The 141,889-nt window shown below is 50.2% G+C and overlaps 5 protein-coding genes and 3 pseudogenes across 5 annotated transcripts; 5 read left to right on the top strand and 3 right to left on the bottom strand.

Moving 5' to 3' along the window:
* Nucleotides 1-6,065: 6,065 nt before the first annotated feature.
* Nucleotides 6,066-7,148, top strand: LOC133282339 (olfactory receptor 14C36-like). Its single transcript, XM_061478363.1, has one exon. It carries the CDS (start codon nt 6,085-6,087, stop codon nt 7,060-7,062), a length of 978 nt encoding a protein of 325 aa, XP_061334347.1. The 5' UTR covers nt 6,066-6,084; the 3' UTR covers nt 7,063-7,148.
* Nucleotides 7,149-17,573: 10,425 nt separating this feature from the next.
* LOC133282212 (olfactory receptor 14C36-like) lies at nt 17,574-18,569 on the bottom strand. Its single transcript, XM_061478273.1, has one exon. It carries the CDS (start codon nt 18,549-18,551, stop codon nt 17,574-17,576), a length of 978 nt encoding a protein of 325 aa, XP_061334257.1. The 5' UTR covers nt 18,552-18,569.
* A 23,367-nt stretch (nt 18,570-41,936) lies between these two features.
* On the top strand, nt 41,937-42,664 carry LOC133282343 (olfactory receptor 14J1-like). Its single transcript, XM_061478366.1, has one exon. The coding sequence runs from the start codon at nt 41,946-41,948 to the stop codon at nt 42,630-42,632; it is 687 nt and encodes a 228-aa protein (XP_061334350.1). The 5' UTR covers nt 41,937-41,945; the 3' UTR covers nt 42,633-42,664.
* A 7,127-nt stretch (nt 42,665-49,791) lies between these two features.
* Nucleotides 49,792-50,751, bottom strand: LOC133282308 (olfactory receptor 5AP2-like). The gene has a single exon (XM_061478340.1). It carries the CDS (start codon nt 50,749-50,751, stop codon nt 49,792-49,794), a length of 960 nt encoding a protein of 319 aa, XP_061334324.1.
* Nucleotides 50,752-55,771: 5,020 nt separating this feature from the next.
* LOC133282148 (olfactory receptor 5J3-like) lies at nt 55,772-56,712 on the top strand (annotated as a pseudogene).
* A 5,810-nt stretch (nt 56,713-62,522) lies between these two features.
* On the top strand, nt 62,523-63,477 carry LOC133282340 (olfactory receptor 8U3-like; annotated as a pseudogene).
* Nucleotides 63,478-70,930: 7,453 nt separating this feature from the next.
* On the bottom strand, nt 70,931-134,683 carry LOC133282307 (olfactory receptor 5J3-like; annotated as a pseudogene).
* Nucleotides 134,684-135,569: 886 nt separating this feature from the next.
* On the top strand, nt 135,570-136,529 carry LOC133282306 (olfactory receptor 5AP2-like). Its single transcript, XM_061478339.1, has one exon. The coding sequence runs from the start codon at nt 135,570-135,572 to the stop codon at nt 136,527-136,529; it is 960 nt and encodes a 319-aa protein (XP_061334323.1).
* The last annotated feature ends 5,360 nt before the right edge of the window (nt 136,530-141,889 follow it).

Raw genomic sequence — 141,889 nt, 5'->3', positions numbered from 1 at the left:
TTGCCTCACCTTGCCTTGCCTTGCGTCTCCTCTCCATGCCTTTCCTTCCCTTGCCTTGCCTTGCCTTGCCTTTCATTGCCCTGCCTTGCATTGCCTTGCCTTGCTTTGCCTTGCCTTGCCTGACCTTTCTTTGCCTTACCTTGCCTGGCCTTGCCTTGCCTTCCCTTGCTTTGCATTGCCTTGCCTTCCCTTGCTTTGCATTGCCTTGCCTTCCCTTGCTTTGCATTGCCTTGCCTTGCATTTCCCTGCCTTGCCATGCCTTGCCATGCCTTTCTTTCCCTTGCCATGCCTTGCCTTGCCTTGCATTGCCTCGCCTCTCCTTGCCTTGCATCTCCTCGCCATGCCTTTCCTTCCCTTGCCATGCCTTCCCTTGCCTTTTCTTGCCTTCCCTTGGATTGACTTCCCTTGCCTTCCCTCGCTTTCCCTCGCCTTGCCTTCCCTAGCCTTGCCATATCTTGCAATGATGTTCCTTCCCTTGCCATGCCATGCCTTGACTTCCCTTGTCTTGCATCAATATGCCTCGCCTGGCTTCACCAGGACTTTTCTTTCCTTGCCATGCCTTGCCTTGCCTTCACATTGCCTTGCCTCATCTAGTCTCGCCTCGTCTCACCTCGCCTTGCCTGGCTTTAAATGGCCTTGCCTTGCTTTTCCTTGCTTGAACTTGCCTTGCGTTGCTTAGCCTCGCCTCGCCAGGTCTTTCCTTCCCTTGCCTTGCCTGGCTTTGCCTCGCCTCGCTTTGCCTTCCCTTGCCTTGCCTTGCCTTGCTTTCCCTTGCCTTGCCATGCCTTTCCTTGGCATGCCTTGCCATGCCTTTCCTTCCCTTGCCTTGCCTTCCATCGCCTTGCCTTGCTTTGCCTGGAATCGCCTCACATCGCCTCACCTTGACTCGACTAGCCTTGCTCTGCCTGGCCTGGAATGGCCTTTCCTTGCCTCGCCTCGCTTCACCTCATTTCACCTCGCTTTGCCTTGCCTTGCCTTGCCTTGCCTCGCCTCGCGTTGCCTCACCTCGCCATGCCTTTCCTTCCCTTGCATGCCTTGCCTTTCCTTTCCTTGCCTTGCCTTGCATTGCTTTGCCTCGCCTCACCTCACAATGCCAGGTCTTTCTTTCCCTTGCCGTGCCTTGCCTTATCTTCCCTTGCCTTCCCTTGCCTTGCCTTGCATTCCCTTGCTTTGCCTTGCCTTTCCTTGCCTTGCCATTCCTTGCCTTATCTTCCCTTGCCTTCCCTTGCCTTGCATTGGTTTGCCTTGCATCGATTTGCCTTTCCTTGCCATGTCTTTCCTTCCCTTGCAATGCCTTGCCTTTCCTGGTCTCTGGTCTTGCTTTGCTTTGCCTTGCCTCACCTCTCATCACCTCGCCTTTCCTCACCTAGTTTCGCCTCGCGAGGAGTTTCCTTCCCTTGCCTTGCCTTGCCTCAGCTCAACTCGCCTCTCCTTGCCTTGCCTGGCCTTTAATGGCCTTGCCTTGCCTCGCCTCGCCTTGCCTTGCCTCACCTCACCTTGCCTTGCCTTACCTCGCCTTGCCTTGCCTCACCTCACCTTGCCATGCCTCACCTCGCCTTGCCTTGCCTCGCCTCGCCATTACTTTCCTTCCATTGCCATTCCTTGCCTTGCCTTGCCTCTCCTCGCCTCTCCTTGCCTTGCCTGGCCTTGCCTTGACTTGCCTCACCTCGCCATTATTTTCCTTTCTTTGACTTGCCTTGCCTTGCACTGCACTGCCTCGCATTGCCTTGCCTTGCCTCGCCTAGCCTTGCCTTACCTTGCCTTTCCTTGCCTCGCCTTGCCTTCCCTTCCCTTGCCTTGCCTTCCATTGCCACGCCTTGCCTTTCCTTTCCTTCCATTTCCTTGCCTTGCCTCGCCTCGCCTTGCCTTCCATTGCCATGCCTTGCCTTGCCTTTCACTTCCTTCCCTTTCTTTGCCTTGCCTAGCCTCACCTCACTATGTCTTTATTTCTGTTGCCCTGCCTTGCTTTGCCTCGCCTTGACTCACCATGAATTTCCTTCCCTTGTCTTGCCATGCCTTGCCTTGCATTGCTTCGCCTCGGGTTGCCTTGCCTCTCCCCACCTCGCCATGACTTTCCTTCCCTTGCCATGCTTTGCCTTGCCTTGCCTTCCATTGCCTTGCATCGCCTCGCCATGCCATTCCTTCCTTTGCCATGCCTTGCCTTTCCTTGCCTTGCCTTGCATTGCTTTGCCTCGCCTCGCCTCGCCAGGTCTTTCTTTCCCTTGCCGTGCCTTGCTTTGTCTTCCCTTGACTTCCCTTGCCTTGCCTTGCTTTGTCTTCCCTTGCCTTCCCTTGCCTTGCCTTGCATTCCCTTGCTTTGCCTTGCCTTTCCGTGCCTTGCCGTGCCTTGCCATGCCTTTCCTTCCCTTGCAATGCCTTGCCTTCCCTGGTCGTGCTTTGCAGGGCCTTGCCTTGCATTGCATCGCCTCACCTCTCCTCGCCTTGTTTCGCCACGCGAGGAGTTTCCTTCCCTTGCCTTGCCTTGCCTCGCCTCGCCTCGCCTTCCCTTGCCTTGCATTGCCTTGCCTTGCCTTGCCTTGCCTCGCCTCGCCATTACTTTCCTCCCATTGCCATTCCTTTCCTTGCCATTCCTTGCCTCGCCTTGCCTCACCTTGCCTGGCCTTGCCTGGCCTGCCCTAGCCTGCCCTGGCCTTGACTCCCTTGCCTTGCCTTGCCTTGCCTTGCCTTGCCTTGCCTTGCCTTGCCTTGTCTTGATCTGCCTTGAACTTCCTTACCCTGCCTTACCCTGCCTTGCCTTACCTTGCCTTGCCTTGCCGTGATCTGCCTTGAACTTCCTTGCTCTGCCTTGCCCTACCTCACCGTGCCCTGCCTTACCCTGCCCTGCCCTGCCCTTCCTGGCCTTGCCTTACCTTGCCTTGCCTTGCCATAGCTTGTTTTGCTCTGCCTTGCCTTGCCTCACCTTGCCCTGCCTTGCCTTGTGCATCCTGGCCCTAACTTGCCTTGCTTTTGCAGGGCACTGCAGGTACAGCTGAAAATTCCCTGACTCTTTCCTTGGTCCATGGTTGAGTTGCTTTGGAGATAAATCTGACTCTACAGCTCTAACACCAAAAGGAACTGTTCACCTTCATGTGCAGCAGATACACAGATCTCTTCTGTGTCATGTGCACTTGCCAGTTACTGAGGGAAGTATCCATGGGCTGGGAAAGGAAACAGCACAGGAGGGAATTTTTAGTTAGTTGTTGCTCTTCCTGGTAAAACCTGTTGGGCTCTAGCATCTTGTTCCATATTTTCCTTGGTCACTGGAATGGGTTTCATTATTAAAAAAAGTATTTCATTTTCTACTTCCCTGTGTTCCAGGAGAAACAGCAACAAGGGCCTCCCTTGTGCCACAGCTTGTGACACTGGGCATGACGTGACAAGAAAAACAGATGGGCTGGTACTTGTGGAGAAGCCTGTGGCCTGTAGAGCTTCATCAGGGACAAGGACAGGTTTCTGTGTAAGCACTGTCTCAGTTTAGCCCAGCTGTGCTGTAGTGAAGAGCAGCACCCCCCCCTCGCTGCCCTGTGCAGAGTCGGGGCTGGGGTGCGTGCTCCCCACCCCTTCTCTCCTGCCTCCTTTGTCTGCAGTGAAACAGAAACTCGGTTCTCTGAAGAAATTCTTTCTGGTGAGGGTGGTGAGACACTGGAATGTGTTTCCCAGAGAAGTCCCCCATGCCTCTTGTGAAACTGTTTAGGATTTAGGGAATGCCTGATCAACCTGAAAGAGCTCCTGGTATGAGCAGGGAGTATCCAACTTTCCTGATCCCTGTGTGCTGCTCCCACCTTTGCCAGGCAACCAGAGCTCCTGGTGCAGCCAGGGAGCAGCCAGCATCCAACTCCTTGCACTGTGCAAAGGCTGGGGCCTAACAGGAACTCCTGGGGAAGCAGAGGGCTCCAGGAAATGGGGGGGAAGTGTGTCAGCACATTCCACCCCGTAACTAAAGTCAGTCCATCTTTCTCAGAGTGGTGTGCTCACCTCTTGCTGCTGTGCCAACAAACAGAGTAGTGCTGAATTCCAGTTATAAATTGAGGGCAATGTCTGGTTGCTTTACTCAATTGTTAAGAATTTCTTAAATGGGTTTAATTACAATTATATATATGGACAGGTTTCTACATCAACATAACTTGTCCAGCTGATTTCTATGCTCTAATGTATAGCAGAATGTTTAACAACAAACAGAATAGGATATAAATTAGTGAAATCATGGTAGGATGTAAAATTCAACTTTAAAGCCCCAGTTGCTGTTGCTGACCATCCAACCAGGTTATCCCACCAGAGATGTGTGGAGGCAGTGTTCTCACAGGAGAATTGATACTTGGTACATAAACTCTGAATAATCCTGAAAGAAACAGCAAGGCCATGAGAGGCCTGAGGAAGCCTAAACAAGCAAGATAAGAAGAAGCTGGAATTCACTGAGTTAATGAGAACTGTGGACTGTTGGCAAGCTTTGGAGGTCAAGTTCTCACACCTGCGCTTAACCAATTATATGTTAGTCACTAAGGGTCTTCGAGACATGTGATTCACAAAGTGATTCTTTGATTGTAAGAAAAGAAGATTTTTATCCTTAAATCTTTGTATCATCAGAGAAATGGCACTGAGGAAGGCAGTGTGTCTCCCAGCTGAGGGAGAGAAGATCAGTGCTTGCTTCAGGCTGTTTCCCATGGTGTTTCCCTGGAGCCCCAGGGAGCCCTGGAAGGAGCCCAGTGGGGCAGAGGCAGAGCCACCTTGGGCTGGGCCTCTGCTGCTAAGCTGGGACCGAAGGGAGACCTGTGAGACACAGGGAGCTTAAAGGCACTTGGCAGTGGAGGATGCTGAGGAGGAGGAGGAGGAACCTTCTGAAGGAGAAACCTTCCCAGCCCTGTTTGTGGTAAGGCACTGGGTGCAGGGCAATGCAGCTGCAGTTTCTCTCTGTAGATAAGGAGGAGGATGTGCTGCAGAGCAGGGCTTCCCCTGCACCATGCAGGGACAGGACAAGGCAGGTCCCTTGTCCCGGGGCTGGCTGCAGGGTGTGAATGTGGGTGTGCAGCCAGGGGTGCCCAGCGCTGCCCTTGCACCAGGGTCCCTGCAGCCCAAAGGCTGTGTGCAGGGGCAGGGACTCTGCTGCCTGCCAGGGTCAGCACTCGGCCTGCCCAGGAGCTCCCCATGGAGCTCAGGGGGAGCTGTGGGGAAAGGAGAAACCCCTGAGAGGGAAGGGAAGTGCTGGGTGGGTGACGCTGCTCCAATCTGCCGTCACTCTGAGCACTTCTTCAGAGGGTCCCTCTGAAAGACACTGAGGCATCATTTACCTGATAGGGAAGGATGCTGAGCTTTGATGTTTTTCCGTCTTGGTGGGCAGGTTGGGCAGTGGGAGCTGGGAATTTACTTCTCTGCTTTGGGGAAGGCACCGAGAGTCTTGTGAGGGCTTGTGTGAGCTGCTCCTGAGCCCCTGCACAGGCAGGGGGGTGCAGGGCAGAGCTGAGCACACAGCCCATGGCATGGGCTCTGGGAGCACTGAGAGGGAGCAGAGCTGGGCACAGAGCAGCAGCTCCTGGCAGGGACAGCTCCAGGCAGCAGAGATATGGATGGGCAGGGAGTGGGGGGAAAGTGCAGCCCAGCCCTGGGGAGGGTGCGTTCAGGCAGCTCACTTGGGGTCTGGGACTGGAGGTGGCTGCTGGCCGTGCTCTGCTGCCCACAGCCCTTTGCTTCTCAGTGTGAGAGCTCTGTGGACTGTTCTTTGAAACCGTTCTCCCCTGGTCTCAGCACAGGACAGATATTTCTTGGGCATTTAAGATCAGTGTGTGTGAAGGCATCTTACAGGCAGTGCAAGTGTAAGCAGAGGGCAAATGGGAAAGCAGTGATGGACACTGAAGCTCTCTAGGCTATGTACTAAGCTGCAAAGAACTGAGGCTTTTTGCCTGATGCAATGCTCTTCTGATTGTATGTATGAAGAAAGCCCAGCAGTATAATGCCATCACTGGAGATGACACTGAGCCTCTCCTGTGCTCAGTCGTGTGTAAACTGAACTTCTGTATCTGACATCCCTCCTGTCCTAACCTGTCACTGCCTTTTTCTCCTCTGACAGTGCCCCATTCCCGGAGGCAGCAGATGTCCAACAGCAGCTCCATCACCCAGTTCCTGCTCCTGCCATTCGCACACACGCGGGAGCTGCAGCTCTGCCACTTCTGGCTCTTCCTGGGCATCTCCCTGGCTGCGCTCCTGGGCAACGGCCTCATCATCACCAGCACAGCCTGTGACCAGCACCTCCACACCCCCAGGTACTTCTTCCTCCTCAACCTCTCCCTGCTGGACCTGGGCTGCATCTCCACCACTGTCCCCAAATCCATGGCCAATTCCCTCTGGGACACCAGGGCCATCTCCTACACAGGTTGTGCTGCACAGCTCTTTTTCTTTGCCTTTTTCATGTCAGCAGAGTATTATCTCCTCACTGTCAGGTCCTATGACCGCTACGTGGCCATCTGCAAGCCCCTGCACTATGGGACCCTCCTGCGTAGCAGAGCTTGTGTCTACATGGCAGCAGCTGCCTGGGGCACTGGGTTTCCCACTGCTCTGCTGCACACAGCCAATACATTTTCACTGCCCCTGTGCCAAGGCAATGCTGTGGAGCAGTTCTTCTGTGAAATCCCCCACATCCTCAAGCTCTCCTGCTCACACTCCTACCTCAGGGAAGTTGGGCTTCTTGTGGTTGCTGCCCTGATTGCTGTTGGCTGTTTTGTTTTTATTGTGGGGTCCTATGTGCAGATCTTCAGGGCCGTGCTGAGGATGCCCTCTGAGCAGGGACACCATAAAGCCTTTTCCACGTGCCTCCCTCACCTGGCCGTGCTTTCCCTCTTTGTCAACACTGCTGTCTTTGCCTACCTGAAGCCCCCCTCCATCTCCTCCCCATCCCTGGATCTGGTGGTGTCAGTGCTGTACTCGGTGGTGCCTCCAGCAGTGAACCCCCTCATCTACAGCCTGAGGAACCAGGAGCTCAAGGATGCTATGAGGAAGCTGGTGACCAGATGTGTTTCAGCAGATATACACTGCTTGTTTTACCCTGGAAAGGGTTTCCAGTGTAGGTCATGACAGGCCATGCCTGTCTTTCCTGCTTTACATTTGTTTTCCTATTTCAATTTGTGATGATGTTGTCTTCATAGAAATGTCAGTTTTCATCTCCTAATTAAGTAGCCACTCGTGTTGTGTTACCCACAGACTTTGTGTCACTCTGGGCTCTGATTGTATTTAAGGGAAATAAATGATCCTGCAGCAACTTCTTCTCTGTGATACGTCCTCACATGTCAGGAATGAAGGGGAATGAAAGCAGCTTTCTGGCTGCTCCAGCTGTGGGATGGCTGCTCTCTGCCTGCAGCAGGAAGAGCTCTTGGGGAGCCCAATTAATGGGGCTGTTGTGCTGGTGTGCGGAGATGGGATGGCATTGGGGGGGGGGGTTCAGAGCTCTCAGGGTGTCCTGGGCAGGGGAGCAGGGGACACAGGGGTCCCTGCAGGAAACTCCCCTACAATGGCACAGGCTGGGGCTGCCTGGCTGAGAACAGCCCATGGGAAAGGTCTGGGTGGGCAGGAGCTGGACAGGAGGCAGCAAGGGAGGACAGCAGCATCGTGGGCTGTATGAGCAGGAGCACGGCAGGAGAACAAGGGAAGGGATGATCTGGAATCCTCCATCCAGGTTTCACATCCCCACTTCAGGAGTGGGTTTAGTAGTGGGCCCTCAGGTCAGGAGATACTGGAGCACGGTGCCTATGGGGAGAGTTTGTGGGAGCTGGGCTTCTCCAGCCTGGAGAAGGGGAGGCTGATGGGGACCTGAGATCTTGGGAAGGGAAGGCTGTTGGGGACTGGCTGCCTGTAGCGGTAAGGAGGACATGGAGAATACAGAGCCAGGCTCCTCACCATGGTGCCTGGTGGGAGGACAAAAGGCAGTGGGGGATAGTGACAGAGGAGAGGTTCAGGCAGGACAGAAGGAAACCTTGTTCCCATCGGCTCAGGCAAGGGCTGCATCAGGTCACCCAGAGAGGCTGTGCAGTCTCTGGCCTTAAGGATTGCCAACTCAGCCTGAATCAAGCCTTGAACCACTTGCTCTGACCCTGTTCCTGGTGGGTTCGACTTGAGACCTCCTGGAGTCCCTTCCAACCCCTGTTCACTTCTGATCCTACAATGATGGGCTTATGAAGAGTCACAAAGATGCTCCAAGGGCTGGAGCACGCCTCCAATGGAAACAGGCTGAGAGATGTTGGTCTTCAGCCGGGAGAAGAAAAGGTTCCAGGGAGACATCTTAGCAACATTCCCGTGTCTAAGCAGGGCCTACAAAGAATCTGGAGAGGAACTTTTTATGAGGCTGTGCAGTGACAGGACAAGGGGGAATGGCTTTATGCTGAAAAAAGGAAGATTTAGCTTGGACATTCAGATGAAGTTGTTCCCTTTGAGAGCGGTGCGACACTGGCACAGGGTGCCCAGAGAAGCTGTGTCTGCCCCATCCCTGGCAGTGTTCAAGGCCAGGTTGAATGGGAGTCAGCTTTGCTCTGAAGCAGTGCTTTGTCCACCTCTGATGTTCACAAGGGATGACAGATGAAATCCAACTTCATTGTAAGGTTCACTACTTGTACTCATGACTCAAGTGAGTCTGGGCTGCACAAGAGAGGCTCAGCATGGCCTTAGAGTCATTTGGACTGTGTTATTTATTTACTGGCATAGCACTGCTGAGGTGTTTTTTGTTTTTTTTTTTCGGGGGGGGTCTGGCTATAAAACATTCTTTGTATGACAGAAAGTCAGAACAATATTGACACAGGGAGAAGTTCTCAGCTCCTTGTAGCTTAGTGCAGAGCAAGGAGGGCTGCAGTGTCCATCAGTCCTTTCCCATTTGCCCTGTGCTTACAACACTTGTATATGATGCCTTCACACACAAAGTGATCTTAAGAACCCCCACAAACACCTGTCCTGTGCTGAAAGCAGGGGAGCACGGTTTCAAAGGGCAGATCGCAGAGCTCTCATGGGGAGAAGCAAAGGGCTGTGGGCAGCAGAGCACGGCCAGCAGCCACCTCCAGTGCCAGACCCCAAGAGAGCTGCCTGAACGCACCCTCCCCAGGGCTGGGCTGCACTTTGCCCCCACTCCCTGCCCATCCATATCTCTGCTGCCTGGAGCTGTCCCTGCCAGGAGCTGCTGCTCTGTGCCCAGCTCTGCTCCCTCTCAGTGCTCCCAGAGCCCATGCCATGGGCTGTGTGCTCAGCTCTGCCCTGCACACCCCTCTCGGTAGCAGGGCTCTGCCCAGGGACTTCTCTGCCTCTGCAGGAACCTCACACCTGGCACTCAGTGGATCCATCAGTGGTGAATGGAGAAACATGGTCACCCCCTGAGGAAAGCCTTGAGAGCTTCTTAACTCTTCAGTTAGTTACTGGTAGCAATGAACAGTGTGTAGGGAGGTGAGAGAGGGTGGAGGGAAGTCAGCAAGAAGCAAGGCGATGGTTCAGGGCTTTTACAAATCCTTACAGCAGGACAGAGCCCAGCGGTGGGGGGCAGTTGGTGTCGGTAGGTGAAGGAGGAGTAGGTGTTCCTGGAGTGTGGCTGCAGGCCCTGGACAAACCAGAGGCTATCTGAGAAGTTTCCCTCATGGGAACATGCCTCAGTGTGGCACATGGGGAATGCCCACTGCTGGGGGTGCCTGAACGCTGCTCATCATGCCCCATGAGCCCACCTTCCTGTCTCCCTCTTCTGCACTACCCAAACTTGCCTGGAATGCAGCATCCATCCCTGAGCCTGGGGAATGCAGGAACCTCCTGCAGTGAGGTGTCACTGCTGCAGGGGAGGTGCAAAGCTTCTGTGAGAGACTTGTGAGTGCAGGCAGAGAGTGGGGTGTGTGCAGCAGAGAGGGTGCTACAGGCAAGAAGGTGTCCCACATGAGGTGCCCTGTCCCCAGAGCATGGGGTACCTTGCACCCAAGGACACCACCTTTTCTTTTTGGCTCTTGCCAAGAAGTTCTCAATCCAGACCATTGCCTTTTCCCACTGCTCTCCCATGGTGCTTAGTTCTCTCTACTGATGGCATCACCCATTCTTCTAGAAGCCTCCTTTAGATCAGCTTGCTAAGGGATATTCACTCCACCTGCTGAATTGACACTGTAGTAGCAGCCTACAACTAGGTGAAATGTGGCTGCAGAGATGATGTAGGTTTTCTTGCTAGCAGGAAGAGAAGGAAACTTCTGCAAATTGCAGCTTGGATGGTTCAGATTCAAAGTTAGGAAAGAGAAATGTCTCTCAAAAGGTGGACTTGTGGTGCAAGAGGTCACCCAGAGGAAGTCTGGCTCAGCCCATGGCTTTGTGTTTCAAGGAACAGACAGCCATGGGTGCAGAGATGGGACTGAAGGTACAGAAATGCCAGGTGAGAGCTAGGTGGGAAAGCAAGATGGGGGTCAACAGCCTGAAGGGAAAGAGGTGCAGGCATGGGCCAGTGTAGGACAGCCTGAAGCAGAGATGACAGGGTTGTGGCATGGCTGAAAGGCCCAAAAGAGCAAAAGGCCTCTGTGCCCTGGGCTATGGCAGTTGCCTCTTTCATCAAGGTTTATGAGGAAAACTTTCTTTCTCAGAATTTCAGGCTCTGCTTCTCCAAGGGCTGTGGTCAGGGCTTGGCCTTTCTGCATCATCAAACAAACCAAGGGTTTTCTCACCATCAGACACCTGCACTTTGCCTTTGTCTCCTCTAATCACAGCCTGCAGATACTTCCTTTAACGAGTCCCTGGGGAGGCTTTGTCAGCAACAGCCCTCAGTCGGGCCCATTAATGCTGAAGGCACTTGGGGCTTTGTTTCTGACTTGGACTTCTTGAGAGGTTTCCTCAGTCTCCTCTCAGCACCTGAGGTTCAAGGACTCAGCCCAAATACACCATGGGACTCATTAAACCCTGATGAGCCATGTCTCACCGTGAAGTTTTTGTCAAGTCTTCCAGATTGTCTTCCAGGGAACTGGGGAGGTTTCCGAGTGCAGGAAGATTACAAAGGGCATCTGATAGAAGTTATGTGAAAGGGTTATTTGAAAGGAAAATCTATGAAAGATGAGAGGAATGAAGGACGCAATGTAACAGGCAGGACAGTGGCAGTGCAGTTACAGGGGAAGATGGACATTCCTTTGGGATGCCCCTTGTGAAAGGCCATTGGATTGGCAGAGGTCTCTTGGGAGAGAGGACACGGACATGTTGCAGTTACCTTTGATAAGGGTGCCAAGGGCAACCCAGGGGGACACAGGCTGTACAAGCTGCCTTTGGTGAGGCGTGTGCCAGCATCAGAGTCCTCTTGAGTGACATCTCTGGGCACCTAAAAGCTGTCCGAAGGGTAACTGCTGCCTGGCCAAGCTGAGGGCCTGCAGTTGTGCGTGAGGAGGCAAAGAGTGGATGTGGTTTCCCTCAGCTTCAGCACGGCTCTTGGGTGGACCAAGAGGAGGGTGAAGCACTTGTGTCAGCAGAACCAGCTCCAACAGCTGAGGAGCCACCAAGGACATCCCAGGCACCAGGAGATGCAGGTGCCTGCTCCAGGGCTGTCACCTCCGCAGCCACCACGACACCACAAGGAGCAGCATCAGCCAGGGCCCTTCTCCTGCCCCTGTATCCGCAGAGCCAGCAGTGTCACCATGAGTCAGGAATGTTGGGCGCTGGGCCCCCAGGTGAGGGCAGACCAGGTCGACAACAGCGCAGGGCTGAGGTGCCTCTAGCCTCTGACAGCCAGTGGCAGCAGGAGGCCAGAGAGACGCTGCTGCTGCAGTGCACGGCTCTGCATGTGCAAGGTGATCTCAGAGAAAACTCCAGGAACAAACTCACCAACAAAGTTTTCAAGCTGACAAGCAGGTATTCTTTCTTGCGGCGCCAGGAAACACGGGGGATAGCTCCTCCTAACGTGTGTCTCTCAATTGCCACACAAGCCGTCCTTTCATAGTCCCTGGGCATACGTACATATTCATAAAGCTATATATGGATTACATCATTTTCCAGAAAGTTCCCCGCCTGCGTACAGAATTGTGGTGGTGGTCTCTGAGGGTCATTTACTTCTTCCAACAATCTTCATCACTTCTGGCTGCCTTGGAGGGATCATAGAGAAGTCATAGAGGAGTCATAAAGGAGTCATAGAGGAGTCATAGAGAAGTGATAGAGGAGTGTTAGCATCATAGAGTCATAGAGGAATCATGCAGGAATCATAGAGGGGTCATAGAAGAGTCAAAAACAGTCATACAGGTGTCATAGAGGAGTCATAGAGGGGTCATAGTGAAGTCATAGAGGAGTAATAGAGAATCATGATAGAGTCATAGTGGAGTCATATAGAAGACATAGTGTCATAGATTCATAGAGGAGTCATAGAGGAGTCAGTGGAATCATAAAGGAGTCACGGTGGAATCATAGAGGAGTCATAGTGGAGTCATGTAGGAGTCACAGAGGAGTCCTAGTGGAGTCATATAGAAGTCATACTGGAGTAATGTAGGAGTCATAGAGGAGTCATAGTATCATAGAGCTAAAGAGGAGTCATCGAGGAGTCATAGTGGAGTCATAGAGGAGAAATAGAGAAGTCATAAAAGAGTTGTAGTGGAGTCATATAGGAGACATAGCGTCATATATTCTTAGAGGTGTCATAGAGGAGTCATAGTAGAATCATAGATCAGTCATAGTGGAGTCATAGAAGAGTCATAGGGGAGTCACACAGGAGTCATAAAGGAGTCATAGAGGAGTCATGCAGGAGTCATAGAGTCATAGAGGATTCATAGAAGAGACATAGAGTAGTCATGTTGGAGTCACAGAAGAGACATAGTGGAGTCCTTGAGGAGTCATAGAGTCGTAGAGGAATCATACAGGAGTCATATAGGAGTCATAGAGGAGTGATAGAGGTGTTATAGAGGAGTCAGAGAGGAGCCATAGAGGTGTCATAGTGGAGTCATAGTATCATAGATTGATAGAGGAGCCATAGAGGAGTCATCAAGGACTCATACAGAAGTCATAAAGGAGTTATAGTGGAGTCATAGTGTCATAGAGAAATCGTAGAAGAATTGTAGAGGAGTTGTAGAGGAGTCGTAGAGGAATGGCAGAGGATTCGTAGAGGTGTCCTAGAGGAGACATGAAAGAGTCATAGATGAGTCATAGTGGAGTCATAGAGGATTCATAGAAGAGTCACAGATGGGTCATAGAGGGGTCATAGTGGAGTCATAGTGGAGTCATAGAGAGGTCATAGAGGGGTCGTAATGGGGTCATAGTGGAGTCCTAGGGGGTCATAGAAGCGTCTTAGAGGGGTCATAGAGGGGTCATAGTGGAGTCATAGAAGGGTCATAGAGGCATCGTAGTGCAGTCATAGAGGTGTCTTAGAGGTGTCATAGTGTCACAGATTCAGAGAGGAGTCATCAAGAACTCATACAGGACTCATACAGAAGTCATACAGGAGTCATCGTGGAGTCAAAGAAGAGTCATAGGGGAGTCATACTGGAAGAATAGAGGAGTCCTAGTGTCATAGATTCATAGAGCAGTCATAGAGGTGTCATAGAGACATCATAGAGTCATTATAGGAGAGTCATAGAGGCTTCATAGACACGTCATAGACGCGTCATAGAGGAGTCATAGAGAGTAATAGGGGAGTCTTAGAGGAGTCTTAGAGGAGTCACAGTGTCATTGACTCATAGAGGAGTTGTAGAGGAGTCATAGATGAGTCATAGTAGAGTCATCTAGGAGTCATAGGGGAGTCTTAGAGGAATTGTAGGGGAGTGAGTCATGGAGAAGTTAGGCATAGAAGAGTCTTATAGTCATAGAGGTGTCTTAGAGTCATAGTGGAGTCATAGAGGTATCATAGAGGCATCATAGGGGCATCATAGAGGAGTCATAGAGGTGTCATTGAGGAGTCTTAGAGGAGTCATAGAGCACTCCTGGAGGGGTCACAGAGGGGTCTTAGGGGACTCTTAGAAAGGTCATTGGCAAGTGTCCTGGCTTTAGCAGTAGCAGTCATTTTTCTCCTTCTTAGTAGCTGGTGTAGCACGGTGGCCTGGGAACAGAGCTGATAACACCAATGTTTTTAGTTTCTGCACAAATGTTTTGATCTGACGAAGGACATTCTGAGCCTCATGCTCTGTGAGGGAGGAGGGGAATCCGGGAGGAGTCTGAGCCGGGACACCTGACCCAAAGTGGCCAAAGAAGTATTCCAAGCCACATCATGTCATGCCCAGGATGTAACAGGGAGTTACCCGGAAGGGCTAGAGGACTGCAGGGTTGGACTAGGTATCAGACGGTGCTTGGTCAGGCTGGGGGGGTTGAGTTATCAGTCGGCTGGTGGTGAGATGTTGTATTTTCTTCCCTTGTTATTTCCTTTATCATTATTATTATAATTGGTGGTAGCAGTAGTGATGTGTGTTAGACCTTAGTTACTAAACTGTTCTTATTTCAACCCGTGGCAATTGCATTCTTTTGGATTCTCCTCTCTGTACGTCTGGGAGTAGGGGGCAGGAAAGAAGAGGGGGAGTGAGTGAACGAGCTGCCTGACTGGTTTTAAACCACAACAGTTCTTTCCTTCCCTTGACTTGCCTGGCTTTGCCGGAATTGCCTCACATCACCTCACCTTGCCTCAATTAGCCTCGCCCTGCCTGGCCTGGAATGGCCTTTCCTTGCCTTGCCTCGCCTTGCCTCGCCTTGCCTCGCCATGCCTCCCTTTGCCTTGCCTTGCCTCGCCTCGCCTTGCCTTGCCTTGCCTCCTGTTGCCTCACCTCGCCATGCCTTTCCTTCCCTCGCCATGCCTTCTTGCCTTGTCTTGCCTTGCCTTCACATTGCCTTGCCTCGCCTAGCCTTGCCATGCCTTTCCTTCCCTTGCTTTTGCTTGCCTTGCCTTGCCTCGCCTTGCCTCGCCTCGCGTTGCCTCGCCTCGCCATGCCTTTCTTTCCCTTGCCGTGCCTTGTCTTGTCTTCCCTTGCCTTCCCTTGCATTCCCTTGGTTTGCCTTGCCTTCCCTTTCTTTGTCTTGCCTTGCCTTGCCTTGATTTGCCTTGCATTGCCTTGCCTTGCCTGGCCTTAAATGGCCTTGCCTTGCTTTTCCTTGCCTGACCTTGCCTTGCGTTGCCTCGCCTCACCAGGTCTTTCCTTCCCTTGCCTTGCCTGGCTTTGCCTCGCCTTGCTTTGCCTTCCATTGCCTTGCCTTGCTTTCCCTTCCCTTGCCTTGCCTTGCTTTGCCTTGCTTTGCCTTGCCTTGCCATGCCTTTCCTTCCCTTTCCTTTCCTTTCCTTGCCTTTCCTTTCCTCGCCTTGCCTTGCTTTGCCTGGAATCACCTCACATCGCCTCACCTTGCCTGCACTAACCTCGCCCTGGCTGGCCTGGAATGGCCTTGCCTTGCCTTGCCTTGCCTCGCTTCGCCTCACCTCACTTTGCCTCGCCTTGCCTCACCTTGCCTCGCCTTGCCTCGCCTTGCCTCGCCTTACCTTGCTTTGCCTCGCATCGCCTCCCATTGCCTCACCTCGCCATGGCTTTCCTTGCCTTGCCTTGCATTGCTTTGCCTCACCTCATCTTGCATCTCCAGGTTTTTCTTTCCCTTGCCATGCCTTGCTTTTTCTTTCCTTGCCTTCCCTTGCCTTCCCTTGCATTCCCTTGCTTTGCCTTGCCTTTTCTTTCCTTGCCTTGCCATGCCTTGCCATGCCTTGCCTTTCCTTGCTTTGCCTTGCCTTGTCTTGCCTTGATTTGCCTTACCTTGATTTGCCTTGTGTTGCCTTGCCATGCCTTTCCTTCCCTTGCAGTGCCTTGCCTTCCCTGGTCTTGCTTTGCATGGCCTTGCCTCGCCTCGCATCGCCTCCCCTCTCCTCACCTCATTTGGCCTTGTGAGGAGTTTCCTTCCCTTGCCTTGCCTTGCCTCGGCTCGACTCACCTCTCCTCGCCTTGCCTCACATCACCTTTCCCTGCCGTGCCTCGCATCGCCTTGCCTTGCCTGGCCTTGCCTGGCCTGCCCTGGCCTCACCTGGCCTTGACTCCCTTGCCTTGCCTTGCCTTGCCTTGCCTTTCGTTGCCTTGCCTTGCCTTTCCTGGCATGGCCTTGCCTTACCTTGCCTTGCCTTGCCCTGATCTGCCTTGAACTTCCTCGCCCTGCCTTACCCTGCCTTGCCGTGCCTTGACTTGACTTGCCTTTCATTGCCTTGCCTTGCCTTGATCTGCCTTGAACTTCCTTGCCATGCCTTGCGCTACCTTGCCGTGCCCTTGCCTTACCCTGCCCTTCCCTGCCCTGCCCTTCCTGGCCTTGCCTTACCTTGCCGTGCCTTGCCTTACCCTGCCCTTCCCTGCCCTGCCCTTCCTGGCCTTGCCTTACCTTGCCTTGCCTTGCCATAACTTGTTTTGCCCTGCCTTACCTTGCCTCGCCTTGCCCTGCCTTGCCTTGCGCATCCTGGCCATGACTTGCCTTGCCTTTGCAGGGCACTGCAGGTACAGCTGAAAATTCCCTGACTCTTTCCTTGGTCCATGGTTGAGTTGCTTTGGAGATAAATCTGACTCTACAGCTCTAACACCAAAAGGAACTGTTCACCTTCATGTGCAGCAAACACACAGATCTCTTGCTGTGTCATGTGCACTTCCCAGTTACTGAGGAAAGTGTCCATGGGCTGGGAAAGGAAACAGTACAGGAGGGAATTTTTAATTCATTGTTGCTCTTCCTGGTAAAACCTGTAGGGCTCTAGCATCTTGTTCCATATTTTCTGTGGTAACTGGAATGGGTTTCATTATTAAAAAAAGTATTTCATTTTCTATTTCCCTGTGTTCCAGGAGAAACAGCAACAAGGGCCTCCCCTTGTGCCACAGCTTGTGACACTGTGCAAGGAAAACAGATGGGCTGGTACTTGTGGAGAAGCCTGTGGCCTGTAGAGCTTCATCAGGGACAAGGACAGGTTTCCCTTCTCCAGGCTGGAGAAGCCCAGCTCCCCCAGACTCTCCCCACAGGCACCGTGCCCTAGTATCTCCTGACCTGAGGGCCCATTATTAAACCCCCTCCTGAACTGGGGATCTGAAGCCTGGATGGAGGATTCCAGATCATCCCTTCACTTGCTCTCCTGCCGTGCTCCTGCTCATACAGCCCACGATGCTGCTGTCCTCCCTTGCTGCCTCCTGTCCAGCTCCTGCCCACGCAGACCTTTCCCATGGGCTGTTCTCAGCCAGGCAGCCCCTGCCTGTGCCATCGCAGGGGAGATCCCTGCAGGGACCCCTGTGTCCCCTGCTCTCCTGCCCAGGACACCCTGAGAGCTCTGAACCCCCCCCCCCCATGCCTTCCCATCTTCCCACACCAGCAGAACAGCCCTGGGCCTTGGGCTCCCCCAGAGCTCTTCCTGCTGCAGGCACAGAGCAGCCATCCCAGAGCTGGAGCAGCCAGAAAGCTGCTTTCATTCCCCTTCATTCCTGACATGTGAGGACATATCACAGAGAAGAAGTTGCTGCAGGATCATTTATTTCCCTTAAATACAATCAGAGACCAGAGTGACACAAAGTCTGTGGGTCACATAACACGAGTGGCAACTTAATTCGGAGGAGATGAAAACTGACATTTCTATGAAGACAATATCATCACAAATTGAAATAGGAAAACAAATGTAAAGCAGGAAAGACAGACATGGCCTGTCATGACCTACACTGGAAACCCTTTCCAGGGTAAAGCAAGCAGCGTGTATCTGCTGAAACACATCTGGTCACCAGCTTCCTCACAGCATCCTTCAGCTCCTGGTTCCTCAGGCTGTAGATGAGGGGGTTCACTGCTGGAGGCACCACCGAGTACAGCACTGACACCACCAGATCCAGGGATGGGGAGGAGATGGAGGGGGGCTTCAGGTAGGCAAAGACAGCAGTGTTGACAAAGAGGGAAAGCACGGCCAGGTGAGGGAGGCACGTGGAAAAGGCTTTGTGGCGTCCCTGCTCAGAGGGCATCCTCAGCACAGCCCTGAAGATCTGCACATAGGACCCCACAATGAAAACAAAACAGCCAACAGCAATCAGGGCAGCGACCACAAGAAGCCCAACTTCCCTGAGGTAGGAGTGTGAGCAGGAGAGCTTGAGGATCTGGGGGATTTCACAGAAGAACTGCTCCACAGCATTGCCTCGGCACAGGGGCAGTGAAAATGTATTGGCTGTGTGCAGCAGAGCAGTGAGAAAGCCACTGCCCCAGGCAGCTGCTGCCATGTGGACACAAGCTCTGCTGCCCAGGAGGGTCCCATAGTGCAGGGGCTTGCAGATGGCCACGTAGCGGTCGTAGGACATGGCAGTGAGGAGAAAATGCTCTGCTGACATGAAAAAGGCAAAGAAAAAGAGCTGTGCAGCACAGCCTGTGTAGGAGATGGCCCTGGTGTCCCAGAGGGAATTGGCCATGGATTTGGGGACAGTGGTGGAGATGCAGCCCAGGTCCAGCAGGGAGAGGTTGAGGAGGAAGAAGTACATGGGGGTGTGGAGGCGCTGGTCGCAGGCTGTGCTGGTGATGATGAGGCCGTTGCCCAGGAGCGCAGCCAGGGAGATGCCCAGGAAGAGCCAGAAGTGGCAGAGCTGCAGCTCCCGCGTGTGTGCGAATGGCAGGAGGAGGAACTGGGTGATGGAGCTGCCGTTGGACATCTGCTGCCTCTGGGCATGGGGCACCGTCAGAGGAGAAAAAGGCGGTGACAGGTCAGGACAGGAGGGATGTCAGATACAGAAGTTCAGTTTACACATTCACAACTGAGCACATATTAGCAGGACAGGAGAGGTTCAGCATCATCACCAGTCATGTCATTACACTGCTGAGGCTTCTTCCTAGGTACAATCAGAAGAGCATTGCATCAGGCAAAAAGTCTCAGTTCTTTGCAGAACCAAGAGAGCTGCAGTGTCCCTCAGTCCTCTCCCACTTGCCCTGTGCTCAAACTTGCACTGCCTGTAAGGTGCTTTCACACACAAATTGATCTTAAGAACACCCACAAACATCTGTCCTGTGCTGAGAGCAGGGGAGAACGGTTTCAAAGGACAGTCCACAGAGCTCTCACACTGAGAAGCAAAGGGCTGTGGGCAGCAGAGCACAGCCAGCAGCCACCTCCAGTGCCAGACCCCAAGTGAGCTGCCTGAACGCACCCTCCCCAGGGCTGGGCTGCACTTTCCCCCCACTCCCTGCCCATGTCTCTGCTGCCTGGGGCTGTCCCTGCCAGGTGCTGCTTCCCTGTGTCCGCCTCTGCTCCCTCTCAGTACTCCCAGAGCCCATGCCATGGGCTGTGTGCTCAGCTCTGCCCTGCACACCCCTGCCTGTGCAGGGGCTCAGGAGCAGCTCACACAAGCCCTCACAAGACTCTCGGTGCCTCCCCCAAATCAGAGAAGTAAATTCCCAGCTCCCACTGCCCAACCTGCCCACCAAGAGGGAAAAACATCAAAGCTCAGCATCTTTCCCTATCAGGTAAATGATGCCTCAGTGTCTTTCAGAAGGACCTTCTGAAGAAGTGCTCAGAGTGACGGCAGACTGGAGCAGCGTCACCCACCCAGCACTTCCCTTACCCTGCCAGGGGTTTCTCCTTTCCCCTCAGCTCCCCCCAAGCTCCATGGGGAGCTCCCGGGCAGGCTGAGTGCTGACCCTGGCAGGCAGCAGAGTCCCTGCCCCTGCACACAGCCTTTGGGCTGCAGGGACCCTGCTGCAAGGGCAGCGCTGGGCACCCCTGCCTGCACACCCACATTCACACCCTGCAGCCAGCCCTGGCACAAGGGACCTGCCTTGTCCTGTCCCTGCATGGTGCAGGGAAAGCCCTGCTCTGCAGCACATCCTCCTCCTTATCTACACAGAGAGAAACTGCAGCTGCATTGCCCTGCACCCAGTGCATTACCACAGACAGGGCTGGGAAGGTTTCTCCTTCAGAAGGTTTCTCCTCCTCCTCAGCATCCTCCACTGCCAAGTGCCTTTAAGCTCCCTGTGTCTCGCAGGTCTCCCCTCGGTCCCAGTTCAGCAGCAGAGGCCCAGCCCAAGGTGGCTCTGCCTCTGCCCCCCCTGTGCTCCTTGCAGGGCTCCCTGGGGCTCCAGGGAAACACCATGGGAAACAGCCTGAAGCAAGCACTGATCTTCCCTCCCTCAGCTGGGAGGCACACTGCCTTCCTGCAGTGCCATTTCTCTGATGATACAAAGATTTAAGGATAAAAATCTTCATTTCTTACAATCAATCAGTTAATTTAAAAATGGCCCTTTGAGAACATGGAGTCCAACCATTAACCTATCTCTGGGAAGTCCACACACTGAGCATGACAACATCTCTGGTGGGATACCCTGGTTGGATGTTCACCAACAGCAAATGGGGCTTTAAAGTTGAATTTTACATCCTACCTTAATTTCACAAATTTATATCCTATTCTGTTTGTTGTTAAACATTCTGCTATACATTAGAGCATAGAAATCAGCTGGACAAATTATGTTGATGCAGAAACCTGTCCATGTATATAATTGTATTTAAACCCATTTAGGAAATTCTTAACAACTGAGTAAAGCAACCAAACATCACCCTCAATTTGTACCTGGAATTCAGTGCTACTCTGTTGGCACAGCAGCAAGAGGTGAGCACAGCACTCTGAGAAAGATGGACTGACTTTATTTACGGGGTGGAATGCATCTCGATCTGTGCACAGCCATCTAGCTCCCTCTCAGTGTGTTGTGTTAGGTTGGATATTTAATTGCAGGTGCGTGTATATTAGCTTCAGTGATCAAGTGCTGTTAGAAATCCTGTGATTGAGTTTACAAATGCAAACTGCTGCTAGCTGGCATTTGTGATTCTTTAGATGAATAGCAGGCCTGAGACTAAGATGGAATCCAGCTGCATGCAGACTGCTCTCAGAGAGGGAACTTAGAAAGCAAAGAGATCCAGTCTGAACCTCGTGACTCAACAAGAGGGTCTCCCTTATTCCTTTCTGTTTGCAGTTTCTATACACATGATTTCAGTTCAATGCTGTATAAATCACTTGAATCCAGTCCTGGATAAATCCTTGCCAAGTCTGACACAATCTCTTTTTGTAGATGGTGGAGTGGGGCCTCGCCACCAAATCCTGAAGAATCCTGCTTTTAGAAATTCACATTAAAATCACTTTTGCTGGTATCTGTGGAAGTGATTCTTTCAGCAATCCTAAACAGTTTCACAAGAAGCACTCGGGATTTCTCTGGGAAACCCATTCCAGTGTCTCACCACCCTCACGGGAAAGAATTTCTTCAGAGAACACAGTTTCTGTTTCACTGCAGAGAAAGGAGGCAGGAGAGAAGGGGTGGGGAGCACGCACCCCAGCCCCGACTCCGCACAGGGCAGCGAGGGGGGGGTGCTGCTCTTCACTACAGCACAGCTGGGCTGAACTGAGTCAGTGCTTACACAGAAACCTGTCCTTGTCCCTGATGAAGCTCTACAGGCCACAGGCTTCTCCACAAGTACCAGTCCATCTGTTTTCCTTGTCACGTCTTGCCCAGTGTCACAAACTGTGGCACAAGGGGAGGCCCTTGTTGCTGTTTCTCCTGGAACACAGGGAAGTAGAAAATGAAATACTTTTTTTAATAGTGAAACCCATTCCAGTGACCACGGAAAATATGGAACAAGATGCTAGAGCCCTACAGGATTTACCAGGAAGAGCTACAATTAGCTAAAAATTCCCTCCTGCGCTGTTTCCTTTCCTAGCCCATGGATACTTTCCTCAGTAAGTGGCAAGTGCACATGACACAGCAAGAGATCTGTGTCAAGCAAGGCCAGGCAAGGCAAGGCAATGCAAGACAAAGGAAGGCAAAGCAAGGGAAGGCAATGCAAGGCTAGGGAAGGCAAGGCAAGGCAAGGCAAGAAATGGCAAGGTAAGACAAGGCAAGGCAACTCAAGGTAAGACAAGGCAAGGCAACTCAAGGTAAGGCAAGGCAAGGCAAGGCAAGGCAAGGCAATGCTAGGCAAGGCAAGGCATGTCCAGGCCAGGCAAGGCAAGGAAATGCAAGGAAAGGAAAGGCAATGCAAGGCCAGGCAAGGCATGTCCAGGCCAGGCTAGGCCAGGCAAGGCCAGGCAAGGCAAGGCAAGGCAAGGGAAGGACAAGCCAGGCCAGGCCAGGCCTTGCCAGGCAAGGCAAGGCAAGGCATGGCAAGGGAAGGGAAGGGAAGGAAAGGCATGGCAAGACATGGCAAGGCAGGGGAAGACACGGCAAGACAAGGCAAGGAAAGGCAAGGCAAGGCAAAGGAAGGAATGGCATGGCGAGGCGAGGCGATGCGAGGCAATGGAAGGCAACGGCAAGGCAAAACATGGCAAGGGAAGGAAAGTTATGGCGAGGCGAGGTGAGGCGAGGCGAAGCAAGGCAGGGCAACAGAAATAAAGACATAGTGAGGCGAGGAGAGGCAAGGTAAGGTAAGGTAAGGTAAGGAAAGGAAAGGAAAGGAAAGGAAAGGAAAGGAAAGGAAAGGAAAGGAAAGGAAAGGAAAGGAAAGGAAAGGAAAGGAAAGGAAAGGAAAGGAAAGGAAAGGAAAGGAAAGGAAAGGAAAGGCATGGTGATGTGAGTGGAGGGAAGGCAAGGAAAGACGAGGTGAGGCAAGGCGAGGCAAGGCAATACAAAGCAAGGCAAGGTAAGGCAAGGCAAGGCCATTAAAGTCCAGGAAAGGTGAGGAGAGGTAAAGCGAGGCAAGGCAAGGGAAGGAAAGAAAAGGCAAGGCAAGGCATGGCAATGGAAGGCAAGTCAAGGGAAGGGAAGGCAAGGCAAGGCAAGGAAGGCAAGGCAAGGAAAGGAAAGGAAAGGCAAGGTAAGGAGAGGCTAGGCAAGTCAAGACAAGGCAAGGCAGTGCAAGGCAAAGAAGGGAAAGTAATGGTGAGGTGAGGCAAGGCAAGGCAAGGCCAGGCAAGGAGAGGCAAGGCAAGGCAAGGAATGGCAATGGAAGGAAAGTAACGGCGAGGCGAGGCAAGGCAAGGCGAGGCAAAGCAAGGAATGGCAATGGAAGGAAAGTAATGGCGAGGCAAGGCAAGGCGAGGCGAGGCAAGGCAAGGCCATTAAAGGCCAGGCAAGGCTAGGAGAGGCGAGTTGAGCTGAGGCAAGGCAAGGCAAATCCTCGCGAGGCGAAACAACGTGAGGAGAGGCGAGGAGATGAGAGGTGAGGCAAGGCAAGGCAAAGCAAGACCAGGGAAGGCAAGGCATTGCAAGGCATGGCAAATCAATGCAAGGCAAATCAAGGCAAGGCATGGCAAGGAATGGCAAGGCAAGGAAAGGCAAGGCAAAGCAAGGGAATGCAAGGCAAGGCAAGGGAAGGCAAGGGAAGATAAGGCAAGGCATGGCAAGGGAAAGAAAGACTTGGCAATGTGAGGCGAGGCAAGGCAAGACAAGGCAATGCAAGGCAAGGGGAGGCAAGGCGAGGCAAAGCGAGGTGAGGCGAGGCGAGGCAAGGAAAGGCCATTCCAGGCCAGGCAGGGCGAGGCTAGTCGAGGCAAGGTGAGGCGATGTGAGGCGATTCCAGGCAAAGCAAGGCAAGGCAAGGGAAAGCAAGGCAAGGCAAGGCAAGTGAAGGAAAGGCATGGCAACGCAAGGGAAAGCAAGGCAAGGCAATGGAAGGGAAAGCAAGGCAAGGCAATGGAAGGGAAAGCAAGGCAAGGCAAGTGAAGGAAAGGCATGGCAACGCAAGGGAAAGCAAGGCAAGGCAAGGGAAGGGAAAGCAAGGCAAGGCAAGGGAAGGGAAAGCAAGGCAAGGCAATGGAAGGAAAGAAATGGCGAAGCGAGGCAACGCAAGGCAAAGTCAGCCAAGGAAAAGCAAGGCAAGGCCATTTAAGGCCAGGCAAGGCGAGGTGAGATGAGGCAAGGCAAGGCAAGGCAAGGCAAGGCGAGGCAAGTCCTGGCAAGGCATGGCAAGGCAAGAAAAAGCAAGGGAAGGAAAGGCATGGCTAGGCTAGGAGAGGCAAGGCAATGTGAAGGCAAGGCAAGGCAAGGCAAGACATGGCAATGGAAGGAAAGTCCTGGCGAAGCCAGGCGAGGCGAGGTGAGGCAAGGCAAGGGAAGGCAAGGCATGGCATGGCAAGGGAAGGGAAGGAAAGTCATTGCAAGACATGGCAAGGTGAGGAAAGGCAAGGCAAGGGAAGGCCAGGCAAGGCAAGGCAAGGGAAGGCCAGGCATGGCAAGGCAAGGGAATCAAAGGCACAGCAAGGCATGGCAAGGCAAGGGAAGGCAAGGCAAGGGAAGGCCAGGCATGGCAAGGCAAGGGAATCAAAGGCACAGCAAGGCATGGCAAGGCAAGGGAAGGCAAGGCAAGGGAAGGCCAGGCAAGGCAAAACAAGGCAAGGCAAGGCAAGGCAAAGCAAGACAAGGAATGGCAAGGGAAGGAAAATCATATCAAGGCATGGCAAGACAAGGGAAGGGAAGGAAAGGGAAGTCAATTCAAGGGAAGGCAAGGGAAGGCAAGAAAAGGCAAGGCAAGGCAAGACATGGCAAGGGAAGGAAAGGCATGGTGAGGAGACGCAAGGCAAGGCAAGGCGAGGGAAGACAAGGAAGGCAAGGCAAGGCATGGCAAGGGAAAGAAAGGCATGGCAAGGCAGGGCAAGGCAGGGCAAGGCAGGGGAATGCAAGGAAAGGCAAGGCAAGGTGAGGCAGGGCAAGGAAAGGCAAGGCCATTCCAGGCCGGGCAAGTCAATGAGAGGCAATGCAAAGCGATGCGAGGCAAGGCAAGGGAAGGCAAGGAAATGCAAGGTAAGGACAGGCAAGGCAAGGCAAGGACAGGCAAGGCCAGACCAGGGCAGGCAACGCCAGGCCAGGCATGGCAATGCAATGCAAGGCAAGGGAAGGCAAGGCAAGGCCAGGCAAGGTAAGGCAAAGAAAGGGCAGGCAAGGCAAGGCAAAGCAAGGCAAGGCAAGGCAAGGCAAGGCAAGGCTATGCAAGGCAGGGCAAGGCAAGGCAATGCAAGGCAGGGCAAGGCAAAGCAATGCAAGGCAGGGCAAGGCAAGGCAAGGCCAGGCAAGGCAATGCCAGGCAAGGCCAGGCACGGTAAGGCAAGGTAAGTCAAGGCAAGGCCAGGCAAGGCAAAGCAAGGCAATGCCAGGCAAGTCAAGGCCAGGCCAGCCCAGGAAGGGCAAGGCAAGTCAAGGCAAGCCCTGCAAGGCCAGGACAGGCCACGTCAAGCAGGGGAAAGGCCAGGCTAGGCCAGGACAGTCAAGCAATGGAAGGTACGGAAAGGCAATTCAGTGCAAGACAAGGCAATGCAAGGCAAGGAAAGACAAGGCAAGGCCAGGCAAGGCCAGGCAAGGCCAGTCCAGGCCAGTCCAGGCCAGGCCAGGCAAGGAAATGCAAGGCAAGGCAAAGCAAGGCAAGGCAAGGCCAGGCAAGGCAAGGCAAGGCAAGGCAATGCAAGGACAGGCAAGGACAGGCAAGGCAAGGCAATTCCAGGCAATGCAAGGCAAGGCAAGGACAGGCAAGGACATGCAAAGCAAGACAAAGCCAGGCAACGAAATGCCAGGCAAGGCCAAGACAGGCAAGGCCAGGCAATGCAAGGCAAGGCATTACAAGGCAAGGCAATGGAAGGACGGCACGTCAAGGCAAGGCCAGGCCAGGCCAAGTCAGGCAAGGCTAGGCAAGGCAAGTGTCGTGGTTTAAAACTAGTCAGGCAGCTCGTTCACTCACCCCCCCCCGCTTCTTGCCCTCCCCCTACTTCCAGAGGGAAGGAGAGGAGAATCAAAAAGAATGCAACTTCCACTGGTTGCGATAAGAACAGTTTACTAACTCAGGAATAACACAAATCACTACTGCTACCACCAATAATAATAATGATAAAGGAAGTAACGAGGGAAGAGAATACAACACCTCAGCACCAGCCGACAGATAACTTGCCCCGCAGCCTGACCAAGCACCGACCGATACCTCCTCTAACCTGGAGTCCTAGCCCTTCCAGGTAACTCTCAGTTCCATCCTGGGAATGACGTCTGGTGGTATGGAACACCTCTTTCGTCAGTTTGGGTCAGGTGTCCCGTCTCTGCTTCCTCCCGGCTTCCCCTCCTCCCTCGCAGAGCATGAGGCTCACAAAGCCCTTGGTCAGAATAAACATGACTTTGCAAAAACTAAAAACATTGGTGTTATCAGCTCTGTTCCCAGGGCGAAAGTCAAAACACAACGCTGAACCAGCTACTAAGAAGGAGAAATATGACCGCTACTGCTAAACCAGTATCCAGCCCTGATTGCACACCATTCACGTCATGCTCACATCCTACATTTTCAATGTGCCATTTCTCTTACATATATACATTCATGTATACACACAGACAGTGAGAAAGGGATCATTTCTTAGGGCATGGACCAATCCCTATAGAGCTGCTGAGTCCGTTCTGTCCATGATATCATGTTTCATCTCTTATACCAGTCTTTCAGAACAGGAGAGGCAGTGTGCAGTGTTCACAGACATGAATCACCTGGGCAATAGCGTCCATTGCTAAGTCCACCCCTCCATCATGAGTCCATCTCTATGTTGCATCTCTGCCCTGATGGCCTGAAGTGCCATGGGCCCACCAGGCTCAAAATAATTCACTGTCCCTTTCAGAAGTTTCTGCACCTTGTTGCTGGGGACTCCATACAGCTGCCTTCCATCTCGGATGCTTCCAAAGCACTGGAGGGGCCCAGTGGACTAGATACTTGTCCATACTGTCCCACACACCCTGCCACTCATGACTGTACAGCCTTGGGGAAAATCTCTTGGTGCTCCTATTTCATCGTCTAACCCTAGACAAGACCCAAACCCGACTCTGCTCAACTTTTGAGATCAGACAAAATGGTGGTGGGTAAAACACAGTCTGCGTGTGTGCCAACATGCTGATCCCCACCACAATCAGCAGGCAGGTCCCAAGGGTACCCAAAGGCCATTCAAAACCTTCAGACCTCTCAAACGATGCTGCTGTACTTGTCACTGGGGCTGGGGTAGCTGCTGTGCTTGCTGGCACTCCCACCACCATCTTCCCTTTTCCTGAGTCCAGATCTTCCTCCTCTGCCTTGCTGGGAAATGCTGCGTGGTCTCCTGCATCCTCCTGGGGCTCGGCTGGCAGCTTCCAGGGAATGCTCTCGGCCGTCGTGGGGCTGGGCTCGGTCACACGTGTCGGCTACTCCACCGCCTTATCCCGCTACTCTGCAGCCACCTCCTTCTGCCCCTCGACAGCCCTGACATCCCCCACCAGCAGCTGCTGCCTGCCGACCTCCAGCCCCACTCCCGCCGCTGCTTGGTCCCCAGGGCTGCTCTCCCGGGCCAGTTCGGCAGCTGCCGGCTAACTGGGCCACTCCCCCTCGGCTCCCCGCAGCCTCTTACAGATGGAGGTGAGGACGAGGGCCAGGACGGAGAAGAGCAGTGTACAGGTACAGGTACAAGTCCATGGCCACGTCCGTCCCGCCCTGCTGCTGGAGCCCACCTATATTACAAATCATTGCCATAAAGCACAGTGAGACAAGAACCTTAGCCCAAACCCCACACTTGATAAACACTGAGACAGCAAATACTGGCTCTAAGTAAGTTACAACAGTCTGAAAATTTGAGATGAAGAGGAACAATTCTGAGAGCCAATAAATCGGCATTGTGATGAGCTACTAGTAACCTGGTCAGATCTGTCGTTATCTCAAATCCTTGTGCCCCACCTTAGGTGCCAAAAAGAACTGTTGTGGTTTAAAACCAGTCAGGCAGCTCGTTCACTCACTCCCCTCTTTCTTTCCCGCCCCCTACTCCCAGAGGAAGGGAGAGGGGAATCGAAAAGAATGCAACTCCCACAGGTTGAGATAAGAACAGTTTAGTAACTAAGGTCTAACACACATCACTACTGCTACCACCAATAATAATAATGATAAAGGAAATAACAAGAAAATCCTTCGTCAGACCAAAACATTCGAGCAGAAACTAAAAACATTGGTGTTATCAGCTCTGTTCCCAGGCCGAAAGTCAAAACCACCGCGCTGCACCAGCTACTAAGAAGGAGAAAAATGACTGCTACTGCTAAACCCACGACACTCGCCAATGATCTTTCTTAGAGTCCCCTAAGACCCCTCTATGGCCCCTCAAGGAGTCCTCTATGACTCCTCTAAGACTCCTCAACGACGCCCCTATGACTCCTCTATGATGCGCCTATGACACCTCTATAATTCCTCTATGACTCCACTATGACTCTAAGACACCTCTATGACTGTAAGTCTCTTCTATGTCTAACTTCTCCATGACTCACTCCCCTACAATTCTTCTAAGACTCCCCTATGACTCCTAGATGACTCTACCATGACTCATCTATGACTACTCTACGACTCCTCTATGACTCCTCTATGAATCAATGACACTATGACTCCTCTAAGACTCCTCTAAGACTCCAGTATTACTATGACTCCTCTATGTCTCCTCTATGACAACTCTGTGACCCCTCTAAGACGCTTCTATGACCCCCTACGACTCCACTACGACCCCATTATGACACCTCTAAGACCTGTCTATGACTCTACTATAACTCCTCTATGACCCATCTGTGACTCTTCTATGAATCCTCTGTGACTCCACTGGGACTCATCTATGACTCCTCTACGACTCTTCCATGTCTCCTCTATGACACCTCTACAAATCCTCTATGATTCCTCTACAACTCCCCTACAAGTCCTCTACAATTCTTCTATGACTTCTCTATGACAGTATGACTCCTCTTTGATACCACTATGATTCCACTATAAACTCCATTATGACTTCTGTATGAGTCCTTGATGACTCCTCTATGGCTCCTCTATCAATCTATGACACTATGACTCCTCTATGACACCGCTATTAATCCTCTATGACTCCTGCATGACTCCACTATGACACCACTATTAATCCCCTATGACTCCTGCATGACTCCTCTGTGACACCTCTTTCACTCCTCTATGACTCCTATATGACTCCTGTATGACTCCTCTACGACTCTAGGACTCCTCAAGGACTCCACTATGACTCTTCTGTGACTCCAACATGACTCCTCTAAGTCTCTTCTATGAATCCTCTATGACTCCTGTGTGACTCCTCGATGACTCCAGTATGACTCCTCTATGACTCCTCTATGACTCCACTATGACTGATCTATGATTCCACCATGACTCCTCTATGACACCTCTAAGAATATATGACACTATGTCTCCTATATGACTGCACTATGACTCTTTTATGACTTCTCTATTACTCCTCTACGACTTCACTATGACCCCTCTATGACTCCTCTATGACTCCACTATGACTGATCTATGATCCCACTGTGACTCCTCTATGACACCTCTAAGAATACATGACACTATGTCTCCTATATGACTCCACTATGACTCTGACTTCTCTATTACTCCTCTATGACTTCACTATGACTCCTCTATGACCCCTCTATGACTCCTTTATGACTCCTGTATGACTGGTTTTGACTCTTCTCTGACTCCTCTATGATTCCTGCATGATTCCTCTATGACAAGGGATAATGGGCTAAAACTTAAAGAGGGGAAGTTTAGGTTGGATATAAGGAGGAAATTCTTTCCTGTTAGGGTGGTGAGGCACTGGAATGGGTTGCCCAGGGAGGCTGTGAATGCTCCATCCCTGACAGTGTTCAAGACCAGGTTGGACGAGGCCTTGGGTGATATGGTTTAGTGTAAGGTGTCCCTGCCCATGGGCAGGGGGGTTTTAACTGGATGATCTTCAGGTCCTCTCCAACCCTAATTATTCTATGATTCTATGATTCTATGATACTAAGACTCCTCTATCACTTCTCTATGACTCCTCTATGACTTCTCTATGATCCCTCAAAGGCGGCCAGAAGTGATGAAGATTGTTGGCAGAAGTAAACGACCCTCAGAGACCACCACCACAATTCTGTACGCATGGGGGGAACTCTCTGGAAAATGATGTAGTCCATATGTAGCCTTATGAATATGTACGTATGCCCACTGACTATGAAAGGATGGTTTGTGTGGCAATTGAGAGACACATGTTAGGAGGAGCTATCCCCTGTGACTCCCGGCGCTGCAAGAAAGAATACCTGCTTGTCAGCTGGAAAACTTTGGTGGTGAGTTTCCTCCTGGAGTTTTCTCTGAGATCACCTTGCACATGCAGAGCCGTGCACTGCAGCAGCAGCGTCTCTCTGGCCTCCTGCTGCCACTGGCTGTCAGAGGCTAGAGGCACCTCAGCCCTGCGCTGTTGTCGACCTGGTCTGCCCTCACCTGGGGGCCCAGCGCCCAACATTCCTGACTCATGGTGGCACTGCTGGCTCTGCGGATACAGGGGCAGGAGAAGGGCCCTGGCTGATGCTGCTCCTTGTGGTGTCGTGGTGGCTGCGGAGGTGACAGCCCTGGAGCAGGCACCTGCATCTCCTGGTGCCTGGGATGTCCTTGGTGGCTCCTCAGCTGTTGGAGCTGGTTCTGCTGACACAAGTGCTTCACCCTCCTCTTGGTCCACCCAAGAGCCGTGCTGAAGCTGAGGGAAACCACATCCACTCTTTGCCTCCTCACGCACAACTGCAGGCCCTCAGCTTGGCCAGGCAGCAGTTACCCTTCGGACAGCTTTTAGGTGCCCAGAGATGTCACTCAAGAGGACTCTGATGCTGGCACACGCCTCACCAAAGGCAGCTTGTACAGCCTGTGTCCCCCTGGGTTGCCCTTGGCACCCTTATCAAAGGTAACTGCAACATGTCCGTGTCCTCTCTCCCAAGAGACCTCTGCCAATCCAATGGCCTTTCACAAGGGGCATCCCAAAGGAATGTCCATCTTCCCCTGTAACTGCACTGCCACTGTCCTGCCTGTTACATTGCGTCCTTCATTCCTCTCATCTTTCATAGATTTTCCTTTCAAATAACCCTTTCACATAACTTCTATCAGATGCCCTTTGTAATCTTCCATGCTAGGGGAAATCCCATGGGCAAGGCTGCTTGTAGGTAAAGGGGCCCAAGATAGTTGGTTGACATTCAAGGACTGCTTTTTCCGTGCTCAAGATCGGAGCATCCCGACACGTAGGAAGTCAAGGAAGAGGGCCAAGAGACCTGCGTGGCTAAACAGGGAATTGCTGGGTATGCTCAAGTGGAAGAGGAGAGTTTACAGGTCATGGAAGGAGGGGCTGGCCACTTGGGAGGAATATAAGGCTGCTGCTAGAGGATGTAGGAAGGCAGCTAGGAGGACTAAGGCATCCTTAGAATTAAACCTGGCAAGAAGGGTCAAGGATAGCAAAAAGAGCTTTTTTAAATACATGGCAGACAAAACTAACACCAGAGGCAATGTAGGCCCACTGATGAACGGGATGGGTGCCCTGGTGACAGAAGATAAAGAGATGGCAGAGTTACTGAATGCCTTCTTTGTCTCTGTCTACTCTGCTGCGGGCAGTCCTGAAGAGCCCTGTACCCCTGAGACCTTAGATGAAGTCAGGTCGACGGAGCGGTTTGCCTTAGTCGATGAGGAATGGGTTAGAGACCAGTTGAGCAATCTGGACATCCATAAATCCATGGGTCCAGATGGGATGCACCTGCGGGTGCTGAGGGAACTGGCGGAAGTCATTGCTAGACCACTCTCCATCATCTTTACCAAGTCTTGGGAAACGGGAGAGGTGCCTGAGGACTGGAGGAAAGCAAATGTCACTCCAGTCTTCAAAAAGGGCAAGAAGGAGGACCCGGGTAACTACAGACCGGTCAGCCTCACCTCCATCCCTGGGAAAGTGATGGAACACCTTATCCTTGGTACCATCTTAAGGCATATCAAGGATAAGAAGGTTATGAGGGGCAGTCAACATGGCTTCACCAGAGGGAAATCATGTTTGACCAATCTCTTAGCCTTTTATGAGGAAATAACACGGTGGATGGATGATGGCAGAGCGGTGGATGTGGTCTACCTTGACCTCAGCAAAGCATTTGACACAGTCTCCCACAGCATCCTCATGGCTAAAATGAGGAAGTGTGGACTGGATGATCAGGTAGTGAGGTGGACTGCGAACTGGCTGAAGGAGAGAAGCCAGAGAGTTGTAGTCTATGGGGCTGAGTCTAGTTGGAGGCCTGTAACTAGTGGAGTGCCTCAAGGGTCAGTACTGGGACCGGTATTATTTAATATATTCATCAATGATTTAGATGAGGGAATTGAGTGTACTATCAGCAAGTTTGCTGATGACACTAAGCTGGGAGGAGTGGCTGATACGCCAGAAGGCTGTGCTGCCATCCAGCGAGACCTGGATAGGCTGGAGAGTTGGGCAGGGAGTAACTTGATGAAATATAACAAGGGAAAGTGTAGAGTCCTGCATCTGGGCAGGAACAACCCCAGGTTCCAGTATAGGTTGGGGAATGACCTGTTAGAGAGCAGTGTAGGGGAGAGGGACCTGGGGGTACTAGTGGACAACAGGATGACCATGAGCCAGCACTGTGCCCTTGTGGCTAAGAAGGCCAATGGCATCCTGGGGTGTATTAGAAGGGCGGTGGTTAGTAGGTCGAGAGAGGTCCTCCTTCCCCTCTACTCTGCCCTGGTGAGACCCCATCTGGAGTATTGTGTCCAGTTCTGGGCCCCTCAGTTCAAGAAGGACAGGGAGCTGCTGGAGAGAGTCCAGCGCAGGGCAACAAAGATGATTAAGGGAGTGGAACATCTCCCTTATGAGGAAAGACTGAGGGAGCTGGGTCTCTATAGTTTGGAGAAGAGGAGACTGAGGGGTGACCTTATCAGTGTCTATAAATATATAAAGGGGGAGTGTCACGAGGACGGAGCCAGGCTCTACTCAGTGACAAACAATGATAGGACAAGGGGTAATGGGTACAAACTGGAACACAAGAGGTTCCACTTAAACTTGAGAAGAAACTTCTTCTCAGTGAGGGTGACGGAACACTGGAACAGGCTGCCCAGGGAGGTTGTGGAGTCTCCTTCCCTGGAGACATTCAAAACCCGCCTGGACGCATTCCTGTGTAACATTATCTAGGTGTTCCTGCTCCGGCAGGGGGATTGGACTAGATGATCTTTCGAGGTCCCTTCCAATCTCTAACATACTGTGATACTGTGATACTGTGAGACATGGCTCATCAGGGTTTAATGAGTCCCATGGTGTATGTGGGCTGAGTCTGTGAACCTCAGGGGCTGAGAGGAGACTGAGGAAACCTCTCAAGAAGTCCAAGTCAGAAACAAAGCCCCAAGTGCCTTCAGCATTAATGGGCCCCACTGAGGGCTGCTGCTGACAAAGCCTCCCCAGGGTCTCGTTAAAGCAAGTAACTGGAGGCTGTGATTACAGGGAGACAAAGGCAAAGTGCAGGTGTCTGATGGTGAGAAAACCCTTGGTTTGTTTGATGATGCAGAAAGGCCAAGCCCTGACCACAGCCCTTGGAGAAGCAGAGCCTGAAATCTTGAGGATGAAAGTTCTCCTCATAGGCCTTGATGAAAGAGGCAACTGCCATAGCCCAGGACACAGAGGACTTTTGTTCTTTTGGGCCTTTCAGCCATGCCACAACCCTCAGTCATCTCTGCTGCAGGCTGTCCTTCACTGGCCCATGCCTGCACCTCTTTCCCTTCAGGCTGTTGACCCCCATCTTGCTTTCCCACCTAGCTCTCACCTGGCATTTCTGTACCTTCAGTCCCATCTCTGCACCCATGGCTGTCTATTCCTTGAAACACAAAGCCATGGGCTGAGCCAGACTTCCTCTGGGTGACCTCTTGCACCACAAGTCCACCTTTTGAGAGACATTTCTCTTTCCTAACTTTGAGTCTGAACCTTCCAAGCTGCACTTTGCAGAGGTTTCCTTCTCTTCCTGCCTGCAAGAAAAACTACATCATCTCTGAAGCCACATTTCACCTAGTTGTAGGCTGCTACTATAGTGTCAATTCAAGAGATGCATTGAATATCTCTCAGCAAGCGGATCTAAAGGGGAGGGTGCATTCAGGCAGCTCTCTTCAGGTCTGGCACTGGAGGTGGCTGCTGGCCATGCTCTGCTGTACGGAGTCCTCTGCTTCTGCCCATGAGAGATCTGTGACCTGCCCTTTGAGACCATGCTGCCCTGCTCTCCGCACAGGACAGATGTTTGTGGGGGTTCTTAAGATCAGTTTGTGTGTGAAGGCATCTTACAGGCAGTGCAAGTTTGAGCACAGGGGAAATGGCAAAGGACTGATGGATGCTGCAGCTCCCCTGCCTCTGCACTAAGCTTCAAAGAGCTGAGAACTTCTCCCTGATTCAATACTCTTCTGATTTTTTTTGAAAGAAATAATGTTTTATACCCCCCAAAACAACCTCAGCAATGTTATGCCAGTAAATAAATAACACAGACAAAATGATTCTAAGGCCATGCTGAGCTTCAGTTGTGCAGCCCACACGCATCCGAATCATGAGTACATGTAGAAAACCTTACAGCCAAGTTGGATTTCATCTGACATGCGTTGTGAAAAGCAGAGCTGGACAAATCACTGCTTCAGAGCAAAGCTGACTCCCATCCAATCCAGCCTTGAACACTGCCAGGGATGGGGCAGCCACAGCTTCTCTGGGCACCCTGTGCCAGTGTCCCACCACCCTCAAAGGGAACAACTTCCTCCTAAAGTCAAGCTAAATCTCCCCTTTTTTCAGCTTAAAGCCATTCCCCCTTGTCCTGTCATGGCAATAACTTGTAATATGGGGAGGCTCCAGCAGCAGGGCGGGACAGACGTGGCTGTGGACTTGTACCTGTACCTGTATGCTGCCCTTCCCCGTCCTGGCCCTAGTCCTCGCCTCCATCTTCAAGAGGCTGCGGGGAGCCAAGGGGGAGAGGCCCCGGGAGCCAGCAGCTGCCGAACTGGCCCGGGAGAGCGGCCCCAGGGACCAAGCGGTGGGGGGAGCGGGGCTGGAGGCTGGCAGGCAGCAGCTGCTGGTGGGGGATGTCAGGGCTGTCGAGGGGCAGAAGGAGGTGGCTGCAGAGTAGCGGGATAAGGCGGTGGAGTAGCCGACACGTGTGACCGAGCCCAGCCCCACGACGGCCGAGAGCATTCCCTGGAAGCTGCCAGCCGAGCCCCAGGAGGATGCAGGAGACCACGCAGCATTTCCCAGCAAGGCAGAGGAGGAAGATCTGGACTCAGGAAAAGGGAAGATGGTGGTGGGAGTGCCAGCAAGCACAGGAGATACCCCAGCCCCAGTGACAAGTACAGCAGCATCGTTTGAGAGGTCTGAAGGTTTTGAATGGCCTTTGGGTACCCTTGGGACCTGCCTGCTGATTGTGGTGGGGATCAGCATGTTGGCACACACAGAGACTGTGTTTTACCCACCACCATTTTGTCTGATCTCAAAAGTTAAGCAGAGTCGAGTTTGGGTCTTGTCTATGGTTGATATTGGAGGACCAAGAGATTTTCCCCAAGGCTGTACAGTCATGAGTGGCAGGGTGTGTGTGACAGTATGGGCAAGTATCTAGTAAACTAGGCCCCTCCAGTGTTTTGGAAGCATGGGAAATGGAAGGCAGCTGTATGGAGTCCCCAGCAACAAGGTGCAGAAACTGCTGAAGGGGACAGTGAATTATTTTGAGCCTGGTGGGCCCATGGCACTTCAGGCCATCAGGGCAGAGATGCAACATAGAGATGGACTCATGATGGAGGGGTGGACTTAGCAATGGATGCTATTGCCCAGGTGATTCACGTCTGTGAACACTGCACACAGCCTCTCCTGTTCTGAAGGCCTGTTATAAGAGATGAAACCCGGTATCATGGACCGAATGGACTCAGCAGCTTTATAGGGATTGGTCCATGCGCTAAGAAATGATCCCTTTCTCACTGTCCGTGTGTATATATGGATGTATATATGTAAGAGCAATGGCATATTGAAAATGTAGGATCTGGGCATGACGTGAATGGTATGCAATCAGGGCTGGATACTGGTTTAGCAGTAGCAGTCATATTTCACCTTAGTAGCTGGTTCAGCATTGTGTTTTGACTTTCGGCCTGGGAACAGAGCTGATAACAGCAATGTTTTTAGTTTTTGCAAAGTCATGTTTACTCTGACCAAAAACTTTGTGAGCCTCATGCTCTGCGAGGGAGGAGGGGAAGCCGGGAGGAAGCAGAGACAGGACACCTGACCCAAACTGACCAAAGAGTTGTTCCATACCACCACACGTCATTCCCAGGATGTAACTGAGAGTTACCTGGAAGGGCTAGGACTCCAGGTTAGAGGAGGTATCGGTCGGTGCTTGGTCAGGCTGCAGGGCGAGTTATCTGTCGGCTGGTGGTGAGGTGTTGTATTCTCTCCCCTTGTTACTTCCTTTATCATTATTATTATTGGTGGTAGCAGTAGTGATTTGTGTTATACCTGAGTTACTAAACTGTTCTTATCGCAACCTGTGGGAGTTGTATTCTTTTCGATTCTCCTCTCCGTCCCTCTGGGAGTAGGGGGAGGGCAGGAAGGGGGGGAAGTGAGTGAACGAGCTGCCTGACTAGTTTTAAACCACGACACTTGCCTTGCCTAGCCTTGCCTGACTTGGCCTGGCCTGGCCTTGCCTTGACGCGCCTTCCTTCCATTGCCTTGCCTTGTAATGCCTTGCCTTGTATTGCCTTGCCTGGTATTGCCTGGACTTGCCTGGCATTGCCTGGCTTGGCCTTGCCTGGCATTTCCTTGCCTGTCTTTGTCTTGCCTTGCCTGTCCTTTCCTTGCCTTGCCTGGCCTTGCCTTGCATTGCTGGCATTGCCTTGCCTTGTCTGGCCTTGCCTTGCCTTGCCTTGCCTGGCCTGGCCTTCCTTTGCCTTGCCTGGCCTGGCCTTCCTTTGCCTTGCCTTGCATTTCCTTGCCTTGCCTGGCCTGGACTGGCCTAGCCTGGCCTGGACTGGCCCTGCCTTAACTGGCCTTGACTTACTTTGCCTTGCCTTGCCTTGCCTGGTCTTGCCTGGCCTGGCCTGGCCGAGCCTGGCCTTACCTGGCCTTGCCTTGCTTTGCCTTGCCTTGCATTTCCTTGCCTTGCCTGGCCTGGCCTGGCCTAGCCTGGCCTAGCCTGGCCTTACCTGGCCTTGCCTTGATTTGCCTTGCCTTGCATTGCCTGGTCTTGCCTGGCTTGGACTGACCTAGCCTGGCCTTGCCTGGCCTAGCCTGGCCTTACCTGGCCTTGCATGGCCTTGCCTTGTCTTTCTTTGCCTTGCATTGCCTGGTCTTGCCTTGCATTGACTTATCTTGCCTGGCCTTTCCTGGCATGGCTTGGCCTGGCCTTGCTTTGCCTTGCATTGAATTGCCTCTTCGTACCTTCCATTGCCTTGACTGGCCTGGCCTAGCCTGGCCTTGCCCTGCTTTATGTGGCCCTTCCTAGCCTTGCAGGGCTTTCCTTGCCTTGGTTTGCCTTGTCCTTCCTGGGCTGGCCTGGCCTTGACTTGCCTTGCTTTGCCTTGCCTTGCCTTACCTTGCCTTACCATGCCTGGCCTTGTCTGGCATTGCCTTGCCTTGCCTTGCCTTGCCTTGCCTTGCCTTACCATGCCTGGCCTTGTCTGGCATTGCCTTGCCTTGCCTTGCCTTACCATGCCTGGCCTTGTCTGGCATTGCCTTGCCTTGCCTTGCCTTGCCTTGCCTTGCCTTGCCTTGTATTGCCTTGCCTTGCCTTGCATTGCCTTCCTTTGCATTGCATTGCCCTGCCTTGCATTGCCTTGCCTGGCATTGCCATGCCTTGCCTTGCCTTGCCTTGCATTCCCCTGCCTTGCATTCCCTTGCCTTGCCTTGCCTTGCTTTGCCTTGCCTTGCCTGCCCTTTCATTGCCTTACCCTGCCTGGCCTTGCCTTGCCTTCCCTTCCCTTGCCTTGCCTTGCCATGCCTGGCCTGATGTTGCCTGTCCTGGTCTGGCCTTGCCTGTCCTTGCCTTGCCTTGCCTGTCCTTGCCTTGCATTGCCTTGCGTTCCCTTGCCTTGCCTCGCATCGCCTTGCATAGCCTCTCTTTGCCTTGCCTGGCCTGGAATGGCCTTGCCTTTCCTTGCCCTGCCTCACTTTCCCTTGCATTTCCTTGCCTTGCATTCCCCTGCCTTGCCCTGCCTTCCCATGCCTTTCTTTCCCTTGCCATGCCTTGCCTTGCCTTGCCCTGTCTTGCCTCGCCCTGTCTTGCCTTGCTTTGCCTTGCGTCTCCTTGCCATTCCTTTTCTTCCCTTGCCATGCCTTGCCTTGCCTTGCCTTTTCTTGCTTTCCCTTGAATTGACTTCCCTTGCCTTACCTTCCCTTGTCTTGCCATGCCTTGCTATGATTTTCCTTCCTTGCCATTCCTTGTCTTGCTTTGCCTTGCCTTGACTTGCCTTCCTTTGCCTTGCCTGGGCTTCACTTGCCTTGCCTTGCTTGGCCTTCCCTTGCCTTGCCTTGCCTGGCCTTCCCTTGCCTTGCCTTCCCTTCTCTGCCATGCCTTTAATTCCCTTGCCATGCCTTGCCTAGCCTTGCCTAGCCTTGCCTTGCCTTGACTTGCCTGGCCTTGCCTTGACTTGCCTGGCCTTGCCTTGACTTGCCTTGCCTTGCCTTGCCTGGCCTTGCCTTGCCTTGCCTTGCCTTGCCTTGCCTGGCATGGCCTGGCCTGGCCTTGCCTTGCCTTGCCATGACTTGACTGGCCTTTCCTGGCCTAGCCAGGCCTGGACATGCCTTGCCTTGCCTAGCATTACCTTCCCTGCCCTTGCATTGCCTTGGCTTTCCTTGCATTTCCTTGCCTGGCCTGGCCTGGCCTGGCATGGCCTTGCCTGGCCTTGCCTTGCCTTGCCTTGCCTTACCTTGAGTTGCCTTGCCTTGTCTTGCCATGCCATTTCATGCCTTGCCTTGCCTTGCCTTCCCTAGCCTTGCATTGTTTTCCCTTGCTTTGCCTTCCTTTGTCTTGCATTGCCTTGCCTTGCCTGACCTTGCTTGACACAGATCTCTTGCTGTGTCATGTGCAGTTTGCCAGTTACTGAGGAAAGTATCCATGGGCTGGGAAAGGAAACAGCACAGGAGGGAATTTTTAGTTAATTGTTGCTCTTCCTGGTAAAACCTGTAGGGCTCTAGCATCTTGTTCCATATTTTCCGTGGTAACTGGAATGGGTTTCATTATTAAAAAAAGTATTTCATTTTCTACTTCCCTGTGTTCCAGGAGAAACAGCAACAAGGGCCTCCCCTTGTGCCACAGCTTGTGACACTGGGCAAGACATGACAAGAAAAACAGATGGGCTGGTACTTGTGGAGAAGCCTGTGGGCTGTAGAGCTTCATCAGGGACAAGGACAGGTTTCTGTGTAAGCACTGACTCAGTTCAGCCCAGCTGTGCTGTAGTGAAGAGCAGCCCCCCTTGCTGCCCTGTGCGGAGTCGGGGCTGGGGTGTGTGCTCCCCACCCCTTCTCTCCTGCCTCTTTTGTCTGCAGTGAAACAGAAACGCTGTTCTCTGAAGAAATTCTTTCCTGTGAGGGTGGTGAGACACTGGAACGTGTTTCGCAGAAAAGTCCTGCATGCCTCTTGTGAAACTGTTTAGAAAGAATGCTGAAAGAATCACTTCCACAGATACCAGCAAAAGTGATTTTAATGTGAATTTCTAAAAGCAGGATTCCTCAGGATTTGGTGGCGACGCCCCACTCCACCATCTACAAAAAGAGATTGTGTCAGACTTGGCAAGGATTTATCCAGGACTGGATTCAAGTGATTTATACAGCATTCAACTGAAATCATGTGTATAGAAACTGCAGACAGAAAGGAATAAGGGAGACCCTCTTGTTGAGTCACGAGGTTCAGATTGGATCTCTTTGCTTTCTAAGCTCCCTCTCCGAGAGCAGTCTGCGTGCAGCTGGATTCCATCTTAGTCTCAGGCCTGGTATTCATCTAAAGGATCACAAATGCCAGCTAGCAGCAGTTTGCATTTGTAAACTCAATCACAGGATTTCTAACAGCACTTGATCACTGAAGCTAATATACACGCACCTGCAATTAAATATCCAACCTAACACAACACACTGAGATGGAGCTAGATGGCTGTGCACAGATCTAGATGCATCCCTATGCTAAAGCTGCCCTTGGCGCAGTGAAAAGTATAAATGGACAGGTTTCTGCATCAACGTAACTTGTTCAGCTGATTTCTATGCTCTAATGTATAGCAGAATGTTTAACAACAAACAGAATAGGATATAAATTAGAGAAATTAAGGTGGGATGTAAAATTCAACTTTAAAGCCCCAGTTGCTGTTGCTGACCATCCAACCAGGGTATCCTACCAGAGATGTTCTCATGCTCAGTGTGTGGACTTCCCAGAGATAAGTTAACGGTTGGATTCGATGTTCTCAAAGGGCCATTTTCAAATTAATTGATTGATTGTAGGAAACAAAGATTTTTAGCCTCAAATCTTTGTATCATCAGGCTGTTTCCCATGGTGTTTCTCTGGAGCCCCAGGGAGCTGTGGAAGGAGCCCAGTGGGGCAGAGGCAGAGCCACCTTGGGCTGGGCCTCTGCTGCTGAGCTGGGACCGAGGGGAGACCTGCGAGACACAGGGAGCTTAAAGGCACTTGGCAGTGGAGGATGCTGAGGAGGAGGAGGAGTAACCTTCTGAAGGCGAAACCTTCCCAGCCCTGTTTGTGGTAAGGCACTGGGTGCAGGGCAATGCAGCTGCAGTTTCTCTCTGTGTAGATAAGGAGGAGGATGTGCTCCAGAGCAGGGCTTCCCTTGCACCATGCAGGGACAGGACAAGGCAGGTCCCTTGTCCCGGGGCTGGCTGCAGGGTGTGAATGTGGGTGTGCAGCCAGGGGTGCCCAGTGCTGCCCTTGCAGCAGGGTCCCTGCAGCCCAAAGGCTGTGTGCAGGGGCAGGGACTCTGCTGCCTGCCAGGGTCAGCACTCGGCCTGCCCGGGAGCTCCCCATGGAGCTCAGGGCGGGGAGCTGAGGGGAAAGCAGAAACCCCTGGCAGAGAAGGGAAGTGCTGGGTGGGTGACGCTGCTCCAATCTGCCGTCACTCTGAGCACTTCTTCAGAGGGTCCCTCTGAAAGACACTGAGGCATCATTTACCTGATAGGGAAGGATGCTGAGCTTTGATGTTTTTCCCTCTTGGTGGGCAGGTTGGGCAGTGGGAGCTGGGAATTTACTTCTCTGCTTTGGGGGAGGCACCGAGAGTCTTGTGAGGGCTTGTGTGAGCTGCTCCTGAGCCCCTGCACAGGCAGGGGTGTGCAGGGCAGAGCTGAGCACACAGCCCATGGCATGGGCTCTGGGAGCACTGAGAGGGAGCAGAGCTGGGCACAGAGCAGCAGCTCCTGGCAGGGACACCTCCTGGCAGCAGAGATATGGATGGGCAGGGAGTGGGGGCAAAGTGCAGCCCAGCCCTGGGGAGGGTGCGTTCAGGCAGCTCTCTTGGGGTCTGCCACTGGAGGTGGCTGCTGGCCGTGCTCTGCTGCCCACAGCCCTTTGCTTCTCAGCGTGAGAGCTCTGTGGACTGTCCTTTGAAACCATTCTCCCCTGGTCTCAGCACAGGACAGATGTTTGTGGGAGCTCTTAAGATCAATTTGTGTGTGAAGGCACCTTACAGGCAGTACAAGTTTGAGCACAGGGCAAGTGGGAGAGGACTGATGGACACTGCAGCTCTCTTGGTTCTGCAAAGAGCTGAGACTTTTGGCCTGATGCAATGCTCTTCTGATTGTACCTAGGAAGAAGCCTCAGCAGTGTAATGACATGACTGGTGACGACGCTGATCCTCTCCTCTCCTGCTAAAATGTGCTCAGTTGTGAATGTGTAAACTGAACTTCTGTATCTGACATCCCTCCTGTCCTAACCTGTCACTGCCTTTTTCTCCTCTGACGGTGCCCCATGCCCAGAGGCAGCAGATGTCCAACAGCAGCTCCATCACCCACTTCCTCCTCCTGCCATTCGCACACACGCGGGAGCTGCAGCTCTGCCACTTCTGGCTCTTCCTGGGCATCTCCCTGGCTGCGCTCCTGGGCAACGGCCTCATCATCACCAGCACAGCCTGTGACCAGCACCTCCACACCCCCATGTACTTCTTCCTCCTCAACCTCTCCCTGCTGGACCTGGGCTGCATCTCCACCACTGTCCCCAAATCCATGGCCAATTCCCTCTGGGACACCAGGGCCATCTCCTACACAGGTTGTGCTGCACAGCTCTTTTTCTTTCTCTTTTTCATTTCAGCAGAGTATTTTCTCCTCACTGCCATGTCCTACGACCGCTACGTGGCCATCTGCAAGCCCCTGCACTATGGGAACCTCCTGGGCAGCAGAGCTTGTGTCCACCTGGCAGCAGCTGCCTGGGGCACTGGGTTTCTCACTGCTCTGCTGCACACAGCCAATACATTTTCACTGCCCCTGTGCCGAGGCAATGCTGTGGAGCAGTTCTTCTGTGAAATACCACAGATCCTCAAGCTCTCCTGCTCACACTCCTACCTCAGGGAAGTTGGGCTTCTTGTGGTTGCTGCCCTGATTGCTGTTGGCTGTTTTGTTTTCATTGTGGGGTCCTATGTGCAGATCTTCAGGGCTGTGCTGAGGATGCCCTCTGAGCAGGGACGCCACAAAGCCTTTTCCACGTGCCTCCCTCACCTGGCCGTGCTTTCCCTCTTTGTCAACACTGCTGTCTTTGCCTACCTGAAGCCCCCCTCCATCTCCTCCCCATCCCTGGATCTGGTGGTGTCAGTGCTGTACTCGGTGGTGCCTCCAGCAGTGAACCCCCTCATCTACAGCCTGAGGAATCAGGAGCTGAAGAATGCTGTGAGGAAGCTGATGACCAGATGTGTTTCAGCAGATATACACTGCTTGCTTTACCCTGGACAGGGCTTCCAGTGTAGGTCACGACAGGCCATGCCTGTCTTTCCTGCTTTACATTTGTTTTCCTATTTCAATTTGTGATGATGTTGTCTTCATAGAAATGTCAGTTTTCATCTCCTAATTAACTTGCCACTCGTGCTGTGTGACCCACAGACTTTGTGTCACTCTGGTCTCTGATTGTATTTAAGGGAAATAAATGATCCTGCAGCAACTTCTTCTCTGTGATACGTCCTCACATGTCAGGAATGAAGGGGAATGAAAGCAGCTTTCTGGCTGCTCCAGCTGTGGGATGGCTGCTCTCTGCCTGCAGCAGGAAGAGCTCTGGGGGAGCCCAAGGCCCAGGGCTGTTGTGCTGGTGTGGGGAGATGGGATGGCATGGGGGGGGTGCAGAGCTCTCAGGGTGTCCTGGGCAGGGGAGCAGGGGACACAGGGGGTCCCTACAGGGAACTCCCCTACAATGGCCCAGGCTGGGGCTGCCTGGCTGAGAACAGCCCAGGGGAAAGGTCTGGGTGGGCAGGAGCTGGACAGGAGGCAGCAAGGGAGGACAGCAGCATCGCGGGCTGTATGAGCAGGAGCACGGCAGGAGAACAAGGGAAGGGATGATCTGGAATCCTCCATCCAGGTTTCAGATCCCCACTTCAGGAGTGGGTTTAGTAATGGGCCCTCAGGTCAGGAGATACTGGAGCACGGTGTCTGTGGGGAGAGTTTGTGGGAGCTGGACTTCTCCAGCCTGGAGAAGGGAAGGCTGATGGGGACTGGCTGCCTGTACTGGCAAGGAGGACATGGAGAATACAGAGCCAGGCTCCTCACCATGGTGCCTGGTGGGAGGCCAAAAGGCAGTGGGGGATAGTGACAGAGGAGAGGTTCAGGCAGGACAGAAGGAAACCTTGTTCCAATCGGCTCAGGCAAGGTCTGCATCAGGTCACCCAGAGAGGCTGTGCAGTCTCTGGCCTTAAGGATTGCCAACTCAGCCTGAATCAAGCCTTGAACCACTTGCTCTGACTCTGCTCCTGACAGGTTTGACTTGAGACATCCTGGGGTCCCTTCCAACCTGTGTTCACTTCTGATCCTACAATGATGGGCTTATGAAGGGTCACAAAGATGCTCTAAGGGCTGGAACACATCTCCAATGGAAACAGGCTGAGAGATGTGGGTGTTCAGCCTGGAGAAGATAAGGTTCCAGGGAGATATCTTAGCAATCTCTCCATATCTAAGCAGGGCCTACAAGAAATCTGGAGAGGGGTTTTTGCAGGGGACTGCAGTGACAGAACAAGGGGGAATGGCTTTAAGCTGAAAAAAGGGAGATTCAGCTTGGACATTCAGATGAAGTTGTTCCCTTTGAGAGTGGTGGGACACTGGCACAGGGTGCCCAGAGAAGCTGTGTCTGCCCCATCCCTGGCAGTGCTCAAGGCCAGGTTGGATGGAAGTCGGCTTTGCTCTGAAGCAGTGCTTTGTCCACCTCTGATGTTCACAAGGGATGACAGATGAAATCCAATTTCATTGTAAAGTTCACTACTTGTACTCATGACTCAAGAGTGTCTGGGCTGCACAAGAGAGGCTCAGCATGGCCTTAGAGTCATTTGGACTGTGTTATTTATTTACTGGCATAACACTTTTGGGGGGGGACGGGACTATAAAACATTCTTTGTATGACAGAAAATCAGAACAATATTGAAACAGGGAGAAGTTCTCAGCTCCTTGTAGCTTAGTGCAGAGCAAGGAGGGCTGCAGTGTCCATCAGTCCTTTCCCATTTGCCCTGTGCTTACAACACTTGTATATGATGCCTTCACACACAAACTGATCTTAAGAACCCCCACAAACACCTGTCCTGTGCTGAAAGCAGGGGAGCACGGTTTCAAAGGGCAGTCCACAGAGCTCTCACACTGAGAAGCAAAGGGCTGTGGGCAGCAGAGCATGGCCAGCAGCCACCTCCAGTGGCAGACCCCAAGAGAGCTGCCTGAACGCACCCTTCCCAGGGCTGGGCTGCACTTTCCCCCCACTCCCTGCCCATCCATATCTCTGCTGCCTGGAGCTGTCCCTGCCAGGAGCTGCTGCTCTGTGCCCAGCTCTGCTCCCTCTCAGTGCTCCCAGAGCCCATGCCATGGGCTGTGTGCTCAGCTCTGCCCTGCACACCCCTCCCGGCAGCAGGGCTCTGCCCAGGGGCTTCTCTGCCTCTGCAGGAACCTCACACCTGGCACTCAATGGATCCATCAATGGTGAATGGAGAAACATGGTCACTCCCTGAGGAAAGCCTCGAGAGCTTCTTAGCTCTTCAGTTAGTTACTGGTGGCAATGAGCAGTGTGTAGGGAGGTGAGAGAGGGTGGAGGGAAGTCAGCAAGAAGCAAGGTGATGGTTCAGGGCTTTAACAAATCCTTACAAGCATGACGGAGCCCAGCAATGGAGAGCAGTTGGTGTCTGTAGGTGGAGGAGGAGTAGGTGATCCTGGAGTGTGGCTGCAGGCCCTGGACAGACCAGAGGCTATCTGAGAACTTTCCATCATGGGAACATGCCTCAGTGTGGCACATGGGGAACCCACTGCTGGGGGTGCCTGAACGCTGCTCATCATGCCCCATGAGCCCACCTTCCTGTCTCCCTCTCCTGCACTACCCAAACTTGCCTGGAATGCAGGATCCATCCCTGAGCCTGGGGATTGCAGGAACCTCCTGCAGTGAGGAGTCGCTGCTGCAGGGGAGGTGCAAAGCTTCTGTGAGACACTTGAGAGTGCAGGCAGAGAGTGGGGTGTGTGCAGCAGAGAGGGTGCTACAGGCAGGAAGCTGTCCCAGATGAGGTGCCCTGTCCCCAGAGCATGGGGTACCTTGCACCCAAGGACATCACCTTTCCTTTTGGCTCTTGCCAATTAGTTCTCAATCCAGACCATTGCCTTTTCCCGCTGCTCTTCCATGGTGCTTAGTTCTCTATACCGATGGCATCACCCATTCCTCTAGAAGCCTCCTTTAGATCAGCTTGCTGAGGGATATTCAATTCATCTCTTGAATTGACACTATACTAGCAGCCTACAACTAGGTGAAATGTGGCTGCAGAGATGATGGAGGTTTTCTTGCAGGCAGGAAGAGAAGGAAACCTCTACAAAGTGCAGCCTAGAAGGATCAGATTCGAAGTTAGGAAAGAGAAATGTCTCTCAAGAGGTGGACTTGTGGGGCAGGAGGTCTCCCAGAGGAAGTCTGGCTCAGCCCATGGCTTTGTGTTTCAAGGAACAGACAGCGATGGGTGCAGAGATGGGACTGAAGGTACAGAAATGCCAGGTGAGAGCTAGGTGGGAAAGCAAGATGGGGGTCAACAGCCTGAAGGGAAAGAAGTGCAGGCATGGGCCGGTGAAGGACAGCCTGCAGCAGAGATGGCTGAGGATTCTGGCATGGCTGGAAGGCCCAAAAGAACAAAAGGCCTCTGTGCCCTGGGCTATGGCAGTTGCCTCTTTCATCAAGACCTATAAGGAGACCTTTCCTTCTCACGATTTCAGGCTCTTCCCTAAGGGCTGCAGTCAGGGCTTGGCTTTCTCACCATCAGACACCTGCATTTTGCCTTTGTCTCCCTGTAATCACAGCCTCCAGTTACTTGCTTTAACGAGTCCCTGGGGAGGCTTTGCCAGTAACAGCCCTCAGTGGGGCCCATTAATGCTGAAGGCACTTGGGGCTTTGTTTCTGACTTGGACTTCCTGAGAGGTTTCCTCAGCACATGAGGTTCATGGGCTCAGCCCAAATACACCATGGGGCTCATTAAAACCTTCGCGTTTTGTCAAGTCTTTCAGGTTGCACAGCACATTGGAGATTTCTGAGTGCAGGAAGATTGCAAAGAGCAACTGATAAAAGTTCTTGTCAAGTGTTTGTTTTCATACGTTTAAGTTTAGAAATTTCTGTGCCTTCTGGAATGCCCGGCACAGGGATCACAAGAACCTACCAGGGCCCTGCCGCCTTCTGCAATGCCTGGTGAGCTTCCGTGATCCTTGCCAGAGCCAGGCAGGTCCCCTTGTGCTCAGCTCCCAGAGACAACACCAGCAGCTGCAGTGCCCAGGGGCTGCTCCTGCCCTGCCACCTTCTCAGCACCTCTGACACCAGCAGCTCCTGCACGCAGAAGGCTCCGGCTTCCACCCCAGCACCTCTTCAGGCAGAGCTGTGCTCCAAGCACATGAACAAGCCCAGTGCCTCCTCCTCACCCATCCATCCCCTCCTCCTACAGCTGGGATGGCACCAGCTCATCTCCTGACAGCTTCTCCTCCCTTCACAGCACGCACCCGCAATGTGTTTCAAGCCAACACTAAAACAGGATTGCAAAGTCAAAGAACACGGACCTGGATGCACAGGGCAGCCCCGGGAGATGCAGCCTCCCGAGGGAGGGGTCTCCTCCACACTGGTTACTGCAGGGCTCTGGCAACTTAAAAAGCCCACGCTCACCGTGGGGGCCCCGTCACAATGGGCGTCTCCACAGCTACCGCCACAGCTTTGTGATGGCTGGAGAGTATGAAACTCTGCCTGGGGACAGGTGAGCAGCTGACAGAGAGTTTGTGGGTGAGAGATAAAGGGAGAAAAGCGATGGGGGACATTACTGTGGGGATCTGTTACAGACTGCCTGATCAAGGAGAACCTGTGGATGAAGCACTCTATAGACAGATAGGAACAGCCTCACGCTCACAGGCCCTTGTTCTCATGGGTGACTTCAACCACCCTGACATCTGTTGGAAGGACGGTACGGCCGGGCACAAGCAGTCCAGGAGGTTCCTCGATTGTGTAGAAGACAACTTCCTTCTGCAAGAAATAGAAGAACCGACAAGGAGAGGTGCCGTGCTTGACCTTGTGCTCACCAACAGGGAAGGGCTCGTTGGAAATGTGATGCTCCAGGGCAGCCTTGGATGCAGCGATCACGAGATGCTCGAATTTGAGATCCTCAGGACTGTGAGGAGACCGTGCAGCAAGCTCACTGCCCTGGACTTCAAAAGAGCAGACTTTGGCCTCTTCAGGAACCTGCTTAGGAAGGTTCCATGGGATCCAGCCCTAGAGGGCAGGGGGGCCCAAGACTCTTGGTTGATATTCAAGGATCACCTGCTACAAGCTCAGGAGTGCTGCATCCCAACTAGAAGGAAGTGCAGCAGAAGGGCCAGGAGACCTCCTTGGATGGATAAGGAGCTCCTGAGGAAAATTCAAATGAAAAAAGAGGCTTATAATAAGTGGAAGCAAGGACAAGTGGCATGGGAAGAGTACAGGGATGTTGTTTGGGAAGCTAGGGACCAGGTTAGGAAAGCTAAGGCCCAGTTAGAATTAAACCTAGCTAGAGGTATTAAAGATAACAGGAAGGGATTCTACAAGTATGTAGCAAATAAAAAACAGACAAGGGAAAAAGTAGGCCCCCTCAGGAAGCTCTTGGGAGAACTGGCTACACAGGATTTGGAGAAGGCTGAGGTTCTGAATGACTTCTTTGCCCTGGTCTTCACTGGCAAAGGCTCTGACCGCACCATCCAAGTCTTGGAAGGCAGATGCAGGGACTGTGAAAATGAAGAACTTACACCACTGTAGGAGAGGAACTGGTTCGAGACCATCTTAAAAATCTGAATGAGCGCTTGACACTGTCCCACACAACATCCTTGTCTCTAAATTGGAGAGACATCAATTTGATGGATGGACCACTCGGTGGATAAAGAACTGGCTGGATGGCTGCATGCAAAGAGTTGTGGTCGATGGCTCAATGTCCGGCTGGAGACCAGTAACGAGTGGGGTCCCTCAGGGATCGGTATTGGGACTGGTCTTGTTTAACATCTTCGTCGCTGACATGGACAGTGGGATTGAGTGCGCCCTCAGCAAGTTTGCCAATGACACCAAGCTGTGTGGTTCGGTTGATACCCTGGAGGGAAGGAATGCCATCCAGAGGGACCTTGACACTCTTGTGAGGTGGGCTGATGCCAACCTCATGGAGTTTAACCATGCCAAGTGCACGGTCCTACACCTGGGTGGGAGCAATCCCAGGCACAGCTACAGGTTGGGCAGAGAAGAGATTCAGAGCAGCCCTGCGGAGAAGGACTTGGGGGTGTTGGTTGATGGGAAAATGAACATGGGCTGGCAGTGTGCGCTTGCAGCCCAGAAAGCAACCATATCCTGGGCTGCATCCAAAGGAGCGTGACCAGCAGGTCGAAGGAGGTGATCCTGCCCCTCTACTCTGCTCTTGTGAGACCTCACCTGGAGCATTGTGTGCAGTTCTGTTGTCCTCAACATAAAAAGGACATGGAACTGTTGGAACAAGTCCAGAGGAGGCCACGAGGATGATCAGGGGACTGGAGCACCTCCCATATGAAGACAGGCTGAGGAAGTTGGGGCTGCTCAGCCTGGAGAAGAGAAGGCTGCATGGAGACCTCATAGCAGCCTTCCAGTGTCTGAAGGGGGCCTATAGGGATGCTGGAAAGGGACTCTTCATTAAGGACTGTAGTAACAGAACAAGGGGTAACGGGTAAAACTTCAACAGGGGAAGTTTAATTTCGATACAAGAAGGAAATTCTTTCCTGTGTGGGTGGTGAGGCCCTGGAATAGGTTGCCCAGGGAGGTTGTGAATGCTCCATCCCTGGCAGTGTTCAAGACCAGGTTGGACGAGGCCTTGGGTGATATGGTTTAGCATAAGGTGTCCCTGCCCACGGCAGGGGGGTTGGAACTAGATGATCTTACGGTCCTTTCCAACCCTAATGATTCTATGATTCTATAAAACAAGCCAGGAGGTGAGAAAATCAGTTTTTTTCTCAAGATAGAGATGATTCTGTGCAGTACAGTCATGCAGATCCACACATTGAGTCCAAGTCTGTCTGTGTCACATTATGTCTAATACCAGTTTTATACATTTTATTTGTATTCCTCTGTCACACATACGTATATTTACACACATACACACATAGTACGCATATTGGAGGGGAGGGACAAGGTCAAGAATCTTGCAAGAAAAGTGGATATTTATCAGTGACAAAAGTGAGAATTGAATAAAGCTGATTGGTGTTTCCTGTGAGGAAAAAAGAGGGCTGGGATAATTCAAGGTAATCTGTTCCTACACGCTGGTGGCTGAGAAGTGAAATGAAGTTTGAGGTTCCTGCTCCTCTTGGTTTCCTTCCAAGGAAGATGTGATGGGGGTTCTATTTCTCATTAAATGCTCTCATTGACTGTGGTGCAGGAACTGTGAAAGAAGATGTATAAAGTCATGAGGATTAGTGGAAAATCCCATTAGTTTAGGCGTTCTCACTTGATGTAGAGTATTCATGTCCTGCATGATACAAGTCTTGCATGTTGCCAGTGGTTGAACAACCTCCTCCCGCACTTCAGCAGAGCCCCCTTCACCTCCTTGTTCCTCAGGGTGTAGATGAAGGGGTTGAGCATTGGGGTGACCACGGTGTAGAAGACGGAGGCCACCTTATCCAGGCTCCCATGGCTAGAAGAAGGTTGTAGGTACATGAAGAATCCTGTCCCAAAGAATATAGAAACAGCCATCAAATGGGAGGCGCAGGTGTGGAAGGCTCTGGCCCTGCTCTGTGCTGAGCACATCCTCAGCACGGTGCGGATGATAGAGATGTAGGAGAGCAAAATGACCACGCTCGTGCCCACTAAGTTGATGGTGACGAAGGCAAAGATGAGCATCTCGCTGCTGTGGGTGTCGGAGCACAGGAGCTTTACTACTGGAACTTTGTCACAGAAGAAGTGGTCAATGCGGTTGGGACCACAGAAGGAACCTCCAAACACGCACCATGTGTAGACGATGGCACTGAGGAAGGCGAATAGGTAGGATGATGCTACCAGCTGCCAGCAGACACGGCTGGAGATGATGGTCACATAAAGCAGGGGCTGGCAGATAGCAACATGGCGATCATAGGCCATCATGGCCAGGAGGTGACACTCAATAGCGGCAAAGAAAGCAAAGGTGAGGAACTGCATCATGCAGCCAGTGAAAGAAATGGTTTTGTCCTCTGATAACAGGTCTGCCAGCATCCTGGGGGAGATGACTGTGGAATAGCAGATGTCAGTGAAGGCAAAATGGGTGAGGAAGAAGTACATGGGGGTGTGGAGGCTGGGAGACACCCGCACCAACATGATAATGCCGAAGTTCCCCACCAAAGTGACAATGTAAATCAATAGAAACAAGACTAAAAGAGGGGTCTGTGCATATGGGCTGTCTGTAATTCCCAACAGGATGAATTTAGTCTGCGTGTGATTTCCTCTCATGACCAGGTGGTACCTACCAAGGCAAAAGGAAGGAAAACATCAAAATCATTGCAAACAGAAATTCACTTTTGGACCATATTTAACTACAATCGATCACCAGTTTAACTGCCATGTTTTGGTGGAATTAATATTTTGTATTGCATTTTTTAAACCCAAATTATATGATTTTGTTTTTCATTTGAGGTATTTGGAAAAGAACAGAGAGTGCAATGAAGCAAAAACTGCCATTTTTGTTCTTCTATGCTGAGAAACATAAACTATGGATTTATTCAAGCACCTGATTTTTCAGGTTTGAGTGAAGAATCAGATCTTTACTCACTTTCAGATTGGAGGCAGTTTGCGTCAGAAGACAGCTTAGAGGAACCTCATAGGAGCACACATAAACCTTGAGCAAGAGAAAGTCACATTCCCATTGAAATGATAGCTTACACATTAATGACCTCCAGAATTTTCCTTTGGTTTTTAGTTCTAATGCCAGTCTTCAGATTGCATTTATCAAAGTGTTATACATAATTCAAAAAGGATAAAATTCACATTGCTAAAGTCATGATTTATACCTTTCTGAGTTCCAGCATGCTGAAGCACCCTCACACCTATGGGCATTATGTTGCTTAACCCAAAAAAGAGTTGATGTTATAAGAGGCTGAATCCAAAGGCTGATTTGTTAGTGACCATATTCTGTTGACGATCTGAAATGCTGCATTTCTTTATAACAGAATAAGATTCTCTTAAATAAATCAGTTCATCTTGCTTTAGCTGCCGATGTAAAAGAAAGACAACATGCATCAGACATTGCTCCCTCTTCTTATAAAGAAAACCCACATTGGTAAGGCTGTTTTCTGACACAGCTTTACCAAAGAGGACGAGAGAACATGAAGAATCAAACCCACTACCTCACTGCAGGTGAGGCTCTGCTTTGTGTTGGTGTTACCTCCTGTGCCTTCCCTCTGCCACCGAATGATGGGAGCCAAGGATTTATCCCCAATGCAGCAAAGAACATCTATGTACCGGCATCACTTCTGTTAAGCACCTGATGTGAAGAGAGGGGAGCTCCTGCCAGAGTCCAAGAGCCCAGCTTGTGGTGCTGGGGCTGTAAATACAGTTGCATGTGCTCTGCTGGGAGGAAGCCTCCAGGGCTGCTCGTGCTTTTGCAGAGGAAAACAAAGAAAAGGAAAAGCAAAGGGTGTGAAATCACCTCTGAAAGGCATTGTGGTGCTTGGGCACCTGAGAGTCATGGAGTGCATGAGCTGTCTTTGAGCACAGCTACACAGCAGCACCAGTGATGAGCAGCTCTTGGGATGCTTCTGACATACTTGTGGATTATGCCAAGCATTCTATCTCTCGTTGCCAACAGAGTAAGAATGGGTTTAAAGACATTTCAGATCTTGTAGAGAGTCTCTAAATGTGACAGGAACCACAAGTGACTCCTTCTCTGGAGCTGCTGATATCCCTCTGTGAACACTTGAGTGCCCATTTTTCCAGCCCCAGTGGGATTATCCACATATAGTGCCTGGATGGCCAACACCTGAGCTGGTGCCTTAGGGCTTCCACTGTATTGAAGGATGAGAAATGGGCATTTGAGGCAGTGATGAATTGTCCCAGGGTGAACTAATAGGCCTTTATCCCCCTGAGCAGCCTCAGCTGGGGCGTCATCCCCACCCTCCACCCATTTGCCCCCCACCTCTATTTAAGCTCAGCCCAGGGAAGTTGGGCTATTTTTGAATTTTTCTTTCCTTTTTAGCAGGAGTTGTGCACATCTATGGAATCCTTTGATGGTGACCAAAGCTTGCTCATGTGTCTTCCTAGCAATTGCTGAACCTGACCCTGATCAGGGGATTGATTTGACCTGTGTTGGCTTGGTTTGGCTTGGTCTTGGACCTGCCTCATAATCCCTTACTTGCTTGACACCCTGGAATCTTGGCTGACCTTGGCCCAGGTCTCTGTTCCTGCCCTACTGCTCTTGCTCAGATACTGTGGGATGGGTCCTGCACCCCATGGTGTTCTCTTTTGGTTCTGTTTAGACAGATTTAGAAGACAACCCCTGTGGCAGTCTCCAGGCTCCTGCAGACTAGAATCCGTCACCCTCTGCACCCAACAGCCCAGCCAGTGCTCACTGTTCTGCCAGTCCCTCTCCACCCAGATTCTATCCGTACATGGGCAACTTAGGAGATAGTCTATTCAGTGAGGGAAATTAGAGTGAGAAATCGAACATTACATTCAAGTGTTATTTTCTGGTCTGATTTCAAAGGCCTCTGTCCTTCCTAACTTTTCATCATTTAATTGCATTGATTGTGGCTCCTTTGTTGACCACAAGTAGAAGACACTTTTCCCCGACCTAAGTCACCATCAACAGGCTTACTTTGTAAGTGACATAGACAATCTGTTTTTTCCTTGTGTGCTTTAGCATGAGCTGGTCATGGACATGGCATGTGGGTGCTTATTTCCATTTATCTCACCATTTAAGTAAATAGGACTTAAGATGAATGTACAACACCCCTTAATATGAATGGGATGAGCCCTTGATGTGCCCAAATTCTCCTTACCACTGGGTGGTCTCAGCACAGTTCATCATTCTCAGTTATGAATTCCATTGCTCACAATTCCCTTCTTTGAAGTGAAATCTCTTGTGAAGCTGCAGCCTGGGGAGGGATTCCCCCTCATATTCAAAGGTGAATGAGGCCAGGAGCAACCTGATGTTACCATGAAGACCACAGGACATAGTTATTGTTCAGAAAGGACATCTAGGAGGTCACTGTTCTTATGCTGAATGTTGTAACAGGTTAGACATCTTTGTGACAATAATTAGAAGAGATATTCCATCAGCCTGTGTGCATAGAATCATAGAACAGTTAGGGTTGGAAAGAACCTTAAGATCATCAAGTTCCAACCCCCCTGCCATGGGCAGAGACACCTCACACTAAACCATGGCACCCAAGGCCTCATCCAACCTGGTCTTGAACACTGCCAGGGATGGAGCAATCACAACCTCCCTGGGCACCCTATTCCAGTGCCTCACCACACTAACAGGAAAGAATTTCCTCCTTAGATCCAATCTAAAGCTAAGCCTTTATTAGCAGTTTAGGCTGTTGTGACTCATGGGTTCTCATTCAGGGGCCAGCAATATACAACCAAGGTTCACATGTCTTAGAGCCCTGAACTGTCGCCAAAACTGTGACAAACACTTGTTCCCCAAGTGTTTGTGTCTGTTGCCTGCAAAGACCTGCAGGGAGAGATATAAAAGCAACACATTGGTGCAAGTTAAGAACATCCTCTGATGAAAAAAGGCTGGAAGCTCTTGAAGGTTCAGGAGAGACATTCTTGTTTGGAAGCTAGGAGGATGCCTTCAAGAGATAATCCCCTTGATTTGCTATGCAGATATCCAGTGTCATCTAATGTGGAAGAGAACTTGCAGCTGTAAGAGGTGACCCCCTTCCACAGGTATGTGAGAACATACCATGAAAGGTCCATGTTAGCCCTGCTCTGGTAGAAATCACTGCAGCAACTGGGGAGGCTGCTCAGAATTGTGCCAGGTAAAGATTTGCTCCTCTGTGTTGGTTTTAAAGAGATGAAATATTCCTGCTGGGATGTACTTATAGAATCCCAGCCTGCTTTGGGTTGGAAGGGAGTTTAAAGCTCATCCAGCTCCTACCCCTGCCACGGGCAGGGACACCTTCCACTAGAGCAGCTTGCTCCACGCCCCTGTGTCCAACCTGGCCTTGAACACTGCCAGGGATGGGGCAGCCACAGCTTCTCTGGGCACCCTGTGCCAGCGTCTCAGCAACCTCAGAGAGAAGAGCTTGTGCCTAAGAGCTCATCTCAGTCTCCCCTCTGGCAGGTTCAAGCCATTCTCCTTGGCCTGTCCCTACAGGCCCCTGTCCAAAGCCCTTCTCCATCTTTCTTGCAGCCCATTTAGCCACTGGTGCTTATCATGGTGCTTATGGTATGTTTAAGGAACCTTGCAAAATAAGAGACGAGAAAACTCACAAGGACAGATGAACCTAACCACTGGCCCTGAAATAGTGATATTCACTTTAAAATGTAAAGAATATTTCTACAAAGAAATATTCTGTTGATGGAGAATGGATCTTCGCTGAGTCTTCTGGTCCTGACACTCATCTGGAGGGGTAAGATTTTAATTCTCATCTTTAATCCTGTAAAGATTTAATTGTTTTATTCCGAACCTTCATGTTATCAGGGACAGAAACCTGTAATTCACACTTTCATGAGGGTGAGCAGCTTAACTTAATGCCTAATTTAGACAACCAGAGTTGAGTGAGTTTGCCTTAGCAGAGTTCAATGGTGTCATCATGGTGTTGACACCTCTTATTTGTATATTCTCTCAATTGTACCAAGGGAATAACATCTTCAGACCCATGTGATCTCCTGGCTTCACCTCCCCAAGGTTTCCAAGACTGTAATATTAAATTCTTCATGTCCTGAATGAGTTTTAGAGTCATGCAGCACCCCTTCCCTTCTCCTTCCTTAATTCCCAGCAAATTAAAGGCTCTTTTTCCTTCATCTCAATGACTTTTCCAAAACCACCCAAGGAAAGCTACAGTGCTTTTAGTCTTATATGAGTTATAGCCAGAAGCTGCTTCCAAAATCAGAGCTGTCTTCAGAGAAACTTGATCACAGGGGATCAAGGGCAGAGCTGGTGGCTTGGTTTGTGTCACATCGATCCCTCTCCGCTGCTGTAGCCATTGGTCTCATCAAACTGTAGGTACCAAAATGGAACTGAGTGATACAAATGGATCTGCTCAGAGGTGTTTGGGGAAGCTGGGATGCTCTCACTTCAGAAGGGGCCTCCTCTTTCCTTGGGCTGTGTAAGAGGGCAAGCTTGGAGCAGATGGCCACAGAGCAGTCCATTCCACTGTAGCTCCCTGGAAATGAATAGTGGGGATGCCATCGGTGCACAGGGTGCTAATTGTCAAGTTATCCCATTCCAGTTCAAATAAAGGCATGGTTAACACTGTCCTGTATTTTCCAGACTTTTTTCCTTCCTTGCCAGATACAAAAGCCCTGAATGGCAGAGCAGAATCTCACCTCAGCAGCAGAGTTCATTCTCAAGGGTCTCAGTGACCAAGTGGAGATGAAGGCAGCCCTTTTTGTGCTGTTGCTGCTCATCTACACTGTCACCCTTCTGGGCAACGCAGGGATAATTGTAGCCATCCAAGGTCACCCACAGCTCCACACATCCATGTACTTCTTCCTGGGAAGCCTCTCCATTGTTGACATCTGCTTCTCCTCCGTGGTAGCCCCCAGGACTTTGGTCAACTTTCTATTGGGGAAGAAGACCATTTCCTTTGCTGGCTGTATGGGTCAAGCATTCTTCTACATCGTCTTTGTGACAACTGAGTGTTTTGTGCTGGCTGTCATGGCCTATGACCGGTACATGGCCTTCTGTAACCCCCTGCTCTACTCCTCTGTTATGACTCGGAGGTTATGTGTGGGGCTGGTGGTAGGGTGCTATATTGGGGGTGTCCTGAACTCCATCATTCAGATGACCTTCATCATCAGGCTGCCCTTCTGCAGCTCCAATGTCATCAACCACTTCTTCTGTGATGTTCCTCCTCTCCTGGCTTTGTCCTGTGCCAGCACGTACATCAATGAGATGATCCTCTTCTCCTTGGCTGGTGTCATTGAGCTCAGCACCATCTCTGCCATTCTGGTCTCCTACCTCTTCATCTTCTTTGCCATCCTGAGGGTCCGTAATCAGGTGGGACATGCAGGCTTTTTTCCACCTGCATGTCCCACCTGATTGTGGTGACCACGTTGTATGGAACAACCATCTTCATGTATTTACGCCCTAGCTCTAGTTACTCCCTGAACACTGACAAAGTGGTCTCTGTTTTCTACACAGTGGTGATCCCCATGCTCAATCCCCTCATCTAGAGCTTGAGGAACAAAGAGATGAAGGATGCTCTGTGGAGAACTGCAGAAAGAATCATAGTCAGGCTTTGAAAACCCTGATCCAGGGATTTGGGTAACATGAGGCTTTGTTCCAGAGGCTGTGGAGCCTCCACCCATGGACATGTTCAGAAGCTGCCTGAATGAGGCCAGGAGCAACCTGATGTGACCATGACTAGTCACTGATGTGACTATGACCAGCAGGACATAGTTATTGTGCAGAAAGGACATCTAGGAGGTCTCTGTTCCTATGACTTGCAAATTATACACATAAACACGTATGTATGTGTGTATATATATCAAAACACAATATTAAATGCATCCTAACCTATATATTTATATATAACACAATATATTCTTGTGTTAAATGTCAACACCAACACACACGATACTGATTTTTCTTGCCTCAGTTTAGTTGGGGTCTCAGTGATTTATGGGCTGGGTAGGGGAGGCAGCTCCTATGAAAAGCTTTTCCCAGGACGGATGGAAACCCAAGATCTAAATGGATGAACTGATGTTTTAATGCAGTTGTGGAGCAATGGGATATCGTGCATGAGTCAAGTGAGTGAAATGCAAATTCTTCATCGCGTTTGTGTTTGGAACCAGGCTGCTGAGTTAAATCACAGTCAAATTGGGCTTTGCCGCCTCTTTTCAGGCAGCTGTAGAACTTCACCCTTTCAGTTTTCCTCAAGTTCCGCCTTTCTCAACGCCTTTAAGACAAGCTCTAAGGAGTTTTCTAATTTATACCCACAGTAGTTTGTTAAAAACAAAGGCAAGAATGTTATCGGTAGAGCTTGCTGCAGGAGAGTTGCGCTTTGGTTTGAGGCAATGGGGATTAAAGAAACCCAAAGCAAACATGGAAACACACCAACACCCTGAAACAACAGGGAAATGAAAGGTAATGAAGAAACCGAACCCAAAGTCCTTATTTCCTATTCAAGAAGTCGTTCCTGGCACAAATTGCAGCCCCCCCCCCCCCCCCATATCCTGGTTGCTATAAAATCGCAATGCCACCAGGGAAAACAGTCACCACAGGGTTTCCCCACACACCCAAAACTTCCCTATTTCTTTAGCAGCTCATCACTCAAAGGTGAGAGATGTCCCTGATCCAACTGTGTTAACAAGCTCCTCTGGGAATGGATTTGGAGCTGATGGGTTTTTAGGAAGGAGAAGGCTTGGCTGAGTCCTGGATGGAGATTTTCCACCTGTGGTCACTTGAGCTGAGGCATCTCCAGTGGGAAAAACACTCTTTAATCCAGGGGAAAATAACCCAAACAGGGATGTGACCCTGGCCAGCACTAAGATCTTTATTCTTTTTTAAAACTTTTCTCTTTATTTATTCTTTATTCTTTATCGTTTGCATTTTATTTTTTATTATAGATATATTTATTATATATATTATATATATATTCTTATTCTTTATTCTTATTCTTTGTTCTTACTGTTTACTAAAGTTACCAGCCTGACGCTGACTCTTACTATTGCCAGCAGGACATGACAGTATCCACATATGCCTGCTCTTTAGATGCCCATTTCCCCTTCAAAGCTGTATTCATCTACTTCTGAACAAAATCCATTCCTTTTCCTGTGTGATTTTTGTTACTTCTTGATACCATTACTCTCTGTGGTCACCTCCAAGAGGTGCAAAATGGTCACAGGTGTCCCTCTAGGCATCAGAAGGCCAAAGAGTTGAAATAACTGTCTAGAAACTCATGGATCAGGATTTCTTATACAACACCACCATCTATTGGACGTTGCTGGGAATATCCACTCCTTTTTATTTTAGATAAAATCTTTTTTCTTACGTGCTGGGAGTGCTTTTTTTCTTACGTGCTTGTCTTACAAGCCAAGTGGCTTGTTCTTGCCCAGGAAACTGAGAAATTATAGATAAATAAACTAAGGCCATCATGTTGCCTCTACAGTTGGCTGATCCTATGTAGACAGTTTATTTCCTGACCCTGTTAAGGCAATGTCAGATAGTTTAACAGCTTCAAAGTCCTCTCACATTTAGAAATGATGCTTTAAACCCCACTTTTCCTAGTGCAGTTCTTGGCTGAGGCTTCAGGTTTTATGAAATGTAGATTATTGTAGAATCATAGAGTGGTTTGGGTTGGAAAGGAGCTTGGTTCCAACCCCCTGCCATGGTCAGGGACACCGCACACTAGACCATGTCATCCAAGACCCTGTGTCCAACCTGACCTAGAACATTGCCAGGCATGGGGCAGCCACAGCTTCTCTGGGCACCCTGTGCCAGCGCCTCAGCACCCTCACAGGGAACAGCTTCTGCTTTACATCCAACCTGAACTCCCCCTGTTTCAGTTTGAACCCATCACTCCTTGTCTTGTCACTCCAGTCCCTGATGAAGAGTCCCTCTCCAGCATCCTTGTAGCCCCCTTCAGACACTGGAAGCTGCTCTGAGGTCTCCACGCAGCTTCTTTTCTCCAGGCTGAGCAGCCCCAATGTTCTCAGCCTGGCTCCATACAGGAGCTGCTTCAGCCCCTGATCATCCTCATGGCCTCCTCTGCACTTTATCCATGTCCTTCTGTTGCTGAGGATATCAAAATCACTCTGCCTTTTAAATGGTTTTTCTCTTAAATATTCTGTGCTATCCATACACAATTTGAAGTGCTAATTCATGGTGTTTTAAATGATTCCTTTCTCCATCAGTTGTTTCCTCTAGATTCACAGATCCCTCTCAGAAAGTATCCCCATTGCACATCTTTACTCCTGACAAAGCCATTCCAGATTTTATAATGAAAGCAAACAAAAAAACCATCAGATCTCAAATCAGGTAAGGTCTCAACCTTTATCCCATGTAGGTGAAGGATTTAATTCCTTGTTGTTGATATACGTAAATCACACCCATCACCACCTAAATAATCCCTGGGGAGCAGCTGGGCTTATTTAGGTGCTCTCTGATGCTGAATTGAATGGGTGAGGATGCCTATACAGTAACCAAGTTCCTGGGCTACTGGTAGATCCATCCTGGTAACCTGCATGGGGTAGGAAACCCACCTTTTGTTACAGAACATTAAGTGCTAGGCAGGAATAACCAGGGTCATTCCCTACTAGGGCTTTTGGGGAGTAAAGAGGTGACTTCTGTCCTTTCCTGGAAGGCCCTGCAGCCTCTCATATTTGGTTGCACAGTAACGAAAGCATTTCTGATTGAAAAGTAAAGGCAGCTGCTTCAAAATGAAAAGGAAGTTGTGCTTTTATATTTTCATTCTAAGTAGCAGCATAAACTGAGATAAAGGAGAGCTGTATTTTCCCTACACTGAGGGTTGAACACATCTAAGAGTGCTTCCCAAGAGGTAATCTTGTTTTTGAATACGAATATGAGACAGTACATACTGGTATGTACTAAAAAAACTACCTTTGGGGATGTTTGAAGGCTGGATAAAACTCTTAAAGGCAACGATTTTGGGCTTGTATTTTTCAAATAAGACCTTCTGGTGCCATTATTTTTAAAACCTGTTGGGTGTATCCTGACCTGGCTCTTGGGAGCCCTTTGGGCTGACCCTTGCCTGGTCTGACAGCTCCCTGGCAGTTAATGTGTAATCCCCTGACTTGTTTCACCCCTGGCTCTGTGAATACCACAAAGGACAAGGCTCTGGAAGGACGGGTAGATGCTGCATGGGGGAAGACAGAGAAGCATTACCCTTCTAGCTGGAGCCTGGAGAAGCTGGGAGTATTAAAACCCATTTCAAGTGGATCTGAGAGCAAAGAGGAAGAAATCCCTGATATGAAAACCCTGCTTTGTCCTGTGGCATCCACAGGATCCACAGGCCTTGTAGCAAACCTTAACACCTCTGCTTTATATCAGGGCAGCAGAAACCATCCCCTTGAGGAATCAGAGGGATGCTGGTGCTGTGAGCATGGGGCTCTTTTGCTTCATATTTTAAACGATCCTTTTCTTTTGATAGTTTGTGCTGTATGACTCTCGAAAGAACAGCTAACCAGTGCGTTATAACTTTATATATCTGGCACCTTCCCCTTGTGCCTGTACTGAAATCTTGAGGATGACATCCACCATGATGGCTTTGGACTGCCTGAGGGGACACTGAGATGAGCTCTTAGGCAGAAGCTCTTCCCTGTGAGGGTGCTGAGGTGCTGGCACAGGGTGCCCAGAGAAGCTGTGGCTGCCCCATCCCTGGCAGTGTTCAAGGCCAGGTTGGACACAGGGGCTTGGAGCAAGCTGCTCTAGTGGAAGGGGTCCCTGCCCGTGGCAGGGGCTGGTGCTGGATGAGCCTTAAGTTCCCTTCCAAAACAAACCTCTCTGGGATTCTATGGTTCTATGAGAACAAGCTCACTGCTACCTAACCAGGAGGTTGTGCTGCCAGGTTTTTCTTTGCTGTAGGATCTCAACAGCAGTCGGTTGTTCCCTTATCCATGTCAAGAGTTACATCTTGGATAACACTAGCAACAGTCTGCTTGGTGAGTCCTATTGCAGCTTGTTGAAAGCTTGGCCAAAAAGCAAGATGTTGCCAAATCGGAGTAGGAAAGCCACAAATGGAGCTCCTTTCCCCAGGAATACAGAGATAAATATTCAGTTAACTCTTCAGCAGAGTGTGGACCCACAACCTGCATGGATAATATCTAAACGAAGTGAGCAAGGTATGGGTTTTCAGATTAATTTATCTCCATTCCAGTGAGTGTGCGCAAGCTGCAGGGAGATGTGATTGCTGGGGGGAAGCTGTCGTGTATAGCACAAGCTGCAGCCTTAGAAACATCCCAGGTTTCATATCTGCACCTTGGATCACTTCAGACCAAGCACTTGGTTTGTCAAGCAAGAAAAAGCGAGGGTGAGCCTTTGTTAATTGTGAGCTTCAGGTCAATTGTCCCCTGGCAGGAGATGTGTGTGTCTGGGCAGGTGGATGCTGCCTCAGGGGGAGGATTGAGCCCCAGACCCAAACACTTCGATTTTCATTACTTGGGTCACATCTTCCAGCTCCATGGTGATGGTTCAGGAGCTGCTTTGCCTCCAGCATCTCTATGTGAGCAGTGGAAAGCAGCTCTAAATCCCCATTAATAACACCAGGAGACCACCCGCGTTGCTCACAGGACATCTGAAATGAGGAGTCTGGCTCTGGAGGGGGAGCTCACCCCTTCAGCAAAGGGTCATCAAATAATGATGACTTAAGCATGGCTCTGCTTGTCAGATACCAGCCACGCACACTCCTGCTTTGCTCCCTGGTGTAACTCTGTCAAGTGATGATTAATGTTAGGCCGGAAAAATCAATGGAGATTTATTCTGCCTGTTGTAAGCTGTGATATTTGGAGCTGCTGATTTCTCCCTGGGAGAACTTATCTTTGGTCAAACCCGAATGTATCTTTTGTCTCCAAGTTAGGCATCGTGTCTAAAGCAAAGTAGGGTGAGAAATCCTGGTTCTGCACTATCCTACCCTAAGGAAAGCCACATTTGCTCTCAAAGAGCTCCTCCTGGGTCACAGAGAACAGCTATTTATTCCTCATGTACTTACACTGGACTGGCAGCACCCAAAAGATGAGAAATAATTCCCTTTTCCCAGCAGTTACAGGGGAATTCAAGGACTTCCATGTGTCAATGGCTTGAGAGGAACTATGAGGAACCCTGCAGTTTATTCATTCTGGTGTTGCCCTCCCTCCTTTGCCTTAAAGTATCTACTTGCTTCTAAGCGTGTTCGTGATGGTTGTGGTGTTTAGCCTTGGGAACTTGGTGTTTTCCTCTCTCAAAGAGAATTTACCTTATATTGACTTGTATGTATGTAAGTGGTGTAACTGATTGATAGACAAAACCTGACATTCTTAACATTATTGAGGGATTTGGGCCTATTCAGCATTTCAATTTGGAGACATAAATCAGGCAAACTGCTTATAGGTTCACTATGGTTGATGATAATTATACGTTCCCCTCTGAGCTTATTCTCCTGGGCTTCACAAACAGGGAAGTCCTGTGGGTGATGTGCTTTGTCTTATTCCTTGCCATCTATGTGGTTACCTTCATAGGAAACCTGCAATTAATTACATTAATCAGAACGGATTCCTGCCTACACACCCCCATGTACTTTTTCCTAAGCCACTTGTCTCTCCTGGATGTCTGCTACTCCTCTACCATCATCCCTCAAGCCTTGCTCAATGTTCTAGTGGAGCAGAAGGTGATTTCCTTCATTAGGTGTGCCACCCAGCTCCTCTCCTTTGCAACCTGTGCCACCACCAAGTGCTACGTGCTGGCTGCTAAGGCTTATGATCGCTACATGGCCATTTGTAACCCCCTTCTCCTACTCCATGGTCATGTCCCAAAGGCTTTGCATTGGGTTGTTGGCTGGTGCCTACTTAGCTGGCGTGATCAGCTCTACCACACACACGGTTTCCATATCTCGTCTCCCGTTCTGTCGGTCCAAGACGATCAATCACTTCTTCTGTGATGGACCACCACTGCTAGCCCTCTCCTGCTCTGACACCCCTGCCATCGAGGTGATGGTTGCTGCCGTGGTGGGGTTCAAGGTACTGAGCACCACGGTCTTCATCCTCATCTCCTACTTGTCGGTCCTTTCCATTGTCATGCGGATTCAGTCTGTGGCTGGTCGATGTAAAGCTTTCTCCACCTGTGCCTCTCACTTCATCTCCATTGCTTTGTACTATGGCAGCTCCCTCTTCATGTACCTGCGCCCTAGGTCCCGGCAGTCCTCAAAGCATGACGAGGTGGTCTCCATGATGCACTCTGTGGCTGTCCCCATGCTTAACCTGCTCATCTACAGCCTAAGAAATGCGGATATGAAGAATGCCATGAGGACAGCAAAAAGTAGAGTCCTCTGGTCTTTGTCCATTCATGGTTCCTAGTCAGCTGAAAGGAGAGGGCTACCCTGCCCTGGTGAGAAGCAGCAGGATGGATATTGCACCTTCAAGGATGGTTCGATATTGCACCTTAATGAGGATGGTTGGATATAGCACCTTCAAGTATGGGTGGATATAGCACCTTCACAAAGAAGGGACTAAGCATACTTGGAAGCATGACAGCTGGAAAACACGCTTCTCCTTAAACCAAGGCTACATTCTGTGCTGGCATGGACAGGACTTTCTCTGGCTGCAGCCTGAGACCTGACAGTGACTGTGTACTGGAAAGAAAGTTGTTGTCCAAAGTGATTGCTACTTAAATATTACTTGAAATTAATATATTTTTTTTATTTAAATGTTATTAAACATAACAATAAACTTTATTTCAGGGTTCAGAGTGCAAAAGGGAGAAGGTAGGTGGTGGCTTTGCCCTGCTGGCATCAGACCAGCAGATATCTAAGCTCATGTTTTATATTAGGAAATGATTTCTGGTGTTATTTCTGGTTTTAAGGAAACATTAACTGATATTTCCATGTATTTCAACTCCAGCCCGCAAGGTTTGGTCACGTGAAATGACAGAGGGGATATTGAGGTGAGCTCTTAGGCAGAAGCTCTTCCCTGGGAGGGTGATGAGGCACTGGCAAAGGGTGCCCAGAGAAGCTGTGGCTGCCCCATCGCTGGCAGTGTTCAAGGCCAGGTTGGACACAGGGGCTTGGAGCAAGCTTCCCTAGTACAAGGTGTCCCTGTCCGTGGCAGGGGTTGGAACTGGAGGGCCTTTAAGGTCCCTTCCAACACAAACCAGGCTGCAATTCTAAGAAATAAAGCTGTCAGTCTCTTGAAGTCAAAGCCCTTCTGGGAAATGGGGACAAGTCATATCTGAGCCTCTGCTCTGCTGTGAATTTAAGTAGGGTTTTAAAAAACCTGAGTGCTGTTAGGAGGGAGGATTTGGGGTCCTCCTCCCTGCTGAAAAGCCAAGGTTCTGCTGGGCTAGGTCCTCTGACAAAGCTGATGGAGCAAGTGCAGTACCCAGCTGTCTGCATCTGGGACTTCAAGCTGCATTATTCACCCTGCACAAGTGCACCCAGGCATTCTTAGTGGCTTTTTTTGCCTTCATGTAGTTCCCTTAAATAATCTTTGAATTACATACTTTTCTTCTTTCCAGAATTTGATTGAGAGTTATTTCTCTCTCTGTTATATTGATTTTCCCACTTCACAAGCCTTGGTTTTAGCCCAGTACCCAATGGGGAAGAAAGACATTCAAAACCACTCAGAAATCCTTTTCTACCCTCCTCCAGTCCATCTCCTGGACTGTCAGTCTGGTGCTTTCTAGCAGAAAACAATGTTTGCATTGAAAACATTTAAAGCCACCTGTGTACTTCTTCCTCCTTTACCACACTTTCATAGCTCGGTTTTCTCCCCTGTTTGCCCCATCCTTTGTGTTTTCTAAATGTCTGGGACAAGGTTATCTGTTAATTTTTCTACCAAGGGTTTTATAATATCTCTTCATGTAGGAGAAGCATTCAGGACACACCGGCACTCAGGATTCTTCAGATGAAGACTGGGAAATCTGACTTCATCCTGATATATCCTCAACGCAGCCACATTTTGAGCCAATGCTTTTGACCAAAGTGCTGTACAATCACTAGTGAAGTGTATGGAAGTAAATGCATGCGATGGAAAGGACTCCCCATGACCAGCACAAACCATCCACACAGAGGATGCTTTGTTGTGTTTGTTTTCAGCTCCCTTCAATGCAATATTAGATGATCTCTGTGGATGTAAAGGGCTTTCTCAGGAAACACAGAAAAGAAGAGTTATGTGATAGATGGGGAAATACAAAGCAAACTGTCCTGGGCCTGTCTTCCTGGGTAGGTCTCTACAGGAGAACTGGTCTTGGAGGTGTTGATGCAGCCAGAAGGAGTCTGGGGAGAGAGGACTTGAGAGGTTGTTTTGCTGATCAAGTCAAACTAATTATCCGATGGAGGAGGGTCCTTTGGGAGAACAGTTTGCACAATACAAACCTCTGAGGTAATGCCTCCTGTGAGATAAAACCCCTCCAGCAGCCAGCCTGGAGCATCCTGCTCCCAAGCATCTCTCCTTCAACCCATCGCATGGTCTCCAGGAGGAGCTGCAGGCACTGCATCCACCACCACCTTCCTCTTTAACCAAGCAGGTACAAAAGGGTTTGATGGGTGGTGGGTCCAGTTTGACCCTGGTCATGCTACCTCTCCCATGCTTTGATGGCATGTTGAATTTCACTCTTCTTCAGGGACTGTATTGATAGGGCAAGGGGTGATGGGTTTAAACTAAAACAGAGAAATTCAGGTTTGAGTTAAGGAAGTTCTTCCCTGTGAGGGTGCTGAGGCCCTGGCACAGGGTGCCCAGAGAAGCTGTGGCTGCCCCATCCTTGTCAGTGTTCATGGCCAGTTTGGACACAGCGGCTTGGAGCAAGTTGCTCCAGTGGAAGGCATCCCTGCCCATGGCAGGGCTTGGAGCTGGGTGAGCTTTAACCTGCCTTCAACCCAAAATATTGTCTTATATCCGATGATGTGAATAAAAGTGCCCTAGTATGGGGTAGGTTTGCTTCAAAAACACCAACCTTCCTGACCCCATCTACAACTGATTTAGCGATATTTTAGCATGAGAATATCCAAGCTAAAGCCTTAAAAATTTGATTTATATATGGTATATTTTGTATTTTACACTCTTAGATGGATATTTGGGTTGGTCATAGGAAGCTCACTGCAATCCCAGCAAAGCTCTGCTAGAGCTAAGACCACTGTATTCCCTTAACTTTATGCAGGGTGGGGGTTCTTGGCAGGAGGCTGGGACTGGATGAGTTTTAAGGTCCCTTCAACCCAAAGCATTCTATGATAGTATGTGGTTTGAGTAAACGTGCGCTAGTACGGGGTAGCTTTGCTTCAAAAACCCACGTTCCTGACCCCATCTACAACAGATTTAGGGGTATTTTAGCACTGATGTAGCCATTCATAGATTGATATTCCATCAAGTAATTCATCTGCAGAGAAATTGAATTGTGGAGAATATCCAAGCTAAAGCCTTAAAATTTTGGTTTATATATGATATATTTTACACCCTTAGATGCATATTTGGGTTGGTCATAGGCAGCTCACTGCAATCACAGGAAAGCTCTGCTGGAGCCAAGACCACTGCTTTCCCTTAACATTATGCAGGGTGGGAGTCCCTCAAAAGCAGATAAACTTAGAACTTAAAGCAAATTTCAAGTACATGGCTTTGTGTTGTGATGAAAAGGATGCAGCACAAGTAATGAATCTAGAGAAGAGCACTGATCCACTCTGAAAAATACAGAAAAAGAGAGAAAAAAAGGTCCTTAAAATTCCCAGAAATCAGAAAAGACAAAATGTTTTCTGTTTTCCACATTTGTGGACGTACTAATTTGATTTTATTGCATTACATTTGGATAGACATGATGTTTCCCAGTGTTTCATTAGTGCAGTGTATATCAATCATCGTAGAATTATTCTCTTTTAATTTCAGGTTGTGTAATGAGCTCATTCACCTCTTTGACTTCAGATCTTGGGCTACACACAGAAATACACCATTACAAATACACCATTCTCCATTGCATTTACTTTGTGGATTAAACGCTAACTAAACTTCCACATTATTTATCTCTAAGGGATGTATTTCACTGATTCCTTTCATTTCAATCCAAATCCATCAACTTGTTGAAATGACAAATACAGGAAACATCACGGTTCTCTCCAGCTTCATACTCTTGGGTTTCTCTGATGCCCCAGAGCTACAAACCACCATCTTCACAGTCTTCTTATCCCTCTATGTTTTAATAGTGCTGAGGAACCTGACGATGATCCTGCTGATCAACACTGACCCCCACCTCCACATCCCCATGTACTTCTTCCTGAGCCACTTATCTTGCATGGATGTTTGCCTTTCCTCTGCTATCATCCCAAAAGCTCTGGAGACATTCCTGCTGGGGAGAAGCCACATCTCCTTTTGGGGTTGCTTTGCCCAGATGTATGTTTTCATGGCTCTGGCTGTCTGTGAGTGCTTCCTGCTTGGGGTAATGGCTTATGACCGATACACGGCTGTGTGCAAGCCCCTGCTCTACACCACTACCATGACCAGGGCGCGTTGCTATGGCATGATGGTGCTGGTGTACACCATCGGGTTCCTCACCTCCCTGGTGCACATCGCACTGGCAGGGAGGTTGTCCTTCTGTCAGGCCAGGAGCATCAACCACTTCTTCTGTGAGCTGCCCACCCTCCTGCAGCTCTCCTGCTCAGACACAAGCACAAATGAGGTCTTGCAGGTTTACAACACTGTGTTTAACACCATGGTCTCTCTCCTGATGATCCTGGTGTCCTACACCTACATCCTCCACACCGTCCTGCAGATCCCTTTGGCCACGAAGAGGCTCAAGGTCTTCTCTACCTGCGACCTTCCACTTGGCTGCCATCACCATCTTCTACGCACCCGCGATCCTCACCTATGTCCAGCCTCATGAGGCATCCTCATGGGATCAGGCAAAGCTGGTGTCGGTGTGTTACTGCATCCTCACCCCAACCCTCAACCCCCTCATCTACAGCTTGAGGAACAAGGAGGTGAAGGCGGCTCTGAGGAGGCTGTGGGAGCGAAAGCTGCTGCCACATCTATGCAGGGTTTGAAAGCACATTTGGAGTTCTTCAGTACTGTGGAGGTAAGGAAGGAATATGTGGAATATGTGATTATGGAATTGAGCATTACTGGCCATTATTGGTCATTATTGTTCACTACTGGTCATTATTACAGCAAGTGCAGGGTATGGAGAACCTGCACAACGAATGGTTCTCTTCAAACAGCTTCAGGCTGTTTTAAGCAAGGCCTGAGCCTTCAGTAATTCATCCAAATAAGTATCAGGTATTTAATAACAGGCCTGAGACAGCACCATGTGTTTTGTGTCTAAATTGTGCTAAATGAAAGTAGAGCCCACAAAAAGGAGGCTCAGGCTTGAGGTAAGGCACTGACCACTGTCTCCATTGCCTGCTTTATAAGGATTTCCTCAATGATGAACTGGTGGAAGGTCAAGAGGATTTGATACAGCCCTGGTGTCTCCAACACCAGGAGGACACGAAGCTGCTGGAGCAAGTCAAGAGATGCAACAAGGATGCTCAGGGGCTGGATCACCTCCCCTATGGGGCCAGGCTGAGGAGCCGTTTAGAGTGCACAGAGCAGCTTCCAGTGTCTGAAGGGGACTACAAGAAACCTGCAGGAGGGCTTTGGCCAAGGGCCTGCAGGGACAGGCCAAGGGGAATGTCTTGAAGCTGCCAGAGGGGAGACTGAGATGAGCTCTTAGGCAGAAGCTCTTCCCTGTGAGGGTGCTGAGGCGCTGGCAAAGGGTGCCCAGAGAAGCTGTGGCTGCCCCATCCCTGGCAGTGTTCAAGGCCAGGTTGGACACCGGGGCTTGGAGCAAGCTGCTCCAGTGGAAGGTGTTGGGGTCGGAGCTGGATGAGCTTTAAGCTCCCTTCCAACACAAACCATTCCATGATTCCATGATTTTGCATAACTGAGGAGGGATGATTCTCATTAACACAATAAAGGAGCTCTTTGCTCCTTTCGGCTCCATTCTTTCATCCTCTGCACACAGGAATACATCAGAGGGAGCTGAATTCAGAGCTGCCGCTGTGTTTAGGGCATTGGGTGGTGGAAAACCCAGTTCCCCTCTCCTTGAGACATCAGGGAGTGCAGCCACAGTAATTGCCATGGCCAGCATCACCTGGGTCCTTCTCACACACCCCCTGCCAAGGGCTCAGGCTCTATTTAAGCTCAGTCCTGGCACTGGGCCCACTTCCAGGGCTGTGCTTTAACTGGGCTTGCTCCTGGTCAGTAGCAACCATGAACCTGACTCTCAGTTTCCCCTGGGCTATCAGTGGAAGCTGCTGCTGTGCTCAGGCACAGGGGGACTGTGCTCTGTTTTGTGGCCACTTTCAGCTCCCAGCTTGCCTTCCCACTGGGAATAACTGGTCCTGGCTGCTCCCTTGAGGCACCTTGCATCATGCAAACAGCACAAACAACTCTTATTGAGAGGCAAAACCCTCTGATGTCCAAGCTAGGGACAAGGCAAGCTCTAATGGAAACTAAGTGTTATAAACATCTCCCCCTCCTTGTCTGTGTCTGTCTCTTAGGGAAAATGACCCCTGTTCAACTGGGTGCTCCAGATAGATTTTGGTTTACTCTACATCAGGCATCCAAATGCAAACTCCTACATCTGAGGGGGAAAAAAGAAGTTACAATTCTAGGTATAGCATACAGTGGGTATGCTTAGTCATATTTTCCATGTCCACCTAATAGAAATGATGCTGGGAGTCTTTCTCTTTTATTTTTAGCTATGAAAAACACAACGTCAGGACTAACTTGGGTGCAGCCATGTGCAAAGTACCATGAAGTAACAGATGATCCCCCGTCTATTGCAATGCATCCAGGTCTCTATTTGCTACAGAAAGAGCTTATTGCTAAAGGTCTCTAACAGGTTGCAGTTGGTTATTTCTGCTTTGCAGAGCATGAAGTTCTGCAGCATTCCTCAGTGGTACCTTCTCAGTTAACAGGTTGTGTTGGGGAAGAGTTGGGTGGGAGGAAATATCACTTACAGCAGCCCCACAACAAGAAAACAGGGGAAGAAAACCATACTTCTCCCTAAAGTCATTACATTCAATCACACGAAAATCCTTGGCAATAGGGGAAAATCCTACTCTCAGCTGCTACTTCTCCTAAACCAGATGTGAGATGAAGCCCACAGCAAGGAGGTTAGAAATAGGTGGCCTTTAAGCTCCCTCCAACCCACACAGTTCTGAGACCTCTTTGGCTGAGCTGAATGTTTGCAGTGGTAGGAAGGAAGGTGCAGGATGACAGACACAGCTCTGCTGCCTCCAGGCTGGGATGTTCTCGTCACACAGAGATTTAGCATCTTCCCAATGCTCAATCACAGCACGTACCATGCTCATCCTCTGGCAGCTCAGTGGCTCTGCTTCTCCTCCCATTTCCTTACTTTGCACTGCACACCCTTCTGGGAGCAAATGGGATTTTATGCATTTCCTTGCATTAGCCCAAAGTAAAGTGATGTATTTTGGATGTACCTCCTCAAAACCCTTCATCCCTCCTTGAACTTGCCTCTGGATGAATCACTGCTTGAATCAGTGCAACTTCTAAAGCTAAACTGAAGAGGGAAATTCCTCATGGGCTTATTTTTGCCACCTCCTATGATATCACATCTTTCCCCCCCAAAAAAAAACCCCAAGAGATGACAAGAGAATATTTATCAGAGACCTATATTGACGGGATGCTTAACATCACTGAGCCTCTGCAGGGTTTAAAGCATGGTTAGAATGTGCTGTACCTGCTCCTGTAAAGACATTCAGTTCCTTCCTCCTCCAGACAGCTGACACAAAACAAGTCAAAAAGGGAAAGAGGAGGAGTTCTATCAACCGACTGGGACCGGGTTGGTCAATGAGCAGCTCGCAATGAGGTTATTTGCTGTTGCTTTTCTAGGGGCATCTTTAACATCCTTGTTCCTCAAGCTGTAGATCAGAGGGTTGAGCATAGGGACAAGGAGGGTGTAAAACACAGCGGTGACTTTCTCTTTCTCCAGGGAGTACTTGGAAGCTGATTGCATGTGGCTGAGCCCAGCAGGGACGTAGAACAAGGTAAAGGTCAGGAGGTGGGAGGCACAAGTAGAGAAGGCTTTGTGCCTTCCTTCAGCAGACCTAATCCTCAGGATGACAAGAGGATGTATACATAGGAGGTGATGATGAGGACGAGCACAGACACGGAAATGCTCCCATGAAGAATTACAAGCAAAAGCTCATTGAGGTGGCTGTTGGAGCAAGAGAGATTCAGCAAAGGGTTAGTGTCACAGAAGTAATGCTTGATGGTGTTTGGACTGCAGAAAGGCAACAGCAGCAAGCAACAGGTTTGGATTAGGGAGTTCAAAATCCCCCCCCCCCCCATGTATGATGCAGCCACCAGCTGAACACAGACCCCTGGGGCATGGAAATCGTGTAGAGCAGTGGGTTGCAGATGGCTACATAGCGGTCATAAGCCATCACAGCCAGCAAGAACACCTCTGTGGTCACAAACATGAGGAGGAAGGAATGCTGCAGGAAGCAGGCAGGGTAAGAGATGGTTTTGTTTTCCACCAAGAAGCAGCTTTGGAGCAAAGACAGAGGAGTAGCAAAGATCAACAACAGAGAGATTGCAGAGGAAGAAGTACATGGGGGTGTGCAGCCGGGGGCTTGTCTTGATCACTGCCATCAGCCCAAGGTTGCCCATGAGAGTGATGAGCTAAATCATGAAGAAGATTACAAACAGAGGAGTCTGCAGCTTGGGCTTGCTTGTCAGGCCGAGGAGGATGAAGTGGGTCACTGCGGTGTGGTTGCCTTCAGCCCTGTTACTGTATTGTATGGCAGCATCCCTGTGGGAAGGAGGAAAGATGGAGTAAAATAGGGAAGAGCAATGCCATGTGGCTTGCATGTACTCCGTTAGGCTGGACATTAAAACAATAAAGATTTGATAGTTGAGGCAACATCTAACTGTGGTTCTTGGTGAATCTTCACAGGCAGAGAAACACATCCAAAAGCCCTTCAGAAATCCCTTAATCATGAGGCTAAATCAGACCTTTTCTTTTAAAAACCCAAACCCAATCTTGAACCATTTGAAAACTGGAGAAGAGGTGAAGAACTTGCAACTGGTCATCACATTTCATTAGGGAGGCAGAAAAAGGGACTGTACATTCCATTTGCTCCATGAGAAAGACTGAAAACATCTGAGTGTGATGCCCCAGGAGCCCTGAATCTATCACCCCAGCTCTGATACAGCATTGCTGGATCCCCAGCTGCCCACAACAACTCATTGAGTGAGATACCCCAGACCCAGGAGGTTTCCCTGGCAGCCTGGGGCAGAAAGTCCTGTCCTAGACAGCAAAAAATAGGCTGAGCTGGCACATTGCTGTCAGTAGAATCGTAGAACAGTTAAGGTTAGAAAGGACCTTAAGATCATCCAGTTCCAACCCCCCTGCCATGGGCAGGGACATCTAACGCTAAATCATATCACCCAAGGCCTCGTCCAATCTGGCCTTGAACACCACCAGGGATGGAGCATTCACAACCTCCCTGGGCAACCCATTCCAGTGCCTCACCACCCTAACAGGAAAGAATTTCCTCCTTATATCAAATCTGAACTTCCCCTGTTTAAGTTTTAACCCATTACACCTTGTCCTGTCACTACAGTCCCTAATGAAGAGTCCCTCCACAGCATCCCCATAGCCCCCTTTCAGATACTGCAAGGCTGCTATGAGGTCTCCACGCAGCCTTCTCTTCTCCAGACTGAACAGCCCCAACTTCCTCAGCCTGTCTTCATACAGGAGGTGCTCCAGTCCCTGATCATCCTCATGGCCTCCTCTGGACTTGTTCCAACAGTTCCATGTCCTTTTTATGTTGAGGACACCAGAACTGCACACAATGCTCCAGGTGAGGTCTCACAAGAGCAGAGTAGAGGGGCAGGATCACCTCCTTTGTCCTGCTGGTCACGCTCCTTTGGATGCAGCCCAGGATACGGTTGGCTTTCTGGGCTGTGAGCGCACACTGAAGCCGGCCCATGTTCATTTTCTCATCAAATAATAATAATGGGGCTCTATGACGCTACACTGGGGTCTATGAAGTAACAATAAGGCTCTATGAGGCTATAATGGGCTCTGTGAGGCAATAATGGGGATCTGTGAGGGAATAATGAGGTTCTATGGGGCTATAATAGGCTGTATGATGCAATAATGGGGCTCTATGGGGCTATAATGGGGCTCTATGAGGCTATAATGATGCTCTATGAGCAATAATGGGGCTCTATGAGGCAGTAATGGGGCTCTATGATGCAATAATGGGTGTCAATGAGGCAATAACGGGTCTCTATGAGGCAATAATGGGGCTGTAGAGGGCTATAATGGGTCTCTATGAGGCAATAATGATGCTCTATGAGCAATAATGGGGCTCTATGAGGCAGTAATGGGGCTCTATGATGCAATAATGGGTGTCAATGAGGCAATAACGGGTCTCTATGAGGCAATAATGGCGCTGTAGAGGGCTATAATGGGTCTCTATGAGGCAGTAATGGGGAACTATGAGGCAATAATGGGTCTCTATGATGCAATAATGGGGTTCTATGACCCAATAATGGGGTTCTATGATGCAATAATGCGGCACTATGACACAATAATGGGGCTCTATGGGGCTATAGTGGGGCTCTATGAGGCAATAATGGGGCTCTATGGGACTATAATAGGGCTCTATGCAGCTACAATGGGGCACCATGACGCAATAATGGGGATCTATGCGGCTATAATGGGGCTTTACGAGGCTATAATGTGGCTCTATGGGGCAAAAATGGGGCTCTATTAGGCAATAAAAGGGTTCTATCGGGTTATAATGGGGTTCTCTGATGCAATAATGGGGTTCTATGGCGGTATAATGGAGCTCTATGGGGCTATAATGGGGCACTATGAGGCAATAGACCCCATTATAGCCTCATGGAGCGGCAGTATTGCTTCATAGAGCCCCATTATTGCCTCATAGAGCTCCACTATTGCGACATAGAGCTCCATTATTGCGTCATAGACCCCATTATAGCCTCATGGAGCGGCATTATTGCTTCAGAGAGCCCCATTATTGCATCATAGAGACCCTCTATAACCACAGAGAGCCCCATTATTGCCTCATAGAGCCCCATTATTGCCTCATAGAACCCCCATTAGTGCATCATAGAGCCCCATGATTACTTCCTAGAGCCCCATTATACCCTCATAGAGCCCCATTATTGCCTCATAGAGCCCACTATTGCCTCATAGAGCCCCAGTACTGCTCACAGAGCCCCATTACCTCCTGGAGCCCCGTTATAGCCTCATAGAGCCCCATTATAACCCCATAGACTCCATTATAACCTCGTAGACCTCATTACAGCGTCATAGAGCACCATTATTGCCTAATAGAGCCCCATTAAAACCTCATAGAGCCCTATTAAAACCACATAGAGCCCTATTATTGCCTCATTGACTTCATTATAGCCTCCTAGAGCCCCATTGTTTCGACATAAAGCCCCATTATTGCCTCATAGAGCCCCATTATTGCCTCATAGAGCTCCATTATTGGGTCATAGAACCCCCATTAGTGCATCATAGAGCCCCATGATTGCTTCATAGAGTCCCATTATAATCTCATAGAGCCAAATTATTTCCCCATAGAGCCCATTATTGCCTCACAGACCCCATTATTGCGTCATAGAGCCCCATTATTGCCTCATAAACCCTATTATAGCCTAACACATCCCCATTATAACCTCATAGAGGCCCATTATAGCCTCAAAGACCTCATTATAGCCTCATAGAGCCGCATTATTGACTCATAGAGCCCCATTGTTGCAACATAGAGCCCCATTATTGCGTCATAGAGCCCCTTTATAACCACATAGAGCCCCAGTATTGCCTCATAGAGCCCTATTATTGCGTCATAGAGCCCCTTTATAAAGACATAGAACCCCATTATTGCCTCATAGAGCTCCATTATTGTGACATAGAGCTCAATTATTGCTTCATAGACCCCATTATAGACTCATGGAGCGGCATTATTGCTTCAGAGAGCCCCATTATTGCATCATAGAGCCCCATTATTGCATCATAGGGCCCCATTATTGCATCATAGAGACCCTTTATAACCACATAGAGCCCCATTATTGCCTCATAGACTTCATTATAGCCTCCTAGAGCCCCATTGTTGCGACATAGAGCCCCATTAATGCCTCATAGAGCCCCATTATTGCCTCATAGACCCCCATTGTTGCCTCATAGAGCCCCATGATTGCTTCCTAGAGCACCATTATAACCTCATAGCGTCAAATTATTTCCCCATAGAGCTTATTATTGCCTCATAGAGCCCGATTATTGTGTCATAGAGCCCGATTATTGCCTCATAAACCCTATTATAGCCTAACAGAGCCCCATTATAGCCTCCTAGAGCCCCATTATTGCCTCATAGAGCCCACTATTGCCTCATAGAGCCCCAGTATTGCTCACAGAGCCCCATTATTACCTCGTAGAGCCCCGTTATAGCCTCATAGAGCCCCATTATAACCCCATAGACGCCATTATAGCCTCGTAGACCTCATTACAGCCTCATAGAGCCCCATTATTGCCTAATAGAGCCCCATTAAAACGTCATAGAGCCCCATTATTGCCTCATATACCCCATTATAGCCTCATAGAGCCCCATTAAAATTTCATAGAGCCCCATTATTGCATCATAGAGCCTCAGTATTGCCTCATAGTGCCCCATTATTACCTCATAGAGCCCCATTATTGCCTCATAGAGCCCCATTATTGCCTCATAGACCCCCATTGTTGCCTCATAGAGCCCCATTATTGCCTCATAGAGCCCCTTTATAACGGCATAGAGCCCCAATATTGCCTCATAAACCCTTATTGTTGCGACATAGAGCCCTATTATTGCCTCATAGAGCCCCATTATTGCCTCATAGAGCCCCATTATTGCGTCATGGAGCTCGTTTATAACGACATAGAGCCCCATTATTGCCTCATAGAGCCCCATTATTGCATCATAGACCCCATTATAGCCTCATAGAGCCCCATTATAGCCTCATGAGCCCCATTATTGCCTCATCGAGCCCCATTATTGCATCATAGAGCTTCAGTATTGACTCATAGAGCCCCATTATTACCTCGTAGAGCCCCATTATTGCCTCATAGAGCCCCATTATTGCATCATAGAGCCCCATTATTGCATCATAAACTTTATTATAGCCTAACACATCCCCATTATAACCTCATAGAGGCCCTTTATAGCCTCAAGGACATCATTATAGCCTCATAGAGCCCCATTATTGCCTCATAGGGCCCCATTATGGCCTCATTGAGCCGCAGCCCCATTATTACCTCATAGAGCCCGATTATTTCTTCATAGAGCCCCATTATTGCCTAATAGAGCCCCATTATTACCTCGTAGAGCCCGATTATTGCATTTTAGAGCCCCATTATTGGCTCATAGAGCCCCATTATAGCCTCCTAGAGCCCCATTGTTGCGACACAGAGCCCCATTATTGCCTCATAGACCCCCATTGTTGCCTCATAGAGACCCATGATTGCTTCCTAGAGCCCCATTATAACCTCATAGAGCCAAATTATTTCCCCATAGAGCCTATTATTGCCTCATAGAGCACGATTATTGCATCATAGAGCCCAATTATTGCGTCATAAACACTATTATAGCCTAACAGAGCCCCATTATAAGCTCATAGAGGCCCATTATAGCCTCATAGAGCACCATTATTGCCTCATAGAGCCCACTATTGCCTCATAGAGCCCCAGTATTGCTCACAGAGCCCCATTATTACCTCGTAGAGCCCCGTTATAGCCTCATAGAGCCCCATTATAACCCCATAGACGCCATTATAGCCTCGTAGACCTCATTACAGCCTCATAGAGCCCCATTATAGCCTCATGGAGCCCCATTAAAACCTCATAGAGCCCCATTAATGCCTCATATACCCCATTATAGCCTGATAGAGCCCCATTAAAATCTCATAGAGCCCCATTATTGCCTCATAGAGCCCCATTATTGCCTCATAGAGCCCCTTTGTAACGACATAGAGCCCCAATATTGCCTCATAAACACTTGCTGTTGCGACATAGAGCCCTATTATTGCCTCATAGAGCCCCATTATTGCCTCCTAGAGCCCCATTATTGCGTCATGGAGCCCCTTTATAACGACATAGAGCCCCATTATTGCCTCATAGAGCCCCATTATTACCTCGTACAGCCCCAGTATTGCATTTTAGAGCCCCATTATTGGCTCATAGAGCCCCATTATTGCATCATAGAGACCCTTTGTAACCACATGGAGCCCCATTATTGCCTCATAGAGCCCCATTGTTGCGACATAGAGCCCCATAGTTGAGTCATAGAGCCCAGTTATTGCATCATAGAGCCCCTTTATAACCACCCAGAGCCCCAGTATTGCCTCATAGAGCCCCAATATTACTTCATAGAGCCCCACTATTGCATCATAGAGGCCCATTTTTGCGGCATAGAGCCCCATTATTGCCTCATAGAGCCTTAGTATTGCCTCATAGAGCCCCATTATTGCGTCATAGAGCCCCTTTATAACGACGTAGAACCCCATTATTGCTTCATAGATCCCCATTATTGCCTCATAGAGCTCCATTATTGCGTCATAGACCACATTATAGCCTCATGGAGCCGCGTTTTTGCTTCATAGAGCCCCGTTATTGCATCATAGAGCCCCATTATTGCCTCATAAACCCTATTATAGCGTAACACATACCCATTATAACCTCATAGAGGCCCATTATAGCCTCAAGGACATCATTATAGCCTCATAGAGCCCCATTATTTCCTCATAGAGCCCCATTATTGCATCATAGAGGCCCATTATAACCTCATAGAGCCTCATTATTGCATCAGAGCCCCATTATTGCCTCATAGAGCCCCATTACTGCATCATTGAGCCCAATTCTTGCCTCATAGAGCACCATGATTGCAACATAGAGCCCCATTATTTACTCGTTGAGTCCCATTATTGCTCCATAGAGCCCCAGAATAGCCTCATAGACCCCATTATAGCCTCATAGAGTCCCATTGTTGCTATATAGAGCCCCATTATTCCCTCATAGAGCCCTATTACTGCCTCATAGAGGCCAATTATAACCCCATAGAGCCCATTATAGCCTCATAGACCTCATTATAGCCATCATTGAGCCCCAGTATTGCATCATAGAGCCCCGTTATTGCCTCATAAAGCCCCATTATTACCTCGTAGAGCTCTATTATTGCGTTATAGAGCCCCATTATTGCTACCTAGTATTCCTTTATTGCATCACGGAGCCCCATTATTGCCTCATAAATCATATTATAGCCTCATAGACCACATTATAGCCTCATAGAGCCTTATTATAGCCTCATAGAGACCCATTATTTCCTCATAGAGCCTTATTATAGCCTCTTAGAGCCCCATTATTGCCTCATAGAGCCCCATTATTGCATCATAGCGCCCCATTATTATCTCATAGAGCCCCATTATTGCATCATAGAGCCCCATTACTGACTCACGGAGCCCCAGTATTGCCTCATTGAGCCCGATTATTTCCTCATAGAGCCCCATTATTGCCTAATAGAGCCCCATTATTACCTCGTAGCGCCCCATTATTGCGTTTTAGAGCCCCATTATTGGCTCATAGAGCTCCATTATTGCATCATATAGACCCTTTATAACCACATAGAGCCCCATTATTGCCTCATAGACTTCATTATAGTCTGCTAGAGCCCCATTATAACCTCATAGAGCCTTATTATAGCCTCATAGAGCCCCATTATTACCTCATAGAGCCCCATTATTGCATCATAGAGGCCCAGTACTGAATCACAGAGCCCCAGTATTGCCTCATAGAGCCCCATTATTGCCTCATTGAGCTCCATTATAGCCTCATAGAGCCCCATTATAACCTCATAGAGCCAAATTATTTCCCCATAGAGCCTGTTATTGCCTCACAGAGCCCCATTATTGTGTCATAGAGCCCCATTATTAACTCATAGAGCACTATTATTACCTCGTAGAGTGCCGTTATAGCATCATAGAGCCCCATTATAACCCCATAGACGCCATTATAGCCTCGTAGACCGCATTATAGCCTCATAGAGCCCCATTATTGCTTAAGAGAGCCCCGTTATTCCCTCATAGAGCCCCATTATTGCCTCATATACCCCATTATAGCCTCATAGAGCCCCATTATTGCCTCATAGAGCCCCATTATTGCCTCATAGAGCCCCATTAAGACCTCATAGAGCCCCATGATTGCATCATAGAGCCCCAGTATTGCCTCATAGAGCCCGATTATTACCCCATAGAGCTTCAATATTGCCTAATAGAGGCCCATTATTGCCTCATAGAGCCCCATTATTGTGTCATTGAGCCCCTTTGTAACCACATAGAGCCCCAGTATTGCCTCATAGAGCCCGATTATTGTGCCATAGAGCCCCTTCTTAACCACATAGAGCCCCATTATTGCCTCATAGAGCCCCATTGTTGGCTCATAGAGCCCCTTTATAACGACATAGAGCCCCAATATTGCCTCATAGACCCCCATCGTTGCGACATAGAGCCCCATTATTACCTCGTAGAGTCCCATTATTGCGTTTTAGAGCCCCATTATTGCCTCATAGAGCCCCATTATTGCATCATAGCGCCTCATTATTACCTCATAGAGCCCCATTATTACCTCATAGAGCACCATTATTGCCTCATAGAGCCCCATTATTACCTCGTAGAGCCCCATTATTGCCTCGTAGAGCCCCATTATTGCGTTTTAGAGCCCCATTATTGGCTCATAGAGCCCCATTATTGCATCATAGAGACCCTTTATAACCACATAGAGGCCCGTTATTGCCTCATAGACTTCATTATTGCCTCATAGAGCCCTATTTTTGCGGCATAGAGCCCCATTATTGCCTCAGAGAGCCCCATTATTGCATCATAGAGCCCCATTATTGCCTCATAAACCATTTTATAGCCTAACACATCCCCATTATAACTCATAGAGGCCCATTATAGCCTCAAAGACATCATTATAGCCTCATAGAGCTGCATTATTGCCTTATAGAGCCCCATTATTGCATCCTAGAGGCCCATTAAAACCTCATAGAGCCTCATTATTGCATCAGAGCCCCGTTATTGCCTCATAGAGCCCCATTATTGCATCATAGAGGCCAATTCTTACCTCATAGAGCACCATGATTGCAACATAGAGCCCCATTATTTACTCGTAGAGTCCCATTATTGCTCCATAGAGTCCCAGAATAGCCTCATAGACCCCATTATAGCCTCATAGAGTCCCATTGTTGCTATACAGAGGCCCATTATTCCCTCAAAGAGCCCTATTACTGCCTCATAGAGGCCAATTATAACCCATAGAGCCCCATTATAGCCTCATAGACCTCATTATAGCCATCATTGAGCCCCAGTATTGCATCATAGAGCCCCGTTATTGCCTCATAGAGCCCCATTATTTCCTCGTAGAGCCCCAGTATTGCGTTTTAGAGTCCCAATATTGGCTCATAGAGCCCCATTATTGCATCATAGAGACCCCTTATAATCACATAGAGCCCCATTATTGCTTCATAGTGTTCCTGTATTGCATCACAGAGCCCCATTATTGCCTCGTAAATCCTATTATAGCCTCATAGAGCCTTATTATAGCCTCATAGAGCCCCATTATTGCCTCATAGAGCCCCATTATTGCATCATAGCGCCCCATTATTACCTCCTAGAGCCCCATTATTGCATTATAGACCCCCAGTACTGAATCACAGAGCCCCAGTATTGCATCATAGAGCCCGATTATTTCCTCATAGAGCCCCATTATTGCCTAATAGAGCCCCATTATTACCTCGTAGAGCCCCCGTATTGCGTTTTAGAGCCCCATTATTGGCTCATATAGTCCCATTATTGCATCATAGAGACCCTTTATAACCACATAGAGCCCCATTATTGCCTCATAGACTTCATTATAGCCACATAGAGCCCCATTATAACCTCATAGAGCCCCATTATAGCCTCATAGAGCCCCATTATTGCCTCATAGAGCCCCATGATTGCATCATAGCGCCCCATTATTACCTCATAGAGCCCCATTATTGCATCATAGAGCCCCAGTACTGACTCACATTGTCCCAGTATTGCCTCATAGAGCCCCATTATTACCTCATAGAGCCCCATTATTGCCTAATAGAGCCCCATTATTACCTCGTAGAGCCCCAGTATTGCGTCATAGAACACCCATTAGTGCACCATAGAGCCCCATGATTGCTTCATAGAGACCCATTATAACCTCATAGAGCCAAATTATTTTCCCATAGAGCCTGTTATTGCCTCATAGAGCCCCATTATTGTCTCATAGAGCCCCATTATTGTCTCATAAACCCTCTTATAGCCTAACAGAGCCCCATTATAACCTCATAGAGCCCCATTATAACCTCATAGAGCCCGATTATTGCCTTATAGAGCCCCATTATTGCATCATAGAGCCCCATTATTACCTCATAGGGCCCTATTATTACCTCTTAGAGCCCCGTTATAGCCTCATAGAGCCTCATTATAACCCCATAAGCGCCTTTATAGACTCGTAGACCTCATTATAGCCTCATTGAGCCCCATTATTGCCTAATAGAGCCCCATTATTGCCTCATATACCCCATTATATCCTCATAGAGCCCCATTATTGCGTCATAGAGCACCATTAAAACCTCATAGAGCCCCATTATTGCCTAATAGAGGCCCATTATTGCCTCATAGAGCCCCATTCTGGCCTAATAGAGCCCCATTATTGCCTTATAGACCCCCATTTTTGCCTCATAGAGCCCCATTATTGCTTCATAGAGCGCCTTTATAACGACATAGAGCCCCAATATTGCCTCATAGACCCCCATTGTTGCGACATAGAGCCCCATTATTGCCTCATAGATCCCCATTATTGCCTAATAGAGCCCCGTTCTTGCCTCATATAGCCCTTTATAACGACATAGAGCCCCATTATTGCCACATAGAGCCCCATTATTGCGTCATAGGACCCCCATTAATGCATCATAGAGCCCCAGAATAGCTTCATAGATCCCCATTATAACGTCATAGAGCCAAATTATTTCCCCACAGAGCCCATTATTGCCTCATAGAGCCCATTATTGCCTCATAGAGCCCCATTATTGCCTCATAAACCCTATTTTAGCCTAACAGAACCCCTTTATAACCTCATAGAGGCCCATTATAGCCTCAAAGACCTCATTATAGCCGCATAGAGCCGCATTATTGCCTCATGGAGCCCCATTGTTGCGACATAGAGCCCCATTATTGCCTCATAGAGCCCCATTATTGCCTCATAGAGCTTTATTATTGCATCATAGAGCACCATTATTGCATCATAGACCCCATTATAGCTTCATAGAGCCCCATTATAACATCAGAGAGCCCCATTATAGCCTCATAGAGCCCCATTGTTGCGACATAGAGCCGCATTATTGCCTGATAGAGCCCCATTATTGCGTCATAGAACCCCCATTAGTGCATTATAGAGCCCCATGATTGCTTCATAGTACCCCATTATAACCTCATAGAGCCAAATTATTTCCCACAGAGCCCATTATTGATTCATAGAGCCCCATTATTGCGTCATAGAGCCCCATTATTGCCTCCTAAACCCTATTATAGCCTAACAGAGCCCCATTATAACCCCATAGAGGCCCATTATAGCCTCAAAGACCTCATTATAGCCTCATAGAGCCTCATTATTGACTCATAGAGCCCCATTGTTGCGACATAGACCTCCATTATTGCCTCATAGAGCCCCATTATTACCTCATAGAGCCCCATTATTGCCTCATAGAGCCCCATTATAGCCTCATAGAGCCCCATTGTTGCGACATAGAGCCCCATTATTGCCTCATAGAGCCCCATTATTGCCTCATCGAGCCCCATTGTTGCGACATAGAGCCCCATTATTGCCTCATAGAGCTCCTTTATAACGACATGGAGGCCCATTATTGCCTCATAGAGCCCCATTGTTGCGACATAGAGCCCCATTATTGCCTCATAGAGCCCCATTATTTCCTCCATTATTGCATCGTACAGCACCATTATTGCATCATAGACCCCATTATAGCTTCATAGAGCCCCATTATAACATCAGAGAGCCCCATTATAGCCTCATAGAGCTTCATTATTGCCTCATAGAGCCCCATTGTTGCGACATAGAGCCCCATTATTGCCTGATAGAGCCCCATTATTGCGTCGTAGAACCCCCATTAGTGCATCATAGAGCCCCATGATTGCTTCTTAGAGCCCCATTATAACCTCATAGAGCCAAATTATTTCCCCACAGTGCCCATTATTGCCTCATAGAGCCCCATTATTGCATCATAGAGCCCCACTATTGCCTCATAAACCCTTTTATAGCCAAACAGAGCCCCATTATAACCCCATAGAGGCCCATTATAGCCTCAAAGACCTCATTATAGCCTCATAGAGCCGCATTATTGACTCATAGAGCCCCATTGTTGCGATATAGACCCCTATTATTGCCTCATAGAGCCCCATTATTTCCTCCTAGAGCCCCATTGTTGCGACATAGAGCCCCATTATTGCCTCATAGAGCCCCAGTATTGCCTCATAGAGCCCCATTATTGCCTCATAGAGTCCCATTATTGCCTAATAGAGCCCCATTATTGCATCTTAGAGCCCCATTATTGCAACATAGAGCCCCATTATTGCCTCGTAGAGCCCCATTATTACCTCATAGAGCCCGTTATTTCCTCATCGAGCCGCATTATTGCCTCATAGAGCCCTATTATTGCCTCATAGATCCCCAATATGGCTTTATAGAGCCGCATTATTACCTCGTAGAGCCCCATTATTGTGTAATAGAGCACCATTATTGCATGATAGAGCCCTATTATTGCGTCACAGAGCTCCATTATTGCGTCATAGAACCCCCAATAATTGCCTCATAGAGCCCCATTATTGCACTATAGAGCACCCTTATAACCTCGTAGAGCCCCATTATTGTTTCATAGAGCCCTACTATTGTCTCATAGAGCCCCATTATTGCCTCATAGAGTCCCGTTATTGCTCCATAGAGCCCTTTAATAGCCTCATAGACCCCATTAATGCCTCATAGAGCCCCATTATAGCCTCATAAAGCCCCATTATTGCCTCATAGAGCCCCATTATTGCCTCATGGAGCCCCATTGTTTGGATGTAGAGCCCCATTATTCCCTCATAGAGCCCCATTGCTGCCTCATAGAGCCTCATTGTAACCCCATAGAGCCCCATTATAGCCTCATAGACCTCATTATAGCCATCATAGAGCTCCGGTTTTGCATCATAGAGCCTTATTATTACCTCGTGCAGCCTCATTATTGGGTTATAGAGCCCCATTATTGCTTCATAGAGTTCCATTATTGCATCAAAGAGCCCCATTATTGCCTCGTAAACCCTATTATAGCCTCATAGACCCCATTATAGCCCCATAGAGCCCCATTATTGCCTCACAGGGCCCCATTATTGCCCCATAGAGCCCCTTATTGCCTCATACAGCCCTATTATAACCTCATAGAGCCCCATTATTGCATCACAGAGCCCCATTATTGCCTCATAGAGCCCCATTATTGCATCATAGAGCCCCATTATTGCCTCATAGATCCCCATTATTGCATCATAGAGCTCCGTTCTTGTGTCATAGAACCCCCATTATTGCTTCTTAGAGCCCCATTATTGCTTCTTATAGCCCCATTATAACCTCATAGATCTCATGATTGCATCACAGAGCCCCATTATTGCCTCATAGAGCCCTATTATCTCCTCAGAGAGCCCCTTTATAACCACGTAGATCCCCATTATTGCGTCATAGTCTCCCATTATTGCCTCATAGAGCCCCAGTATAGCCTCATAGAGCCCCATTATTACCTCATAGAGCCCCATTATTGCATCATAGATCCTCTTTATAACCACATAGAGCCCCATTATTGCATCACAGAGCCCCATTATTGCCCCATAGAGCCCCATTATTTCATCATAGGTACCCATTGTTGCCTCATAGATCCCCATTATTCCTTCATAGAGCCCCATTATTGCCTCATAGAGCCGCATTATAGCCTCACAGAGCCCCATTATTGTCTCATAGAGCCCCATTATTGCCTCATAGAGCCCGATTATTGCTTCATAGTGCCCCATCATAGCCCCATAGAGCCCCAGTATTAGTATTTGATGAGAAAATGAACATGAGCCATCAGTGTGCGCGTGCAGGCAAGAAAGCCAACCTTATCCTGGACTGCATCAAAAGGAGCGTTACCAGCAGGTCAAAGGAGGTCATCCTGCCCCTCTACTCTTCTGTCGTGAGACCTCACCCGAAGCATTGTGTGCAGTTCTGCTGTCCTCAACATAAAAAGGACATGGAACTGTTGGAACAAGTCCAGAGGAGGGAAAGAGGGTGATCAGGGTGTGAAGCACCTCCCGTATGAAGACAGGCTGAGGAAGTTGGGGCTGTTCAGTCTGGAGAAGAGAAGGCTGCGTGGAGACCTCATAGCAGCCTTGCAGTATCTGAAAGGGGGCTATGGGGATGCTGTGGAGGGACTCTTCATTAGTGACTGTAGTGGCAGTACAAGAGGTAACAGGTTAAAACTGAAACCGGGGAAGATTAGATTGGATCTAAGGAGGAAATTGTTTCCTGTTAGGGTGGTGAGGCACTGGAATGGGTTGCCCAGGGAGGTTGTGAATGCTCCATCCCTGGCAGTGTTCAAGACCAGGTCGGACGAGGCCTTGGGTGATATGGTTTAGAGTGAGGTGTCCCTGCTCATGGCAGGGGGGTTGGAACTGGATGATCTTAAGGTCCTTTCCAACCTGAACCATTCTATGATTCTATGATTTTTCCATGACTCCACTATCACTCCTTATTGACTCCTCTATGACTACTCTATGACTCCTCTGACTACTCTGTGACTCCTGTATGACTTCGCTATGACACTTCTATGACTCTATGACTTTATGACTCCTCTCCAACTCCTATATGACTCCTGTATGAATACTCTTAGACTCCTCTATGACTCCTCTAAGACTCTATGACTCCTCTATGACAGTATGACTCCTCTCTGACTCCTCTATGTATCCTCTATGACCCCTCAGTGACCCCTCTTTGAATCCTCTATGACCCGTCTATGACTTCTCTATGAGTTCTCTATGACTCCCCTAAGACTCTTTTCGGACTCCTCTCTGACACATCTCAGACTCCTCTATGACTCCTCTATGACCCCTAATTGACTGCTCTTTAATCCTCTATGACTTCTCTATGACACTATAACACCTCTATGACTCCTCTATGACTCTTCTTTGACTCCTCTATGACTACTCTATGACTCTTCTATGACTGCTCTGACTGCTGTATGACTCCTCTATGAGTTCTCTATGACTGCTGTTACTGCTCTGACTCCTCTATGACTCCGCTATGACTCAGAGACTCCTCTATGACTGCTCTGACTGCTCTGTGACTTCACCATGACTCCTCTATGACTCTTCTATGACTCCAATATGACTCTCCTATGACTCCTCTACAAGTCTATGACTCCCCTATTACTCTCTATGACTCCTCCATGACACCTCTCTGATGTTTCTATGATGCCTTTATGACAGCTCTATGCTACCTCTGTGACTCCGCTATGATTCCTATGACCCTTCTATGACCCCTCTATGGCCCCTTCTATGACTCCTCTATGACTGATACTTGACTGCTCTATGACTCCTCTAGGTCACCTCTATGACTCTATGACACTATGACTCCTCTCCAACTCCTCTATGACTCTAGGACACTCTGAGTCCTCTATGAATATTCTATGACTCCTATATGAGTCCTCTAAGACTCCCCTATGACTCCTCTGTGACTCTTCTATGACACCTCTATGAGTTCTGTATGACTCTTCTTTGTCTCCACTATGACTCCTCTGACTCCTCTATGACTCCTCTGACTCCTCTTTGACTCTTCTATGACACCTCTATGAGTTCTGTATGACTCTTCTTTGTCTCCACTATGACTCCTCTGACTACTCTATGACTCCTCTGACTCCTCTATGACTCCTCTTTGACTCTTCTATGACACCTCTATGATGCCTCTATGACACCTCTATGATGCCTCTAAGACTCCTCTATGATGCCTCTATGACCCCTATGACTCCTATGACTCCTCTAGGAGCCCACTAGGAGCCCTCTATGACTCCTCCAATATGACACCTCTATGACGCATCTATGACGCTTCTATGATGACTCTGTGCCCTGTCTATGACTCCGGTATGAGTGCTGTACGTCCCCACTATGATTCATCTATGACTCCTCTATGACCTCACTATGAACCCTCTATGACTCCTCTAAGACTTTTCTATGACTCCTCTATGATACCCCTATGACTCCTACATGACTCCTCTATGACGCCTCCATGACTCTTCTATGAATTCTCTATGACTCCTCTAGACTTTATGACACAATTGCTCCTCTATGACTCCCCTATGACTTGCCTAGGACTCCTCTATGACTCCTCTATTACTCCTCTATGACTCAGCTATGACTCTTTTATGAATCCTCCATGACTCCTCCATGACTCCTCTATGACCGCTCTATGACCCCTCTATGACTGGTCTATGAACTCTATATGACTCCTCTATGACTTCTCTATGACTCCTCTAGGTCTCCACTATGATTCCTCTGACTCCTCTATGACACCTCAGACTCCTCTATGATTCCTCTATGACTTTTCTATGACTCCTCTATGACTCCTCTATGACTATATGACACCAGAGTAACTCGATGACTTCTATATGACTCCTCCAGGACTCCACCATGACAGCTATACCACTCCTCTATGACTCCACTATGACTCCTCCATGAGTCCTCCATGAATCCTTCAGGACTCCTCCATGACTCCTGCATGACTCCTTGTCCTGGGTTCAGCAGTAGCAGTCATTTTTCTCCTTCTTGGTAGCTGGTGCAGTGCAGTGTTTTGACTTTCGGCTTGGGAACAGAGCTGATAACAAGGATGTTTTGGTTTGGCCAAGGACTTTGTGAGCCTCATGCTCTGCCAGGGAGGAGGGGAAGCCAGGAGGAGGCAGAGACAGGACACCTGACCCAAACTGACCAAAGAGGTATTCCATACCACAGCACGTCATGCCCAGGATGTAACTGGGAGTTAGCCGGAAGGGCTGGGAGACTGCAGGGTTGGAGGAGGTATCGGTCGGTGCTTGGTCGGGCTGGGGTGGCGAGTTATGAGTTGGCTGGTGGTGAGGTGACGTATTCTCTTCCCTTGTTATTTCCTTTATCATTATTATCATTGGTGGTAGCAGTTGTGATTTGTGTTATACCTTAGTTACTAAACAGTTCATATCTCAACCTGTGCGAGTTGTATTCTTTTCGATTCTCCTCTCTGTCCCTCCGGGAGTAGGGGGAGGGAAAGAAGGGGGGGAAGAGAGTGAACGAGTTACCTGACTGGGTTTAAACCACGACACCAGTCATTGGGAACTTCCCCTGACTGCCAGGATTTCTCAAATATGACGGCCAGCGACTTCGCAACTTCATTCGCCAGCTCCTTCAGGACCCGCGGGTGGATCTCACATGGACTTGTGCACATTCAGATTTTTAAGATGGTCTCGAACCAGTCCCTCTCCTACAAGACAAAACCAGCCCAAAACCACCTTGTAATGCTTCTGCTATGGGATACAGGGTCAGAGCCTCAAAACAGCCTCTAACCACGCCAAAAACAGGCAAAAACCAGGCCAAACCATGCAAAGTAAAGCCCAAAACACGCCAAAACCACCCCAAAATCACCTTGTCCTGCTTCTGCTGTGGGATACAGGGTCAGAGCCCAAAAAGAAACACAAAACAGGCCAAAAAAACCTCCCAAAACACCCCAAACCCACCTTGTTCTGCTTCTGCTATGGGATACAGGGTCAGAGCCCCGAAACAGCCCCAAAACAGGAGAAAAACAGAAGAAAATCACCCATAACCAGCCCCAAAACACGCCCAAACCAACCCAAAGCCACCTTGTTTTGCTTCTCCTATGGGATACAGGGTCATAGCCCCCAAAATGGCCAAAACCAAACCAAAACACCCAAAAAATAGCCCAAAACCAACTTCTCCTGCTTCTGCTATGAGATACAGGGTCAGAGCCCCAAAACAGACCTAAAACAGGACAAAAAAAAAAAAAACAAACCCCTCAAAACAGCCCCAAAACACCTCAAAACCAACTTGTCCCTCTTCTCCTATGGGATACAGGGTCAGAGACCCAAAACAGATTCAAAAGAGGCCAAAAACAACCTAAAACACCCCAAAACCAGCCCAAACCCACCTTGTCTTGCTTCTGCTATGGGATACAGGGTCAGAGCCCCAAAATAAACCCCCAACCAACCCAAAACACCCAAAAAAAACGCCAAAAACCACCTTGTCCTGCTTCTGCTATGAGATACAGGGTCAGAGCCCCAAAACAGACTCAAAACCACCTTGTCCTGCTTCTCCTGTAGGATACAGGGTCAGAGCCTCAAAATAGCCCCAAAACTGGCCAAAACCAGGTGAAAACCAGGCCTAAAACCCCCAAGTAAACCCCAAAACAGGCCAAAACCACCCCAAAATCTCATCCTGCTGCTTCTGTGGGATACAGGGTCAGAGCCCCAGAACAGGCCAAAACCAGGCCAAAAACACTCCAAAACCCCCAAAACAGGCCCAAAACACCTCAAAACTACAATGTCCTGCTTCTCCTATGGGATACAGGGTCAGAGCCCCAAAACAGACCCAAAACCGGCCAAACACAACCCCCAAAACACCCGAAAAAACAGCCGAAAACCGCCTTCTCCTGCTTCTGCTATTGGATAGAAGGTCAGAGCCCCAGAACAGCCCCAAAACACCAAAAAAACAGGATAAAAACAGCCCAGAATCACCTTGTCCTGCTTCTCCTGTGGGATACAGGGTCAGAGCCCCAAAACAGACCCAAAACAGGCCAAAAACACACCCCAAATCACATAAAAACACCCCTAAAACGGCCCAAACCTACCCCAAAACCACCTTCTCCTGCTTCTGCTATATGATACAGGGACAGAGTCCCAAAACAGCCCCAAAACATGCCAACAACAGTCAAAAACCCCCAAAACAGCCCCAAAACACCCCAAGCCACCTTGTCCTGCTTCTGCTATGGCATACAGGGTCAGAGCCGCAAACAGATCCAAAACAGCCCCAAAACAGACCAAAAACAGGTGAGAAACAGGCCAAAACACCCAAAGCAAACCGGAAACTGACCAAAACCACCCCAAAATAACCTTGTACTGCTTTTCCTATGGGACACATTTCAGAACCCCAAAACAGAGCAAAACCAGGCCAGAAACAACCCAAAACCCAGCCCAAAACCACCTTGCCCTGCTTCTCCTATGGGATTGTCGTTTAAACCACGACAGGGATACAAGGTCAGAGCCGCAAAACAGATCCAAAACAGCCCCAAAACAGACCAAAACCAGGCGAAAAACAGGCCAAAACACCCAAAGCAAACCGGAAACTGACCAAAAATACCCCAAAGTAACCTTGTCATGCTTCTCCTATGGGACACAGGTCAGAGCCCCAAAACAGACCAAAAACAGAACAAAACCACCCCAAAACCACCTTGTCCTGCTTCTCCTATGGGATACAGGGTCAGAGCCCCCAAACACCCCAAAACCAGCCCCAAAACACCCCAAAAGCAGCCCAAAACCACCTTGTCCTGCTTCTCCTGTGGGATACAGGGTCAGAGCCCCAAAACAGACCCAACACAGTACAAAAGCACCCCAAAACACCCCCAAACCACCCCAAAACCACCTTGCCCTGCTTCTCCTATGGGATACAGGGTCAGACTCTGAGAACAGCACCAAAACAGGCCAAAACCAGGCCAAAACCAAATAAAACACGTACAAAACAGTCCCAAAACAACACAAACCCAGCCCAAAACCACCTTGTCCAGCTTCTCCTTTGGGATACAGGGTCAGATCCAAAAAAAAAAACGCAAAACAGGCCAAAAACAACACAGAACACCCCAAAACCCACCCCCCAAAAAAACTTGTTCTGCTTCTCCTGTAGGATACAGGGTCAGAGACCCAAAACAGACCAAAACCAGCCCCAAAACAGGCCAAAAACAGGTGAAAACCAGCCCAAAACACGCAAAGCAAAGCCCAAAACAGGCCAAAACCACCCCAAAATCACCTTGTCCTGCTTCTCCTGTGGGATACAGGGTCAGAGCCCCAAAACAGACCCAAAAGAGGCCAAAAACATCCCAAAACACCCCAAAACCCACCCCAAAAATAACCTTGTCCTGCTTCTCCTATGAGATACAGGGTCAGAGCTGCAAAGCACCTTAAAAACAGGCCAAAACCCACCCCAAAACCACCTTGTCCTGCTTCTCCTGTGGGATACAGGGTCAGAGCCCCCAAACAGACCCAAAACTGGCCAAAAACAACCTAAAACACCCCCAAAACAGCCCCAAACCATCTTGTCCTGCTTCTCCTAAGGGACACGGGGTCAGAGCCCCAAAAGAGCCTTAAAACAGCCGAAAACCACCCCAGAACCCCGAAAACTACCCCCAAACCACCTTGTCCTGCTTCTCCTATGGGTGGCACCCAGTGAGTACCCAAAACAGCCCCAAATCACCCCAACCCCCCCCCCAAATGGTACCTTCTGGAGGTCACTGTGGATCTGCTTTAGCCTGGCCTCGAGCTGCGTCAACTTCTGGGGTAGGTCCAAGTCTGGGAGGGAGCTGGGGGGGAGGGGGGGGGGGGGGGAAGGGCAATGGGAGGGGGGGAATGGGGTGTCCGCATATTGGGGGGGGGATCCCAGACCCACATGTGGGGGTCCTAGCTCCACATACAAGGGGGACAGGGGGGATCTCCATATGGGGGGGTCCCTGTACCTGATGGGGGGGGGGGCAGCGGCCTCTCCAGGGGTGGGGGCTCAGCACCGGCTCCTTGAGGGAGAACAGGGACACGGCCCTTTGCACTGGGGGGGTGGCACGTCAGCACCCCAAAACCAGCCCAAACCAGCCTAAAATACCCCAAAACCAGCCCAAAACAACCATAATACCCCAAAACCAGCCCAAAACAACCAAAGTACCCAAAAACCAGCCCAAAAAAGCCCAAAATACCCCAAAAGCCAGCCCCAAATCCCCCAAACCACCCCAAAACAGCCAAAACACCCCCAAACCAGCTCAAAATACCCCAAAACCAGCTCAAAACACCCCAAAATACCCCCAAAATAGCCCAAGACAGCCAAAATACCCCAAAACCAGCCCAAAACACCCCCAAATACCCCAAAACCCAGTCCAAATCACTCCGAAGCACCCCTACAACACCCCGAAACACCTCCAAACCAGCCCAACATACCTGCAAACAGCCCAAAACATCTCAAAATACCCACAAAGCAAACATCCCAAACCCAACCCAAAACCACCCCAAAACACCCCCGAAACATCTCAAAACACCCCAAAACCAGCCCAACCCCCCTCCACAACAGGTTAACACCCCCAAAACACCCTGAAACAACCCCAAACTCCCTCAAAACACCATGAATGACCCAAAAACACCCCTAAAAGAGCCCAAACCACCCAAAGCAGCCCAAAGCACCCTGAAAACCAGGCCAAAACAGCCCCTAAACTGATGAAAGAACCTGTTTGTAATAGATTTGGGTTTGGACCCTACGAGGGTTTCAATGCCTCAGTGCTGCTCTTGACAATGGGGTTTCAGCATTACAGATGGGAAACTGACAGGAGATGGGGCTTATGGGATCTACATGCATGCTGTGAGGCTCCGGGGGGGGGGGGGGGGGGAGGGAATTGTAAACTGTAAATCAAAACCACGGTTGATTGCAAGCTGTAGATTGGGAGCTCTCTGTTGAGAGCAAGATGGAGCTGGTTCTTCAAGGCAATGCAGTGCAGCCCCTCTCCAGAATCCTTGTAACCCCCTTCAGGCACTGGAAGCTGCTCGGAGGTCTCTTCTCCAGCCCCAGTGTTCTCAGCCTGGCTCTCAGCAGCTTCCTTCAAGGGGCTTCCATCACCTGCAGCAGCTCTCCTGATGTAGCACCCTCCATGGCCACAACAGACCCATGGGGCCTGATGCCCAACCCACAGCTCTGCCACTCCCCCGGCCCCACAGCTTCCACGTCCTCGCATGAGGGTACTGCTTCACCTCAATCCCAGGCATCTCCATCGCTCCCAACATTCCCACTGCTCCCAGGAGCCCTGAGACCCTCGAAGCATCCCATAACCCATCTGGTAATCAGAAACCCACCCCGCCCCAGCCGTCTCCATCCATCCCAGTAGCGCTAAGCCACCCCAAAACTACATGATATCCCAAACCCCAACCAACCCCAGGCATCTCCATCCCTTCCAATCCCCTAAATGGTACCCCTAAACCATTCCAAAATCCACCTTGTACCCCAAATCCAAACAACGCAAGGCACTCCAACCTAGATGGGAAACTAATAGGAGATGAGACTTATGGGATCGACATGTATCCATTCATCCATCATCCATCACCCATCCATCCATCCATCCATCCATCCATCCATCCATCCATCCATCATTCATCTTCCATCATCCATCATCCTTTCATTCATCCATCATCCATCCATCCATCACCCATCTTCCATTCATCATCCATCCTTCCATCCATCCATCATCCATCCATCCCCAATCTATCATCCATCCATCCATCCATCCATCCATCCATCCATCCATCCATCCATCCATCCTTCCATCATCAATCATCCATCCATCACCAGTCTATCATCCATCCATCCATCCATCCATCCATCATCCATCCATCCCCAATCTATCATCCATCCATCCATCCATCCTTCCATCATCAATCATCCATCCATCACCAGTCTATCATCCATCCATCCATTCATCCATCCATCCATCCATCCATCCATCCATCCATCCATCCATCCATTCATCCATCATTTGTCTTCCATCCATACATTCATCCATCCATCCATCATACATTCATCCATTCATCCGTCCATCTATCCATCCATCCATCCATTCATCTTCAATCATCGATCCATCAACAATTCAGCATCCATCCATCATCCATCTTCCATCCATCATCCATCCATCCATCCATCCATCATCCATCCATCCATCCATCCATCCATCCATCCATCCATCATCCATCTATCCATCCATCCATCCATCCATCCATCCATCCATCCATCATCCATCCATCCATCCATCCATCCATCCATCCATCCATCCATCCATCCATCATCCATCCATGCATCTTCCATCCATCTATCCATCCATCCATCCATCCCTGGTCCACCCCTGGTCCATGGCTCCCCCTGTTCCCCACACAGAAGACTCCCCCGGGTGATTTCCCCCATGAGCCATCCAATCGCACAGAGGAAAGAATCCTTTAATCTGAGACTATGGTGGGAAAGGGACCTTGCATGCAGGTAAGATTCATTCCCATTGGACGTGCAGGGGTATGGGAACAAGGCACTGGAATGTGTTGCCCATCAAGGTTGTGAATGCTCCATCCCTGTCCGTGTTGAAGGCCAGGTTGGATGGAGCCTTGGGTGACACGGTTTAGTGTGAGGTGTCCCTGCCCATGGCAGGGGGTTGGAACTGAGTGAGGGCCCCATCTTCTCTGCAGCTTCTGATAGTGGCTGACAGCGGGCCACCAAGTGCCCCGTGCTTATGGGGCTGCTCTGCTCCCCTAGCACCATGGATGCAGGTGGCTTCCTGCATGCAAGCCCATGGCTGCCCTCCCATCAGATGAAGCCTGCAAGCGAGCGCTGCAGGTACGTGCTGAGGCAAAGGGGCAGCCCCGTCGGTCAGCCCCCAAGGAGCTGAGACTAACTCTGCTGCATCCCCATCCCTGCATGCTGCCGCTGCTCCCCCATTAACAGTGTCCATCAAAGGATGGGGCTTCCCATGGCAAGGGGGCTGGAGGCTCCTCCGCTGCCAAGGTCCACCTGGAAATGCACAGGAGCAAGCTCTGGGGCTGCTTGCAGGGATGGATCCATCAAAGCACAGGAAATGCAGGAAGATGCTCAACCTCTCCTGCTCACATTCCCGCTTTAGGGCAACGCAGCTCCCAAAGCTGCCTTGCTGTGACATCACCCATCACGTATGACGTCACAAATCACCGGCGCTTACGTAACGCAGCCGGGTATAAAAGCAGGCCCGTCGCTGTGTCTGGGTCAGGAGGGAAGAGCTCTGCGAGCGGTTGGGTGTCATGCCCATTTGATGTCATTTTGTGCCGTACGGTGCCGTACTGTTGCGTACCGTACCGTGCCCTACCGTGCTGCGCCATTCCGTACCCTGCCCTACCGTTTCGTACCGTGCCGTACCATTTCGTGCCGTACCGTACCATGTCATTTCATTTCATTTCATTTCATTTCATTTCATTTCATTTCATTTTGTGCCATACAGTGCCGTTCTGTACCGTACTGTGCCATACTGTGCCGCGCCATACCGTACCATGCCCTACCCTTTTGTATCGTGTCGTGCCGTTCCATACTGTACCGTACCATATAATTTAATTATATATAATTTCATTTCCTTTCCTTTCCTTTCATTTCCATTTGATGTCATTTTGTGCTGCACAGTGCCGTACCGTTGCATACCGTACTGGGCTGTTCCGTGCCGCGTGATACCGTACCCTGCCCTACCGTTTTGTACTGTGCCGTACCGTTCCGTGCTGTACCATACCATGTCATTTCATTTCATTTCATTTCATTTCATTTCATTTCATGTCATTTTGTGCCGTACGGTGCCGTACCGTTGCGTACTGTACTGTGCCGTACCGTGCCGCGACATACCGTACCATGCCCTACCGTTTCGTACCGTGTCGTACCGTTCCGTACCGTACCGTACCATATAATTTAATTATATGTAATTTACTTTCCTTTCATTTCATTTCATGTCCATTTGATGTCATTTTGTGCCGTACGGTGCAGTACCGTTGCGTAGTGTACTGTGCCGTTCTGTGCCGCGCAATACCGTACCATGCCCTACTGTTTCGTACTGTGCCGTACCGTTCCGTGCCATACCGCACCATGTCATTTCATTTCATTTCATTTCATTTCATTTCATTTCATTTCATGTCCATTTGATGTCATTTTGTGCCATACAGTGCCATTCTGTACTGTAATGTGCCGTACCGTGCCGCGCCATACCGTACCATGCCCTACAGTATTGTGTCGTGTTGTTCCGTTCCGTACTGTACCGTACCATATAATTTAATTATATGTAATTTCATTTCCTTTCATTTCCTTTCATTTCATTTCCATTTGATGTCATTTTGTGCCGTATGGTGCCGTACCGTTGCATACCGTACTGTGCTGTTCCGTGCCGTGCGATACCGTACCCTGCCCTACCGTTTTGTACCGTGCCGTACCGTTCCGTGCTGTACCGTACCATGTCATTTCATTTCATTTCATTTCATTTCATTTCATTTCATTTCATGTCCATTTGATATCATTTTGTGCCGTACGGTGCAGTACCGTTGCGTAGTGTACTGTGTCGTTCCGTGCCGCGCGATACCGTACCATGCCCTACCGTTTCGTACCGTGCCGTACCGTACCATGTCATGTCATTTCATTTCATTTCATTTCATTTCATTTCATTTCATTTCATGCTGTACCGTAGCTTACTGTACTGTGCCGTACTGTGCCGCGCCATACCGTACCATGCCCTACCGTTTCCTACCATGCTGTACCGTTCCGTACCGTACCATACCATGTAATTTAATTATATGTAATTTCATTTCATTTCATTTCATGTCCATTTGATATCATTTTGTGCCGTACGGTGCCGTACCGTTGCATGCTGTATCGTGCCCTACCATGCCGCGCCTTACCGTACCATGCCCTACCGTTTCATATGGTGCCGTACCGTTCCGTGCCGTACCGTACCATGTAATTTCATTTCATTTCATTTCATTTCATTTCATTTCATGTCCATTTGATTTCTTTTTGTGCCATACCGTGCCGTACCGTTGCGTACCATACCATGCTCTACCGTGCCGCGCGATACCGTACCATGCCCCACCGTTTCATACCGTGCCGTGCCGTACCATACCATGTAATTTCACTTCATTTCATTTCATTTCATGTCATTTTGTGCCGTACCGTTGAGTAGTGTACTGTGCCGTACCGTGCCGCGCGATACCATACCATGCCCTACCGTTTCGTACCATGCCATACCGTTCCATACGGTACCGTACCATATAATTTAATTATATGTAATTTCATTTCCTTTCATTTCATTTCATTTCATTTCATTTCCATTTGATGCCATTTTGTCTTGTACGGTGCTGTACCGTTACGTACCGCACCGTGCCCTACCATGCCGCACCATTCCGTACCCTGCCCTACCGTTTCATACCGTGCCGTATCGTTCCGTGCCGTACTGTACCATGACATTTCATTTCATTTCATTTCATTTCATTTCATTTCATGTCCATTTGATGTCATTTTGTGCCATACAGTGCCGTTCTGTACCGTACTGTGCCGTACCGTGCTGCGCTATACCGTACCATGTCCTACCATTTTGTACCGTGCTGTACCTTTCCATGCCGTACCGTTCCGTACCGTACCGTACCATATAATTTAATTATATGTAATTTCCTTTCCTTTCATTTAATTTCATTTCATTTCATGTCCATTTGATGTCATTTTGTGCCGTACGGTGCCGTACCGTTGCGTACTGTGTCGTACCGTGCCGCGCTATACCTTACCATGCCCTACCGTTTCGTACCGTATCGTACCGTTCCGTACCGTACCATATAATTTAATTATATGTAATTTCCTTTCCTTTCATGTCATTTCATTTCATTTCATTTTGTGCCGTACCGTGCCGTACCGTTGCGTACCGTACCATGCCCTACCGTTTCGTACTGTGCCGTACCATTTCATTTCATTTCATTTCATTTCATTTCATTTCATTTCATTTCATTTCATGTCCAGTTGATGTCATTTTGTGCCATACAGTGCCGTTCTGTACCGTACTGTGCCATACCGTGCCGTGCCATACCGTACCATGCCCTACCATTTCGTACCGTGTCGTACCATGTCGCACCGTTCCGTACCATATAATTTAATTATATGTCATTTCATTTCATTTCATTTCCTTTCCTTTCGTTTCATTTCATGTCCATTTGATGTCATTTTGTTTAATTTTATTTCATCCTCCTCATCTCATTGCATATCTCGTATCATATCACGTTACATATTATGTTTTGTCGTGTTATACCATGTTACATCATGTTACGGCGTCATATCAGATCATATAATTTCATTTCATTTCATTTCCATTTCATTGCATTTGTTTTCATTTCTCCTCCTTCTCATTTTCTTTCCCCCTGTCCTCTCCGAAAATACTGTATCATGTAATGCCATATCAAATTATATATCATATATATCATGTCATAATCTATGATGTAATAACCATCCTATCATTTTATTTCATTTCATTTACCTTTCATGTCGTATCATTTTACGTTATATCATAATTTACTTTAATTTACTTTGATTTAATTTCCATTTCCATTTCCTTTCCATTCACATCATGTCTTCTCACGCTATATCAAATCATGTTATGTTATAGCATCATATCAGTTCCCGTCATTTCTTCCTTCTCATTTCATCTCATCTCAACTCCTCTAAACTCATCTCATCCTGCATCCTCCCATTTCATCTCATTCATCTCCTCTCTTCTCCTCTCTGAAAATATATCATTTCATATCATATTATATTGTATGATATAGTTTCATTTCCATTTCATTTCATCCTTCTCCTCTCCTCTCCTCTCATCTGATCTCATCACATCACATCGAATTGCATCACATCTCAACTGCTCTCACCTCATTGAATCTCACATCACCTCATCTTGTCTCATCTCGTATCCTCTCCAAAAATATACCATTTTGTATCATATCATATAATTTCATTTTCCTTTCTTTTCTTTTAATTTTATTTTATTTCATTTCATGTTCATCTGACGTAATCTCATTGAATTTCATTTCATCCTCCGCATCTCTTCTCTTCTCTTCTCTTCTCTTCTCTTCTCTTCTCTTCTCTTCTCTTCTCTTCTCTTCTCTTCTCTTCTTCTCTTCTCTTCTCTTCTCTTCTCTTCTCTTCTCTTCTCTTCTCTTCTCTTCTCTTCTCTTCTCTTCTCTTCTCTTCTCTTCTCTTCTCTTCTCTTCTCTTCTCTTCTCTTCTCTCCTCTCCTCTCCTCTCCTCTCCTCTCCTCTCCTCTCTCCTCTCCTCTCCTCTCCTCTCCTCTCCTCTCCTCTCCTCTCCTCTCCAGACCCACATGTGGGGGTCCCAGCCCCACATACAAGGAGGACATGGGGGGCAGGTCTCCATATGGGGGGGGGGGGGTGTCCCTGTACCTGATGGGGGATGCTCCTCCGCAGCCTCTCCAGGGGTAGGGGGGAGTCAGGGTTCAGCACCAGCTCCGTGAGGGAGTATAGGGACATGGCCCTTTGCACTGGGGGGGTGGCACTTCAGCACCCCAAAACCAGCCCAAACCAGCCTAAAATACCCCCAAACCAGCCCAAAATCCCCCAAAACAGCCCAAAACAGCCAAAATACCCCCAAACCAGCCCAAACCAGCCCAAAATACCCCAAAACTAGCCCAAAACAGGTAAACTACCTCCAAACCAGCTCAAAATACCCCTAAACAAGCCCAAACCAGCCCCAAATACCCCAAAACCAGCCCAAACCAGCCTAAAGTACCCCAAAAGCAGCCCAAAACAGCCCATAAAATACACCCAAACCAGCCCAAAATACCCCCAAGCTAGCCCTAAACACTGCAGAACACTCCAAAACACCCACAATGCAGTCTGAAACACCCCAAACCCAGCCCCAAAACACCCCAAAACATCCCTGAAACAGCTCAAAAAAAAACCCAAAACCAGCCCAAACCCCCTCCACAACAGTTTAACACCCCCAAAACAACCTGAAACAATCCTAAATGCCCTCAAAACACCACGAATCACCCCAAAACACCCCTAAAAGTGCCCAAACCACCCAAAGCAGCCCAAAGCACCCTGAAAACCAGGCAAAACAGCCCCAAAACTGATGAAAGAACCTGTTTGTAATAGATTGATTTGGGTTTGGACCATTGCAAGGTAAGGCAAGGACAGTCTAGGACAGGTAATGAAAGGCCAGGTAAGGCCTGGTAAGTAAGGCAATGCAAGGCAAGGCAATGCAAGGCCTCTCCAGGACAGGCAATGCTAGGCCAGGTAATGCACTGCAAGGCAAGGCAAGGCCAGTCCAGGACAGTCAACGGAAGGCCAGGTAAGGCAAGGCAAGGAAAGGCCAGGCTAGGGCAGGCCAGTCAAGGCAAGTCAGTCCAAGGCAAGTCCCAGGACAGGCAATGCAAGGCCAGGGAAGGCCAGGGAAGACAAGGCAAGGCAAGGCCAGGCCAGGCAAGTCAAGGCAAGGCAAGGATTGACAAGGCAAGACTACACAAGGCAAGGCAAGGCAAGTTTAGGCAAGTCCAGGACCAGCAAGGGTAGGCTTGGAAAGTCCAGGAAAGTCCAGGCCAGGCCAGTTCAGGTCACACAAAACCAGGGCAGGCCAGGCAAATCCCGGCAAGGCAAAGTAATACAAGGCAAGGCAAGGCAAGAAAAGGCCAGGCAAGGCAAGACCAGGCCAGGTGAGGCATGGCCAGGCAAGGAAAGGCAAGCCATGGAAGGCCAGGCAAGGCAAGGAAAGGTAAGCCAAGGCCAGGCCAGGCCATGTAGGCAGGGCCAGGGCAGGCCAGGCCAGGCCAGGCCAGGCCACGCAAGGCCAGGCAAGGTAAGGCTAGGCAAGGCAAGGCCAAGCCAGGCAAGGCAAGGCAAGGCAAGGCAAGGCAAACTTAGGCCAGGCCAGGCCAGGCAAGGCAAGGCAAGGCAAACTTAGGCCAGGCCAGGCCAGGCAATGCAATGCCAAGTAATATAAGGCCAGGACAGGCAAGGGAAGGCTTGGTAAGGCCAGGCCAGGCAAGGCCAGTCAAGGCCATTAAAGACAAGACAAGGCAAAGCAAGGCAAAGCAAGGCCAAGCAAGGCCAGGCCATGCCAGGCCAGGCTAGGCCAGAGAAGGAAAGCAAAGGCAGGGCAAGTCAGTGCAAGTCAAGGCAAGGCGTGGCTAGGCAAGGCAAGGCCAGGCCAAGCCATGCAAGGCAAATCCAGACCAGGACAAGCAAAGCAAGACAATGCAAGGCAAGGCCAGGCCAGGCCAGGCAAAGCCAGTGACAGCCTGGCAAGGCCAGGCCAGGCCAGCTCAGGCCAATAAAGGCAAGGCAAGGAAAGGTAAGGCAAATGAAGGCCAGGCCAGGCCAGGCAAGTCAAGGCCAGGCCAGGCCAGGCCAATCAAGGCAAGGCAAGTCCAGGCCAGGCAAGGTCAGGCCAGGCAAGGCAAGCCAAGGACAGGTAAGGCAAGGCAAGGCAATGCAAGGGAAGGCTAGGCAAGGCAAGACAAGGCAAAGCCAGGCCAGGCCAGGCCAGGCAAGGCAAGTCAGTGCAAGTCAAGGCAAGGGAAGGCAAGGCAACACAAGGCAAGGAAAGCCAGGCCAGGCCTGGCAAGGCAAGGCAAGTCATGGCAAGGCCAGGCAAGGCCAGACAAGGCAATGAAAGGCAAGACCAAGACAGACAATGCCAGGCCAGGTAATTCCAGGTAATTCAAGGACAAGGCCAGGTGAGTCCAGGCCAGGCAATCCAATTCAGAGCAATGCAAGGGAAGGGAAGGGAATGCAAGGCCAGGCCATGCCAAGGCATGCCAGGCAATGCAAGGCCAGGTAAGGAAAGGCCAGGCTATGACATGCCAGGAAAAGCCAGGCCAGGCAAGGCTAGACAAGAGCAGGGAAGGCCAGGCCAGACCAGGCAATAAAAGGCCAGGTAAGAAAAGGCCAGGCCAGATGAGACCAGAGAAGGTCAGGAAAGACAAGGCCAGGCCAGGTCAGGCACGGCAGGACAGGCAGTCTCAGGGCAGGCCAGGCCAGGGCAGGCAGGGAGATGTAAGGGCAGACCAGGGATTGCCAGGTAAGACAAGGACAGGCCAGGCCAATCTAGGCAAGGCCTGGCCAGCCAAGGCACGGCAAGGCCAGGCCAGGGCAGGCCAGTCCAGGCAAGGGCTGGCCAGGCAAGGCATGGCAAGGCCAGGCCTAGGCAGGACAGGACAGGACAGGCAATGCAAGTCAAGGGAAGGGAAGGCAAGGCCAGGTCAGGCCAGGCCATGACAGGCAATGCAAGGCCAGGCAAGGCAAGGCCAAACCAGGCCAGGCCTGGCAAGGCCAGGTAAGGTAATGCAAGGCAAAGCCAGGCCAGGCCAGAAAAGGCCAGGCCACACAAGGCCATATCAGGCAAGGCCAGGGAAGGCAAGGCCAGGCCAGGCCAGGCCAGGCCATGCCAGCCAAGGCAAGGCAAGGCAAGGCAAGGCAAGGCAAGGCCAGGCCAGGCCACTCCAGGACAGGCAATGCTAGGCCAGGTAAGGCAGAGTAAAGCAATGCAAGGCACGGCCAGTTGAAGGCAGGCAACCCAAGGCCAGGTTAGGCCAGGTAAGTCAAGGCAAGGAAAGGCCAGGCAAGGCAAGCCAAGACAAGGGAAGGCAAGGGAAGGCAAGGCCAGGCCAGGCCAGGCCAGGCAAGGCAAGGGAAGGTAGGCAAGGGAAGGCAAGGCCAGTGCAGGCAAGGATAGGCCAGGCAATGCCAGGGAATTCAAGGCCAGGCCAGGCCAGGCAAGGCAATTCAAAGCAATTCAAAGCTAGGTAAGGCAAGACAATGCAAGGTATAGCAAGTCCAGGACAGGCAATGCAAGGCCAGCTAAGGCCAAGCAAGGCCAGGCAAGGCAATGCAAGTGAAGTTAAAAGAAGGCAAGGCAAGGCCAGGCCAGGCCTGGAAATGGCAGGCCAGGCCGAGCAAGGCAAGGTAAGACAATGCAAGGCAAGGTAAGACAAGGCAAGGCAAGGCAAGGCAAGGCCAGGCAAAGGAAGGCAAGGCAAGGCAAGGGCAGTCCAGGACAGGCAATGCAAAGCCAGATAAGGCCTGTTAAGGCAAGGAAAAGCAAGGCAAGGCAAGGCAAGCCCAGGACAGGGAATGCAAGGCCAGGTAATGTAAGGCCAGGCAACGTAAGGCCAGGCAAGACCAGGCCAGGCTAGGCCAAGGCAAGGCAATGCAACACAAGGCAAGGCAAGGCAAGGCAAGGCAAAGGAAGACCACTCCAGGACAGGCAATGCTATGCCAGGTAAGCCCAGGGAAGGCTATGCAAGGCAATGCCAGGCAAGGCAAGTCAAGCCAAGCCAAGCCAAGGCAATGCCAGGCAAGGCAAGGCAAGAGAAGGCAAGGCCAGGCAAGGCCAAGCAAAGGAAGGCAAGGGAAGGCAAGGGCAGTCCACGATAGACAATGCAAGGCCAGGTTAGGCCTGGTAAGGCAAAGCAAGGCAAGGCCAGGCTATGCAATGCAAGGCCACTCCCAGACAGGCAATGCTAGGCCAGGTAAGGCCAGGTAAGGGTATGCAAGGCAACACCAGGCAAGCCAGGCGAGGCCAGGCCAGGGCAGGCAAGGCAATGCGAGGCAAGTCAAAGCAAGGCAAGGCAGGCAAGTCAACGGAAGGGAAGGGAATGCAAGGCTAGGCAAGCAAGGCAAGGCCAGTCCAGCACAGGCAATGCAAGGCCAGGTTAAGCCAGGGAAGGCCAGGGGAGGGAAGGCCAAGCCAGGCAAGGCCAGGCGACTCAAGGCCAGGGAATGCAAGGCCAGGCCAGGTCACGACAGGCCAGGCCAGGCAAGGTATTTCAAGTCAACACAAATCAAGGTAAGGCAAGGCAAGGCAAGGCTAGGCAAGGCAAGACAAAGCAAGGTAAGTCAAGCAAAGCAAGGCAAGGCAAGTCCAGGACTGGCAGTGCAAGTCCAGCCCAGGCCAGGAAGGGCAAGGCAATACAAGGCAAGGCAAGACAAAGCAAGGCCAGGCCATTCAAGGCCAGGCAGGGCAAGGCCAGGAGAAGCAATGCCAGGCAAGGCAAGGCAAGGCAAAGCCAGGCAAGACCAGGGAAGGCAAGGCTAGGCCAGGCAAAGGAAGGCAAGGCAAGGCAAGGGCAGTCCAGGACAGGCAATGCTAGGCCAGGTAAGGCAAGGTAAGGCTAGGCAAGGCAAGGCCTGTCCAGGACAGGAAATGCAAGGCCTGGTAAAGCCAGGTAAGCCAAGGCCAGTCCAGGCCATGAAGGCAGGGCCAGGCCAGGTAAGGCCAGGCCAGGCCAAGAAAGGCTAGGCTAGGCTAGGCTAGGCTAGGCAAGGCAAGGCAAGGCAAGGCAAGGCAAGGCAAGGCAAGGCCAGACAATCAAGGCAAGGCAAGGCAACGCAGGGCAAAGCAAGGGCAGACCAGGTCAGGCAAGTCAAGGCAAGGAAAGGATAGACAAGGCAAGGCTATACAAGGCAAGGCAAGGAGTTTAGGCAAGTCCAGGCCCAGCAAGGGTAGGCTTCGTAAGGCCAGGCAAGTCCAGGCCAGGCCAGTCCAGGTCATACAAAACCAGGGCAGGCCAGGCAAATCCACGCAAGGCAAAGTAATACAAGGCAAGGCCAGGCAAGGAAAGGCCAGGCCATGCAAGGCCAGGAAAGGCAAGGCCAGGAGAGGTAAGGCTAGGTAAGGCTAGGCAAGGCAAGGCCTGTCCAGGACAGGAAATGCAAGGCCTGGTAAGGCCAGTTAAGCCAAGGCCAGGCCAGGCCATGAAGGCAGGGCCAGGCCAGGCCAGGCAAGGCCAGGCAAGGAAAGGTAAGGGTAGGCAAGGCACGGCAAGGTAAGGCTAGGCTAGGCAAGGCCAGGCCAGGCCAGGCCAAGGCAGGCAAGGCAAGGCAAGACAAGGCAAGGCAAGGCAAGGTAAACTTAGGCCAGGCCAGGCCAGGCAATGCAATGCCAGGTGATATAAGGCCAGGAAAGGCAAGGGAACACTTGGTAAGGCCAGGCCAGTCAAGGCCATTAAAGACAAGGCAAGGCAAAGCAAGGCAAAGCAAGGCCAATCATGGCCAGGCCATGCCAGGCCAGGCTAGGCCAGAGAAGGCAAGGACAGGCAGGGCCAGTCACTGCAAGGCAAGGCAAGGTGTGGCTAGGCAAGGCAAGGCCAGGCCAGGCCATGCAAGGCAAATCCAGACCAGGACAAGCAAGGAAAGACAATGCAAGGCAAAGCCAGGCCAGGCCAGGAGATGCAAGGGCAGGCAAGGCAAGGCTAGGCAAGGCCAGGCCAGGCAAAGCCAGAGACGGGCAGGCAAGGCAAGGCCAGGCCAGGCCAGGCCAATCAAGGCAAGGCAAGGCAAGGAAAGGCAAGGCAAATGAAGGCCAGGCCTGGCAAGTCAAGGCCAGGCCAGGCAAGGACAATCAAGGCAAGGAAAGGAAAGGCAAGGCATATGAAGGCCAGGCTAGGCAAGGCAAGTCAACGCCAGGCCAGGCAAGGACAATCAAGGCAAGGCAAGTCAAGGCAAGTCCAGGCCAGGCAAGGTCAGGCCAGGCAAGGCAAGCCAAGGCCAGGCAAGGCAAGGCAAGGCAAGGAAAGGCTACGCAAGTCAAGGTAAGACAAAGCAAGGCAAGGCAAGGAAAGGATAGGTTAGGGAAGGCCAGGCAAGGGCAGGCCAATCAATGCTAGGCAAGGCCAGGCAATGCAAGGCCAGGCAAGGCAAGGCAAGACAAGGCAAAGCCAGGCCAGGCCAGGCCAGGCAAGGTAAGTCGGTGCAAGTCAAGGCAAGGGAAGCAAGGCAATGCAAGGCAAGGAAAGCCAGGCCAAACCTGGCAAGGCAAGTCATGGTAAGGCCAGGCAAGGCAAAACAAGGATATGCAATGAAAGGCAAGACCAAGACCAGGTAATTCAAGGACAGGTGAGGCCAGGCCAGGCAATCCAGTTCAGAGCAATGCAAGGGAAGGGAAGGGAATGCAAGGCCAGGCCGTGCCAGGCAATGAAAGGCCAGGTAAGGAAAGGGCAGGCTATGACATGCCAGGAAGGACCAGGACAGGCAAGGCCAGACAAGAGCAGGGAAGGCCAGGCCAGACCAGGCAATAAAAGGCCAGGTAAGAAAAGGCCAGAGAAGGTCAGGAAAGACAAGGCCAGGCCAGGTCAGGCCACGGCAGGACAGGCAATCTCAGGGCAGGCCAGGCCAGGGCAGGCAGGGAGATGTAAGGGCAGGCCAGGGATTGATAGGCAAGACAAGGTCAGGTCAGGCCAGGCCAGGCCAGGCCAGGCCAATCCAGGCAAGGCCTGGCCAGGCAAGGCACGGCAAGGGCAGGACAGGGCAGGCCAGGCCAGGCAATTCAGTGCAATGCAAGTCAAGGGAAGGGAAGGCAAGGCCGGGCCAGGCCAGGCCATGACAGGCAATGCAAGGCCAGGCAAGGCAAGGCCAAATCAGGCCAGGCCTGCCAAGGCCAGGTAAGGCAATGCAAGGCAAGACAAGGTAAGGCAAGTCCACAACAGGCAATGGAACCCCTGGTAATGCAAGGCAAGGCCAGTCCAGGAAAGGCCAGGCCAGGTTATACAAAACCAGGGCACGCCAGGCAAGGCCAGCCAAGGCAAGGCAAGGCAAAGCAAGGCAAGGCAAGGGAAGGTAATGCAAGGCAACGCAAAGCAAGACTAGGCCAGGCAAGGCCAGTCAAGGCAAGGCAAGCGAAGACAAGGTAAGGCCAGGCCAGGCCAGGCAAGGCAAGGCAAGGCAAGGCAAGAGAAGGTAATGCAAGGCAATGCAAAGCAAGACTAGGCCAGGCAAGGCCAGTCAAGGCAAGGCAAGCGAAGACAAGGTAAGTCCAGGCAAGGCAAGGCAAGGCAAGGGAAGGTAATGCAAGGCAATGCAAAGCAAGACTAGGACAGGCAAGGCCAGTCAAGGCAAGGCAAGCGAAGACAAGGTAAGGCCAGGCCAGGCAAGGCAAGGCAAGGCAAGGGAAGGTAATGCAAGGCAATGCAAAGAAAGACTAGGCCAGGCAAGGCCAGTAAAGGCAAGGCAAGTGAAGACAAGGCAAGGCAAGGCTACACGAGGCGAGGAAAGGCAAGGTAAGGCATGTCCAGGACAGGCAATGGACGGGCTGGTAAGACAAAGCCTTCCCAGGAAAGGCCAGGCCAGGCCAGGCCAGGTCATAAAAAATGAGGGCAGCCCAGCCAAGGCCAGGCCAGGCCAGGCCAGGAAAGGCAAGGCAAGGGCAGGACAGGGCAGGCCAGGCCAGGCAATTCAGTGCAATGCAAGTCAAGGGAAGGGAAGGCAAGGCCGGGCCAGGCCAGGCCATGACAGGCAATGCAAGGCCAGGCAAGGCAAGGCCAAATCAGGCCAGGCCTGCCAAGGCCAGGTAAGGCAATGCAAGGCAAGACAAGGTAAGGCAAGTCCACAACAGGCAATGGAACCCCTGGTAATGCAAGGCAAGGCCAGTCCAGGAAAGGCCAGGCCAGGTTATACAAAACCAGGGCACGCCAGGCAAGGCCAGCCAAGGCAAGGCAAGGCAAAGCAAGGCAAGGCAAGGGAAGGTAATGCAAGGCAACGCAAAGCAAGACTAGGCCAGGCAAGGCCAGTCAAGGCAAGGCAAGCGAAGACAAGGTAAGGCAAGGCCAGGCCAGGCCAGGCAAGGCAAGGCAAGGCAAGGCAAGAGAAGGTAATGCAAGGCAATGCAAAGCAAGACTAGGCCAGGCAAGGCCAGTCAAGGCAAGGCAAGCGAAGACAAGGTAAGTCCAGGCAAGGCAAGGCAAGGCAAGGGAAGGTAATGCAAGGCAATGCAAAGCAAGACTAGGACAGGCAAGGCCAGTCAAGGCAAGTCAAGCGAAGACAAGGTAAGGCCAGGCCAGGCAAGGCAAGGCAAGGCAAGGGAAGGTAATGCAAGGCAATGCAAAGAAAGACTAGGCCAGGCAAGGCCAGTAAAGGCAAGGCAAGTGAAGACAAGGCAAGGCAAGGCTACACGAGGCGAGGAAAGGCAAGGTAAGGCATGTCCAGGACAGGCAATGGACGGGCTGGTAAGACAAAGCCTTCCCAGGAAAGGCCAGGCCAGGCCAGGCCAGGTCATAAAAAATGAGGGCAGCCCAGCCAAGGCCAGGCCAGGCCAGGCCAGGAAAGGCAAGGCAAGGCAAGGCAAGGCAAGACAAGGCCAGTCCAAGACAGGCAATGCAAGACGATGTAAGGCCAGCTAAGCCAAGTCCAGGCCAGGCCATAAGGGCAAGGCCAGGCCTGGCCAGGCAAGGCAAGGCAAGGCCAGGCAAGCCAAGGTAAGGCTAGGCAAGGGAAGGCCTGTCCAGGACTGGCCAGGCAAGGCCAGGCAAGGCAAGGAGAGGCAAGGCCAGGCCAGGCCAGGCCAGGCAAGTGAAGTAAAGTCAAGGCCAGGCAAGGCCAGGCAAGGCAAGGAAATGACAGGCAATGCAAGGCAAGGCAAGTCCAGGCCAGGCAAGTGAAGTAAAGTAAAGTCAAGGCCAGGCAAGGCCAGGCAAGGCAAGGAAATGACAGGCAATGCAAGGCAAGGCAAGTCCAGGACAGGCAGTGCAAATCCAGGACAGTCCAGGCAAGGCCAGGCAAGGCAAGGCCAGGAGAGGCCATGCCAGACAAGGCAAGGCCAGGCCAGGCCAGGAGAGGCAAGGCCAGACAAGGCCAGACAAGGCAAGGGAAGGCAAGGACAGTCTAGGACAGGTAATGGAAGGCCAGTTAAGGCCTGGCAAGGCAATATAAGGCAAGGCAAGGCATGGCAAGGCTAAGCAAGGCAAGGCAAGACAAGGCCACGCCAGTCAGTGCCAGGAAAGGCAAGGGTAGACCAGGCGAGGCCAGGAAGGGACAGGAAAGGCCAGGCAAGGCAAGTCAAGGAAGGCTAGGCCAGGCAAGGGCAGGCAAGCTCAGGCCAATCAAGGCCAGCCATGGCAAGGCCAGTCCAGGCTAGTCCATGCAAGGAAAGGCTAGGCACACAAAGGCAAGGCAAGGCAAGGCCAAGCAAGGCCAGGCAAGGCAAGGCAAGGCAAGGCCAGGCCAGGCAAGGCAAGGCAAGGCAAGGCAAGGCCAGGCCCGGCAAGGCAAGGCAAGGCCAGGCAAGGCCAGGCCATGAAGGCAAGGCCAGGCCAGGCAAGGCAAGGCAAGGCTAGGCAAGGCCAGGCCAGGCAAGGCAATACCATGCAAGGCAAGGTAAGGCTAGGCAAGGCAAGGCCAGTCCAGGCCTGGCCAGTGCATGCAAGGTCAGGGAAGGCGAGGCAAGGCAGGTAAGGCCATGTAAGGCCAGGTCAGGCAAGGAAAGGAAAGGCCAGCAAGGCAAGGCAAGGCAAGGCCAGTCAGGACTGGACAGTATATGCAAGGCCAGGTAAGGCCAGGTCAGGCCAGGTAAGGCCAGGTCAGGCCAGGTAAGGCCAGGTCAGGCAAGGCCAGAGAAGGCCAGCAGGGCAAGGCAAGGCAAAGCAAGGCAATGCAAGTCAGGGCCATGCAAGGCAAGATAAGGGTAGGCAAGGCAAGGCAAGGCAAGTCAATGCAAGGCAAGTCCAGGACAGTGAATGCAAGGCCAGGTAAGGCCAGGCAAGGCCAGGCAAGGCCAGACCAACCAGGCCTGCCCAGTTCATATACAACCAGGCCAGGCCAGGGAAGGCCAGGCAAGGCAATGCAATACAAAGGAAGGCAAAGCAAGGCTTGGCCAGGCCAGGCCAGACAAGGCAATGTATGGCCAGGAGAAGCAATGCCAGGCAAGGCAAGGCAAGTCCAGGCCAGGCCTGGCCAGGCAAGGTAAGGCTAGGGAAGGCAAGTCAAGGCAAGGCAAGGCTAGACAAGGCAAGGCAACACAAGGTAAAGCAAGTCCAGGACAGGCAATGGAAAGCCTGGTAAGGTCATACAAAATCAGGGCAATGCAAGGCCAGGCAAGGCAAGGCAGGGCAAGGCAAGGCAGTACAAGGCAAGGCAAGTACAAACCAGGCCAGACCAGGCCAGGCAAGCCCAGGAAAAGCAAGGCAAAACAAGGCAAGACAAGGCCAGTCCAGGACAGGCAAGGCAAGGCCAGGTAAAGCCAGACAAGGCAAGACAAGGCAAGGCAAGGCAAGGGCAGGTAAGGCAAGGCAAAAAAAAAACCAGGAAAGGCAAGGCAAGACAAGTCAATGCAAGGCAAGGCAAGGCCAGGCCAGGCCAGGCTATGAAGGCAAGGCAAGGGAAGGCCAGGCACGGCAAGGTAAGTCTAGGCAAGGCAAGGCCAGTCCAGGACTGGCCAGTCCATGCAAGGTCAGGTAAAGGCCATGTAAGGCAAGGTAAGGCAAGGCAAGGCCCATACAGTAGTTGCAGTTCAGGACAGGTAAGGCCATGTAAGGCAAGGCAAGCCCAGGAGAGGTAAAGCCAAGTAAGGCAAGGCCTGGCCAGCCAAGGCCAGGCAAGGGCAAACAAGCTCAGGCCAATCAAGGCCAGCCAGGGCAAGGCCAGACCAGGCTAGGCCAGGCAAGGCAATTGAAAGCCAGGCAAGGCTAGGCAAGGCAAGGCAAGGCCAGGCAATACAAGGCAATTTAAAACAAGGCAAGGGAAGGCCAGCAGAGGCAATGCCAGGTCAGGCAAGGCAAGGGCAGACCAGGCCAGGCCTGGCAAGGCAAGCAAGACAAGGCAAGGCAAGGCAAGGCCAGGCAAAGGAAGGCAAGGGCAGTCCAGGACAGGCAATGCAAGGCCAGGTAAGGCCTGGTACGGCAAAGCAAGGACAGGCAAGGCAAGGCAAGGCAAGGCCAGCCAAGGCAAGGCAAGGCTAGGCAAGGCAACGCCTGGCTGGCAAGGAAAGGCAAGGCAAGGCACGGCTGGCAAGGAAAGGCAAGGCAAGGCACGTCTAGCAAGGGAAGGCAAGGCAAGGCAACGAGACCACAGGACAGGCGATGCTAGGCCAGGTAAGGCCAGGTAAGGGAATGCAAGGCACGGCCAGTCCAGGGCAGGCAAGGCAAGGCCAGATTAGGGCAGGTAAGTCAAGGCAAGGAAAGGCCAGGCAAGGCAAGGCAAGGCAAGGGAAGGCAAGGCCAGGCAAGGGAAGGCAAGGCCAGGCCAGGCAAGGCAAGGGCAGGCAAGGCAAGTCAGTGCAAGGCAAAGCAAGGGAATGCAAGGAAAGGCAAGTGAAGGTAAGGTCAGGCCAAGCTATGCAAGGGAAGTCCAGATCAGGCCAGGCAAGGCAAGGCCAGTACAAGACTGCCCAGTCCATGCAGGGCAAGGTAAGGCCAGGTAAGGCCAGGTCAGGCAAGGCCAGGGAAGGCAAGCAAGGCAAGGCAGGCAAGGGAAGACAAGGCAAGGGCAGGCAATGCAAGGTAAGGTTGGCAAGGCAAGGCCAGTCCAGGACTGGCCAGTCCATGCAAGGCCAGGTAAAGACCATGTAAGGCAAGGTAAGGCAAGGCAAGGCCCATACAGTAGTAGCAGTGCAGGACAGGTAAGGGCAGGTAAGGCAAGGCCAGGACAGGTAAGGCCAGGCAAGGGCAGGTAAGGTCAGCCCAATCAAGGCCAGCCAGGGCAAGGCTAGGCCCGGCTAGGCCATGCAAGGCAAGGCTAGGAAAGGAAAGGCAAGGCCAGGCCATGCCAGTCTTGGTCAGGCTATACCAGGCATGGCCCAGCAAGGCATGGCCAGGCAAGGCCAAGCAGGTTAAGGCCAGGCCAGGCCAGGCTAGGCAAGTCCAGACCAGGAGAGGCCAGGCCTTGCCAATCAAGGCAATGCAAGGACAGGAAAGGACAGGGAAGGCAAGGACAGGAAAGGACAGGGAAGGCAAGGCCAGGCCAGGCCAGGCAAGGCTAGGCAAGGCAATGCCAGGCCAGGCCAGGCCAGTCAAAGCAATTCAAAGCAAGGCAAGGCTAGGCAAGGCAAGAGAGTTCAAGTCATAGCAAGTCCAGGACAGGCAATGGAAGGCCAGCTAAGGCTAGGCAAGACTAGGCAAGCAAGGCAATAGAAGGCAAGGCAAGTTAAAACAAGGCGAGGCAAGGCCAGGCCAGGCCAGGCCAGGCAAGACAAGGCAAGGCGAAGAAAAGCAAGGCAAGGCAAGGCAAGGCCAGGCAAAGGAAGGCAAGGCAAGTTAAAACAAGGCGAGGCAAGGCAGGCCAGGCCAGGCCAGGCAAGACAAAGGCAAGGCGAAGAAAAGCAAGGCAAGGCAAGGCAAGGCCAGGCAAAGGAAGGCAAGGCAAGGCGAGGGCAGTCCAGGACAGGCAATGCAAGGCCAGGTAAGGCCTGGTAAGGCAAAGCAAGGCAAGGCAAGGCAAGGCAAGAACAGGACAGGGAATGAAAGACCAGGTAATGCAATGCCAGGCAAGGCCAGGCTAGGCAATTCAAGGAAAGGGAAGGCCAGGCAAGGCCAGGCAAGGCAAGGCCATGAAGTCAAGGCCAGGCCAGGCAAGGGAAGGCAAGGCAAGGCCATGCAAGGCAAGGTAAGGCTAGGCAAGGCAAGGCAAGTCAAGTCAATGCAAGGCAATGCAAGGCTAGTCAATGCAAGGCAAGGCAAGGCAAGGTAATACAAGGCAAGTCCAGGACAGTCAATGCAATGCCAGGTAAGGCCAGGCAAGGCCAGACCAACCAGGCCTGCCCAGTTCATATAAAACCAGGCCAGGCCAGGCCAGGCCAGGCAAGGCAAGGCAATGCCAGACAAGGCAAGGGAAGGCTAGGGAAGGACAGGCCAGGCAACCAAGGCAAAGCGAGGCAAGGCTAGAGAAAGCAAGGCTGTTAGCGGCGAGGAGAAGCAAGACACGCCAACCCAATATGGGTGATAAGCAAGCTTCTATTTTAGTCGTGGCGCACATCACTTATATCCGCGTGGTGTTAGCCACGCCTACTAGTCACAACAGTATTGGTTAGTTCTAAATGGCTTCCTTTACATTCTCCTGCCACGTCTGGTTTCTGGTTACCTGTGAGGCCTACACTTTGCTTTGCTCGCACAAGGCCTCTAAGGATGCATGGCCTTGCTCTTGGAGCCATTCTGCAACACCTGACCTGGCCTTCCCTGGCCTTACCTAGCCTTACCTGGCCTTGCATGGACTGGCAAGTCCTGGACTGGTCTTGCCTTGCCTAGCCTTACCTTGCCTTGTCTGGTTTTTTCTTCTCTAGTCTTACATTGCCTAGCCTGCCCTTTCCTTCCCTTACTTTGCCTGGCCTGGCCTGGCCTGGCCTTGCATTGCCTGGTGTGGCCTGGCAGCGCCTGGCTTGCCTGGCCTTTCATTTTCTTGCCTTGCTTTTTCTGGCCTTGCCTTGCCTTGCCTTGCCTTGCCCTGCCTTGCCTTGCCTTGCCTTGCCTTGCCTTCCTTGCCTTGCCCTGCCCTGCCCTGCCTTGCCTTGCCTTGCCCTGCCCTGCCTTGCCCTGCCCTGCCTTGCCTTCCCTTCCCCTGCCCTGCCCTACTCTGCCTTGGCTTGCCTTGCCTTGCCCTGCCTTGCCCTGCATTGCCTTTCCTTGCCCTGCCTTGCCTTGCCCTGCCCTGCCCTGCCTTAGCTTGCCTTGCCTTGCCCTGCCCTGACCTGCCCTGCCTTGCCTTGACTTGCCCTCCCTTGCCCTGCCTTGCCTGGCCTTGCCTTGCCTTGCCTGGCCTTGCCTTGCCTTGAATTTCCTTTACTGGCCTTGCCTGGCCTGGCGTTAGCTGGCCTTGTCTGTCCTGATATTACCTATCCTTACCTGGCCTTACCTGGTCTTATCTGGCATTGCAATGCCTGTCCTGGCATGTCCTGGAGTGGCCTTGCACTGCCTTGCATAGCCATGCCTTGCCTGGCCTTGCTTTGATTTGCCTAGACTCACCTGGCCTTCCCTGGCCTGTCCTGGCCTGCCCTTAACTGGACTGTCCTAGCTTGCCTGGCCTGGCCTTGCCTTGCCTGTCCTAGCCTTGCCTGGCCAGTCCTGCACAGGCCTTGCCTTGCTATCCTTACCTTGCCTTGCATGGCCTTGCCTTGCCTTGCCTGGCCTGGCCTTGCCTTGCATTGCCCGGATTTTGTATGACCTGGCCCAGCCTGGCCTTACCAGGCCTTCCATTGCTTGTCTTGGGCTTGATTTACCTTGTGTTGCCTTGCCTTGTCTAGCCTTGCCTTGCCTTGCCTCACCTTGCCTTGCCTTGGTTGCCTGGCCTGTCCTTCCCTAGCCTTACCTTGCCTTGCCTGGCATTGCCTTGCCTAGCCTTGCCTGGCCCGGCCTGGCCTGGCCTTGCCTTCATGGCGTGGCCTAGCCTGGGCATGCCTTGCCTTGCCTGGCCTTGTTTTCCCCTGTATTGCCTTGCCTTGTTTTGCCTTGCCTTGCCCTGCCTTGCCTGGCCTTGCCTGCCTGGCCAGGCCTGGCCTGGACTTGCCTTGCCTTGTGTTGCCTTGCTTCTCCTTGTCTTGCCTTGATTGTCTGGCCTGTCCTTACCTTGCCTTGCCTAGCCTTGCCTTGCCTTGCCTAGCCTAGCCTTACCTTGCCTTGCCTTGCCTTGCCTGGCCTTGCCTGGCCTGCCCTGATTTTGTATGACCTGGCCTGGCCTGGCCTTACCAGGCCTTCCATTGCCTGTCCTGGACTTGCTTTACCTTGTGTTGCCTTGCCTTGTCTAGCCTTGCCTTGCCTTGGTTGCCTGGCCTGTCCTTCCTTAGCCTTACCTTGCCTTGCCTGGCATTGCCTTGCCTAGATTTGCCTGGCCCGGCCTTGCCTGGCCTTGCTTTCATGGCCTGGCCTAGCCTGGGCATGCCTTGCCTTGCCTGGCCTTGTTTTCCCCTGTATTGCCTTGCCTTGTTTTGCCTTGCCTTGCCCTGCCTTGCCTGGCCTTGCCTGCCTGGCCAGCCCTGGCCTGGACTTGCCTTGCCTTGTGTTGCCTTGCTTCTCCTTGCCTTGCCTGGCCTTGCCTGGCCTTCCCTTTCCTTGAATTGCCTAGCCTGGCCTTACCTGGCATTGCATTACCTGCCCTTTCATTCCCTGTCCTGGACTTGCCTTGCCTTGCCTTGCTTTGCCTTACCAGGCCTTACCTGGCCTTGCATTGCCTGTCCTGGACTGCCCTCGCCTGGCCTTGCCTTCCTTTGCCTGGCCTTGCCTTGCCTTGCCTTGCTTTTCTTCGCCTTGCCTTGTCTTGCCGGGCCTGGCATTGCCTCGCCTTGTTTTAACTCACCTTACCTTGTATTGCCTTGCTTGCCTGGCCTTGCCTGGCCTTAGCTGGCCTTCCATTGCCTGTCCTGGACTTGCTATGCCTTGTATTGTCTTGCCTTACCTAGCCTTGCCTTGCTTTGAATTCCCTTGCCTGGCCTGGCCTGTCATGGCCTGGCCTGGCCTTGAATTCCCTGGCCTTGCCTGGCCTGGCCTTGCCTGGCCTGGCCTGGCCTTGCCTTCCCTGTCCTTTCCTGTCCTTGCATTGCCTTGATTGGCAAGGCCTGGCCTGGCCTTCCCTGGACTGGCCTTGCCTGGCCATGCCTGGCATAGCCTGACCAAGACTGGCATCACCTGGCCTTGCCTTTCCTTGCCTAGCCTTGCCTTGCATGGCCTAACCTGGCCTAGCCTTGTCCTGGCTGGCCTTGATTGGGCTGACCTTACCTGCCCTTGCCTGGCCTTACCTGTCCTGGCCTTGCCTTACCTGGCCTTACCTGTCCTGCACTGCTACTACTGTATGGGCCTTGCCTTGCCTTGCCTTACCTTGCCTTACCTGGCCTTTCCCTGGCCTTGCATGGACTGGCCAGTCCTGGACTGGCCTTGCCTTGCTTGGCCTTGCCTTTCCTGGCCTGGTCTGGTCTTCCCTTGCATGGCTTGGCCTGGCCTGACCTGGCCTTGACTTGTCTTGTCTTCCCTTGCCTTGCCTGGCCTGGCCTGGCCTGGCCTGGCCTTGCTTTGCCTTACCTGGCCTAACCTGGCCTTGGGTTGCCTGCCCTTGACTGGCTATGCCTTGCATCGCTTTACCCTGCCTTACCTGGCCTAGCATTGCCTGTCCTGGAGTGGCCTTGCCTTGCCTTGCCTCGCCTCGGCTGGCATGGCATGGCCTGGCCTGGCCTTGCCTTCCCTGTGATTTCCTGGCCTTGCATTGCCTTTATTAGCCTGGCCTGGCCTGGCCTTTCCCTGACCTGCTTGGCCTTGCCTGGCCTTTCCTTACCTGGCCTTACCTGGCTTTACATGGCCTGTCTAGATCTGGACTAGCCTTGCCTTGCCTAGCCTTACCTTGCCTTAACTGGCCTTTCCTTTCCTTGCCTGACCTGGCCTGGCCTTCCCTTCATGGGCTTTGCCTTCCCTTGCCTTGTCTTGCCTTGCCTCTCCTGGCCTAGTCTCGACTGTCTTGCCTGGCCTTGCCTTGCCTTGCCTTGCCTTGCTGTCCTGGTTTAAACCGAGCCAGACAGCTTGTTCACTCACTTCCCCCCAGGGGACTTGAGGATATCACGGAAGCACACAATGCTTTGGACTGGGAGGGACCTTAAAGCTCCTCCAGCTCCAAACCCTGCCACTGGCAGAGACAGCTTCCACTAGAGCAGTTTGCTCCAAGCTCCATTCAACCTGGTCTTGAAGACTGCCAGCCATGGGGCAGCCACAGCTTCTCTGGGCACCCTGTGCCACTGTCCCACCACCCTCACAGGGAGCAACTTCTAAGATCTCATCTCAATCTCCCCTCTCTGTCACGTTAAATTCGTTCCCCCTTCTCCCATCCCCACAGGCCCTTGTTTTCCCCACAAGAAATGAGGGCAGATCCCAGGATCATCCCTCGGCAGCCGCAGCGCTCCGCTGCCGGCTCAGCCAGCCCAACTCACACACCGAGTCCAAAGCAGCCACTCTGGGGAAGTCTCTTGAGGTGTTCTGGCAACTCCTACAGCACCCCAAGATCGCCATCGCCACCCACCTCCTTCCACGCTCCTCTGTCCACAGGCGTCACCAGCTCTGAGACACCAAGGCAGGAACCACCAGAGGAGCTGCTCTTGCCTCCTCCACCGGTAGCTTGTGTTCCGTGGGGCAGCTGTCGTCTCCCGGTGCCTCCTCTGAAGAGTTCCATGGGGTTCTGTGACCTCACACACCTGAACACGGGGAGTTCCAGAATCAGCCACCCCTGTGGTCTCCATGTCCCCAAGGTCATTGTGATGCATGAGCTCTGACTGGGTCCATGGGGTGCTCTGGAGGTGCTGCAGGCATTCTCTGGGATTCTCTAGGGGTATCCCCAGGATGCCCTGGGAGTGCACAGAGACACAGGGCCGTGGAGCAAGCTGCTCTAGTGGAAGGTGTCCCTGCCAGTGCCTTTGGGGGTTGGAGCTGGGTGAGCTTTAAGGTCCCTTCCAGCCCAGCCCAGCCCACTCTGGGATTCCATGATTCTCTGCTGTGCCAGGGTCGGTCCCTCTCCACTCCTCGTAGGTGGCCGTGACGCCCTGTTCCATGGCCCACGTTGAGCTGTGACCCCTCGCATGCTCCACCTCCGGACCAAAGGCACTGAGAAAGAGCAGCCCGTGAGGGACCTCCCCGAGCCGGCTGGGCAGAGGCTGGTCCCCCTGCAGCGACTCCCAGAGCACCCCTGGGTGCCCAGCGGTCATGGGCACGATGCTGCCGCCATCCCAAAGCCCCAGTGATCTGTGGGGTGGTCTCTGGTGGCTGTAGCCCCTGTTTGAGGCCTCCATTTGTCCCCTGCAGAGCTTGGGTGCATTCCCATGAACCTCCAAATCCCCCTAAACCTCCAGTTCCCTTCCGAACCCCAAATCCCTTCCATTTACTGCCATGGGCCAACAGGGGTACTAAAGACTCAGGGTACTCTGGGTCAAATGTAACCCCTAGCTTTGGGACACTGGCTGTTCCCCAAATCCCTGCACCACCCCGGGGAGCTTTGGGGATCTCCCCCAATGCCAAAATCCCATCTGAACCCCCAAACTCTTCCCCTCAACACATCTCCATGCTGGGGGAATGTTGCTCACTCAAAAGCGACTGAGGGGGCCCTGGGACCCAGGTACATGGGAGATCTCCCAATATAATGTGCCCCCTACAGAACATTTTGGGGATCCCCCCCTGAACCTCAAAATGTTCCTTGAACCCTCAAATCCCTCTGAACACCCAAATTCCTCCCGCTACTGTCAACGGGGCTCCCTAGGGCATCCAATGTGATTCGGCTGCCCTGGGATTGATGGACGCCCCAGTCTCGGTAGACAGGGAGTCCCCCAAATAAATGAGCCACCCCAAAGAGTTTTGTGGACCAGCCTGAATCCCCAGATCCTCCCTGCATCCCCCCAAATCCCCCCAAACCCAAAGCCCACAGCTCCAAAGCCACCCCGGCTCAGCACAGTGGCACAGACTTGCTAAAAAAGGGGTGTTCCGAAAAGTGGTGTTCCCCCAACACCTGCCCTGGGGATCCATCAAGATGCTCTGGAACCCCGAACACACCGGGGGGACCCCAACATTGCTTTCGGTTCAGTAGTGAATTAGGTGGGCCTAAGGGGGTGGATCCCCAAAAGGGTCACCCCAATAAGGGGCAAACCAAAACCACACTGCACCCCAAAGGGCCCTGGAGGCACCCAAAGCAATCGTGGTGCCCCTAAATCCTAGGGTAACCCCAAATTTCCCTGAAGCAGCACAAAAGCAGGCAGGACCCCCAAGTGGGGGCCTGGGGCAGCACAAAGTCACCCACACACTTCCATCACCCCGGGCCCCCCCAGATGAACCCAGGGACCCAAAAACCTGGAGGAGCCCCACCAAACACCTGCCCCCAACTGGGGTACCCCAGAAAAGCTGCTCCCCCCTTCCAATGCCACCCAGCCCCAAATTGCTCCTCGTTGCCCTCAAACCACACCCCATGGGGCACCCCAGCTCCCCCGTCCCTGGTATCAGGGAGTTGGGGGCGCCAGCCCCAGAGTGGGGGTTGCCTAATTTGGGATGTCCCACCAAAAGACCAGGGAGGTGTGGTGGGGGATGGAGGGCAGGAAGCTCTGCAGAGGGATCTGGACAGGCTGGATCCATGGGCTGTGGCCAATGTGTTGAGGGTCAAGAAGGCAAAGTGCCGGGTCCTGCGCTTGGGCCACAACAACCCCCTGCAATGCTCCAGGTTTGGGGAAGAGGGGCTGAAAACTGCTCATGGGAAAAGAGCTGGGGGTGCTGAGTGATGGAGCTGAACATGAGCAGCTTGTGCTCAGGCAGCCAGGAAGCCACCAGCATCCTGGCCTGGATCAGCACCAGTGCGGCAGCAGGGCCAGGGCAGTGGTGGTGCCCCTGCACTGAGCACTGCTGAGGCCGCACCTCGAATCCTGGGTTCACCTCTGGGCCCCTCACTACAAGAGAGACATTGAGGTGCTGGAGCGGGGCCAGAGAAGGGCAATGGAGCTGGTGCAGGGCCTGGAGCACAGGGGTGATGGGGAAGGGCTGGAGACAGACAAAGCGTCTTGTTTTGTGTTGCGCCTAAGTGCTTTGTGTGTGTGTATGTCTGTCGTTAGTGTTAAAGATTAGCGTTTAAGCGGTGGGGGGAGGAGTAGACAAAAGTAAACTGTGGCTAATGGGGGTTTAAGAAGAGTTCACTCTCTGCGCCCCAGTGGCTGTATGAGAAAAGTATAACCTCTAATATCTGTAGTCCTATTCTTGAGATCTGGACTTTACACTCAGTACCAGAGGCTTGTAGCCTCACATATGGGTGCATATTAACTTCTGAACAGTGGAACCTACCGTGGATACTAGTGTAAATTTTGCTGGAACCGAAACTATGATCTAACAACAGGGGAACTGATCTGCAGAACCCAGAGATATTATTTCACTGAACCCCTGAGAATATCATAAAACTTGTGTGTAGGTGCTCTCATTTTTAAGTGCATTTGCAGAGCACTAGGAAAGAGAAGCTATAGATTTGTAAAAGATTGTTTGAAATGGGAGCCGGTCGAAATAAGGGAATTCTGAAGAAAAGCCCATTGGGTTACATTTTGGCACATTGGAAAGAACTGGGAGGGTCTTCTGGGGGTTCGGTAAACAAGAAAACGTTGATAAAATATTGTAAAATTCTCCATTCCTGTAATTTTGCATGATGTACACCCCTGTTATTTTTAACTTGTAAAATTTGATAGGAAACTTCTCTGGATAAAATTGAGTACTTGATGCATACGTATGGAATATCAGGTCTTGTGTGCAGGTATATAATTTTATGAAGACTGTGATGTTCCTATCTGTAAAAATATTGTGAGTGTAAAAAGCTTACTTTTGAAAAATTCATTGCCAAGCTTGTGATTGTTTATGAGATTGGGAAAGTATTAATTGGGATTTTGGTGTGAAGTCTCTGAAGTTGAGTACCAGAGGACAAGTATTAGCCCCCTATTTATTATATGCTTATCCGTAAAAAAAACCCCATAAGACATTCAGGAATGATATGGAAAGAGAACAGTGTGTCAATGAAATGACTCTTTCCCATGGTCATCATCTGTATGTGTTTGATTTGCCTTTCCAGACTTGGATTGCTCTGGAGACTGCTAAGCATTTTTCCTATTTGATATGGAATTTTCCCTGACTTGAATTCCTCCTTCTGTCTGTCATGTGTTAGGGTTTGATAGCAGTTCTTTAAGGATGTTTGATGCCTAAGGCAGAGGATTCTCTGGCAGTGTGTACATGTATAATTTATTTATTTTAAATTTATCAGATCAGAAAATGGGGCTACATCTCCCATTGTCTGTCTGGTAAATCTTAGTGAATTTAATTATATAAAGCAATGAAAATGGTTGAATTATAGGAGAGAGGTTAAAAAAAAAAAAAAAAAATCACATTTTAATCTCATGTCTCAAGCTGGGCATGGGGAGGCTTAGTCTGGGTATTAGGAAAAATTTCTTCACCAAAATGTGATCAAGCATTGGAACAGGTGGCCCAGGGAAGTGGTGGAATATGTGTCCCTGGAAGCGTTCAAAAAAAAAAACAACATTGAGATGAGGCCTTTAATGGCATGGCTTAGTGGTGGTTTTGGCAATCCTGGGGTAATTGTTGGTGTAAGAAACTAAGGATAAGGGTATTGTTTATTAAGATTTATGTTAAGCCCAATGTAAAGGTTAGGCAACAAAAGATGTGAAAACTTACTCAAACAATCACCAGACACAGCTTGTGCAAGATAAGATAACCGTAATCGCTTACACAAACTAAACCAAGTACCGCTTAGCAGATGTTGACTAAAGATAACTGTAAGATGTTCCAGAAACTGACAGAGATAAGACAAACAACTCCACATAAGGACATATGAGTAAAAGGTCAACTATGGAACAAAGGAGGAAAACTTCTTACTTCAGTCTCAACGATCACCAGGAGGCAGAGGTTGACCCCCTAACAACAGTGGAAGCATGCGCAGAGTACCTCCACTACTTCATGAACACGGAAGTGAGATGTATAAAAAGGGGCTGTTTGAACTGCTCAGGACGGCAGTTGGCGGAGCGCAGACTCCCCTGTCGTCCAGCGCTGTTTTTGCTCATATTCTACTTGCTATAATTAATAAAATTTTAATTGGATTATGATTCGTTGTGGTCTCAATTTATGACAATTTTCTGGTGCCGTGACTCGGATAAGGAACGGTGGGCTTTGGTCCTCCGGGGAGGCGCCCCGCGACATTTCGCGGCCCCGCGACCAACAGCTCACCCCAACCTTACCGACGAACCTAAATTCTAGAATAATGAGCAAAGGAGAAACCGGTAAAATCCCATAAAATTCTGTGCACGGGAGTCCGGACGAAGACGCAGGACGCGTAAGTATATTGCGAAGTTGTTCGCGGGTTTGCCGTTCGGGCGGGATTGGGTTTCCTGGAATATAACGAGTGAGAGGTTCGATATACTGAACCAAGCGAGTGTGGACTCTTAAGTACTGCGTCTCCCATCTCCCGCGAGGGACTGGGCCAGGAACAAGAGGAGCGAGTGAGTGTATGTTTGTGGATATTCCAGAAGATGGGGGCGAAGGGCAGCAAGCCTTCGACTCCCATGGGAAGGGTACCCATTGTACCTAAGAATACCCCTCTGGCATATATCTTAGACAATTGAGAATATTGTACTAAGATATGGGGAGGGAAGAAGATTTCTAAAAATGTCTTTTGGCCAGTCTATGGGTCAGAAGAAGATTGGGTAAGACAGCAATTAAACCTCTGGGTTAATAATAAAAAACCCCTTAACCCGGAGGAGAGTCAATATGCGGAAGTGTGGCTAGAATGACCGGGAGCTAGACTTTATCCGCTGAATGAAATAAAAACTAAACAAAAGAAAAAGAAGGGACATATAAAGAAGAATTGCAGAAAAAGGATCAGAGATGAGGAAATATTGAAAACGGAATAGGAGAGTCAGGGGCTCTATATCTTAGGGGACCGGAGTCATCATGAGCCCTTGATAAAATTAAAAATAGGTCCCCATAAACAAGAGTTCACCTTTTTAGTAGACACTGGGGCTGAGAAATCAACAATTAAGCAAATACCTGAGGGATATAAAGTTTCCCCTGAAAAAGTACAAGTAATTGGGGAAAAAGGAGAACCCTTTAAAGTAAGCAAAATCAAAAATGTGGTATTCGAAACTGAAAATAAATTTGGAATGGGTGAACTCTTGCTCGTCCCTGAAGCAGAATTTAATCTGTTAGGACGAGATTTAATTGTTGAATTGCAATTAGAAATTAAAGTGAAAAATCAAGAGCTAACAGTGTCTGCTTATCCTTTGACCGTGGATGATAAAAAACAAATTAACCCCGATGTCTGGTACTCTCCGGACACAATTAGTAGACTGGAAATTCCACCGATTAAAATCCAAATTTCCGAACCCCACATACCTGTGAGGGTAAGGCAACATCCCATATCCCTAGAAGGACGGAGAGGATTAAAACCAGAAATTGATCAATTGTTAGCACAAGGAATCTTAGAGCCTTGTATGTCACCCTTTAACACCCCCATTTTGCCTGTAAAGAAACCAAATGGGAAATATCGGCTCGTACATGATTTAAGGGAAATAAACAAAAGAACTATCACCCGGTTCCCTGTAGTAGCAAATCCATACATACTGCTAAGCAAACTAGGACCCCATAACTCCTGGTATAGTGTGGCTGATTTAAAGAATGCCACGGAAGTGAGATGTATAAAAAGGGGCTGTTTGAACTGCTCAGGATGGCAGTTGGCGGAGCGCAGACTCCCCTGTCGTCCAGCGCTGTTTTTGCTCATATTCTACTTGCTATAATTAATAAAATTTTAATTGGATTATGATCCGTTGTGGTCTCAATTTATGACATTGGACTTTATGATCTTAAAGGTCTTTTCCAACCCGGTTAATTCTACAATTCTGTGATCAGGAGAAATGGCCTAAAAATGGAACTTTAAATTATAATACATTGCTACAATTAATGTTGGTTTTGAGGTGGCCAGGAAAATGGGATGAAGTACTATATACAGATAGGGATCTGGCAGAGCTAATTTCACATCCTGTCTGCCACTCTGGGTGGTTTCTTAAAGTGAAAAGCCTAAGTTTGTCTTTGGAAAAGGACAGAGAAAACCAGAAAGCTAAGCTGAAGAGATGTTGTTCAGCCTGTGATATTGGGAGAATGATGTTTAAAAGTTGAATCAGGAAAATAATAGAAAAATTATATGTATCACAGATACCTCTGAGAGGAGCATCCTCTATACCTGTCCTATCAGATATTGATAAGGAGGAGGAGATTCTGTCACTGGCAACAAGCAACAAAACCAGAAGTGCTGCTGCAGAGGCAGGCATCTGTAACCCCTGCAGAGCAGGGTGAGCAGCTGTGAGAAGAAAAAAAAAAAAAACCAAAAAAAAGGGAAAACCAAAGGGGAAAGGAGGGGAGCTCGAGCAGCTCCTGTGTTTGAGCACGGAATGAGTGCTGGGGCAGGCAAACAAGTGGGAACAGACATGTTGATAGACGGGACTGAGGGGTTGTTGAATGTTTTGAAACTGGTGGAGGAGGAATGTCGGGCAAAGGTGGGGGGAGTGGGTTTTTCTTCTATGGGACCGGGTGCTGTGGAGAGTTTTTGCCCTGGGGGAAGAATGCCATGGACAAAGGACCTGGGGAATCTGCCCTAGTAGATCCACTGATTAAATTAAAACTAGAGACCAGAGGAAATAAAGTGGAATTTTAGTGGATACAGGAGCAACTTATTCGGCGTTAATTCAGAGGGAAAAGAATTTGTTACAGATGTGGGAGCTACTGGCCACCAAGGAAAAGAAAAAAAAAAAAAAGGCAAAAAGAGGCACAAATTGGAAAAAAGCAACATTTAAAGAAGGCAAAATGGAATTAAAGAGTTAAAAATCAATTAATTGCAGTTTTGAGTTTATCTTTAATTCAGCAGAAAAAGCAAACAGGAGGACCTCCCTGAAATAGAAGAAATCCTTAATCCAGGTATACCTGGGAATATGGACATCTGAAGTTCCAGGTAAAGCAAAAAATGCTTTGCCTGTTAAAGTAGAAATAAAAAAGGGGGCCTGCCCAATTAGAATAAAACAATAGCCCCTAAAGTTGCAGGAAAGGGAATTAAAAAAAAAAAAAAATAAAAAAATCATGAATGTGAATTGGAATATAATACTCCTATCTTGCCAGTAAAGAAAAGTTGCAGATTGGTTCAAGATCTCAGAAATCAACAAATTTGTAGAGGATATTCAGTAATAACTAATCTGTATTGACTAAATCGAATCAGAAATGGTTTGCCGTCTTGGATTTAAAGGACTCTTTCTTTTGTTTACCATTCAGAATTTATTTGCTTCCAAATGGGAACATCCTGACACAGTAAGGAAAACCCAGTTAACGTGGACAACATTGTCTCAAATCAGTTAACACTGGAATTAGGATCATGAAACCACCCACTCAGACAGGGACTCTGTTACAATATGTGGATGACCTATTGCCACAGAAACAAAGGAAAAATGTGTCCAGTGAATGGTGGAATTATTGAATTTTCTGGGACTGAATGGTTATTGGGTAACCAGACAAAAGGCCCAACTAATCCAAACCTGAGTTTCCTACCTAGGATGACAGAGAAAACTTGGAACTGCTAGAAAAGAAGCCATTTGTCAAACTCCACGACTGACAACCATCAAGGAGCTCCAGACATTCCTGGGAATAACTGGATGATGCAGACTTTGGATGCATGATTATGGTGTTCTGGTAAGACCCCTATGTGAACTGTTAAAAGAAACCCCTCTCTCTTTGGAATGGACTGATTCAGCAGAGGAGGGCTTTAGAAATTTAAAAGCAGAGCTAATGAGAGCTGCAGCTCTGACTTCTGGATGTGACTAAACCCTTTTGGCTATATTCCTATGAAGAACAGGGAATAGCTTTGGTGGTCCTTACTCAGAAACTAGGACCCTGTAAGAGAACAGTGGTGTATTTTTCAAAACAGCTGAATGAAGTGAGCAAAGGATGGCCCGGATGCTTATGAGCTGTGACAGCAGTTGTCATGAATATTGAAGAGGCCCGCTTATTTACCTTGGGACAAAAATTACTGTACTAGTGTCCTGTGTTGTATCAGCATTCCTGGAACAGAAAGAAGCCCACTGGTTCTAAATATGCATTTGGTGTGGTCCATGCACATGGTGCCATCTGGAAAGAACGAGGACCTTTGAACACACAGGAGAAACAGAATAAACATGCTACGACTACTGAGAGCTGTTCAGCTACCTGAGGAAGTAGCTATTATGTGTTGTCAAGGATATCAACAAGACGAAATTTGGCTGATTTTAACAATCTAAACTCATTCCCTTAATCCCTGACGGCAAACTAACAATTGAGATATCTAAACCTAGAAAATCAAAGTAGGATAGAAAATTTATTGAAGATCTCAGAGGAGGAGAGGAAAACAAAGAAGATTGGGTTCAGATACCTGATGGGTGAATTATAATCCCCTGTAACCAACTCTGGATGGTAGTTCAGGAGGAACATAATAAAACTCATTGAGATAGCAAGTCTTTATACATATGAACAAATTGAAGGGTGTTAACGAATACTTTTTTAGGGTGGCCAGAAGCATTCCCTAGTAGGTTTTGGAGTACCAGAGGCTATCCTATGTAAAAATTTTATGTGGAAGACCATATCGGTCCCAGTTTAAAGGAGAAAGTCTTCTGGAAGTGGGAGAAGTTTATCTCCTAAAATTTCTGGTCAATCTGGGAAAACAAACAAAAAAAAATAGAGTGATCCATGGGTGTCAATACGATGTTGCAATTGTAATCAACATATATAGTTAAGTAGAATAGTTAAAACGGAGCGATTATTGATATTAATCCCCTATACCTGTACCATGGTCCAAGCCATAGAAAAAAGAAACTTCAATACTGGGTTCAAATACGAATGTCTGGCTCACATGGGCAAACAAGACTGGGATTACTGATTTTTGTCCGACCTTGGCACAGGTGAAAAATCCCTTTCAAACGTGCCTAATTGGTATACCATACTTGAACCCCTTTGATTTTCGGGGATGGGTTAGGAATGACTCGATTCTAAATCCTAGCACAGTGATCAAAATGGTCCAGAGAGCTCATGGAACCGACTGGACAGTTGCATCAGTGCAAATGGAAGAAACTTAAATTACTCCAACTCTTGGGATCTGACAAGACTACTCAGAGCTTTATAAATACATGGTCAAGCAAAGTCCCTAAGACCAAGGTAACTAGTGGGAAGACATGGTACGATACAATACCTAAAGCTCTACCCCCAGGATATTTCTTGATATGTGGAGACCGTGCATGGCCAGGGATTCCTACCAAACCCTTTGGAGGACCATGTTATCTAGGTAAATTGTCCCTGTTTGCAGCCTCCAAAAGGCATTTAGTCCAGGACATGAAGGACAACCTCCGCAGAAACAAACAATCCATTGGGCAATTAGGCCCGAATTGCGATTCCACTTTAATCTGGAATCACACTGCAAGATTTTTGGTGGCATTATTTGTACCAAATGTAGCTGCGGGGAAAGCATTGGCAGATATACATCATTTGGCATGTTGGGCGGCTAAGCAATTAAATATAACTTAAGACATGCATCTTTACAAAACCAAGCAGCAACTGACTTTTTATTATTGGCTCATGGACATGGTTGTGAGGATTTCGAAGGCATGTGTTGCATGAACTTATCTGACCATTCTGAATCAATTCATGCTAAGCTGCAAAAATTGCAGGAAAATATGCAAGAGCTTAGAATTGTTGGAGGCGGATTGGATGAGTGGTTAAATAACTTAGGAGTTACTGGATGGTTCAGGGACATACTGAAACAAGGCCTTTTAATTTTGGTTATGGGATTACTCATTTTAACGATTGTACCTTGTATAATACAGTGTATATCAGAATCACTTCATAAGTCAATAAAAGGAACATGGATAGCTCTGTCATGAATAATATAGTAAAAGAATTTACTAACTTTTAAAAGAAAAGGGGGGATTGATGCAAAGGGTTGACCAATGTACAGGGGGGGTATTGATGCAAAGGGTGGACCAATGTACAGGGGGGTAGTGCAGGGGGGTAGTACAGGGGTTGTGGTACAGGGGGGTTGAACGGGGAATTGTGCAAGGGGGTTAGAGGAATTTGTTTGCTAGAGGAATCTGTTTAAACAAATAGACTACCTGTTGTAAATGCCTGCTAAGCAAAACAGAGGCCTCCGGTCCTGTTAATGAGCAGATGCCTGAATCTACTGATAAAGGGAAAAGCAGAAGGTTTACGGCTGGAACACTGATCAAACGCTACTGATAAGGGGAAGGAGCAGAGAATTTATGGCTGGGAAACTGACCAAACTCTACTGATAAAGGGGAGAAGCAGAGAATTTACGGCGGGGATAATGACCAAACTCGAAGGCCACATGTAATGACTAGAAAAGGTGAAAAGTGCAAGAAGAGGAAGACTCATTTACTTCATCTTGAAGACCCCTGCCCAGAGGAGGAAGACTCATTTACTTCATCTTGAGACCCCTGCCCACGACCGGAGGGGGGCACTGAGCAGGCACAGAGGACTTTCTGACTCATTATAATACGAAGCGGGGATAGGACATGAATATGTATAGGCGTATGGTGCAACCTCATGAATATATGTAACTTTAGAGAATAAATGTAGAGGGAAACAACACTGAGACACGCATATCTTTGAGGAATTATCCCTATGCGTCTCAGCGCTGAATAAAAAGCATACCTACTTTAGAACTTTTAACGAGTTGTGGAGTTTATCTGCGCATCACCTCCAGATGTTGCAGTTCCTCCCCCCCAGATGTTGGGGTGCCCCCCTCACCGCGGGTGCCGCACGTGGCCCATGATGTACTCCCGGATGGGGGCTCAGGGCCCCATGCACAGCCTGGAGGTGGGGGGGAGACAAAGAGAGGGGGTCAGGAGCACCCCAACCCCCCCAGGACCCCAAAAGCCCCCACTGGGGGGTCCCGCGGGCTCCAACCTGCGCAGGTCGGGATCGGAGGGGAGCTCCAGCTCCGCCATGATGGGCGAAATTGGCGGGAACCGGACGGGACCAAACTGGGGCGGGCGGGGGGGGGGGGGGGGAGGGGGCGGGGCCCGGGCCCGATCCTGGCCCCTGCGCGCCCCCCCTCCCCCCCCTCCGTGTCACGTGGTCATCACCCAGCACCGCCTCCTGCCCCACCCCCGCGGGCTCTTCGCCCTCCAGGTCACCTCGGGTCACGTTGGGCGGGGCCTCGGCACCCCCCGCACTATAAGGGTGCCCCATAACTTTGAGGGGGGCACAGAGGGGGTGCCCCATAACTTGGGGGGCTCCATAGGGGGGACCCAGACCCCGCCCCATAACTTGGGGGGCTCCATAGGGGATTCCCAGAGCCTGCCCCATACTTTGGGGGCTACAAAGGGGGTGCCCCATAACTTGGGGGTCCCAATGCCCGCCCCCCAACACCCCATAGCGCGGGTCCTGGCCGCCCGCTTGGGGGCGCTGTTGCACCGGGCCCCGGTGCTGCTACGGGAGCGGCGCCGCTCGGTGCTGGGGGCGCTGCTCAGTGAGGGGGGCACCGGGGCTTCCCCCCCCCCCCCGGCTGTCGCCGCTGCTCCGGGGGCACCGGGGCTCGAACCCGGGAGCTCGGGACCCGAACCCGGGAGCTCGGGGCTCGAACCCGGGGTCCCTGGAGCCTCAATGGGAGCCGCAACCGGATGCGCGGCGGGACCGGGGCATCCCCAGCCCCATCTTTGGATCCAGTGCGGAGCAGTGGGAAGTGAGTTGGGAATGGGGGTAACGGGTGGCAATGGGGGTAATGGGGTAACAGGGGCAATGGGGGGCAGTGGGGGCAATGGGGGTAACGGGCAGTGGGGGTAATGGGGAGGGCAAAGGGGGTAATGGGGGCCAATAGGGTCAATGGAGACAATGGTGGGCAATGGCGTCTCTCCCCCCCACCCCAGAGCCCTTCCTCCAGGAGCCCGGTTCTGCTCTTCCAGCCCCATGGAATTCCGTGTCCGCGCTCCCCCCTACAACCGGATCCAGACCTAGATCCGTGTCCATGTGTGGAGCATCCGGATCTGGATCCAGATCCCATAGGATCTGCTCCCAAGCGCCAGGAGCTGTGATGCCAATGGGATCCCGTGCTCCCAGATGATCCAAGGCTCTGGAATGAGGCAGAGCTGCAGCACGAGCCGGTGCTTCGGGGTTGGCTTGGGCTGTTTTAGGGGTGGTTTTGGGTGTTTTGGTGTGTTTTTTTTCTCTTTTTGGCCTGTTTTGGGTCTGTTTTGGGGCTCTGAGCCTGTATCCCACAGGAGAAGCAGGACAAGGTGTTTTTTTGGTGGGTTTAGGGTGGTTTGGGGTTGTTTTGGGGGTGGTTTTGAATAGTTTTTGGTTGTTTTTGTGCTTTTTTGAGCCTGTTTTGGGGTGCTGAACTTGTGCCCACAGGAGAAACAGGACAAGGTGGGTTTGGGGTGGTTTTGTCCAGTTCTGCGGCTCTGACCTGTGTCCCATAGGAGAAGCAGGACAAGGTGATTTTGGGGTGGTTTTGGCCCATTTTGGGGGTTGTTTGGGGTGTTTTGGCCTGCTTTTCTCCTGTTTTTGTCCTGTTTTGGGGCTCTGACCCTGTATGCCAGTGGAGAAGCAGGACAAGGTGATTTTGGGGTGGTTTTAGGGTGGTTTGGCCTTGTTTTCGGTCTGTTTTTGGTCTGTTTTGGGGCTCTGACCCTGTATCGCCTAGAAGAAGCAGGACAAGGTGGTTTTGGGGTGTTTTGGGTTGTTTTTGGCCTGTTTTTGGTCTTTTTTGGGGCTTTGACCCTGTATCCCATAGGAAAAGCAGGAAAAGGTGATTTTGGGGTCGTTTTGGGGTGTTTGGCCTTGTTTTTGCCTGTTTTTTGGTCTGTTTTGGGTCTGTTTGGGGGCTCTGACCCTGTATCCCACAGGAGAAGCAGGACCAGGGTTTTTTGGGGTTGTTTTGGGTCTGTTTTGCGGCTGATTTTGCTGTTTTTGTCTTGTTTTGGGTCTGTTTTGAGGCTCTGACCCTGTATTTATTTTCCAGAAAGGGAAAATGGATGACCCGGGGAATTACAGAGCAGTCAGTCTCACCCCTGAGCCTGGCAACATCTTGGAGCAGATTCTCCTGGAAGGCATGCTAAGGCACATGAAAATCAACAAGGTGTTTGGTGACAGCCAGCAGGGCTTCACTGAGGGGAAATCCTGCCTGACCAATGTGGTGGCCTTCTATGATGGGGCTACAGAACTGATGGACAGGGGTAGAGCAGTTGATGGCATCTACCTGGACTTGTGCAAAGCGTTCGACACTGTCCCACACGACATCCTTGTCTCTAAATTGGAGAGACATCAATTTGATGGATGGACCACTCGGTGGATAAAGAACTGGCTGGATGGCTGCACACAGAGAGTTGTGGTCAATGGCTCAGTGTCCGGCTGGAGACCAGTAACGAGTGGGGTCCCTCAGGGGTCGGGGTTGGGACCGGTCTTGTTCAACATCTTCGTCGCTGACATGGACAGTGGGATTGAGCGCGCCCTCAGCAAGTTTGCCGATGACACCGAGCTGTGTGGTTCGGTTGATACCCTGGAGGGAAGGAATGCCATCCAGAGGGACCTCGACACACTTGTGAGGTGGGCTGATGCCAACCTCATGAAGTTTAACCATGCCAAGTGCAAGGTCCTACACCTGGGTGGGAGCAGTCCCAGGCACAGCTACAGGTTGGGCAGAGAAGAGATTCAGAGCAGCCCAAGGAGAAGGACTTGGGGGTGTTGGCTGATGAGAAAATGAACATGAGCCGGCTTCAGTGTGTGCTCACAGACCAGAAAGCAACCGTATCCTGGGCTGCATCCAAAGGAGCGTGACCAGCAGGTCAAAGGAGGTGATCCTGCCCCTCTACTCTGCTCCTGTGAGACCTCACCTGGAGCATTGTGTGTGCAGTTCTGGTGTCCCCAACATAAAAAGGACATGGAACTGTTGGAACAAGTCCAGAGAAGGGCCATGAGGATGATCAGGGGCTGGAGCACCTCCCGTATGAAGACAGGCTGAGGAAGTTGGGGCTGTTCAGCCTGGAGAAGAGACCTCAGAGCAGCCTTCCAGTATCTGAAGGGGGCCTATAGGGATGCTGGGGAGGGACTCTTCATTAGGGACTGTAGTGACAGGACAAGGGGTAACGGGTTAAAACTGAAACAGGGGAAGTTTAGATTGGATCTAAGGAGGAGATTCTTTCCTGTGAGGGTGGTGAGGCACTGGAATGGGTTGCCCAGGGAGGTTGTGAATGCTCCATCCCTGGCAGTGTTCAAGAACAGGTTGGACGAGGCCTTGGGTGATATGATTTAGCGTAAGGTGTCCCTACCCACAGCAGGGGGGCTGGAACTAGATGATCTTAAGGTCCTTTCCAACCCTAACCTATGATTCTATGATTCTATTATTTCCATGGTTTTCCCCACTCAAGGTCAGGAAGGTGTTGGCAGGCTGCTCCTCACAACTCTGAGACTAAGAAATGAACTGGACATCATGTTCTGTAGGTAATAGAATGCTGTTGGCTGTATTTGAGGGGATTCATAGAATCCCAGCCTGGTTTGGCTTGGAAGGGAGCTTAAAGCTCATCCAGCTCCAATCCCAACACCTTCCACTGGAGCAGCTTGCTCCAAGCCCCTGTGTCCAACCTGCCCTTGAACACTGCCAGGGATGGGGCAGCCACAGCTTCTCTGGGCACCCTGTGCCAGCGCCTCTGCACCCTCCCAGGGAAGAGCTTCTGCCTAAGAGCTCATCTCAGTCTCCCCTCTGACAGGTTAAAGCCTTCATGGGGATTATGGGGAACCTCCTTCTACAGCCAAACATGAAAGGAAAGTGCATGTCACACGGATTCCCACCAGAGATCATCCGGATCCCCTGGCAGTGCACACTGGGAGCAAACCCCCACAGTCTGGGCATCATTTTGGCTTCCAATTCTTTCCAGAGCCACATGCTCCCCTTTCCCTCTCTCTCCAGCAGTAAAACCATTCACAGGAGCCGCAGGACACCGTGCAATGTTGCAGATGAGCATCCTCCATTCTCCTCCTGCTGTCAGCTCTGCCACTCTCACCTCCTCATCTCCCTGCTCAATACCAGCGCTGCAGCCACAGCAGGAGATGGATGGGGCTGAGCCTGCTCTGCAGGGCATGGGATATGTGTATGGATGTGTAGGGATGTGGTCGACATAGGGGGGTGTGCACGGATATGGTCCCTCCTTGCTTTGCATCAGTCCTGGTCCCAAATCCTCACACTGCTCACACTGCCCTCGTGGGCACCCTGCAGGACATGGGGGGCAGAGGGTCTCCTCTGCGCTATGGACATAAGACAGGATTTAAGATGGACATAGGAAGGATTTAAGCACTGATCCCTAAGAAGTTAAAGCTGAGTCCCAGTTTGGATCCAGCTCCATGCAGAGCAGGGAGGGGTTTCAGCCCTTGCCCAGTGCCTCCATCACCAGGGCACCAGCAGGGGCAGAAGCCATCAGCATCCCTATGAGAATGTCTCCCATTTCCTGCAGAGTGCCAGAATCCTTCATCCTGCCCCATGGTGAGCAGTGAGGTGCTGGAGTTTGCAGTTTGAAAGATGTCACAATGCAGGTTTTAAACTATCACCTGGAGATGCTGACAGTTTTGGAAGATATTTTTGACAGGCTAGCAAGGAGCCAGGTAATAATGGTAAGTGTAGATCGGAAAAGACCAAGACATAGGGGAAAAAAATAACCACTACGGGCAATATAGGAGTGTAGATAAATCAGATTGTCTGCGGTCTTGTTGCACAAACAAGTCGTAGGAAGAAAGTAAGACCTAGAAATGGTTCCAAACCAAGCCTGGAAGACTAAGGAAGAGGCTGGGGAAGCCAAAGTGCTTGGTAAAAGTGAAGCTCTGATGTCCTCTGTCACAAAACCAGCAGATAAACATCATCCCAAAGATACTTCCGAACCAAAGTGTTGCCGATCTGCTGAAGACTGAAAGTCTAATGTTATACTTGGTAAAGGAAAAGGCACTAAGGAAAGGATAACAACACTTGAATGTAAGGATCAATTTGTTACTCTACTTTTCATCACTGAAAAACTACCTCCTAATTTGCTCCTGTAGGGACATGCTCTGGATGGAAAATGACTGTCAGAGCAGTGAGCACTGGCTGGGCTGTCAGGTGCAGAGGGTGATGGGTTCTACTCTGCAGGAGCCTGGGGTCTGCCACAGGGGTTTGTCTCCTTTACCTGTCTAAACAGAACCAAAGGAGAACACCCTGGTGTGCAGGGACCATCTCACAGTACCTGAGCAAGAGAAGCAGGGCAGGAACAGAGACATGGACCAAGTTCAACCAAGGCTCCAGAGCACCAGGAAAGCTGGTGATGAGGAGGCAGATTCAAGACCAAACCAAGTCAGGTTGAGTCAATCCCTTGCTCAGGATCAGGAGAAAAAATTGCTAGAAAGATAGATGAGAAAACCTAGGTGACCACCAAAAGATTGCATAGGTGTGCTGAACTCCTACTGAACTGGAAACCAGAACTGCTCTAGTAAAGCTCAATCTGCCTGTTCTGAGCTTAAATAGAGATGGGGAACAACAGGAAGAGGGTGGGGTTGGAGCCCAGCTGAGGCTGCTCAGGGGGATAAAGGCCTATTAGCTCAGCCTGGGACAATTCCTCCCTGCCTCAAAATGCCTGTTTTTCATCTTTGAATACAGTGGAAGTCCAGAGGCACCCACTCAGCTGTTGGACATCCAGGCACTACATGTGGGTAACCCCATTGGGGCTGGAAAACTGGGTTCACCCTTCACAGAGGAGCATCAGCAGCTCCAGAGATGGAGTCACTTGTTCTTCATGTCCCATTTGAGAACTGTGTGCAAGATCTGGAATGTCTCTAAACCCATTTTCATTGTGTCAGTATGTTCAGACCAAAACATTTGCACTGTCCACAAGTATGTCAGAAGCATCCTATGAGCTGCCTGTAACTGCTGCTGTGCAGCTGTTCTCAGGCACGGCTCATGCACTCCACATCTCTCAGATGCTCAAGCACCACAATGCCTTTCAGAGGTGATTTCACACCCTTTGCTTTTCCTTCTTTTTGTTTTTCTCTGCAAAACATGAGCAGCCCTGGAGGCTTCCTCCCAGGAGAGCACATGCAACTGTATTTACAGCCTAAGCACCACAAGCTGGGCTCTTGGAGTCTGTCAGGAGCTCACCTCTCTTCACATCAGTTGCTTAACAGAAGTGATGCTGACATGTAGATGTTCTCTGCTGCATTGGAGATAAAACCTTGACTCCCATCACTCGATGGCAGAGGGAAGGCACAGGAGGTAATACCAACACAAGGCAGAACCTCACCTGCGTTGAGGTCGTGTGCTTTTGTCTTCATGTTCTTGCGTCCTCTTAGGTAAAGCTGTGTCAGAAAACAGCCTTACCAATGTGGGTTTTCTTTATAAGAGGGAGTAATGTCTGATGCATGCTGTGTTTCTTTTGCATAGGCAGCTAAAGCAAGATGCACGGATTTATTCAAGAGTTAAAAGTGGATGACTCTTATTCTGTTATACAGAAATGCAACAATTCAGATTGTCATCAGAATATAATCACTAACAAATGAGCCTTTGGAATCAGCCTGTTAGAACATAAATTCCTTTTTAAAGCAAGAAACTTAATGCCCATATGTTTAAGATGCTATAGCCTGCTGTAACCCAGAAGTGTATAAATCATGAATTTACCAATGTCAATGTTATTTGATGTAAATGATCTCAAATAGTTTTGTAAATGTGATTTGGTGACTGGAATGATAACTAAAAGCTGAGGGAAAATGTCTGGAGGTCATTCATGTGTAAGTGGGGCTTTCACTGCGACTGACAATTTCTCTTGATCCATGATTAAATGCAATCCTATGAGGTTCATCTGAGGTGTCTTCTGATACAAATTGCCTTCAAATTGAAAGTGAATATAGATCTGAATCTTTGCTCAAACCTGAAAACACGTGTGCCTGAGTAACTCCGGTGTTTTAACTATTCCACCAAAGAAAAACAAAAATGCCCCTTTCTGCTTCAAGAAACTCCATGTTCTTTTCTAAACACCTTATCTGAAAAACATAAAATAGATATAATTTTGGTTAGAAAATATAATGGAAAATTCTATTTGCAGTTATTCTATGGCAGTTAAAATGGTCACTGATTGGAGTTAGATATGGTCCAAATCTCAATGTCCATTTTCGAACAGTTTGATGTTTCTCTTCCTTTTGCCTCAGGAGGTAACACCTGGTCATGAGAGGAAATCACACGCAGACTAAATTTATCCTCTTGGGAATTGCAGACAGCCCATGTGAGCAGACTCCTCTTTTTGTCTTGTTTCTAGTGATTTACATTGTCACTCTGGTGGGGAACTTTGCCATTTTCACATTGGTTCGGGTGTCTCCCAGCCTCCACACCCCCATGTACTTCTTCCTCGCCCATTTTGCCTTCACTGACATCTGCTATTCCACAGTCATCTCCCCCAGGATGCTGGCAGACCTGTTATCAGAGGACAAAACCATTTCTTTCACCGGCTGCATGATGCAGTTCCTCACCTTTGGTTTCTTTGCTGCTATTGAGTGTCACCTCCTGACCATGATGGCCTATGACCGGCACGTTGCTATCTGCCAGCCCCTGCTTTATGTGACCATCATCTCCAGCCGTGTCTGCTGGCAGCTGATAGCATCATCCTACCTATTCGCCTTCCTCAGTGCCATCATCTACACATGGTGCGTGTTTGGAGGTTCCTTCTGTGGTCCCAACCGCATTGACCACTTCTTCTGTGATGTTGTCCCTGTTCTAAAGCTCGTGTGCTCTGACACCCACAGCAGTGAGATGGTCATCTTTGCCTTTGTCACCATCAACGTGGTGGGCACGAGCATGGTCATTTTACTCTCCTACATCTCTATTCTCTGTGCTGTGCTAAGGGTGTGCTCAGCACAGAGCAGAGCCAGAGCCTTCCACACCTGTGCCTCCCATTTGATGTCTGTTTCCTTGTTCTTCGGGACATCATTCTTCATGTACCTACAACCTCCCTCTAGTCACAGGAGCCTGGATAAGGTGGCCTCCATCATCTACACAATGGTCACCCCCATGCTCAACCCATTCATCTACAGCCTGAGGAACAAGGAGGTGAAGGGGGCTCTGCTGAAGTGCGGGAGAACATTCTTCAGCCACTGGCAACATAGAAGAGTTCTGTCATCTGGGACATGAACAGTCCATGGGCAGTGTGAAAGCCAATGGGGCACTGAAATACTGAGATTTTCCACTGATACTCATGACTTTACGGAAGTTCTTCCACAGTTTCTGCACAAAAGTCTATGATAGTACTGAATGAGAAACAGACCCCCCAAATCACACCATTCTTGGAAGAAAACCAAGAGGAGATTGAGCCTCAAAGTTCATTTCACTTCGCAGGCCCGCTCCTAGAAGAAGAAATTACCCTCAATAATCCCAGGCCTCTTTTCCTCACAGGAAACACCAATCAGCTTTATTCATATTAAACATTTGTCATTCATAAATGTGTATTTTCATTCCAAGATTCTTGACCTTGTTCCTCAGCTCCAGTAGAGTTCCTCACTCTTACCTGTGAGTTCTTTGTTAAAGCTGCTGGGGTGGGAGGGAAGAGGCAGTGTAGTTTTACATTTGCTTGCTGAAAAAGAGTCAGAGAAAAGGCTTCAAAAGATTGATTGCATTTGTTTGTGCCTTCCAAAGAGAAGAAGTTGGTGGGAATCAAGAACTCAAGCTGCACCTTTGAATATCATGAGGAATCCCACCCCAGTCTGCAGCTTCACAATAAATTTCACTTCAAAGAAGAAATTGTAGACAATATAATTCATAATACAGGATGATGAACTGTGTTGATACTTCTCAGTGTAAAGGACAATTTGGGCACATCAGGGGGTCTCCCATTCATTTTAAGTGGAGTTTTACATTCATTTGCAGTGCTGTTTACTTCAATAGTGAGAGAAATGGAATTCCAGCTGGACATCAGCACACACATCCCATGTCCATGCCCAGCTCATGCTAAAGCCCACCAGGAAACCAAATTGTCTATTTCATATAAGAATTAATTCTGTAGAAAGCTTCCATAGATGAAACACAATGCTGAACAGAATCAATGGTAATTGAGAGCTTTCTGGGTCTGAAAGAAGCCAAAGCACACTGATGGGGGAAAATATCTTTCCTTTAGCTGTTGTGACTGAGAATTAACTTATATTTGGAAAGTATGTGGATGGTGAAGAGACTGTTTATGTGCTCTGAAAAACAATGATATGAAAGGAGACTGTCTTAGGTATAAGGGGAACGTGGCTTCTACCTGCAGTCAATGAAGGGGCCAGACCCTACATCATTAAACTCTATAGAATTTGCAGGACAGAAACCTTTGATATCAGAGAACTTCCTTTAAAAACTTCACTAAACCTTGCTTTCTTCCAATCTATTTTATTGGATATTTCTGCTTAGACTATAGGTATGGAATCATGCAGCTTCAAAAAGCCCAAGTTTGACCTCAAAATAGAGGTACTGGAGAAACACAATTGTGAAGTCCAGCAATACATGAAACAGGCTTGAGGTTTTGGAAATACATTTTATACTGAGATCATCATTGCATGATTCTGCTTCAATCTTTGCAGAGAAAGGGTCTACATAATGAACAGTAATGAACTCCCTCCTTAGAGCCAATCTAAACTTACCCTGTTTAAATGTTAACCCATTAGCCCTTGTCCTATCACTACAGTTAATAATGAAGAGTCCCTCCCCAGCATCCTTATAGGCCCCCTTCAGATACTGGAAGGCTGCTATGAGGTCCCCATGCAGTCTCCTCCAGGCTGAAGAGCCCCAACTTCCTCAGCCTATCTTCAAACAGGAGGTGCTCCAGCCCCTGATCATCCTCATGGCCTCCTCTGGATTTACCATGTAGATAGCCACACTGGGGATGGAAAACTGGGCTCTCAAGTGTCCACAGAGGGACAGCAGCAAATCCAGAGGGGGAGTCCCTTGTGCATCATGTTCCATTTTGGGACCCTCTGTAAGATCTGAAATGGCTCTAAACTCATTCTCATTCTGTGGCCAAGAACAGACAAAAAACTTTGCATTCCCCACAGGTGTGTCAGAAACACCACGAAAGCTGCTCATCAGTGCTGCTGTGTAGCTGTGATAAGGGATAGCTCAGCAACTCCATGATTCTCAGATGCCCAAGCACCACAATGCCTTTCAGAGCTGATTTCACACCCTTTGGTTTCCCTTTCCTTTGTTTTCCTCTGGGAAAGCATGAGCAGCCCTGGAGGCTTCCTTCCAGCAGAGCACATGCAACTGTATTTATAGCCCCAGCACCACAAGCTGGGCTCTTGGAGTCTGGCAGGAGCTCACCTCTCTTCACATCAGGTACTTAACAGAGCTGATCCCGGCACGTAGATGTAGATGTTCTCTGCTGCACTGGGGATAAACCCTTGGCTCCCATCACTGAGTGGCAGAGGGAAGGCACAGGAGGTAACACCAACACAAAGCAGAGCTTCACCTGCACTGAGGTAGTGGGCTTGTGTCTGCATGTTCTAGTTGCCTCTTTAGCAAAGCTGTGTCAGAAAACAGCCTTACCAATGTGGGTTTTCCTTATGATAAGATGGAGCAATGTCTGATGCAGGTTGTTTTTCTGTTACATAGGCAGCTTAAGCAAGATACACTGATTTATTCAAGAGTTAAATGAGGATGAATCTTATTCTGTTATAAAGAAATGCAACAGTTCAGATTGTCAGCAGAATATAGTCACTAAGAAATCAGCCTTTGCAATCAGCACATTTTAACACCAACTCAGCTTTCAAGCAAGCAGCTTAATGCCCATGCTTTTAGGATGCTTCAGCATGCTGGAGCTCACAAAGGTATAAATCATGATTTTACCAATGTGTATTTCATCCTTTGAGAATGATCTCAAATAGTTTGATAAATGTGATTTGAAGACCAGAATGATGATCAAAAACCAAGGGAAAATATCCCTTGCATGTGAAGTCATGCACGTGTAATCTGGGGTTTCCCTGGGACTGGGACTTTCTCTTGCTCCAAGCTTGCGTGCACTCATCATGAGTTTCCTCTTAGCTGTCTTCTGAAACAAATTGCTTCCAAAGTGAAAGCTAATAAAGATTTAATTCTTTTTTTCAATCTCAAAAAATATTTGTTGCAGAATGGCTCCAAGAGCAAGGCCATGGATCCTTAGAGGCCTTGTGTGAGCAAAACAAGGTGTAGGCCTCACAGGTAACCGGAAACCAGATGTGGGAGGAGAATGTGAAGGAAGCTGTGTAGAACTAACCAATACTGTTGTGACTAGTAGGCGTCGTTAAACACCACGCGGATTTAAGCGAAGTGCGCCACAAATAAAGTAGAAGCTTGCTTATCACCCATATTGGGTTGGCGTGTCTTGCTTCTCCTCGCCACTAACAAATGGCGCCCAAACAGGGACGCAGACTACAGGGCCCCGGTTAGCGGGGACCCGGAATACAGGGCCCCAGTTGATGGGGACCCAGAATACAGGGCCCTGAGTAACAGGGACCCAGAACGGCGAGTGAGCGGCACCGGCAGCAGCGGCCGGGGATCGCGGGCAGTGCTACTGAGGTGGCGTGACGGACCCGGGTGCTTGGACTGACCGAAAGGAGGCCGGCGCTGGGGCGAACCAGACACTGCTGCATCGGGAGGACTATTCGGAGACTGAGGTTACAGGACAATCCAGAAAAGGTTGATCTGGAAAAGGCTGGCCATGAAAATGGACCGAGAGGTAGCCCCTGATTTATTACAGCGCTTTTTATAAAAGCGGGGAATTAAGCCTGAGACTCTAAAGCAGCTAGCAGGTCTAGTGGCTGTAGGGAAGGCTAAGGGATTTTTTGTAGATCCTAATACAGTTTTTGAGGAGAGTGAGTGGCAAAAGTTTGGTGATGAGTTATTCGACTCGATGCTTGATGATGATAGGAAACTTGGTAAGCCTTGGAGAGAAGTAATAAATTGTATAAAAAAATACAAGGCGTAAAAGAAAATCGCAGCTGTAGCAACAGAGAAACTAGGAACAGAGGTCCCCGGTCTGTTGAGGCCGGGAGAATATTATAACTCGTTTCCCCCAACCCGCAGGGCGCTCCCTGTGCTCGGAGCGCAGGGTTTCCCGCCCCCCTTTCCTTTTCTCTCCCTCCTTCTTCATCAGAAGGTGCAGCGGAGGAGGCACAACTCCCTGCTCCCCCACCACCCCAGTTGAGTTCCGAAAGGCAGAGGGATTCCGACAGGAGGGACTTTGAAAAGGACAGAGAGAGTGTATTAGAAGGGATAAGCATGATAAATGTCGAGGAATCCGAAAGGAAGAGGGTGGTGCCTCGGCGCCCGATCGATTGGGACGCCATTTTGAAACATGCAGTAGAAAATAGAGATTATGCCCTAGCGGGAGATCTGGAGGACCTGCGAGCCTTTCCAGTCTGGTACGAACCAGATGGACTGGGAGGAGCACAGGGAACCCATTATGCCCTAGATTGGAAATTTTTAACTCAGTTACGGGGTATGGTAAACGAATCAGGATTGCACGGTGAGCCCACTAAACAGATGTTAGGTTATATATGGAGTGGTACAGTTTTATGCCCTGAAGATATTAAGGGAATAATTAGGATGATCATGACACAAGCACAACAGCTATTGTGGCAGGTGCATTGGCAGCAGCTCTGTGATAGATCATCAAATCTGCCCAGAGGTCAAAATGACCCGCTGTTTGGTGTTACAACAGAACAATTGATGGGAACTGGGTGATTTGCTAGTATAGGCATTCAAGTGCAAATGGGGCCAGACGTTTGCCTGAAATCCATGCGTACTGCCCAGGAAGCCATGCAGAGGGCGTGCACGGCGCCCCACACCCCCTGGTACATATCCATTAAACAGGGAAAAGATGAAACATTTTCTGATTTTGTGGATAGACTAACCACAGCCATAGCAGGTACTCCAGATTATATGAGGGGTCCGTTGTTGCACCAGTGTGTCATGGAAAATAGCAACACCTACACAAAAAATATTTTAGTTACCGTACCTGCAGATGCCACCATAGAACTTATGTTAGAACGCATCAGCAGGGTGCCCGTAGGAGCTCAGGCACTACTTGTAGAAACTGTTAAAGAGATGGGAAAAGAGATAGCTCAGGCACAGAGGGAGGCAGCTCAGGCTCAGGTACAGGCTTTTGCAGCGCTGGGTCCTCTCCGGTCCAACAACATAGTGCCGGCCCAACCAAGACGTGAATGCAAGCCGCTGCTTCGTTGCTTCCGATGTGGCGGAAGACATTTGAAACGAAACTGCAGAAGGACTGTCTGGTGCTCTAATTGTCACCGAAACAGCCACAGCACAGAAGCCTGCAGCTGTTTGGGAAACGGACAGGCGAGCGCGAATGGCCACCGCGCGCAGATAACAATTGCGGCCCCTGTTCAGGCCGCCGCCCAGTGGCCAGCGCCAAGGGCGACACCATCAGCCGGGAGCTGCGGCCCGCAGCCGGCCTACAGCCCGCCACAAGAGGGAGCCTCGGCTTGGACCTGGCAACCGCAGTAGATGCGACCCTCATTGATCAA

The sequence above is a fragment of the Pezoporus flaviventris genome, unplaced genomic scaffold (assembly GCF_033815535.1).
Source record: "Pezoporus flaviventris isolate CSIRO_AGI_PZ_B2104156 unplaced genomic scaffold, CSIRO_AGI_Pfla_v1 ptg000116l, whole genome shotgun sequence".
NCBI lineage: Eukaryota > Metazoa > Chordata > Aves > Psittaciformes > Psittacidae > Pezoporus > Pezoporus flaviventris.
Note: the sequence above shows the minus strand (reverse complement) of the source record. Positions and strands in the feature narration are given on the sequence as shown.

Bases quoted from the DNA above. Each gene is read 5' to 3' on its own strand.
- LOC133282339 (XM_061478363.1), top strand. From the start codon at position 6,085: ATGTCCAACAGCAGCTCCATCACCCAGTTCCTGCTCCTGCCATTCGCA.
- LOC133282212 (XM_061478273.1), bottom strand. From the start codon at position 18,551: ATGTCCAACGGCAGCTCCATCACCCAGTTCCTCCTCCTGCCATTCGCA.
- LOC133282343 (XM_061478366.1), top strand. From the start codon at position 41,946: ATGTCCTACGACCGCTACGTGGCCATCTGCAAGCCCCTGCACTATGGG.
- LOC133282308 (XM_061478340.1), bottom strand. From the start codon at position 50,751: ATGAGAGGAAATCACACGCAGACTAAATTCATCCTGTTGGGAATTACA.
- LOC133282306 (XM_061478339.1), top strand. From the start codon at position 135,570: ATGAGAGGAAATCACACGCAGACTAAATTTATCCTCTTGGGAATTGCA.